At 41.4% G+C, this 144179-nt stretch overlaps 3 protein-coding genes, 1 long non-coding RNA gene and 1 pseudogene across 4 annotated transcripts; 2 read left to right on the plus strand and 3 right to left on the minus strand.

Moving 5' to 3' along the window:
• Nucleotides 1-12734: 12734 nt before the first annotated feature.
• Nucleotides 12735-58368, plus strand: LOC124263558 (cystathionine beta-synthase-like). The gene is given in 17 exon segments (XM_046698219.1): nucleotides 12735-12827; nucleotides 26285-26409; nucleotides 28922-29028; nucleotides 33668-33806; nucleotides 35510-35582; nucleotides 36472-36606; nucleotides 37683-37752; nucleotides 41070-41161; nucleotides 42498-42623; nucleotides 42843-42919; nucleotides 44775-44894; nucleotides 47985-48065; nucleotides 48466-48477; nucleotides 51338-51472; nucleotides 53770-53878; nucleotides 55126-55210; nucleotides 56975-58368. Coding segments are annotated over 16 exon segments (1596 nt in total). The 5' UTR covers nucleotides 12735-12827; nucleotides 26285-26296; the 3' UTR covers nucleotides 57097-58368.
• A 12053-nt stretch (nucleotides 58369-70421) lies between these two features.
• On the minus strand, nucleotides 70422-81759 carry LOC124263557 (sulfite oxidase-like). The gene is given in 4 exon segments (XM_046698217.1): nucleotides 70422-70752; nucleotides 71786-71812; nucleotides 71815-72977; nucleotides 81501-81759. Coding segments are annotated over 4 exon segments (1713 nt in total). The 5' UTR covers nucleotides 81697-81759; the 3' UTR covers nucleotides 70422-70425.
• A 2176-nt stretch (nucleotides 81760-83935) lies between these two features.
• On the plus strand, nucleotides 83936-84340 carry LOC124263590. The gene has a single exon (XM_046698242.1). The coding sequence runs from the start codon at nucleotides 83936-83938 to the stop codon at nucleotides 84338-84340; it is 405 nt and encodes a 134-aa protein (XP_046554198.1).
• An 11883-nt stretch (nucleotides 84341-96223) lies between these two features.
• On the minus strand, nucleotides 96224-101205 carry LOC124263591 (annotated as a pseudogene).
• Nucleotides 101206-124930: 23725 nt separating this feature from the next.
• Nucleotides 124931-143865, minus strand: LOC124263573. The gene is made up of 3 exons (XR_006894890.1): nucleotides 143855-143865; nucleotides 130807-130809; nucleotides 124931-125488 (listed from the first exon to the last, which is right to left on the minus strand). It is a non-coding gene; the product is annotated as an uncharacterized LOC124263573 (long non-coding RNA).
• Nucleotides 143866-144179: the final 314 nt, after the last annotated feature.

Genomic DNA, 144179 nt, shown 5'->3' on the forward strand with positions numbered 1-144179 from the left:
TAGGGAGGAGTGCAGAGAAAGGGACAGCAAGGTGTTCGAGAACGGATGGAGACGGCACAGCACAGGTTAATGAATAAATAACTTTGTCTGTGAACGTGCTTCTCGAACACCTGGCTGTCCCTTTCTCTGCACTCCTCCCTCGTAACAAACAGTGAACTGTGTCAATATTTTAATGATAGTTTGTTAAACAACTTTATTATTTTTAGGACAAAAATTCTGCAAAAACCTCACAGAGTGGGTATGATGTTTTGATTATGATCAGTGTTTCATTGAGTATGTTATGTTTATTAGTTTTCGAGTTAGATTGCAATTCTTCAGTCCGCTGTTGAGCCAAACGGACTGTAGCTGCTTCCACAGCATTGTGCTCATGGCCCATGTAGATGCTGGATGCAAGTTCTTGTATGTTGATGTTGGGGCAGAGGGTGGTGCTTCAGATGGAGGGACATGGAAGAACTGTACTTTGCATCAAGCTGTCCAGGACAACCGAGCCAGACTGCCTGGACCAGCTCGACTCCTAATGATGAATACCTTGTGCCATATCATTTCGTAGCCGATGACACGTATGCACTCAGAACTATTTATGTGTGCGTGCGTGCGTGTGTGTGAGACTTGGTAAAGATATGTACACCCTCAGTGTCTCGGGGGCCATGAGAGGAGTGTCCATATCCTTGGGATAAGGTGACAGCCCAATGCCACTGTCCGCTGAACAGTTTACGCCAAGTTCACTCATTGGAACGCAAAATTGCGTACCAGTGCGGGGACAAAATTCGTGCAAGTGTCAGGGTGGCTTAAGGAACACAACTCTGGACCAACTGTTTCCGTGAATCAGGTGACCTGGCCACAAGCGGATAAGAGTAGACTTCAGTATTGGGCAGGGGTCCAATTTTAGTATGTGTGCTGCGCAGAGAAGGGCAGATATTATAACATTCCACGAGAAACAGATTGTACAAATTGTACATTAAATGTAATAGAAGATGAGTTCCACGTTTTACTGGTATGTCCTTGCTACACTGATTTAAGGACAAAATATCTACCGCAATATTACCATACATTTCCTGATACGTGTAATTTTAATTTGTTAATGAACACTAATAATGCAAGTAGTATTAGCAAACTTGGTATGTATGTCCACAACGCTTCTTTGACCATTGTGATTGTATGCCATTTTTGCTATCTGACTTAGAACTATAGACCTGTGGCCTCTTCAGTACTGGAATAAAAGTGATTTGATTTCTATACGGCTAAGCATAGCGAGTAATATGAAAGAGCAATGCCACAGTCAAAATGATATTTCTATACAATGATAAATGCAGGGTGACTGAAAAGCAATGTATGTTCAAAGTTTCAAGTATTTATTGTCCAGAGCACATGTGGTCCAGTCATCTTGGTAAGACTCTGACCTAACCCACATCAAATTGCAACAGAGATGAGTTCAACTGTTTTAAGTCCATTGAACGGTTTTTTTAAACAAACAATAATAGACTAAATATGATGAGGCTAATCCATATTAAACCATATATTTTTTAGAAAACGTGTAACCAGAGCTTGTATTTGATATATACCATGACACAATTGAGTAGATTACAGAAAGGTTTGATTTCGAAAGGGAATATGACCCTATGACCTTGAGGGTTGAATTTGACCTTGTTCGACCACTGAGATTTTCCTAGACTCTTATATGTTATAAAGGAATGGTTCAGGGTCTTATAACAGTTGAAATCATTTCTGCTGCAATTTGTGGTGGGTATTCTCATGAATTGACTGGACTAATGGCAATATAATGTTGTGGAGGCTGCCATCTTGTTTCCTGCCAAAACATGAACTTGTATAAAATTAGGAATGATGTGCGGAAAGTCAAAACTAAATGTGAAAAAAAAAATTAACCTGAAGGTCAACTATCCTTCATAATAATGTCTGGACCATCTTTTCTTGGAGACATAAACAGCTAGGTAAAGAATCGAAAGATGACTAAGTGAAGATGTCAGTTTGGTGAAGATTTCTGTTGGTCCACATGTGCATTCTGATCACTCACACAATATACTCCTGAAAATAACAGGTGCGATCACCCATTTAAAGCGAACATCGGGGTTCTACCCTTTAACCATGAAAATAACGACAAACTAATGCTCACCAATTAAACACACGTTACCGAAAACCGCCTTAATAACTTGATGTGCGTAACTGAAAATAGAAACAACAATATGTATTATTCTTCACATTCCAAAACAGTCAATTCTAGCAAACTCATGTCTTAAATGTTTCTAATCGGATATTCACAAAATGGGCGAGAAGTCGACAAGGTCGAATTCAAAAACCTTTTTTAGCCCACGCCGAGATGGTGCAGAACTGCCTTGGTTCAGTTACGGATCATGCTTTCTACTTCAGTGACGTGACGGAAAATGAACGTTTTAATCAGAATTGTGTCGCCAAGGTTTATCCATATGGTGATGTGTCATGATGTGGGGAGCCATATCTTACATCCACAAATCTAACTGCGTGCGCTTTCAGGGCAATTTAACTGTTATTAATTAATACGAAATGCTTAAGATTCAGGTTGTTCCGATCATTGACCGCCAGAGGGAGTTGTTCCAGCAAGATAATGCCAGGTCCCACTCACCACATGTCACTACTCAGTATCTTCTGAATGAGAACATTGCAGTGCGTCCATGGCCTTCCAAATCGCCCGACCTCAACCCCATCGAGCATTTGTGGGATGACCTCGGCCGACGCTTACGTGAACGTCAACCGGCACAGTTAGATCAGCTGTCGCAGGCATTACAAGAGGAACTGGTCAGAATTCCACAAGATCAAATTCAAAGACTTATTCAGTCCACGCCGAGACGGTGTAGGTGGCCCCATGGTGACCACAACTGATGTTGAAGACAACGCCCAACCGAGCAACATTATGTAATGATATAAAAGTTTATTTTACATATCTTGAGAAGATAAAGCTGAACTTGAGATGAATTTAGAGGAAGGCTGAACTGTTACCTAAGCGTCTCGGCTTGTCTATCAGGGTGTTTGCCGCACCAACAAGCACCTGTAACTATCAACCAAACTGACTTCCGAGGAAAGGCCTTTCATTTCCCAGGAATACAAACGCCTTGTGGATTTGATTATGCATGGGCCAAGTGTTTACTTTCACAACCGGGATCACAGCACAGTGCAATGCTCTGATCCCGTTACTGACAAGGTACATCCTGCTGACAAATCATGTTCTATACTGCAAAATACGCTGATGCCTTTCAAGGGGTTCGAAATGACTTGAAACTAATATATCTGAAGTCATGTATATATGTTTTTTATCATCCAAAACTGTGTTCCACAGGAGATATCGCTTGTGTGAGATCAGACGATATCTCCTAGGAGATATCGTTTTGACAGTAGATTTTGTACAATGCCCTGACAATGCTATGACGTCATGAACTTGATTACGTCACAATACTATGACATCGCTGCACTGCAAATCTAATGGCAGTCCAGTGTTCAGAGATGTACATATTTTGTTGAAAACTAATGAAGAGTGATTTTTGATAGAATAAATAGAATCTCACCCTCGTGTCTTCTCATATCCAATATATCAACACTCGTTGATAAAAGTAAAAATATCCTCGGCAAGCCTCGGATATTTGTTACTTTATCAACTCGTTGTGATATATTTGATATCAAAAGACACTCGGGTGAGATTCTCTACATATACACACACATGGTGTGTATGGCTGTACGTGCACCGTCTGCGTTTACGAACATGGTTGATTTTGACACGACAGTAAAGTAGGGCAGGTCATGCTAAGGCTATTCATATAATACATAATGCTCTGATCTTGGTACTCAGAATATACATCCTGATGACAAACCCTGTTCGATTATGCAAAATACGCTGAAACTTTTCAGTGGATTGATGTCGAAATGACTTTTGGTATTCAAGCTAATATATCTGAGTTCATGCTCAGAGTTTATAACTACCCGGCAAAGGAAACTTATCAGTTTCCAAGTAGTTGTGTTAAAAACACCAGTTTGAACCCAAACAGAAAACATTCACCAAAACGCAACATGCTCCCGATAACAACGCAACTGTCCGAAAATTTCGAACGAATTGTGCATTTTTCAAAACGTGACAAATGCTCGTGCATGATTGTTCCATAAATACCGATGTTGGACAGAGCAAGCATGCGGTAGCCCAAAAGTAGTTACGCAAGCGCAATGAGACAGTGCGGTCGGTACGGCCAATATGGGAGTTTCACGGCGTCAGCTGGCAAGCACCTTCAACTGCAGCCAGGCCACCATCAGCAAATTAATAAACAGGCAAGACCCAAGACCACCCAAGATCGGGAAGACGAAAAGTCACGAAACTGGAGGAGACCGCTACATCCAGCAGATCCACCTCCTGATCAGATTCGTGACGGCTACAGCACTAGGACATGCCATCAGCAGACGAAGAGTCCTTCTACGACTGGGTATGGCTGGTATACGAGCCTACAGCCCCTTCTGTGGAATGGCCTTGACCCGTCTACACGTCAAAGCAGACTGCAATGGGCACGAACCGTACGTCGGTGGCAGCGACGTCACTGGGAGAGAGTTCTCTTTACAGATGAAAGTCGGTTCAGATGGTTCAGAAACGATGGTTCAAAGTAGAACAGAGTGACTGGCGCCTGTCAAACACGACCGTATCAGTTGGATGGGACACATCAGCTCTCAAAGGCCACAGTCAGAATGGCAAGTTCAGCAGTGGATGAGACAAATGGGTACTGAAGTTCTACAGGACTTGGAACGGATTACAGCTGGTGACAGACATTCGTCTGTCCGAAACCACGTACTTCCCGCGGGCACCAGAGAATTTACTGAAGATCATTAAAAGTGATTGTAAAACAGATTAATAATAATTCATTTATATTGCGCATTTATCCGTGTACATATTATCCCAGGTCAACGGGTACAGAACACTCCCTGTGGAGAATACAAGTGGTCAGGCGCTCAGGGTTCAAATTCCTCCTAGCAGGGAGAGCTAGGCAGTAGGGGAAAATGTGGTTCAGGGACTGTTAGACAGACTACATTGCAGGGAGGACTAGGCAGTAGGGAAAATATGTGGTTCAGGGACTGTGAGATAGACTACATTGCAGGGAGGGCGATAGACTAAGGTTTAGTCTCTAAATATATATAATTTTGATAGTAACAAACAAGCCCATATATATATTGAAAAGGAGCCCTAGGGAGACCAGGAGTCGGGCTTTAGCACTGCAGAGAGGGCTTGGCAGTAGGGAAATTAATGTGGTTCAGGGACTGTGATACAGACTAGGAGGGTGAGGCAGTAGGGGAAATAATTGTTGTTCAGGGACTGTGAGACAGACTACATTGCAGGGAGGGCTAGGCAGTAAGGGAAATACTGTGGTTCATGGACTGTGAGACATACTACTGTTTAACTTCTAATTCGACTTCCAGAAACAACGCAGTGTTCAGTTGGAAAGGGAGACTTTAATGCGATTAGCTATTCAAATATCCTTTTGTTGAACTTCAAGCTGACCTCCAAGGGCAAGAAAAGATGCATGAAAGTGATATGAAAGTGTATGTATATGTGATATTCGATCGGGCTATTAAAAAACGAAACGATAATGAGACCACACTGTGATGTACAATCAATTCAGTAAACAATAGACAGTTTCAGTCATGCCGGTTAAGAAACATATATACACGGGGGAATATACAGCTTCTAATAACAGTAGGCACCCATGAAGGGCCACCTCCTCGTGGTGGGTGCTGGGTCACGCTAAGCGCCCTTCAACCCCCCGTTGTGGACCCGGGGGGATATTAGGTCCACCAACCCGTTTGCCGTGGGTTGCGCCCCTGTGTCGGTGGAGGACGGGATTCTGGTGGTTGAGGGCAAGGGCTCCAGGAACAGCGTTCCTTTGCCCAATACACCACTTCGACCCTTACTTCACCTAGACGGGTGGTTGAATTGGCCCGGTTCAACCAATCGGCTGGTCATGTCGAGCCCTGTGCATTACTTGTATTTGCACAAATTATATTATGAACTACATTTTTTACTTTAGGTCTTGGCTCTTTTTGTTTGTAAAATATTAAATTGGTTTTGAAATATATCCTATTTAAAATGCCTAGAGTCTTATGCCCAGAAGGCGATGGCTCATGGGCCAATCTGGTGGTTTGATTAATTTTCAATTAGTCTTCTGCTGGAGTATACCATCTCAGTATCCTTGGTGCTGCCAGTCGGCGACCCACTGGTTTATAGCATTGTCCTTGTGATACTCCGTGGTGGGTGGGGAGCTGGGATGGTGAACCTTCTCAAATTAACCATGGCTCAACCAAAAAAACATAAACGTGAATTAGATGAATGCTCATTCTCTGATGAGGACAATACCACAAACAAACCTCCTGATACTTGGAGCAGATTTCTAGTAGTTTCGTCTACTGATGGTGGACCACTTAAATTAAATCCTTTTGCAACATCCAAAGCAATTTATGGAATTGTTGGGGATGTTCAAACTGTCAAAAAGATCAGATCCGGCTTCCTTTTGATCGAATGTACAACCGCAAAGCAATCTGCCACTCTTCTAGCAACAAGACACCTAGCCAATGTTGACGTCACAGTTTCTCCTCACAAATCCCTAAACAGCAGCAAAGGCATCATTAGAGATAGGGACCGATGGCTCTATGATATGAGTGAGGCTGACATAGAAACCGAACTTCAAAGTCAAGGTGTCACGAATGTGAAACGTTTCACAGCCAAGAGAAATGGTGAAATTATAAAAACAAACACGTACTTGCTTTCTTTTTCTCAACCCAAACATCCAAAATGTATCAAAGCTGGATATTGTCTCATCGAAGTGGAACAGTACATACCGAATCCACTTCGGTGTTACAAGTGTCAAAAGTTTGGCCATGGTGCCCAATCTTGCAGGAATCCCATCACTTGCTACCGGTGTGGTGAAGCTGCACACGACGGATCTGATTGTCTCACATCTCCAAAATGTGTGAACTGCCATGGAGAACACATGTCTTCATCCAAGTCTTGTCCTATCTGGAATCGTGAGTATGAAATAGTCAAACTTAAAGTACAAAAGAATATAACATACCAGGAAGCAAAGCTTTTATTCAATGCAGCCCCGCCATCGACAGGTATGTCATACTCAGCAGCTGTCACACACCCTCTTTCTAAAAACGTCAAGTCTGTTGACTGTCAGACTGATATCACGTGGGTAAAAACAGAAAAGTACACTGTCATCAAACCATCTACTACTAGGAAAGAGACATCACAGTCACAGACTGATCCACCATCAATAGTTTCATCTCCTATTGTGAAAAATGCAAGCCAGAAAGTAGATTACACCCAAAAATCTGATCGATTACAAAAGGGTTCACGAGACCCTGTACAAATTTTCAACAAATTCCAGATACTGGAAGATATGGATGTCTCCCCTCATCCCCGTGCACGCGACAGAAGTAAGTCGCCTCGGACTGGGAAAAGTAGATCCCCAGTACTTCCACCATCAACATGAGTCATACCTCTTTCATTCAGTGGAATTGCAGAGGTCTGAAAAATAATTTCAATGAAGTACAATTACTGATACAGGACTTTCGACCGTCAGCGTTATGTCTTCAGGAGACATATATAAAAACTACAGACTCTTTTAATTTACGACAATATAGTGGTTATCACTGTTTCTCTCCTCAAGGTGAGAAAGCAACTGGAGGTGCTTGTATTTTGGTAAGACAGGGTATTATCCATAGCTCTGTCCCTCTTAATACCAATCTTCAGGCTGTAGCGGTTCGTCTGACTTTACACATTGCGTTGACACTGTGTAGTTTGTATATACCTCCTTCTTCCACTATTCAACAGTCTGATCTTCAAAACCTGTATGATCAACTTCCGAAGCCGTGTCTACTCATGGGCGATCTTAATGGACACAACCCGCTTTGGGGAAGTACCCATACAAATAATAAAGGTAAACTCCTTGAAGAATTCATTTCAGATAATAACCTATGTATATTTAACGACGATACAAGCACATATTTACATCCAGCTACGGGAACATATTCTTCCCTCGATTTGTCACTTGCTGACTCCATCTTGTATAATGAATTTGAATGGATGGTCCATGATGACCTATGTGGGAGTGATCACTTCCCCACCATTCTCAAAACAATCGGCCCTGGTGATGATCCTCCTTTATCGAGAAGGAACTTTGCCAGGGCTGATTGGTCATTGTATGAGACATTGTGTGCTGATCACTTAAAACATGATGTATTTGCGACCAGTGAAGATCCGATACAGTTGTTCTCCGATTTACTCAATGACATTGCTGACCAAACTATACCTAAGTCCTCTGCAGTTCCACATATTCGTAAGCCATGGTTTGATAATGAATGTAAACAGGCCAGAAAGAGCAGGAAGAAAGCTGAAAAATATTTTCGGCGACATCCTACTGTCCATAATTTAAATAAAGTTAAAATGTTAAATGCCAAGGCTCGACGTACGTTTAAACAGAATAAGCGTCAGTCTTGGAGGAAATATGTTTCTAAAATTAATTCACGCACACCTATGTCAAAGGTGTGGAACATGATTCAGAGAATAAAGGGCAAAGGTTCTAAATCTACTGTTCACCATCTGAAGGATGGTGATAATTTATTAACTGATAAAACTGACATTGCCAATAAACTTGGTGAAACTCTCGCCAAGCACTCATCTTCATCCAATTATGTCCCTGAGTTTCAAAACTTTCAGAAACAACAGGAGAAGACCAGGTTACATTTTAACTCAGACAATGGTGAAGATTATAATGAATTATTTTCACTACATGAACTACATACCGCCCTTGAGCAAGCTCATGATACAGCAACAGGGGCAGACGATATCCACTATCAGCTCCTGAAGCATTTGCCCGAACCATGTTTGGAAACATTGCTAAATAGTTTTGATTCAATATGGACTTCAGGGAATTTCCCAACTTCATGGCGTAATGCCATTGTCGTCCCCATTCCAAAACCCGGCCGGGATCATACTGATCCATCAAATTACAGACCAATCTCTTTAACGAGTTGTGTCTGTAAAACCATGGAACGAATGGTAAATAATAGACTGACGTGGTATCTTGAAACCAATAACCTTATAACTAATATTCAATGTGGTTTCAGGAAAAACCGTAGTACCATTGATCATCTGGTACGACTAGAATCCTTTGTTAAAAATGCTATAGTAAATAAACAACATGCAGTATCAATTTTCTTTGATCTTGAGAAAGCTTATGATACGACCTGGAAGCATGGCATTTTGAAGGATTTACATGATTTTGGTTTGAGAGGTCGTTTGCCTCTTTTTATATCACAGTTTTTAAAAGACAGGCAATTTCAAGTCCGAGTGGGTTCAACCCTGTCTGACCATTATAATCAGGATCAGGGTGTGCCGCAAGGCAGTATTTTGTCTGTCACATTGTTTAGTATAAAGATAAATAGTTTATCAAAAGTTTTAAATGATTCAATTGATGGATCATTATTTGTGGATGATTTTAATATCTCTTGTCGCGGTAAAAATATGCACACTATTGAACGACAACTGCAGTTGTGTTTAAATAAAATAAATAAATGGTGTCTTGAAAATGGCTTTAAATTTTCTAAGTCAAAAACTAATTGTATACACTTTTGTAGGAAATATAAGCCTCATAAGGACCCAGAACTATTTTTAAATGGTATTCCCATTAAGGTTGTCAAGGAGGCCAAGTTCTTGGGTCTAATTTTCGACTCCCATTTGACTTTCCTTCCGCATATCAAATCCCTAAAAACTAAATGCCTGAAGGCACTCGATTTATTGAAAGTCGTTTCTAATTCAAAGTGGGGAGGGGACCAAACTACCCTCCTACACCTGTATAGATCACTTGTCCGCTCGAAGCTTGATTATGGCTCCATCGTATATGGTGGAGCCTGTAAAAGCAACTTAAAACTATTAGATTCTATCCACCACCAAGGTCTGAGACTTTGTCTTGGGTCCTTTCGAACTTCTCCTGTTGACAGTCTCTATGTCGAGGCTGATGAGCCATCTCTTACACAACGCCGTATAAAATTAACTTTACAGTATATTACAAAACTTTATTCCAATGAGTCAAACCCTGCATATAACTGTGTCTTTAATCCACTCTATGAAGATCTGTATAGCAAGAAGCCTTCTCTTGTTCCGCCTCTTGGTATAAGAGTGAAACCTTTCCTTTCTGCTGCTGGCATTGAGCTAGAACATATAGCTCCTTCCCGTTTTCTTTCTTCTCCGCCTTGGCAATTGATTAGGCCACACGTTGACCTAACATTAACTACATTTAAAAAATCAGAAACAAATGAATTACAGTATAAACAAGAATTTAGTCAATTAAGAAATAAATATAATACATACAAATCCTTATTTACAGATGGGTCCAAGGATGGTGGCGCGGTGGCATGTGCCACTGTCATTGGATCCCGAACAATATCTTCTAGAATACCGGATAACAGCTCTATATTTACAGCAGAAGCAAATGCCATCTTAACAGCTCTTAAATATATTAATAAACACCGTAAATATAAACAATATATCATCTTTTCAGATTCTCTTTCGTGTCTTCAGGCTATTAAAAATCTTTCTTGCAAACATCCACTTTTATTAGAAATTATTGAATTGTACAATGAACTTGCTACTGGCCAATGCGACATCGTCTTTTGTTGGTTACCCAGCCACGTTGGCATTTCTGGGAATACGATGGCTGATATTGCTGCTAAGGCAGCCCTCAACAAATCTGTGACACCACTTCTTATCCCATACTCTGATTATAAAGCCAGCATTAGAACATACATCCGCGATCTAATGCAAAAGAAGTGGGACACCCAAGTAGGTATCAATAAATTGCATGCAATAAAACCCTATATCGGTTACACTTACTTGGGTTGTCAGTCCAGATTTGAAGAGGTCATCATACGACGATGTCGTATTGGCCACACAAGATATACTCATGAGTACCTATTAAAAGGTGAGGATCCTCCGTTTTGTATCCCTTGTGATGAACGAATCACGGTCAAGCATGTCTTGCTTGACTGTGTTGAGTACTCCATCACAAGGGATATCTATTTCAAATCCCGAACTATGAAGGATCTTTTTACTAATATAAGTCCTCATTTAATTATTGCTTTTTTAAAAGAATTAAATTTGTTAACCGATTTGTAAATAGCTAAATATTTTATGATTGGAAGTTTGAATTAGTAACATAGATTGTTAGTGGCTGTATCCTCGAGGGGGGTTAAAGTACTGTAAAATTATTGTCCTCCTGAGAGGATACGTAAGTCCCAAAACATTCAAAGTAAATTTCAACTTTCCGTTTTTTAATCGTAGAATATGTGTAATTTTAATGTATGGCTAGATATATCTCAATTGCTAACAGCTGAGGGGATGATGTAAATCCAGCTAGGGCCCATGCAGGAAGCAAATGTACTGTAAGTCCCCATGGTCCCTAGTATGGTGATCTACCTTCAGTTGTTGGCGATCTATACCCCATTTTTATATTGTGTTGTCCCCTATAGTTAAAATGTTTTAGATGCAATTACTAGTTTTACATATATATCTGTGATACTCTAGTTGCTTTACTGTCCTTTGGCGGCAGGTTTTTTATAATATCTATATATATATATATTCTTTTTCAATATCAAATGTTCTCGTCACGATATGGCTGAAATATTGCCGATGTGACGTTAAATCTTAACTCACTCACTCTAATAACAGTAAAGGGAGGTGGGGTAGCCTTGTGATTAAAGTGTTCGCCACACCGATGACCCGGGTTCGATTCCCCACGTATTTGTACACGTACCGGTCGGCCGTTATCAAGTAAGTGATCGATGAACCATATAGGCTGGGTCAAGGAAAACCTAAGTGGTCATAGTTTACTTTTATTTCATTGTTAAATATACATTTTGATTCAATCATATACATTTGGTCATGCTGGAAGTGTATTTAAACAGCTCCGCAACTTTCGTTTTAACATTCTGCAATCCGTTTTTAGCATTACCCACTGACCAAACCCGCCCCGGTCCGGGTTTTAGGCAGTCTCTTTTGAACATGTTCCTTGAACTGAATGTTTCCAGACTTTTTAGATGTCATGTCGGAAACGTGTCTGATATTGAGAAAAAACATCTTTTGCGGTTTGTTTGGGGCTCTCATTTTATCGGTCATTGATTGGCTGCAACCCTGTTTACAGAACATCATGGTTCATTCAGTGCATAGGCGCCCGGCTCTGATATATAAGATATAGGGTCATATAAATATATCAGAGCCGGGCGCCTATGATTCAGTGGGCCGCAGCTTGAGTCAGCTAAATATGCTGCAATCGCAAGTCGATCAAAACGCGCTATCCAAGGTTTTAAAATCGAAGCAGACTTCGAGCAGACGACACAGGTGCTTAAAGCATACGACCTAGATATCAATATACAGCTTAAATTCCTGTTCTGCGTCGGTCGCCTGCCTTCAGAACGCGCAATAGGCTCTCCCATACATTTTACGACTTTACATTCAGGCTGAAACAATAGACAGTTGTAAAGGCTGTTTTGGTCCCTGTTTTGATATTCGATAAAACTTTATCGTCGAAATGCATCACACAAAACAGCAAAATCTGTAGATCAATCCTTCTCGCTATCACGACGGCTTGACCTAACACCCCTATATATTTATAAATGGGATTATCCAGGTTAGCCAATCAGATTGTGCCGCTCTGGAGGAGTGTCCATCTTTGCTATTTTGTTCCACCACATTGGAGCGACACGTCCTTTAACTTGTAGCTTGTTGACAGTGCAAGTTTCCCGAAAGACAAGTGAGTACTGCACGCGTGTATATTGTGCTGAATCACTCTATGAAAGCATTTTACATCGATGACATAACGTGAAATGGTTTAATACATATATTTCTCAGTGGCGAGCATTGATCGTCCATTGATTTGTATACAAACTTCAACCGACTCTGATCTAGTCAACAGATATCACTTGGCTCTTGAACACGTCAATAAACAAATGATGCAATACTCCAACACTTCCGCCAGGTCAACTGAGAGTTTATGGACTTGGGTTAACACTAATATATGTTGAAATCCATTCCCCCTTTCGCCATTATATATGTTGTGAAACTGATGTGTATGCACTTGTGTCTTTCTTACTTAGAGTTAGATCATTCTTTGAATATATTGTATACGTAGTAGGGCTGCAACGAATACACTATGTGGTGAATATGATATGTATCATGAATACTGGGTAACGAATACGAATAATTATTCACGAATACAATATTGTAGTTAAGTGATTGATGTACAATACGGAACGCCCATGTTGACAGTTCTGATTTGTCACAGCAATAACCAGTGATCTCATGATACTCATATTTGGTATGTGATAGTTATAATCGACAGTATCATGTGCAGTCTTGGCAAACTAACATGACTTGCACTACTGCAATGCAAGAATATGTTCCATTCTTGCATATCTCACTTTGGAAAGGACATAAGTAAAACATGCTCCCTTAAAATGATTGTAAATATTCGTTAATATTCGGTTCTGGTGACCACGAATAACGAATTGAATTCATGAAGGGCTACGGTTCGAATCACCGAATATGCAAGTGAATAATCGTAGATCTATCTAATGTCGGTTCAAGTTTCTTCACAGTGATTTTATGAAAAAGAGAAGGGACTTTGTTCGAAGTGATTGATTTCAAACATTGTAGAAATACTTCTTTGATGGGTATTTTAGAAGTTGAGTTGATGAAGAATAATGACAACTATTATGGATATACAACTTCTGTTATTCTGTGGAGGCTCGACATACGTTCTAATGTCGTTGTCAAGCAAGTGATACATGAGTAACAAATTGAGAGAATATATACAGGAGTTGTTGTTACATTAGATATGGATGAGATGTTTATACAATAGATGAGGTTGATGTACAACGTTTGTATGCGAGATTGAGTAAATTGATAGGAAGCCAGTAGGGTGACATACAAGGACTGAATTAGAGCTTAAACAACTGATAGGAATCCAGGTGGATGTTTATACTTGCTTGACAACAACATTAGAACCGAAACGTCGCCTCCACTGAATAAAAGAAGTTGCATATCCATAATAATTGTCATTATTCTTCATTGTAGAAATACTTACTAGTATCTAGAAATCATGTAACATATTCTTGTAGCTGTTCATGGGATTTATTGTCAGTCAGACACCATAAAAACACGTAAGGCCAGACCAATTTTATTTCATGTTTTACAGATTTTTGTCCTCAGAAAACCTAAAGGCAGGAGGGAAAATAAAAACAATAAAAAATCACCAGTCCTAGTAATATTCGTTTTGAATACTAAAAGTGGTTTTTGTTTTGACAATTTATGAAGTGTATATGGGTAAAAAAACAATCCAAAAAAATTGTTGTAAGTTTACATTTTTGGGCAATAAAACATTAGGACTTTAGTTTTTTTATATTGTTACATTATTATGTTTATCATAAATTGTGTACCATGTGCCAGACTTTATCAGAGTGAAGCATTACTAGTAAATGGTACTATCATGCATTTTCTATGTTTGGGCAGAAAGCCGTCAGTATAATATGACAAATACAAATTCCATTTTATGATTAAGTACATTATACAATTATAGACTCTTGTAGAGGTCGATATCGTTTTTTATTGACCTGAGTAAACAATATCGACCGAGCTTGCGAGAAAACTCAAGTCAATATCGTGTTTTGTAGTCAATCATGTGACGGTCTTTTGACCAATCGTGGTACAGGAAAAATACTACCTATATAATAAATCAAAATATAGCACTGCATATTAAGGCTGTAACGATTCACTCGCATATTCGGTGAATCGAACCGAAGCCCTGCATGAATTCAATTCGTTATTCGTGGTCACCAGAACCGAATATTAACGAATATTTACAATCATTTTAAGGAAGCATGTTTTACTTGAACCCTTGTGTACTTTTGGAAAGTGAGATATGCAAGGATTGAATATGTACTAGCAATGCAGTAGCAATCATGTTAGTTTGCCAAGGCCACACATGGTACTGTCAACTATAACTATTACATACCAAATTTGAGTGTCATGAGATGACTGGTTATTGCTGTGACAAATCAAAACTGTCAACATGGGCGTTCATATTGTAAATCAATCACTTAACTAAAATACTGTATTCGTGAATAATTATTCGTATTCGTTACCCAATATTCATGATACATATCATATTCACCACATAGTGTATTCGTTGCATCACGCGGAAGACCCGGGTTCGAATCCCCACATGGGCACACTGTGTGAAGCCCATTTCTGGTGTCCCCCGCCGTGATGTTGCTGGAATATTGCTAAAAGCGGCGTAAAACCCAAACTCATTCAGTCAGTCAGTCAGTATTCGTTGCAACCCTACTGCATATATTCACACCAATATATTTTAGTGCTAAAATACCGCCCTGGTCCCAAGGATGCAGGCACATCACAATGAAGCAACCAGGAACACATAGATATCTGTGTTCCTGGTTGCTTCATTGTGATGTGCCTGCTTCCTATACTCATAAAAATTGACAATGGACATTGCGAAATTTATTCACATGGACGCAGAAAAAGTCTAAATACTTTTTGTAAAAATACCAGTCTAGTAACAATAAGTTATTACTGAGTTTGCTACTAGCTGGGTTATGGTATCATTTGCGATTTCATTACTGTAACAATGTGATGATCATGATACACAATACAATGACAGTATTACTAATAATATTTAAGTGTCTGTGACCCTCATTATGTAGTCCAGAACCCCCTGAAAATTAAGAGTATCAGTCCCAGGGACCCTCAAATACAGGACCCCAGGTAAATCCCTGTATCATACACACATGCATTTTGTCACAGGCATGTTTGCACACTCATACATGCTCACAGTAATATATGCTAATATATGCACAGCATCAGTACACATTTACTGGTATTCACAGAACTATGTGTGCTGGTGTGTGGTCCTGTGCTTAGAGCTCAGGTCACAATTCAGTTGAAGTTAAGCAACGTTGAGTGCAAAGAGACATGGATGGGTGACCGTGTTTGGCAGCATGACTTCTGACTTTCCTGCCCCACAGCAAAGCACCTGAGACCTTAAGCAAGTGAGTTTGTTCAAAATTGCCTCTATTCACCCAGCGGAAAATGGGTACCCCGGCAGTGTTTGCAATACTTTAATTTGCCAGTTGGCCATCAAGTCCTGCTGCCGAGTGCAGGCTGTAAAATCTACAGGCCCTGAATGAAATGTGCAGGCCCATTTTGTTAAAGTCAAGCCAATGAAAACAAAATAGACTACATTGTACACAGTTTCACACGGTTTCTACCATATCAATTAGCGAAGCCTATGGCACACAGAGAAGTTTTTATTTGTTAAAGACTGTTGTTGACATTCCTACACACAAAGCGCTGAAATACCAGGTAGTGAAACTAAGTTATCGTAACATGATGGATCATGGATTCCTGAATGTTAAAAATTAAAAAATTATGGGAAAGGTTCCAGTCTAAAAAAACCCTGACAGATAATTTACTGGAAGCCACAAGGGCCTGCAAATATTTGAAAATTCGGTCCGATACAATAACAACCGGCGCTTGGGCCTCCGGGCAAGCATGGGTTACTGAAGACCAATTCTGACCAGATCATCACGGGTCATTTGCCTCTTACGGAAAGGGTTGGCTGCTGAAGACCAGTTCTAACCCAAATCAATGCTCATGATGTCAGTGACTGGATTGTCTGGTCCAGACCTGAATATTGACAGACAGCCATCAAATAGCTGGAATATTGTTTAGTGCGGCGTTAAACAACAAACAAACAGAAAACAAACTTATTTACCAAAGTTTGAGATTAATTAAAGTAAACAATAGAGTATTTACATCCTGCTACATGACTGACTGATTGACTGAGTTTGGTTTTACGCCGCTTTTAGCAATATTCCAGCAACATCACGGCGGGGGACACCAGAAATGGGCTTCACACATTTTACCCATGTGGGGATTCGAACCCGGGTCTTCGGCATGATGAGCCAACGCTTTCACCACTAGGCTACCCCACCGGCCCCCTCTGCTACATTAGGAATAAGCTGTGTATATTTAGCTCACCAACGCTTGCTAAGTAAAACGATTGTTCCTCATGAAGTTTTACATCCCCTAACAAAGTTGCGTGATAACTGTATGTGATAATCTCATGTTTCTATACACATCTGTTGCAGCCATTTAAAGCCACAATATCACACAACACTTCTCTGAAAATAGATAATGCATTTCTCTCAATAATACTAACTATTAGCCCTCAGGGAAGCTACCATATAATTTATTCCCAAAATATTATTTATATAGAGTACAATATTAAACTATAAAGTTCAAATGAATTAATTCAACGTTGCATTAAATTGACTTTCGCACCCTCTACCAGCCTAACGTTATTTCAAGCGAACCCCATTGTAGTTATGTCCCTTGGAGCGCTCTTTACAAATATCCTACACATAAATGGTATTGGAACCAGTTAAGCAAACAATGACAACACCGCATGCGACAGTTTTAGATGTATGGAGTACTTGTTTACATTCCATATACTAGTATACGGCAAGTATTCTTCGTTTGGAAGCTGTTCACCTCAAAGTTTCAATTATCGGTTTCAGGCAAGGTGTAAGGGATAATAAGTCTTATACTGCATCAATAGTAAGCTAAGGTGAGTGCATATGAACCAAGATATATAATTTAGGCCAAAATATTGTCAAAAATGTGTGACATTGTGCCTTTAAATCCCATATTCCAGATTGTTCGTGTGCCATCATGAAGAAAGAAGCACTAGTTTAAATACATAATTGTGTTTCATACAACATTGATAATGTGATACATTTTCTCATTATTTAGAATTATTGTATAGGAATAAATGCATAATTTTTCCAAGTGGTGAATAAATATTATACTGAATGAATCATGGAAAAGTGTATTCATTATGATTAAAATCTATTTTATTAAATCATTCCAGTCTGCTCTCCTAAAAACAACAGTTGCTGATAGATGTGACACAGACTGTATAACACTGACTTGTCAACCATTATAATGTAATCATGAAAAAGTATGTTGTTATCAGATTCCATTTTGTTATTTTTCTCTCATCAAATACCAATGGTAGTTATACAGTGGGGAGTCTGGGTAGAAAGAGATCACCAGCTGACTATGCTATTTGTACAGTGGGAATCTCGTTTAGAATAGATCACAGCTACTTGTGCTGGTTTTACAGTGGGGTGTCTGGGTTAGAATAGATCACAGCTACCTGTGCTGGTTGTACAGTGGGGAGTCTGGGTTAGAATAGATCAACAGCTACGTGTGCTAGTTGTACAGTGGGGAGTCTGGGTTAGAATAGATCAACAGCTACTTGTGGTAGTTGTACAGTGGGGAGTCTGGGTTAGAATAGATCAACAGCTACTTGTGGTAGTTGTATGGTGGGGAGTCTGGGTTAGAATAGATCAACAGCTACCTGTGGTAGTTGTACAGTGGGGAGTCTGGGTTAGAATAGATCACAGCTACTTGTGTTAGTTGTACAGTGGGGAGTCTGGGTTAGAATAGATCACAGCTACCTGTGGTAGTTGTACAGTGGGGAGTCTGGGTTAGAATAGATCACCAGCTACTTGTGTTAGTTGTACAGTGGGGAGTCTGGGTTAGAATAGATCAAAGCTACCTGTGGTAGTTGTACAGTGGGGAGTCTGGGTTAGAATAGATCATCAGCTACCTGTGGGAGTCTGGGTTAGAATAGATCAACAGCTACCTGTGGTAGTTGTACAGTGGGGAGTCTTGGTTAGAATAGATCACCAGCTACCTGTGTTAGTTATACAGTGGGGAGTCTTGGTTAGAATAGATCAACAGCTACCTGTGTTAGTTATACAGTGGGAAGTCTGGGTTAGAATAGATCAACAGCTACCTGTGTTAGTTGTACAGTGGGAGTCTTGGTTAGAATAGATCACCAGCTACCTGTGTTAGTTATACAGTGGGGAGTCTTGGTTAGAATAGATCACCAGCTACCTGTGTTAGTTATACAGTGGGGAGTCTTGGTTAGAATAGATCACCAGCTACCTGTGTTAGTTATACAGTGGGGAGTCTTGGTTAGAATAGATCACCAGCTACCTGTGTTAGTTATACAGTGGGAGTCTGGGTTAGAATAGATCACCAGCTACCTGTGTTAGTTATACAGTGGGAGTCTGGGTTAGAATAGATCACCAGCTACCTGTGCTGGTTGTACAGTGGGAGTCTGGGTTAGAATAGATCACCAGCTACCTGTGTTAGTTATACAGTGGGAGTCTGGGTTAGAATAGATCACCAGCTACCTGTGTTAGTTGTACAGTGGGGAGCCTGGGTTAGAATAGATCACCAGCTACCTGTGTTAGTTATACAGTGGGGAGTCTGGGTTAGAATAGATCACCAGCTACCTGTGTTAGTTATACAGTGGGGAGTCTTGGTTAGAATAGATCACCAGCTACCTGTGTTAGTTATACAGTGGGGAGTCTGGGTTAGAATAGATCACCAGCTACCTGTGTTAGTTATACAGTGGAAGTCTGGGTAAGAATAGATCACCAGTTACCTGTGTTAGTTGTACAGTGGGGAGTCTTGGTTAGAATAGATCACAGCTAGCTGTGCTGGTTGTACAGTGGGGAGTCTGGGTAAGAATAGATCACCAGCTACCTGTGGGAGTCTGGGTTAGAATAGATCACCAGTTACCTGTGTTAGATGTACAGTGGGGAGTCTTGGTTAGAATAGATCACAGTTACCTGTGTTAGTTGTACAGTGGGAGCCTGGGTTAGAATAGATCACCAGCTACCTGTGGGAGTCTGGGTTAGAATAGATCACCAGTTACCTGTGTTAGTTGTACAGTGGGGAGTCTTGGTTAGAATAGATCACAGTTACCTGTGTTAGTTGTACAGTGGGAGCCTGGGTAAGAATAGATCACCAGTTACCTGTGGGAGTCTGGGTTAGAATAGATCACCAGCTACCTGTGTTAGTTATACAGTGGGAGTCTGGGTAAGAATAGATCACCAGTTACCTGTGTTAGTTGTACAGTGGGGAGTCTTGGTTAGAATAGATCACAGCTAGCTGTGCTGGTTGTACAGTGGGGAGTCTGGGTAAGAATAGATCACCAGCTACCTGTGGGAGTCTGGGTTAGAATAGATCACCAGTTACCTGTGTTAGTTGTACAGTGGGGAGTCTTGGTTAGAATAGATCACAGTTACCTGTGTTAGTTGTACAGTGGGAGCCTGGGTTAGAATAGATCACCAGCTACCTGTGGGAGTCTGGGTTAGAATAGATCACAGTTACCTGTGTTAGTTGTACAGTGGGAGCCTGGGTTAGAATAGATCACCAGCTACCTGTGGGAGTCTGGGTTAGAATAGATCACCAGCTACCTGTGTTAGTTATACAGTGGGAGTCTGGGTAAGAATAGATCACCAGTTACCTGTGTTAGTTGTACAGTGGGGAGTCTTGGTTAGAATAGATCACAGCTAGCTGTGCTGGTTGTACAGTGGGGAGTCTGGGTAAGAATAGATCACCAGCTACCTGTGGGAGTCTGGGTTAGAATAGATCACCAGTTACCTGTGTTAGTTGTACAGTGGGGAGTCTTGGTTAGAATAGATCACAGTTACCTGTGTTAGTTGTACAGTGGGAGCCTGGGTTAGAATAGATCACCAGCTACCTGTGGGAGTCTGGGTTAGAATAGATCACAGTTACCTGTGTTAGTTGTACAGTGGGAGCCTGGGTTAGAATAGATCACCAGCTACCTGTGGGAGTCTGGGTTAGAATAGATCACCAGTTACCTGTGTTAGTTGTACAGTGGGGAGTCTTGGTTAGAATAGATCACAGTTACCTGTGTTAGTTGTACAGTGGGAGCCTGGGTAAGAATAGATCACCAGTTACCTGTGGGAGTCTGGGTTAGAATAGATCACCAGCTACCTGTGTTAGTTGTACAGTGGGAGTCTGGGTTAGAATAGATCACCAGCTACCTGTGTTAGTTGTACAGTGGGAGTCTGGGTTAGAATAGGTCACCAGTTACCTGTGTTAGTTGTACAGTGGGGAGTCTTGGTTAGAATAGATCACAGTTACCTGTGTTAGTTGTACAGTGGGGAGTCTTGGTTAGAATAGATCACAGTTACCTGTGTTAGTTGTACAGTGGGAGCCTGGGTAAGAATAGATCACCAGTTACCTGTGGGAGTCTGGGTTAGAATAGATCACCAGCTACCTGTGTTAGTTGTACAGTGGGAGTCTGGGTTAGAATAGATCACCAGCTACCTGTGTTAGTTGTACAGTGGGAGTCTGGGTTAGAATAGGTCACCAGTTACCTGTGTTAGTTGTACAGTGGGGAGTCTGGGTTAGAATAGATCACCTGTTACCTGTGGTAGTTGTACAGTGGTGTGTCTGGGTTAGAATAGATCACCAGTTACCTGTGCTAGTTGTACAGTGGTGTGTCTGGGTTAGAATAGATCAACAGCTACCTGTGAGAGTCTGGGTTAGAATAGATCACCAGCTACCTGTGGTAGTTGTACAGTGGGGAGTCTTGGTTAGAATAGATCACCAGCTACCTGTGTTAGTTGTACAGTGGGGAGTCCAGGTTAGACTACTGATGATGCGATGATGACAGAGGATTCTGGGATTTCTTGTTCTGCTGTCAAACTCATATTTCCCAAAACCAGCATTTTGGAATTCAAGTGAGTGAGTGAGTTTAGTTTTACACCACTTGTACCAACATTCCAGCAATATCATGTGGAGGAAGGGACACCAGAAATGGGCTTCACACATTGAACCCAAATGGGGAATCGATCCCAGATCTTCGTTGTGACATGTGAACCCTTTCACCACTAGGCTACCCCGAGTACCCCCCCGCCCCGGTTCGAGGTTGAAGTGACCTTGGCTAGAGATTAGTGCGATTATCATAAAGATACTGAAAGTTAGAGCTGCATTGTAATGGAACTTGCTGTAAACTGCTTGCAAGTGATTGACTGTTTTCAAAGTGCAGTCAGGAGATTTTATGTGCTTTATGTCATGCCATATATTTTCCAAGATATGTTCCTGGGTCCCACTAACAAAGCGTTCTATAGTTTATCATAGACTTACCAATGTAGTAGGAATGCTTTGTGGATCTGGACCCTGGGCTACAAATACATCAGATCATGTGATGGGGAGTCCTTGGACCTGTCGTAACTCTATACTTTATCATAGGAGTGGAGTAGTGCTACAGATGCTTTGAGGATCAGTACCTCGGACCATAGACTAACGTTTAGTCCCTGAATACATGTCATTTTGATAGTAGCAAATAAACCCATTTAAATTGAAAAGGAGCCCCAGTGAGACCAGAGATTCAGGAACCTGAGGAAATCTAGACTTGCTTCATTTAGGGCTTCAGCATTGCAGGGTGGGCTAAGCATTGGGGAAACTAATGTGGTTCAGGGACTGTGAGACAGGTTACTTGGGCCAGAACGACTTAGTTCATGGCTACACAAACATTGATCGTCTTTGTCATCAAAATGGTTTGTCAGCTGGGTCGTGACATTTATGAATGTGAATGTAGGTCAACAACTCCTTTTCTTTACCGCAAAGGTCTTGCCAAAAGCTCAGGGTAGCAACTGTTGCCAAGTCTGGAATTATAATGCATGACAGGTATATTCAGTGCACAGAGATTTACCTGGACCTTCTCACCCAGATATTCAGCCCCAAGACATAGAGCAAAAGGTTTGAATACAGTTGTACTTGATCACAGTTAAACTAACATCTTTTCTCTGAAATGAACATTTTACAGAATAAATACAGTTCATAAAATATAATGAAAAGGAGCCTAGAGACTTTCTTCATTTTCAGAAACTGGTAATCTAGACTTGCCACATTTTCTAGACTTGCATGGGTTTTCTCGGATATATACTCATGGAACCGAATAAGGGAACACATGAAAGTGTTTCTTTATTCTTTTCCAGGTTTCTTCATAAGGTATGTATTGCACTGTGGGTGAAATTTTGGGAATAAATAAAGGAACACTTGTATTTTCATGCATTCCCATATTCGTTTCCATGAGTCAGGGTTTTACATAGCTCTTCGAAACTGGGAGTCCTGGGTACTCAGGGCATATTTTTTTGAGAGTCCATTTCCAAAATTGGGGATCCGTCAATTTGCATTAAATCAATGATAATGAATCCTTCCCATTTGATAATGATTATGTTAGGATATGTGTTACTTTCAATGTCATTAGAATAATGATTGTAAATAGAATAGTGATATTTTAATATGGGATATCATTACAAACTCAGAAAGTTCTTTCCCATGAAAAAATTATATTGCATTTACAAGGACCCCGAGGATTTTAGTTTGGGGGTACTTCACCAAATTTCTGCGTCCAATACGGAGGAATCTTGCGTCCGGTAAAACCCTGATGAGTATATTTGTTTCAGACTATATCACATTAAATGTTAATGTAAAATACAAACTCTGAGATTAGGAAAATAATTACTTCAGTGAATTATGATTATTATATGTAAAATACCTGCCACGGACATCTGGACATGTTGGTTTGTAGGGCATGTTAAGGAATGTATTACCGGCAACTGTTGTTGGCCATTTTGGCCATAATACACCATCAGACGCAACTAATGGAAGCAGGCATAAGAAGCCCTTAATGGGATCGGGTGGTGAGGCTCACTGACTTGGTTGACACATCATCGGTTCCCAAATGTGTAGATCGATGTTTGTGCTGTTGATCACTGGGATGTTTGTTCCAGACTCGATTATTTACAGACCGCCGCCATATAGCTGGAATATTGCTGAGTGCTGCGTTAAACAACAACAAACCAACCATAATACACGTAGGCAGACCATCTGAGGGTCAAATTTCAGTATTATTTTCAATTTACCTCCAGTACAAGCGAGTAACATTTTCTATGTACCCCGCTGGAAATGCCACACTCATTTGGTACTTCGTAGTAGTCATTCTTTATATCAAATAACATTGAATCATGTATGATGTACGGAAATTACCGATGTTTTGCAAATGCAAATCTATGGAAGGGAGATAACTCTAAATTTGTTTTTCTTGTCGTCTGGTACTCCATACTGCGATACCCGAGCTTCAAACAGTTCAAATTTACCATTGAGGTGTTCGGTAAGATAAATATGTTGTTCACTGGTCCCTCTGGTGACATGGGTTGATGCACCCTTGATGTTACTTTATGTTCCCCACGCCCTTCGGGCTCAGGGAACATAAACAAAGATCGAGGGTACATTAGCCCATGTCCCCCTCGAGACCAGTGAACAACTTAGTATTTAGCTGTTTGTCATTGTGTCTGCTGTTAAATTTCGTCTGTGTCTCTTTTAAATACTAATGTAATGAATAAATATGTTTTACAAAAATAATTCATCTGAGCTTTGTACTTAAACTGTGCAAAGGGCTGTAACGATGCATCAAACTATCAATGGATTGCAATTGTTTAGTCTCCAATAACAATAATTTGACAGTAGAAACCAGAGACTATCAATGTATCGATAGTATGTGTGACTATCAATAGTTTAGTAATTGACTTCCATTGATAAATACCAGCATAAAATACAGGAAGAAGTAGATTCGTTCTCTTTGATTGAGAGTTATCCGCCCCTGTTACCTCTTAACAAACATGGCGGCAAACACAGCATGCGACTCAGAGTTTGAAATTGTGAATACATGTAACAATAATTTTATGTTTTAACTGTTCACTTTATCTGGGTCTCAAGTTTCTTGTCAGTTATTAAAAGAGAATCTACTTCAACTTGGTATTTGTATATCATATAAACTATACATTCATTTGTGAAATGACTTCAAATATACAAATTCAAGGAGAAAAAAACTATCGAAATAGTATTGCAATGGTTGGTCACAATATTATGTTGCAATAGACTATCGCTATCGCAATAATTGTTTCCACCTCAACAGTCACCCCTACCATGAATGCAGACTTGGTGTCATCGCTATACAGAGGTGGGAAATCCTCCACCTCCATAATACAGAAGTGATGTATAGAATCAGAATGGAGTTCCTTACGCACTCTGCCTATTTTTGTGATGAGCAAACACTATAGTTTAGTCTATAGTTTATAGTTAAAAATTAGGTGTTGGGTACGTGCAAGGAACTTCTTTACTCCTCAGTAATTTTAGGATGTATCCTTTATGTAAACTGACTTCACCAGAGAACATCTCGGTACAATTTTGAGGGGCAGTGGGGTAGCCTAGTGGTTAAGGGATGTACTCATCACGCGAGGACCCGGTTCGAATCCCCACATGGGTACATTGTGTGAAGCCCATTTCTGGTGTCCCCACTGTGATGTTGCTGGAATATTGCTAAAAGCGCGAAAACCAAACTCCTCACTCACTCACTCACTGTACAATTTGGAGAAATTTATAAGTAGAGTGAATCACTTTCACCCAAAAAAAAAATACATACACATTTAGACTAATGCTTAGTCTCTGAATACATTTTATTTTGACAGAAAGAAAAAATTCCTTTAAATTGACAAGGAGCTCCCAGTGAGATGGGAGATTCAGAACTCGAGGATCTAGACTTGCTTCTTTCATGGCTTTAGCATTGCAGAAAGGTCTGGATGGAAGGAAAAATAGTGTGGTTCAGTGACTGTGCGACAGCACACCACTGATAAATCTTTAACACGTGTATTCCTTCAAACCACTGCATTCATTCTATAACTCACAATGAATTAGACCGCCTCTGTGGTGTAATGTGGTTAGAGCATCTGCCCGAGTAGCGGAAGGTCGCGGGTTCGATCCCTGACCGCATCATACCAAAGACGTTAAAATATGGTACTTGTTGGTCCCTGCCTGGCTCTTGGCATTAATGGGTACAACAAGGACTGGTCGGCTTCGGTGTCAGTATAATGTGTCTGAGTGGGGTATTCATGCTTCACTGCGGCCTGGTATCTCAGTGGGCTAGCACTATAAAACCAGCTTCAGTCTGGGCTAGTACAAGCAGCCTTATATACACATACACGCGTATGCACGCATGCGTCATATGAGCGAAAAATATTCTCAAGCACGACGTTAAACCCAATTCCACCACCACCACCACAATAAATTATCTCTTCCTGGTGTGACTCCTTGCATTTGGGCAGATCAGGTTCTTCAGATTGACTATAATAATACACAATGAAGATGATTTTGATCTGAGGTACTTGAACTTCTATCTCGTGTTTGTTATTTATTTATCTATACACACATGAAGTATATTTTCTATTCTTCCAGAAGCCTTCAACGATGACAGATAACGGCTTAGTAGCGAGTCCATTCCGGTGCTGGAGGCGTCCAGACTTGCCCAGCAAGTGTACCTATGGCTCTAGCAAAGATTCCCCTCACGTCCACCGCAAGTGGTGAGGCAATCTTTACATTAAGATCACATCTTTGATACACTTCTTACAATCTCCATGTTCTGTCTGCAGTCTTAACTACAGCTGCAACAAATCCATGACGGAAAATGATACATATCACGAAAATTGGGTAACGAATACGAATATGAATATAGGGTGACGATTACTTTTACAAGTCAATAGTAGATGTATTTTTCCTTTTCTATAGTAAAATCCGCTTGCAAGTAAAACACAATATTCTTGTGCCGAAGACTCGGGCTTGTTGCCCCACATGGGTACAATGTGTGAAGCCCTGGGGTCCCCAGGAGTGTTATTACTGGAACTTTGCTAAAAACAGTGGAAAACCATACTCCCTCCCTTTCTACTTAACTGTAGAAATAGAATAACATTCTGCGTGTCATGCTTGATGGTCTCTCATGTTGAGTTCATCAAATATTTAAATACACCTGACTGGAAGCTGGGTCAAGGATGCTGTATCCATGCCTATATTCATGTCATATGATCCAAAGCAGGTTACCTGAGTTACTTGTTATCTTCACCATATATAGCAATAAAAGTGCAGTCTGTTTAACAGACTGTCAAGGGTTAGAATATTGATCTTCAGTAACCTATGCTTGTCGTAAGAGCGACTAACGGGATCGGGTGGTCAGGCTCACTGACTTGGTTGACACATGTCATCGGTTCCAAATTGCACAGATCGATATTCATGCTGTTGATCACTGGATTGTTGGTCCAGACTCAATTATTTACAGATTGCCACCATATAGCTTGAATATTGCTGAGTGCGGCGTAAAACTAAACTCACTCCCTCAACAGACTGTCAAAAAGATAACAAAGAAACAGCTTTTAAAAAATGAACAAGAGCAAGGTTTTTTTTATATTTATTTCAACTTTCATAATTTTGTCTTATTCCTTTGAACATACTGGAAAATCATAGAGTAGCTGGAGATAGCTCTCTGCAACTAGTGACCTTGTCATGGTGGTTATTATACCCTGGGTGTGTATGGAGTGTTATTATACCCTGGGTGTGTATGGACTGTTATTATACCCTGGGTGTGTATGGAGTGTTATTATACCTGGGTGTGTATGGACTGTTATTATATCCTGGGTGTGTATGGAGTGTTATTATATCCTGGGTGTGTATGGACTGTTATTCCACCCTGGGTGTGTATGGAGTGTTATTATACCCTGGGTGTGTATGCTGTGTTATTATACCCTTGGTGTGTATGGAGTGTTATTATACCCTGGGTGTGTATGCTGTGTTATTATACCCTGGGTGTGTATGGAGTGTTATTATACCCTTGGTGTGTATGGACTGTTATTATACCCTGGGTGTGTATGCTGGAGTGTTATTATACCCTGGGTGTGTATGGAGAGTGTTATTATACCCTTGGTGTGTATGGAGTGTTATTCTACCCTGGGTGTGTATGGAGTGTTATTATACCCTTGGTGTGTATGGAGTTGTCATACCCTGGGTGTGTATGGAGTGTTATTATACCCTGGTGTGTATGGAGCGGTTATTCCACCCTGGGTGTGTATGGAGTGTTCTTATACCCTTGGTGTGTATGGAGAGTTATTATACCCTGGGTGTGTATGGTGTGTTATTATACCCCTGGTGTGTATGGAGTGTTATTATACCCTGGTGTGTATGGAGTGTTATTATACCCCTGGGTGTGTATGGAGTGTTATTATACCCTGGTGTGTATGGAGTGTTATTATACCCTTGGTGTGTATGGAGTGTTCTTATATCCTTTGGTGTGTATGGAGTGTTATTATATCCTGGGTGTGTATGGAGTGTTATTATACCCTGGGTGTGTATGGAGTGTTATTATACCCTTGGTGTGTATGGAGGTTATTCTACCCTGGGTGTGTATGGAGTGTTATTATACCCTGGGTGTGTATGGACTGTTATTATACCCTTGGGTGTGTATGGAGTGTTCTTATACCCTGGGTGTGTATGGCGGTTATTCTACCCTGGGTGTGTATGGAGTGTTCTTATATCCTTGGTGTGTATGGAGTGTTATTATATCCTTGGTGTGTATGGAGTGTTATTATATCCTGGGTGTGTATGGAGTGTTCTTATACCCTGGGTGTGTATGGTGTGTTATTACCCTTGGTGTGTATGGTGTGTTATACCCTTGGTGTGTATGGAGTTTTATTATACCCTTGGTGTGTATGGAGTGTTCTTATATCCTGGTGTGTATGGAGGTTATACCCTGGGTGTGCATGGTGTGTTATTATACCCTGGGTGTGTATGGAGTGTTCTTGTACCCTTGGTGTGTATGGAGCGCTATTCCACCCTGGGTGTGTATGAAGTGTTCTTCCATCCTGGGTATGTATGGAGTGTTCTTATATCCTGGATGTGTTTGGAGTGTTTTTCCACCCTGGGTGTGTATGTGTGATATGCTAAATTCATAATCTCACAGTTGAATCAATGAAACAATATGTTGTCACTCAAACAGTGCCGAGGCCAAGGTTTGAGTGGACAATGTCAAAGACATATTGTTTTTTTCAGTGTTGACAAGCCCAAGATAATGGACACAATCTTGGACAACATCGGACAGACGCCGCTTGTCAGGGTCAACCGCATCACCAAGAAGGATGACATCAAGTGTGAGCTCTGTGAGTGACATGTACAATAACCTTCAACACTGATAGGGCAGAGGGGTAGCCTAGTGGTTATAGCGTCTGCTCGTCACGCCGAAGACCCGTGTTTGATTCCCCGTGTGTGAAGCCCATTTCTAGAGTCCCCCGCTGTGATATTGCTTGAATGTTGTTAAAAGGAGCCTAAAACTATACCCACTCATTCACCCATTCAACACTGATACCACACACTGAATACCCCGCATGAGAAGTGGAAAATGGTACCAGAAAAAAGACTTTTCACCAGAGGGTTTTATCAAAGATTTTTCAGAAACAGATACTCCCCAAATTCGCAGAAAATAATCCAATCTGGGAATTTATAAATTGAAGTGGAAAAATTGTTCAGAAAATTGTTCCACTACCCAGGGTTTTATCAAGGGTCGGATCGGGGGATCAGGCTTGGTGACTTTGTTGCCACATGTCATCGTATCCCAATTGCATGGAATCATGATCATAATGATCACTGTTGTTTCTGTCCCAGACACGATTTATAGACTCCTGCCATATCATAATGATAATGGGGTAGAATAGGTCTTCAGCAACCCATGCTTGCCACAAAAGGCAACTATGCTTGTCGTAAAAGGCAACTAACGGGATCGGGTGGTCAGGCTCGCTGACTTGGTTGACACATGTCATCGGTTCCCAATTGCGCAGATCGATGGTCATGCTGTTGATCACTGGATTGTCTGGTCCAGACTCGATTATTTACACCCCCCCACCATATGGCTGGAATATTGCTGAGTGCGGCGTAAAACTAAACTCACTCACTTACTCACTCATAATGATAATAATAATGAGTCTATTTATATAGCGCCAAACTCCACACCAGCTATGCTCATCGCGCTAACGATCAATAAGGCAGTATTGAAGTCCATAGAACTTTTTGTAGAGAAAGGTTTTGAGATGACGCTTAAAGTTTTCAAGGGTTGGAGACAGCTTAAGTTCATCAGGGATGTTCATGGTTATCCTTTGTAATCTGAAATAGTTATAGCATACCGGTAAGCTATAACTTGTTTACCAATCCAATTTGTGGTGGTGTGTGTTCTTGTGCATAGAGCTCAAGTCACAAATCAGGTGAAGTTAAGCAACTTTGGGCACGGAGAGTCTTTAGATGGGTGACCATGTTTGGCACCTTGACTCCTGAGAGTTTCTTGAAGTTTTGTCCTACCCCACAACTAAGCACACATGTGGTCTCACCTAAGGCAAGTGACTTTGTTCAAACTTGCCTTTGTTCAGCAGAAAATGGGTACCCAGTGGGATAAGTCATGTGAAGTATTTACCTTCTAGTGCCTCACAGCCAGCTTAGGTTATCTGGAGTAATAATGTCTATCATGTTGTATGCGTTTAGAACATGTCTCTATGGCGTGGAGTTCAGCAGAAAATGGGTACCCGGTGGGATAAGTCATGTGAAGTATTTACCTTCTAGTGCCTCACAGCCAGCTTAGGTTATCTGGAGTAATAATGTCCATCATGTTGTATGCGTTTAGAGCATGTCTCTATGGCGTGGAGTTCAGCAGAAAATGGGTACCCGGTGGGATAAGTCATGTGAAGTATTTACCTTCTAGTGCCTCACAGCCAGCTTAGGTTATCTGGAGTAATAATGTCTATCATGTTGTAGCGCGCTTAGAGCATGTCTCTATGGTGTGGAGTTCAGCTGAAAATGGGTACCGGTGGGATAAGTCATGTGAAGTATTTACCTTCTAGTGCCCTCACAGCCAGCTTAGGTTATCTGGAGTAATAATGTCTATCATGTTGTATCGTTTAGAGCATGTCTCTATGGTGTGGAGTTCAGCTGAAAACGGGTACCCGGTGGGATAAGTCATGTGAAGTATTTACCCTGTAGTGCCTCACAGCCAGCTTAGGTTATCTGGAGTAATAATGTCCATCATGTTGTATGCGCTTAGAGCATGTCTCTATGGCGGAGTTCAGCAGAAAATGGGTACCCGGTGGGATAAGTCATGTGAAGTATTTACCTTCTAGTGCCTCACAGCCAGCTTAGGTTATCTGGAGTAATAATGTCTATCATGTTGTATGCGTTTAGAGCATGTCTCTATGGTGTGGAGTTCAGCCGGAAAATGGGTACCGGTTGGATAAGTCATGTGAAGTATTTACCTTCTAGTGCCTCACAGCCAGCTTAGGTTATCTGGAGTAATAATGTCCATCATGTTGTATGCGTTTAGAGCATGTCTCTATGGCGTGGAGTTCAGCAGAAAATGGGTACCCGGTGGGATAAGTCATGTGAAGTATTTACCTTCTAGTGCCTCACAGCCAGCTTAGGTTATCTGGAGTAATAATGTCCATCATGTTGTATGCGTTTAGAACATGTCGCTATGGCGTGGAGTTCAGCAGAAAATGGGTACCCGGTGGGATAAGTCATGTGAAGTATTTACCCTGTAGTGCCTCACAGCCAGCTTAGGTTATCTGGAGTAATAATGTCTATCATGTTGTATGCGTTTAGAGCATGTCTCTATGGCGTGGAGTTCAGCAGAAAATGGGTACCCGGTGGGATAAGTCATGTGAAGTATTTACCTTCTAGTGCCTCACAGCCAGCTTAGGTTATCTGGAGTAATAATGTCCATCATGTTGTATGCATTTAGAGCATGTCTCTATGGCGTGGAGTTCAGCAGAAAATGGGTACCCGGTGGGATGTCATGTGAAGTATTTACCTTCTAGTGCCTCACAGCCAGCTTAGGTTATCTGGAGTAATAATGTCCATCATGTTGTATGCGCTTAGAGCATGTCTCTATGGCGTGGAGTTCAGCAGAAAATGGGTACCCGTGGGATAAGTCATGTGAAGTATTTACCCTGTAGTGCCTCACAGCCAGCTTAGGTTATCTGGAGTAATAATGTCCATCATGTTGTGGCGCGTTTAGAGCATGTCTCTATGGCGTGGAGTTCAGCAGAAAATGGGTACCCGGTGGGATAAGTCATGTGAAGTATTTACCTTCTAGTGCCTCACAGCCAGCTTAGGTTATCTGGAGTAATAATGTCCATCATGTTGTATGCGTTTAGAGCATGTCTCTATGGCGTGGAGTTCAGCAGAAAATGGGTACCCGGTGGGATAAGTCATATGAATTTTTACCTTCTAGTGCCTCACAGCCAGCTTAGGTTATCTGGAGTAATAATGTCCATCATGTTGTATGCGTTTAGAGCATGTCTCTATGGCGTGGAGTTCAGCAGAAAATGGATACCCGGTGGGATAAGTCATGTGAAGTATTTACCTTCTAGTGCCTCACAGCCAGCTTAGGTTATCTGGAGTAATAATGTCCATCATGTTGTATGCGTTAATTAGAGCATGTCTCTATGGCGTGGAGTTCAGCAGAAAATGGGTACCCGGTGGGATAAGTCATGTGAAGTATTTACCTTCTAGTGCCTCACAGCCAGCTTAGGTTATCTGGAGTAATAATGTCCATCATGTTGTATGCGTTTAGAGCATGTCTCTATGGCGTGGAGTTCAGCAGAAAATGGGTACCCGGTGGGATAAGTCATGTGAAGTATTTACCTTCTAGTGCCTCACAGCCAGCTTAGGTTATCTGGAGTAATAATGTCTATCATGTTGTATGCGTTTAGAGCATGTCTCTATGGCGTGGAGTTCAGCACTATATTATCCAGCTCACATTTTTCTGAGAAATAAATATACTACCCACCAAAAGTTTAGACTCAGTAGTATAAATGTAGCCACTTACTTCAGTCAGTACTTCTGAAATAGATTTCGCAAAATATTCCATACTGTTTAAAGGTACTGTTTACACATGAACTGACATATTGTAAAACAAATGCGTAACGTTGAAAACATTATTATCACGAATTCAATAAATGATGAAACTCAGTGAAAATTGGCGAATTCTTATCAAAACTGTACACCAGCATGCAGCTGTTCATATGCACGATATTTTCACATGCTTTTCGGCAATTTGATGCATGAAACCTCGTGCAATTCATCTGCATAAGGTTTGAAGTTGGTTACCCCACGTTAGTGGAGAAATTGACCTTCGAAGTAGCCAAATAGATATACATTGCATTAGTGTTTCGAATTGGTTGAAATCTCACAATTGATGATTGGCTCAATACCAACGACCAATCATCGAAAAAAAATTGGTTAGCGTCATTTTTTTAGATTTTCCTATTCAGGTTGTAGTTGCAGTTAAGTATAAAGAAACAAGACATTTGATTCTATGTTGTTGTTTTTAGAAACTGCACAAATTACATTTGCAGATTTCACATCCAGTGTAAAATGATTCAGTTCCAGTGTAACATTAACTTCCCAGATTCTTCAAGAAATATTCAGTCATGACTTTTCAGAGAGTGAAGTGAGTTTTCTTAGAAATAAACACGTTTTCAGGCCCTGACAACGTCCTAGATATGTTCCATCATCAAGTATTTCAAACTCTATTACAGCGGGTCCAAAATCGTTTGTGTTCGATTATGAGAAAATGTGATCGATTGCTTGGTCGTTTGGCCACTGCGACCAATCTTCGATTATTTCAATTAATCGGACCACCACTACATAGCATACAGTGAGTGCTTTAAGTGAATCTTAACGTTTGATGGATCATATATGTTTCACGATATGGAACAATCAGAACATCAGCACAGTTATATTTTTGTTTGTGTGCAGTGGTCAAGTGCGAGTTCTTCAATGCTGGTGGGAGTGTGAAGGACAGGATTGGTCTGCGGATGATCTTGGACGCCGAGGAGAAGGGACATCTGAAACCGGGTGATGTCCTCATAGAACCCACTTCTGGAAACACAGGTAGGTATATCTGTTATTCACCACTGACAACTGTGGCTGTATCAAACCAAAGGAAAACACTTCTGTAAACACAGGTAGGTATATATCTGTTATTCACCACTGACAACTGTGGCTGTATCAAACCCACTTCTGGAAACACAGGTAGGTATATCTGTTATTCACCACTGACAACTGTGACCGTATCAAACCAAAGGAAACCACTTCTGGAAACACAGGTAGGTATATCTGTTATTCACCACTGACAACTGTGACCGTATCAAACCAAAGGAAACCACTTCTGGAAACACAGGTAGGTATATCTGTTATTCATCACTGACAACTGTGGCTGTATCAAACCACTTCTGGAAACACAGGTAGGTATGTCTGTTATTCACCACTGACAACTGTGGCTGTATCACCCAAAACCAAAGCAAACCACTTCTGGAAACAGAGGTAGGTATATCTGTTATTCACCACTGACAACTGTGGCTGTATCAAACCAAAGCAAACCACTTCTGGAAACACAGGTAGGTATATCTGTTATTCACCACTGACAACTGTGGCTGTATCAAACCACTTCTGGAAACACAGGTAGGTATATCTGTTATTCACCACTGACAACTGTGACCGTATCAAACCAAAGGAAACCACTCCTGGAAACACAGGTAGGTATATCTGTTATTCACCACTGACAACTGTGGCTGTATCAAACCACTTCTGGAAACACAGGTAGGTATATCTATTTATTCACCACTGACAACTGTTATTGTGGCAGTGTATCAAACCTCTTCTGGAAACACAGGTAGGTATGTCTGTTATTCACCACTGACAACTGTGGCTGTATCAAACCAAAGCAAAGTCCAATGAAAACGGGTTAACTGGAAACAGACCTAGGTAGGTATATACTGTTATTCACCACTGACAACTGTGACCGTATCAAACCAAAGGAAACCACTTCTGGAAACACAGGTAGGTATATCTGTTATTCACCACTGACAACTGTGACCGTATCAAACCAAAAGAAACCACTTCTTGAAACACAGGTAGGTCTAGCAGTACCATGGAGCTCATCTCTGGTCAACTGACAACTGTTATCGGCCAATAAAATTAAAACAAAGGAACTCACTTCTGGAAATGCCATTGGGTGAATCAGTGGTCTCCATTGACAACTGTCATTCCCAATGAAAACAAAGGAACAACTTCTGGAAACACAGGTAGGTCAGTCAGTGACATGGAGGTCATCTGTGGTTGTCACTGACAACTGTCACCCAATCAAACAAAGAGGCCCACTTCTAGAAACACAGGTAGGTCAGTCAGTGGTCTCCCATTGTAGCCACTGAGAAACTGTCACCCAATCACAACAATAGAGATCACTCTGTGACATGCTTCTCAGTATAACCCAAGTCAAGGGTTTGATATTATGCTCAACGAAAGTGTTGCTGGCACAGTTGTTTCATTATGGCACTGATAAGTATTGGTGTACACAAACAAGCATGACATATACAATAAAAACCTAAGCTTTCAAAATCCTTATTTCACAGCATGGTTCTTGAAATAAATGTGCTGAGTCTTCAATGAAAACTGGTTACCATGAAAAGGAAGGAAACCTAGGTCAGTCCTAAAGTACAGAAAATAGCCATTGTCCAATAGACACAGCTGTAGGTTCCAACTGAGTGCTTGTTCTTCTCGCAGGTATTGGTATATGTAGCCCTGGCAGTCCATATGTAGTTATACACTGGCAGTGAAGGGATACCGCTGTATCATTGTGATGCATGGGATGTAGATACAGAGCATGGAGAAGGTGATATATGTAGTTATACACTGACATGTAGATACAGAGCATGGAGAAGGTGATATATGTAGTTATACACTGACATGTAGATACAGGGCATGGAGAAGGTGATATATGTAGTTATACACTGACATGTAGATACAGAGCATGGAGAAGGTGATATATGTAGTTATCTTACCTTCAATGCTTTAATTTCATTGGTCAATGGCGCTTTAACAAGTGTCCGTCTGGGACAGCTGGAAAAAATATTACCTGCTGCTAAGGTAACCGCCAAAATCTCCGCCGCAAAGCTGTATCGCTAATAATCATATTCAAAACCGTTCGGTCGTTGTTTTTGAGTTCACTATCTACACATTTGTTTTACCGACTTTCATGATTTGTTTAAGCTATTTTATAAATTCCATCGTTTGCAGACTCACCTAAAACATAATTAAACATGTCTGTAGCAGAATTAAGCTTGTCAGAATATGTTTCACTGTTATTAAAAATCCAGTCGAGAGGCAGACGCCATTTTGTTTATGCGTCATATAGTTGGTAGCGAACTTATCGATCGTCAAAATAAAATAAAATTATATTTTGTACATTTAACATGGCGGGAAGATAAATATGGTGTAAACTTCTCCCTGGGTAATACGGTCTCGTGTAGCATCCTGGTACATCAAAGATCTTTGTAGCAGTGTTATCCCTTGCCTACCGGCTCGAATGACACTGCTTCAAAGATGCGTACATCAGAGCGTATTACCCTTGAGAGAAGCATACAACTTATACTATGCACCGATATGTAGATACTAGTAGATACAGAGCATGGAGAATCATCTGCAACCATCTCAATCATCTGATTACAAAGTAACACTGTCTTTGTTATTCCTGTATGTTTTACGTTTGTTCATGTGTGCAGGTGGACGTGTTGCGGGCATTGGGTGCTGAGATTGTTCGGACCCCGACCACCGCTGCCTTCGACTCCCCCGAGTCCCACATCGGTGTGGCACGGAGACTGATGGAGGAGATCCCCAACTCCCACATTCTGGATCAGGTACAAGGATCTGAGGGATTATTGATCTCTCTGAAATCACCAAATACTATATAGTGCTTTACCTTGTGGGTTAGGAGGGTAAGGGGTAGCCTCGCTCATGGCACTGAAGATCAGGGTTCAATCCCCATTTCTGGTGTCACTTCCCGTGATATTGCAGGAATCTAGGGGATTATTTATCGTTCCGAAATCATCATACATTATTTAATACTGAACCTGGTTGGTGGGTTAGGGGTTGCTAAGTGGTGAAAGAGTTCGCTTGTCACGCTTGAAGAGCTAGGTTCGAAGCCCATTTCGCTCATGATATTGCAGGAATAGGTACAAAGATCTAGGGAATTATTCCTCACTCCAAAATCACCATGTAGTATTTAATACTATACCTTGTGGGATGGGAGGGTGGGCAACCATATGGTGAAAGCGTTCACTTTCCACGCTTAAAATGCTAGGTTTGAAGCACATTTCACTCATGATATTGCAGGAATATACAGGTACAAGGATTATTTATCACTCCAAAATCATCACACAGTACTTAAACTACCTTCTGGGTTGGGAGAGGGGTGGTGAGGTAGCCTAGTGGTTAAAGCGTTCACCCGTCATGCCGAAGACCCAGGTTTGATTCCCCACATGGGTACAGTGTGTGAAGCCCATTTCTGAAGATCCGGGTTAGATTGCCCTTCAGTAACCCATGCTTGTTGTAAAAGGCAAATAACAGGATTGGGTGGTCAGGCTGGGGACTTTGTTGACACATGTCATTGTATGCCAATGTTGATCACTGGATTGCCTGATCCAGACTCGCTTATTACAGACTGCAGCCATATTGCTGGAATATTGCTGGAATACTGCTGGAATATTGCTGGAATATTGCTCAGTGCAGCGTTAAACAACAAAGAATCAATCTTGTTGTTTTCATACCTTTTCAAAATTATAATCAAATTTTACAGTTCAGTACCGTACACTATTTTCGTACTTATCAAGTCGATCCTATTTCCAGTCTGGGGGTTCCCAGTATTCCCATTTTTGTAAAAGGTTGACTCCTGCCCAAAGCTCCCATGTAATAAAATATTGTTGCTGTGTTACAGTACCGGAATGCTAGCAATCCTCTGGCCCATTATGATGGAACCGCTGAAGAAATCCTCAAATCATGTGACGGTGAGATACATTCAATTGAATTTTCATGTATTGATCTTCAGTAACCCATGCTTGTCTCCACCCATTGAAGATCCAGGTTAGAATTAATCTTCAGTAACCCATGCTTGTCTCCACCCGTGAAGATCCGGTTAGAATTAATCTCCAGTAACCCATGCTTGTCTCCACCCGTGAAAATCTTGTTTAGAATTAATCTTTAGTAACCCATGCTTGTCTCCCCACCTCGTGAAGATCCGGGTTAGAATTAATCTTCAATAACCCATGCTTGTCTCAACCGTGAAAATCTTGTTTAGAATTAATCTTCAGTAACCCATGCTTGTCTCCACACCATTGAAGATCCAGGTTAGAATTAATCTTCAGTAACCCATGCTTGTCTCCACCCGTGAAGATCCAGGTTAGAATTAATCTTCAGTAACCCATGCTTGTCTCCACCCGTGAAGATCCGGGTTAGAATTAATCTCCAGTAACCCATGCTTGTCTCCACCCATGAAAATCTTGTTTAGAATTAATCTTTAGTAACCCATGCTTGTCTCCACCCGTGAAGATCCGGGTTAGAATTAATCTTCAATAACCCATGCTTGTCTCAACCGTGAAAATCTTGTTTAGAATTAATCTTCAGTAACCCATGCTTGTCTCCCACCCGTGAAGATCCAGGTTAGAATTAATCTTCAGTAACCCATGCTTGTCTCCACCAGTGAAGATCCAGGTTAGAATTAATCTCCAGTAACCCATGCTTGTCTCAACCCGTGAAGATCTGGGTTAGAACTAATCTTCAGTATGTGACTCTTGGGGCTGTATTTGTTCTAATAAGATCTTTGTTTAGGGGTATCAAGAACCCATGCTTGTCTCCACCCGTGAAGATCCGGGTTAGAATTAATCTTCAGTAACCCATGCTTGTCTCCACCTGTGAAGATCCGGGTTAGAATTAATCTTCAATAACCCATGCTTGTCTCCACACGTGAAGATCTGGGTAGAATTAATCTTCAGTAACCCATGCTTGTCTCCACCCATGAAGATCCAGGTTAGAATTAATCTTCAGTAACCCATGCTTGTCTCCACCCGTGAAGATCCAGGTTAGAATTAATCTTCAGTAACCCATGCTTGTATCCATCCATGAAGATCCGGGTTAGAATTAATCTTCAGTTACCCATGCTTGTCTCTACCCGTGAAGATCCGGGTTAGAATTAATCTTCAGTAACCCATGCTTGTCTCCACCCGTGAAAATCTTGGTTTAGAATTAAAATCTTCAGTAATCCATGCTTGTCTCCACCTGTGAAGATCCGGGTTAGAATTAATCTCCAGTAACCCATGCTTGTCTCCATCCATGAAGATCCAGGTTAGAATTAATCTTCAGTAACATATGCTTGTCATAAGAGGTGACTAACGGGGTCAGCTGGTTTGGTTGACACATTACATCGTATCACACTTTCACGGATTTTATCAAGGGTTGTTGAGAAGCAGATACTCAGCACCAAGTCTGCAGCAAACTTCTGTTTTAAAATTGAATTAATAACTTATGCTTTGGCTTTATGCAATAGTGTGTGTGTGTGTGTGTGCGTATGCGTCGCGATCGCAAGGCGTCGCGTCGTCGTGCGGAGTCTTGTGGCGTGCGTGTGTGTGTGCTTTTACGCCGCACTCAGCAATCTTCCAGCTATATGGTGGCAGTCTGTAATTAATCGAGTCGGACAAGACAATCCAGTAATCAACAGCATGAGCATTGATCTGTGCAATCACGGATGCTATGTGTCAACCAAGTCAGCGAGCCTGACCACCCAATCCCGTTTAGTCAGCCTCTTACGACAAGCATGGGTTACTGAAGATCAATATTCTAACCCGGACCTTCACGGGTCTTGTGCAGTGGACTTCACTGACCAGTTTTCAGCAAAGTTTCACAAGTTTGTTCCAAAATTGCCTGGTTAAACTTGGTGTCCAGCAACCCACATGTTTGTCGTAAGAAGCGATTAATGGATACGGTGGCCTTGCTCGCTGACTTGGTTGACACATGTCATCGTGATCGCAATTGCGCAGATCGAGGCTCATGATGTTGATCACTGGATTGCCTGGTCCAGACTCGATTATTTACAGACCACCACCATATAGCTGGAATATTGCTGAGTGCAACGTAAAAATAAACTCACTCACTCACAGTTGTGGCACCTCTCTTAACTCCTCCTGGTCATGGAATAACTTTTATCATTCTCCACTGAAGCATGACACTTGTTTCTAGGTCTGTCAGCACCATGTGTGTTCTTGTGAGTTCCAACAAAGTGGTAAATATCTGAGACCTGTATCACTCCAGGCTCTACCCACACAATCAGCTGGTACATCATGATATTACTGGAATATTGTGAAACCCATCTCCTTCAACCACTCACTCACTCACACACACACCCACCCACACCCACACTCTCTCTCTCTCTCTCTCTCTCTCTCTCTCTTTCTCTCACACACACACACACATCCATCCACACACACATCCATCACACACACATCCATCCACACACACATCCATCCACACACACACCTAAACTGTATTTGTCTTTTATGTATTTATGAGATTGTATTTGAATCTTGGAGTGTTAATGGTGTAATATATGAATCTTGGGGAGTTTCTGCTGCAGTATGTGAATTGTGGGGCATATCTGGAAATGATATGTGAATCCTGGGGTGTTTACAGAGATGGCAATCTCTCCGATTTTAGAGGAGTTACTCCGATTTTCAAATACAAAATCTCGATTTGTCTATTAAAATCTCCAGCTTTTAGAAAATACAAATATGTTTATAAATTTAGAATGTTTGAAAGAATTTTAGTAAATAGCCATTTAAATTTGTTCATTTGAGTTAAGTATCATCTGATTAAGTATGCCCAGAAATTGCATATTTCCAGACTAAATATAAAGATTTTCATAGGGAGGCCCCACAGACCCACTACCGTCAAAGGGGCCGAGCCCCTCTCACGCTCACCCCAAACTCGCACCTTCAGGACACGGGAATTGCTTTTAGCAAGGCAGAACTCCGATTTCATTTGATTCACTGTTGGCATCTCTGTGTTTATGCCATAATATGTGAATCATTGGGGCATTATGGTGTGATATGTGAATCATGGGGCATTTGTGCCATAATGTGTGAATCTTGGGGTGTTTATGTCGTGATATGGGAAGCATGGTGCATTTATGTTGTAATATGTGACTCTTGGGGCTGTATTTGTTCTAATAAGATCTTTGTTTAGGAGTATCGAGAACTATATTTGTATAAACCAATTTAATAGTTGTAACTGTCGGATGGATGTGAAATATTGAAGCCACTCTTTCTTGTTTCAGACAAGCTGGACATGCTGGTGCTTGGTGCTGGAACAGGGGGCACATTGACAGGTGTGGCCAGGAAGATTAAGGAGAGGTGCCCTAACTGTAAGGTGAGTGAGTGCTAGGTCGTGGAACAGGGGGCACATTGACAGGTGTGGCTAGGAAGATTGAGAGGTGACCCAACTGTAAGGTGAGAGTGTGTGAGTGAGTGCTGGATATCTAGGAGTGGAACAGGGGGCACATTGACCTTGGTGTGGCTAGGAAGATTGAGAGGGGACCCTACTGAAGTGAAGGTAGAGGTGAGAGTTGAGTGAGTGAGTGCTGGATCGTGAGGGAACAGGGGGACACATTGACAGGTGTGGCTAGGAAGATTGAGAGGTGACCCAACTGTAAGGTGAGAGTGAGTGGTTGACAAGCACTTGGTCATTAGTTTGAGTACGTAAGTGGCAATCTAAAAGCTCTAACCCACTCCCAGCCATGTAACAATGGAATAGTCCTTTAGTTTTCAGAGACTACTGAAGTTACGTGAATGAAACTTTGCAATCTTATCTAGGAGATGCTTATCAAGACTTAAAAAAGTCGTGCCATAAAATATTTTGTTACTGGTTTTTTATCTTGGCATACAGGGTTATGTCCATTGATCAATGTCATTTTACTGAGAGTATTTTACCCCAATTGGGGCAAGTCTCATAATCTACTGAAGTTATATGAAGGTTTAGACTGAGTGAGGGAGTTGGGTTTTACGCCGTTTTCAGCAATATTCCAGCAATATCAAGACGTGGGACACCGGAAATGGGCTTCACACATTGTAACAACATGTAGAATCGAACCCGAGCCTTCGACATATTGAGCAGATGCTTTAACCACTGGGCTACCCCACCGTCCCGAAGGTTTAAATGACGTTACTCCTGATTAAGTTAAAAAATTGGTGTCATAAGGATTTCTTTCCAGACCTTTTGTGGGTATTTCTTTCACTTTTAATCAATGTTTCTGAGAACATAATGGGACTCCTATCTCTTCATTAGGCCTGATATGAAGCTGTTATATGACTTCAGCTTTATAGTAAAAGTTAATACTTCCATATTGTTCTTTACTATATGAACAATCCTAATTCTAATGTGCAGAGACCCGTGAAGATCCGGGTAAGAATTGATCTTCAGTAACACATGCTTGTTGTAAGAGGCGACTAACGAGATCAAGTTGTCAGGCTCGCTTACTTACTTGACAGATGTCATTGGTTCCCAATTGCGTAGATCGATGCTTGTGCTGTTGATCACTGGATTGTCCGACTCCATTCTTTACAGACCGCCTACATATAGCTGGAATACTGCCGAGTGTGGCGTAAAACTCACTTATTCACTCTAATGTTTAGACCAGGGCAGGGGACAGTGATATTGCTGTTTTCTGGTTGCGTTCAGTGTCTTAGGTGACTTTTATTTTATTCAGATCATTGGTGTGGATCCTGAGGGCTCCATTATCGCTGAGCCGGAGGAGCTAAACAAAACGGACAAAACATTCTATGAGGTGGAGGGCATCGGCTACGACTTCCTGCCAACAGTCTGCGAGAGGAAGGTTGGTACAAACAAAATTGTTGTTTCCAGACAACGGTCTTGAAAATATTACTCAACTTAAACATTTCCAGTTTCATTCAAATTTTGATTATTTACCTTCATATTATTTTAGAAAGCTGACATCTGATTGGCTGAAAAACCTGTGCATCCTTTATTTTGATATTGCGTCGTGTCCATGGATTGTTTGTCCTTGGTTGTGAGTTGTGTTGAACTGTTTCAGTTTGTAGACAAGTGGTACAAGTCTGTGGACAAGGACTCCTTTATCATGGCGCGAAGGATGATCCGTGAAGAGGGACTAGGATGATCCGATGGAAGTGGGGACTACTTTGTGGTGAGTTGATGGCAGATGGATACGTTAGTGGGGGACTACTTTGTGGTGAGTTGATAGCAGATGGATACGTTAGTGGGGCATTACTTTGTAGTGAGTTGATGGCGGATGAATACGTTAGTGGGGGACTACTTTGTGGTTAGTTGATGGTGGATGTATATCGTTATTGGGGACTACTTTTGGTGGTGAGTTGATGGTGAGATGGATACATTAGTGGGGCATTACTTTGTGGTGAGTTGATGGTGGTTGTGAGTTTATGGCAGATGGCGTTAGTGGGGATTACTTGTGGTGAGTTGATGGTGGATGGATACACGTTAGTGGGGATTACTTTGTGAGTGAGTTGATAGTAGGGGCAGATGGATGGCAGATGGCGTTAGTGGGGATTACTTTGTGGTGAGTTGATAGCAGATGGATACGTTAGTGGGGGATTACTTTGTGGTGAGTTGATGGCAGATGGATACGTTATTAGGGGATTACTTTGTGGTGAGTTGATGGCAGATGGATACTTTATTAGGGGATTACTTTGTGGTGAGTTGATAGCAGATGGATACGTTAGTGGGGGATTACTTTGTGGTGAGTTGATGGCAGATGGATACGTTATTAGGGGATTACTTTGTGGTGAGTTGATGGCAGATGGATACGTTAGTGGGGGATTACTTTGTGGTGAGTTGATAGCAGATGGATAATTAGTGGGGATTACTTTGTGGTGAGTTGATAGCAGATGGATAATCGTTAGTGGGGATTACTTTGTGGTGAGTTGATGGCAGATGGATAACGTTAGTGGGGCATTATACTTTGTGGTGAGTTGATGGCAGATGGGATACGTTAGTGGGGCATTATTTTGTGGTGAGTTGATGGCAGATGGATACGTTAGTGGGGGACTACTTTGTGGTGAGTTGATAGCAGATGGATACGTTAGTGGGGCATTACTTTGTGGTGAGTTGATGGCAGATGGATACGTTAGTGGGGGACTACTTTGTGGTGAGTTGATGGCAGATGGATACGTTAGTGGGGGACTACTTTGTGGTGAGTTGATGGCAGATGGATACGTTAGTGGGGCATTACTTTGTGGTGAGTTGATGGCAGATGGATACGTTAGTGGGGCATTATTTTGTGGTGAGTTGATGGTGGATGGATACGTTAGTGGGGGACTACTTTGTGGTGAGTTGATGGCAGATGGATACGTTAGTGGGGGATTACTTTGTGGTGAGTTGATGGCAGATGGATACGTTATTAGGGGATTACTTTGTGGTGAGTTGATGGCAGATGGATACGTTAGTGGGGGACTGGGGTGGGGGGGGTGTACACTTACATTGTACATATTTTTTTATTCACCTTGTGCATGCTTCCCCGTATAAATCACCATCACCCAAATTGGAAAATGACTGTTTGGCATGAGTGCATTGAGGACAGGGTTCAGATGGGTGGATGGTAAAAAGACCATCCTAGCAATATTTGCTCAAGTCATGACAATGACCTGATGGGACTGTTAGAATTACATTATTTAAAAAAAAACTGGGAAATCAGAACACAGAAAAGACAACATGGAATTCTTGACCTACTCTTGTTAAGTGACCCGTGAAGATCCGGGTTAGAATTGATCTTCCGCAACCTGTGCTTGTCATAAGAGGCGACTAACAGGATCGGGTGGACAGGCTCGCTGACTTGGTTGACACATGTCATCGGTTCCTAATCGATGCTCATGATGTTGATCACTGGATTTGGCCGGTCCAGACCCGATTATTTACAGCTGCCATATAGCTGCAATATTGCTGAGTGCTCCATAAAACTAAACTCACTCACTTGTGAAGTATGTGACCTTGACCTTGCAGGAGGCAGTTCAGGGTCAGCCATGGCGTGTGCAGTAAAGGCCATCCGAGACTTCGGCCTAAAGGAAGGTCAGAGATGTGTGGTCATCCTCCCGGACTCCATCAGGAACTATATGTAAGGCTTGCATCGTGTAAGGCTGTCTGCCTGTGTCTGCGTGTCAGTGTGTCTGAGAATGTCTGTTTCAGTGTGCATGTGCCTGATTCAGTTTGTGTAAAATGTACGTGCGTGCGTGTTAGTGAGGTGACGACTCATCGATACACATCGATGCATTGATCCATGAGCCGCCGATACTGTGAATCGATACAAAGTTTAACATTGTCGTATATCCCGATACCATACTTCAGATGGGTCACGATACATCTATGTTTAACTTTGAATATTGCCGAATCACGATATCTGTCAAGAAAAAAGACTTACTTTTGTTTGATGATTAAAATATATGCTTTCTTGTTTTCTCTTCATAAGTAAACGTTTCCTCAGAAGTTCTTGCGTCAAGAACTGTGTCAGACATAGCACTCACATGTTATCAACATTCACATAAACTTAATTATCTCGTTTCCCAAAAAACATTGAACAACGCTTGCATTATTTGACGAAATACTTTGAAATTGCTTTTGTTTTGATATTAAGGTGTTTTATAACTGGTGTTAGAATTATAGATTTTAGTATCGTGATACGTATCATATCGCCACCCTTGTATCAGGATTCGTATCGTATCGCAGCTTAAGTTCACAATACTTTAACCAATATATTGTCGAGACTAAAATTTTAGTATCAAGATGTATTGTATCGCAGGTTGTATGCCAATACCAGCACTGGTGCATGTGCGTGCATGCATGTGTGTGTCTACTTGGGATATGTATGTGTGTGCATGCATGTGCGTTTTATGCTATGTATGTGTGTGCACCAATGTTTACTCCAGTATTCAGTGATGCACATAACATAGCAGTGTAGCAGAATTAAGTGTATATTTTTCCAAAATTTGACAACACGGCTACGGGTGTGATTCAGTTTATTTGATGACCGAGTAAATAGTTGGATTATTTACACCCTGAAATACAGAACAACATTGAGTAAGATAATAAATAAAACCAGAGCATGATAGTTCATTTAACATGCAAATCAAAATATGTATACCACGTACATCATCTACTTTATGAAATGAAGAAGGTAAATATAGTATCATTGCATGGCAACAATGCTGTCAATTAAGATAGAACAACCTGAATTACAGTTGTCCAGACATAGAAAATATGAAATCTACACACATCTTACTGCGTGTAAAACTCTATCCATAGGTGCGCCTAATTGTATATAGTCACATTGTCTCCCACGACTACATGGCCATGGCAACAGTGAAAAATACCTACAATATGGAAATATTCAAAGCTAACTACTTTACATTACCAGTATGATGTTCTTACACTATAAGTTGTATGCTTCTCTCGTGGGTAATACAGTCTGATGTACGCCTCTTTATAGCAGGGTCACCCAAGCCGGTAGGCGAGACCGTATCAGACCGCGTATTACATGGGGTAGAAGCATACAACGTATTTATTTTACCGTTAAATGTACAAAGTATCATTTTATGTTATTTTGAAGATCGCTACCGACTCTATGACATGTAAACAAAATGGCGTCTGCCTCTCGACTGGACTTTTAAAATCTGTGAAACATATTCTGACAAGCATAAAACTGCAATGAAAATGGTTTATTATGTTTAAATTGAGTGTGCAAATGATGCCATGTATAAAATAGTTTAAATAAAGCAGTGAAAGTCGGTAAAACAAATGTGTACATAGTGAACTTAAAAACAACTAATCGCACTGTTTTCGAACTCTGTGCACAACATGCATCATGTTATGACATCATACGATTGTTAGCGATACAGCTTCTCGACGGAGAGTTTGGCGGTTACCGTGGCAGTGGGTAATAATTTTTCCAGTTTTCACCCTCCTAGGAAGGGTGACATAGAAACTTTTTAAAGCCTCATTGACGGAAAGAGTTCCTTCCATTCACCCATATTTTTTGGGTAACATTACCTAGCCTGAGGCCCTTATCATACAATGTGGTTCAACCCTATATATTGTAATGAATTTTGGGGCTTTTAGTTATTTTTGTGAGTTCTCTAGTAATTGTTGTGTCAGGTTTTGTTGATAATTTTAGTATATTATATATTAATTTATAAATATTACTTGGGATGGGGGAACTCTTACCGGTACCCTCAACCAGAAGACTCTGCATCATCTATCACGTCTTAATTAAAATCGGGCGGTGGGGTAGCCTAGTGGTTAAAGCGTTGGCTCGTCACGCCAAAGACCCGGGTTCGAATCCCCACATGGGTACAATGAGTGAAGCCCATTTCTGGTGTCCCCCGCCGTGATGTTGCTGGAATATTGCTAAAAGCGGCGTAAAACCAAACTCAGTCAGTCAGTCAGTCTTAATTATAATCCTTCACACCCATATTGCAAACTGATATCAAATGCTGATATTGAGACTAATACTTGTAAATAATACCAATACTATATACACTATCTACTAATAAATAAGTGCTAATATTAATACTGAAACTAATAACTAAAGCTAATATTAAAACTAATACTAATACACTGTGTAGTTTATAGTTTAGTTGACAGTTACACAAATATGCGTGACTGCCACAGCAGCTTAAGACATCCCTGTTATGTTTCAGAGAACCGGTTAGAATTGGTCTTCACCAACCCATGTTTGTCGTAAGAGGCAACTGATTGGTCAAGCTCACTCAGTGAGTGAGTTTAGTTTTACGCCACAGTCAGCAATATTCCAGCTATATGGCGGCAATCTGTAAATAATCGAGTCTGAACCAGACAATCCAGTTATCAACAGCATTAGCATCGATCTACGCAATTGGGATACGATGACATGTGTCAACCAAGTCAGAGAGCCTGACCACCCGATCCCCTTTGTCGCCTCTTACGACAAGCATGGTTTACTGAAGATCAATTCTAACCCGGATCTTCACGGGTCCTGGCTCACATGTCATCGTATCCCAACTCAGTAGATCAATGCTCAAAATGGACATCATTGAATCGTCAGGTCTAGCCTCAATTATTTACCAACCGCCATCATATAGCTGGAGTATTGAGTGGCGTAAAAAAACAAATAAACAAAATATGAAAAAGTATGCTTCAGAGTGACAACTGCTTGGTGTCTTGTTTCCAATAGGTCCAAGTACCTGAGTGACGACTGGATGAGCCAGCGAGACTTCCTGGAACTAGACCACCAGGTGGAGCCCTCCAAGGAGTGGTGAGTGTTCCTGGCCGACAACGGCATGTTTTCTCGCTTCCACTGCATCGTGTTCCAAACTGAACCGTTTCTGTCTTGACTTATTTGCTCCGTGAGGGAAGACTCCTGAGTTGAAGGTAGATGGATCCGTTAAGTTTCACATAGTTTCATCATTTATTGAACTCATGACAATAATATTTTCAAAGTTACGAATTTGTTTTACAATACATCAGTTCATGTGTAAACAGTACCTTCAAACAGTATGGAATGTTTTGCAAAATCTAGTTTAGAACAGTTAACTGAAGTGGCTGTATTTACATTAGCGAGTCGAAACTTTTGATGGGTATTATATATTCAGATTTTTTCAGATGTATTTTTGTTTCCTTGAAATTGTTTAACAGACATCCCTGCTCTGTTTCAGCAGCACCTACAGGTATAAGCTTCGGTCTGTTTCTCATTTCCGCTACACTAGTCTAGTGGACCAAGTGTTAGCTCATCTCACCACAAGGGAGATGGTCTAGCCTAGTGGTTTAAAGTGTTCGCTCTTCACACTGAAGACCCGGGTTCGATTAACCACATGGGTACAATGTGTGAAGCCCATTTCTGGTGTACCCTCTCGTGATATTGCTAGAACATTGCCAAAGCGGCATAAAACCTTATTCACTCACTCACTCACTCATCTCACCACATAATCACAACATGACTTTTGTCAAATAGCTGCAATAATGCTGAGTAAGCATAAAACCTAGTGGTGTCATGCCAAGCAGCCAGGTTTGATTCCCCACATGGATACAATGTGTAAAACCCATTTCTGGTGTTCCCTGCCGTGATATTGCTGGAAAATTGCTAACAGTGGCGTAAAACCATACTCACTCACTCACTAATACAAGCAGCCACACACAGACACATGTAGTAAGTACAATACTCTTGAACATGGCATGCAGCACCATTTCACCTCACTCATTGAGTACAACTAAACCTGTTTGCTATCACCTTGTCTTCACTGTCTTTGACTTGACGTTTGTGTTTTCTTTCTGTTCACACCACACTTATAGTCCGTTTGGCTCAAAAGCGGACCGATGAAGTGCAATCTAACTCGAAAACTAATAAATATAAAATACTCAATGAAACGCTGATCATAATCAAAACATCATACCCACTCTGTGAGGTTTTTGCAGAATTTTTGTCCTCAAAATAATAAAGTTGTTTAACAAACTATCATTAAAATATTGACACAGTTCACTGTTTGTTACGAGGGAGGAGTGCAGAGAAAAGGGACAGCCAGGTGTTAGAGAACGGATGGAGACGGCATAGGACAGGTTAATGAATAAATAACTTTGTCTGTGAACGTGCTTCTCGAACACCTGGCTGTCCCTTTCTCTGCACTCCTCCCTCGTAACAAATAGTGAACTGTGTCAATATTTTAATGATAGATTGTTAAACAACTTTATTATTTTAGGACAAAATTCTGCAAAAACCTCACAGAGTGGGTATGATGTTTTGATTATGATCACCGCTTCATTGAGTATGTTATGTTTATTAGTTTTCGAGTTAGATTGCAATTCATCGGTCCGCCAACTGGACTGTACATGTCAGCCATTGATTGCACGAGGTGTTGGATGATGTTTGGTTGTTGTGAAGGTATATAGAGGAAGTTTGTGTAACACAAGAAGGGGCATAAGTTTCAAGTATACCCCACAGGTGTAAACAGATCTACTCAGGAAATCACCCGTGAAGGTCCGGGTTAGAATATTGATCTTCAGTAACCCATGCTTGTCATAAGAGGCGACTAACGGAATCGGGTGGTCAGACTCGCTGACTTGGTTGACACAGCGGTTGTAATCAGTTCCCAATTGCGCAGATTGATCCTCATCCTGTTGATCACTGGATTGTCTGGTCGAGACTCGATTATTTACAGACCGCCGCCATATAGCTGGAATATTGCTGAGTGCAGCGTAAGACAAAACTCACTCACTCACTACACAGGAAATCCAAGTCTTGCAAATTTGTGACAAGATACATGAAATGAAGTTCAGGCTCCCAATCCACAAACCCGTGAAGATCCGGGTTAGAATTGGTCTTCAGTAACCCATGCTTGTCGTAAGAGGCGAATAACGGGATTGGGTCGTCAGGTTCACTGACTTGGTTGACACATGTCATCGTATCCCAGTTGTATAGATCGATGTTCATGCTGTTGATCACAAGATTGTAAGGTTTTGAAAACCCTCCTGCACAGACTCAGCAGGTGTGAGCACCATGCATCAGATTTGGATAGTTGCAGTGTCTGGGGCGGTGGGGTAGCCTAATGGTTAAAGCGTTGGCTCGTCACGCCGAAGACCCGGGTTCGAATCCCCACATGGGTACAATGTGTGAAGCCCATTTCTGGTGTCCCCAGCCGTGATGTTGCTGGAATATTGCTTAAAGCGGCGTAAAACCAAACTCAGTCAGTCAGTCAGTCAGTTGCAGTGTCTGGGTACTGTACTGAAACTGTGTGCGCCTTCCGCTATACCTGGTTTGTCAGGGTTCTCTCCTGTGTTGCTTATAATTTTCTTTTCCAACACAATGGTTTTCGTTACATGTGCATGTTGTGTAGTGTAGAACTAACCGACAGAAGACAGTAGTGGTCATCAAAGCTTTGTTTATTAGTGTATAATTAGTTTTATTTGTAACAGCAGACAGTGCTTTGGGTTAAGCCTGAGGTTTGGTTGGAAATTAGAGGTCAAGATGGGATGAAAAGGTCAAGGTTGGAAGTCAAGGTCATGCGCATGGGTAGTGGTGGAAGGTGAAGGTGAAGTTAAGCATGCATTGTATAAGATTGTCTAGAAATCTTACTTTAAGCACAAGGGGAATTGTATTTGAATATGGTTTGTAATTAAGGAAACAGAAGAAATGTGTATTCTTTTCAGAACTTGTAAATGCGTAATATGATCCACTCTGACAATAAAGAAATATATGGCTGAAAGGACCGATAAGTCTATTTAGGTGTGTGAATTGGCAATGTATGGCAGAGTGTCTGGCCAGCAGTATTCATGATGCAATATACAGGATGCTGAGAGGGGATGGGGTAGCCTGGAGATTAAAGCGTTCACTTGTCACACTGAAAACCTGAGTTCGATTCCCGTCTTGGGTACAATGTGTGAAGCCAATTTCTGGCGTCCTCGACCGTGATATTGCTAGAATATTAATGAAAACGGCGTGAAACCAAACTCATTCACTCAGGCTGCTGCAGTCAGCATTTTCTGTCTGTGAAATAAGGAACTCTCCTACTAAATAAATTGACCTTGACCTTGCAGGTGGTGGAGTTTGAAGGTGAGCTCCCTCAACCTGCAGGCGCCTCTGACAGTGACACCCAGCGTGACGATCCAAGAGACCTTGGAGCTGCTGAACCGCGAGGGCTTTGACCAGGTCCCTGTTGTGGATGAGGCTGGGTGAGTGAGGGACAAGGCGGGATATATAGAGAATACTACACGAGGTCTAGTAACATCATAATTATACGAAAAGAGTGTCCTTCCTATGGTATCTGACCGAGCGAAAGCGAGGTCAGAAACCATAGGAAGGTCACAAGTTTTGTATAATTCGTATGTTATGAGATCGAGTGTGGTATTTTATTTATTACCCACGTCTAACATGCTTTAAATTGACAAAATAGCGTATTTTTGTTATTTTTGTGGTTTCAAACCGAAACAGGTTTCATTAGAGGTTGCGGTAGAATGTTGTTCTGTAGTACACTATTTGCATGACGTCACACTGTAATATCGTCACTACGCCTTGCTCGTCTGCCCCCTTGGTAACCGACGTCACGATGCATGTCAGTTGTCATCGCCTCGTACAGCCTCCTACATTAAACTACTCCATAGCATCTCGTTTCTTGGTTTCCAGCTGCTTCATTCGACTAACATCACTGGCGGAAACATTGCGTTTGTATTTTCCTCGGATATAATGTCTCAGTTCGACTCACAATTAAACAGCGACACGGCAACGTTCGCAATGTTTACATTCCCACAATGCTTTTAAGTTGTAGAATGAATGAATTCACGTATTTGTTATGAATGAAAAAATATTTACGTCAGAATGTGACCTAATTGAGAGGTCATCGGTTATCTAATCAAATCGTTAGAATCTCAGGTCAAGTCGTTACGACACAGGTCAACGCGATACGACACTCGAGATTAGTATGCACCTACCCATACGTTGACCATGTGGGTAATAAGTTTATTTATACCACTAGGGTGTGGTTTGTCTATTATTTCAGCAGATTGTTTTTCATCGTAATGACTTAATTACCTCACACATAAATGTTGTTTTCTGATTGGCTGAGCGCTCTTCTATTACTTTCAATGTACCCCGCTTACAAGCTTCTATGTACCCCGTTGGGAATGCCGAACTCATTTGGTACTTCGTAGTAGTAATTCTTTGTCTTGAATAACATTGAATCACGTATGATGTACGAAAACTACCGATGTTTTGTGAACGCAAACTGTGGAAGGGAGATAACTCTATATTTGTTTTTCTTGTCGTCTGGTACTCCGTACTATCATCCGATACCCGTGCTTCAAACAGTTCAAAATTACCATTGAGGTGTTCGGTATGACAAATACGTTGTTCACTGGTCCCTCGGGGCCCATGGGTTCATGTACACTCGATGTTTGTTTATGTTCCCTGAGCCCAAAGGACGAGGGGAACATAAACAAACATCCAGGATACATCACCCCATGTCTAAAAAAAGTTCTAATTATCGCCATGAATTTTTTTAGAAATTATGATGAAAATTTTAAGGTAACATCAGTGATCCTTATCTAGTAAATGGACCAAAAACTATTTACATCATTTTAGTCAATCTTGTGTTTGTTCATCCAAATCATGAGTAACCCCATGTATGGAGAAAATTTAGGCACACAGTGTTATCAAGTGTTTGCACTTGAAGGGTTGCACTGCCAGACAGATTCACACGGAGATGACATCTGTTTGTGGTGAAAATAGACCATCTTATACTGTTGTGAGATGGACAAGGCATTTTCAAACTGGTCATATGTCCCACACAGTTGAGCCAAGATGAGGACTCCGTTTTAATGATACCAATGAGGTCATTGAAGAGGTGGAGGGTTGGTTTTCCATGAAATCAGGGGGGGTCTATTCAAGCGGTCTGCACAAGGTCAAGAAACGTTGGGAGAAATGTGTCACTCTGGATGGTGACTATGTAGAGAAGTCTTAAGGTCAAGAAATCAAAATAAAGTTTCTACCCTAAACACGTCTTGGTGGTAATTAGAAATTTTTGATACCCCCTCGTACATACCCTTTCAGACTTAGCAATTCTATTATGTCTCCCCGGTATCAATATTTAGCCTTGTTCATCCAACTCGAGCACAAGCAAAGTCGGTTGCAAATCTACACAAGGTCGAATCCATTACATATTTCTCTGCCTCAAGGCTAATCTTAAAACTTGCATAGCATTCATATCTAGTGCTAGATGCTAATATATTTGTTCACAATTATGCATTTTTACTTTTAGTGTGTTTATCACCCATGTGGTGTTAGTACGTTGGTACCTCTGCTGGTGATATAGAATCCAATGTCCATATCACTGTTGAGATCCATATCACCGGGGAACAGGAAGTGACCAACCTATACATACAATATTACTTGTCAACATCACCATTGAAGTCCGTATCACCATTGAAGTTTATATCACCGTATATAAAATGAGATGATGGTCTGTGTATTTCAGATGCATCTTGGGAATGGTAACCGTTGGCAACATGATGGCTCAGGTGGTAAAGAACAAAGCAAAGTCAAATGACCCCGTGTCCAAGGTCATGTACAAACAGTTCAAGCAGGTAGGAAGAATTTCTAACAATATAACAATATACATGCATGTGAGTGTGTTTGTTAAAGTATACATAGGGGTGTTCAATTAGCCAAGTGGTTAAAATATTTGCTCATCACACCGAAGGCCTGGTTCGATTCCCCCCATGAGTACAATCTTTGAGGCCCATTTCTGGTGTTCCCTAAAATGATATTACTGGAATATTCCTGAAACCATATAAAACCAGATTCACTCGCAAGAATACATGTATCTGTTGTATTTGGTTGATATCAATCAACAAAACGTCTCATCACTTGACAGAAGGGAGGTGACTCTTCCAGCCATTATGTCTGTAGTAAGGGGAGGTTACTGTCGTATGAATTTGAAGAAGTCATGTTTAAGGGGAGGTTACTGTTGTATGAATGTGAAGGAGTCATGTTTAAGGGGAGGTTACTGTTTGCTATTATTATATTGAGGTGTAGAAGTCATGTTTAAAGGGAGGTTACTGTTGCTAGAAGTCATGCTTAAGGGGAGGTTACTGTTGTTAGAAGTCATGCTTAAGGGGAGGTTACTGTTGTTAGAAGTCATGCTTAAGGGAGGTTACTGTTGCTGTTGTTATACTGAGGTGGAGAAGTGGTGTTTGAGGGGAGGTTACTGTTGTTAGAAGTCATGTTTAAGGGGAGGTTACTGTTGTTAGAAGTCATGTTTAAGGGGAGGTTACTGTTGTTAGAAGTCATGTTTAAGGGGAGGTTACTGTTGCTAGAAGTCATGCTTAAGGGGAGGTTACTGTTGTTAGAAGTCATGCTTAAGGGGAGGTTACTGTTGTTAGAAGTCATGCTAAAGGGGAGGTTACTGTTGTTAGAAGTATTGCTTAAGGGGAGGTTACTGTTGCTAGAAGTCATGCTTAAGGGGAGGTTACTGTTGTTAGAAGTCATGCTTAAGGGGAGGTTACTGTTGCTAGAAGTCATGCTTAAGTGGAGGTTACTGTTGTTAGAAGTCATGTTTAAGGGGAGGTTACTGTTGTATAAAGGTGTAGAAGTGATGTTTAAGGGGAGGCTACTGTTGTTAGAAGTCATGTTTAAGGGGAGGTTACTGTTGTATGAAGGTGTAGAAGTCATGTTTAAGGGGAGGTTACTGTTGTATGAAGGTGTAGAAGTCATGTTTAAGAGGAGGTTACTGTTGTATGAAAGTGTAGAAGTCATGTTTAAGGGGAGATTACTGTTGTATGAAGGTGTAGAAGTCATGTTTAAGGGGAGGTTACTGTTACTACTGTTCCAGATCCACATGGACACGTCACTGGGTCAGCTCTCCCGCATGTTGGATACAGACCACTTCGTCCTCGTTGTGCACAACCAGAGACAGTGTAAGTGTGTGTTCAGCAAGATGTATTAGTTCAGCGAGATACATTAGTTCAGCAACATACACCCGATTGGCAAAGACGTTTCCAGCATCTTCGGTCTCACTGTACTTCTGACACCTGAATCATTATTTTCTCAGGCTTTGAGTTTCTTAAAACCTATGTGTCACATCAGCAGAAAACTCACCTACCGTATATTACCATAGATAAGCCGAATTTTGAGGACCAAAAAAAGAAATCTGTAGAAGGGGGTTGGCTTATCTATGAGTTACGCTTTCATCAAACTCTTTTCCAGAGGTAAGAAAACAACATCGTATCACTTCGCATGAACAAACAACAGAAGACGACTTTGTCAGTAAAGACGTCAAATGTGCAATTAAACATCACTAGACAATGTCTTTCAGTGGCATTTAGAAGTTGTACATTGATGTCCAAGATATTTTTATGGATTAAACTTCTTTATAATTTCCCTCACGACGTTTCGAGGCCATTCCCAGACCTGGAATGGTCTCGAAACGTCGTGTCAGTTCACCTGATGAAGGGACCTGGAATCGCCTCAAAACGTCGTGAGGGAAATTATAAATAAGTTTAATCCATAAAAATATCTTGGACATCACTAGACAAGATTATTTACCTTTTAAGTTCTAAGTTGTTTTGCTGGGCATTGTATTTGTTGCGAACAACATGATGCTTGTGTATTGTATGTATCACTTTATTCAATGTCCATCTGTTCAATATGTCCATCCATTTCCAACTCTAATTCTAATAGTCATATTCCTGTTGCCTTTTACAGTAGATTAACTGAAAATAGTAGAACAACTAAATAAGTTTTTGGAAATAATAAGCCATAAACAGAATTTAACTTGCTAAATGGAGCAAATGGCTGTACTGCCACTTCCCAAACTCATTCAAAAGACAAAAGCACATGGCCTACAAAATATTGTTATATGCTCCTAAGCACATTTGAAATACAATAAAACTTTAAAAGCATGAAAACTTCTACAAAAGCACTGAGAAAATGTTAACCTTTAGCCATGAAAACATGTATTCACATAATTTCACATAAACTTACAACTTGCCACAAAAATTACCAAATAAAGCAAAATTGATACACAAAAATGACCCTGACTTACATGAAAAGATAGATTAAAGTTACTTAATAATTATGCTCACCACTACTTTTGACATTCTCGTGGTTGAAAGTTGTTTACTGTGCAAGCACATGGCCTCAAGTGGCATGCCCTCAGGCAGTTACCTCTCTTTTTGAGGGTTATCAAAAAAGTGGCAATAGTGTTAAACGAAATAAGAGTAAAATTACACTTGGTTAAACAAGAAAACCAGAAATTTGATGGAATATGATTTTGAAAACCGTGTGTATTTGAGCCGGAAATAGTAACACAATTATTGTCCATTATGGAACATTTGCTAAAAGTGTCATAAAACAAAGCTAATTTACCTCGCCTCTCAAGCATACTGTAGATTACTGTGTTGATTAATGGGTAAATTCCCCAACACTATATGTGTTGTCAGAGATGACTAAATCTGGTGGACTTTGTTAATGGCATCCAGTTGTGGTGTCAGGTCCGAGGGAGAGTTTCTGATTCTCACTGTGAGTGCTTGGTCCAGCCATAATTCACTGCATGTAGGCAAGATTTGGCTGGAATATTGCTGACTAAGCACAAGTTATTCTGTTCTTTAACAGGTTGGGGATGTGTGTGTGTGAATGTCTGTTCGGTTACTTTATCTTCTTTTTTTTACTTTTGAAAGCAGACGAGGGAGGCAGCTTAATGTCCAAGAAGCAGATGATTTTTGGCATCGCAACAAGGATTGACTTGCTCAACTTCATCACACAACATGAAAACAGCGACAAATCCAAACATGAGGACAAGTAGAACTGACCCTACTTGAAACTGACATCATATGGAACAGACGCCACATAAAGCAGACAATACTTGAGGCAGATGTCCTCTTCAAGCAGATGTTTCTTTGAAGAAGACATCACTTGAAGCAGACATCTCTGGAAGCAGTTGTCTCTTGAAGAAGATGTCACTTGAAGAAGATGTCTCTTGAAGCAGATGTCGCTTAAAGCAGATGCCACTTGGAGCAGATGTCACTTGAAGTGATTTTGACATGAATCTGACGTAACTTTAAGAAGATGAACTGAAATGATTGAGGGCAAATTTAAATTGCTGTGGTGTCTGTATGTTTTTGTTTCTGTGAGCAAACTATGGCATGATGTCAACAAATATTCCTCTTTTTACATATATGTTTATGTATATAGTTCTACTTATAGGGTGCGGCAACATTTGATGATGTTTTGTTTGTCCTTGATACTGATTATATTGTCATGCTACAGTGAGTCCTGTCAATCTGGAAACATTACAGTTACAGCTCAGGGACCGCCCAGTTGAGCATAGATGAAACCAAACCTTGTTTTCTGGACACTTGGTGAGAGGCATGTAATTGTCTTCTTTTGAAAACCTGACGCAGATTTACTGCATTCCTGTATTTTTATAAAAACCCACTTCTTTGTCCTTTTTTTAAAAATATCCCAGTCCCAAAACCGTAAGTATGCCCTCATCTAAGACCCAGACCCAGATTATCAAATGAATGGTCCCTAAGTATGCCCGTATCCATGACCCAGACCCAGATTATCAAATGAATGGTCCCTAAGTATGCCCTCATCCAAGACCCACACCCAGATTATCAAATGAATGGTCCCTAAGTATGCCCTTATGCAAGACCCAGACCCAGATTATCAAATGAATGGTCCCTAAGTATGCCCTCATCCAAGACCCAGATTATCAAATGAATGGTCCCTAAGTATGCCCTTATGCAAGACCCAGACCCAGATTATCAAATGAATGGTCCCTAAGTATGCCCTCATCCATGACCCAGACCAAGATTATCAAATGAATGGTCCCTAAGTATGCCCTCATCAATGACCCAGACCCAGATTATCAAATGAATGGTCCCAAAGTATGCCCTCATCCATGACCCAGACCCAGATTATCAAATGAATGAAGTGACAGGACTCCTGTATTGATGACTTAACTAATTGTTCGTGCCACTAGGTGATGGGGTAGCACCAGTTGGTGGTTGTACACCTGGTCCTTCCTCATCTGCTTTGCTCAAAAATTCATATGAAAGATTTACATTCAGAATCTCAAAGATCTTGTACTTACATTTACTGGGTTTGTTCATCGTCTTCACTGTCTTGAATGAAGTCACTGAGTGATACCCAAAGGATGGAGACTTAAAATTAACGTGTGATTTTATTATAAAATTGGGGCAATGGGGTAGCCTAGTGGTTGAAGCATTTGTTCATCACACCAAAGGAATGGGTTCGATTCTCCACAAGGGTACAATGTGTAAAACCCATTTCTTGAGCCCCCTGCAGTGATATTGCTCGAATATTGCTAAAAGCGGCTTAAAACCCAACTCACTCACTCACTTACTGACTATGAAATTCCCTCTATGGTTTGCGTAGCATGTCACTAATTAGTGAGTTAATTAGAACTCATTCAGTCACAAATTAGGGGTATTAGGGTTTATTGGGGATCAAATACTAGTATGTTGCGTATATTAATTCACTGTAGAGGGTGTGTTTGAAATGAACATTACATAAGTTTGTTTTATCCATTTGTTTGATTTGTCAATTTTCATTCTCTCCATGTTCTACAGTAGTAGGGGTAGCCTAGTAGGTGAAGCATTCGCTCATCACACTGAATAGCAGGTTTGATTCCCCACATACAGTCTGTTTGGCTCAAAAGTGGACCGATGAATTGCAATCTAACTCGAAAACTAATAAACATAACATACTCAATGAAACCTGGCTGTCCCTTTCTCTGCACTCCTCCCTCGTAACAAATAGTGAACTGTGTCAATATTTTAATGATAGATTGTTAAAACAACTTTTTTATTTTTAGGACAAAAATTCTGCAAAAACCTCACAGAGTGGGTATGATGTTTTGATTATGATCAGCGTTTCATTGAGTATGTTATGTTTATTAGTTTTCGAGTTAGATTGCAATTCATCGGTCCGCTGTTGAGCCAAACGGACTATAGGTACAATGTGTAAAACCCGTTTCTGGTGTCCCCTGCCATGATGTTGCTGGAATATTGCTGAAAGCGGCATAAACTTAAGCTCACTCTCTCTGCAGTACCATAATGAAAACCTGTTGATAAATATATGTATCTTAAAATTTCCTGGCTCTGTAGAATTTTGTTCTGTGTGTACTTCACATTTTCAGGAAGTCAAAAATACTCAACTGAAAAGACTAGAGACTAGTGTTTGTATACTAGCATTTGTTGATACATACTTGACCATTAGATCTGTTTTCAGTATGACATCTATGACTGATTTGTTTGGTTAATTTACTTGTTTCCATTGGTTTCCATGACAATCCAGTTTGAACACTTCAAAAACATATAATTGATTTAATTTCTTTATGCCTGGATTTGATATTTTTGGCGAATACATATATTTTTAAAAGATTTGTGAAGTTCAGAATATGTTTTTCAGCTGTTTAATCCAGAATTGCATGTGCATTATAAAACAGAAGTAACAAAAAAGCAGCAAAAAAATATGCATGCATTTTGTAGCATTTTCAGAGACTTGTCTGTTATTGATTTACCTCTGTATTGTTTTTACAAGCATATATTTTGTTATTATGTTTCAAACAACATTCCGAATGTTATACTGTAATTTAGTCATTGCTCAGGGGCGGTGGGGTAGCCTAATGGTTAAAGCGTTTGCTCGTCCACCAAAGACCCAGTGGGTTCGATTCCCCACATTGGCACAATGTGTGAAGCCCATTTCTGGTGTCCCTTGCCACGATATTGCTGGAATATTGCTGAGAGCTGGGTAAAACTAAACTCACTCACTCACTCATATTTCCAGCAGCAAAACAAGGAATGGATCAATACTTATGGATTGATGCTTTCAGTCAGACTTTTTGTTTCTGTTTCCGGATATTTTGTCTTGCATTGTTACCTTAGCGATGCACGTAAGGGCCCAGTTTTTAGTGGTTGGCCATTCTCGGTTTGTCTGGTTGAGGAAAGATTTTCCAGCTCATGCTCTAAGGCTCATGCAGTTTACGGAAATATCCTGGGCCTATATTTTCGAAGCTCTCTTAGCGCGCTAAGATAGTCGTAAGTTAATGTTAATGTATGGCACTTTCGACTATCTTAGCGCTAAGAGAGCTTTGAAAATCTAGGCCCTGGTGACCAGAGCCAGTGAGTGTGAGAGTGACCAGCCAGGACAGCCATCAAACTGACCAGTCACAGTTGTCATCAATTGAACAAAATGTTTAGATCAAAGCTGACAATGAAGTTTATGGGAAAACAAACGTCAAGAAATTAATAAGTATTCTGTCACATGTATGATACAAGAGAGTGTGAATATGTGTTAATTTTACTACAACCTGGGTGCTGTAGTACAAAACAACCTTAGAGCTAAGACTACCTTAAGTCTATGTTAAGGCATGGGAGTTACGGTCACTTTAGCGCCAAGATCGCTTTGTACAACGGCACCGTGTTTATTCAACAAACATCTTACTAGGGGTGAACAGTATACCGCAGTGTTTGTAGAATTTTGTATTTTGCAATCCAAAACTTCAGTATTTTCGATTTTCGTACCGTCATTTTGTTAACCTTTTTAAACCTTTTCTAAAATGTCTAGAAATCAAATCGTTTATCAAAATCTCTTTGCTAGACGGAGCAATTTTCCCGGAAGTAAGTTCTCATATACCGAATCGAGGGCCTTGTACTGCAATACATACCGTACCATGGTAAGAGTGTACCGTTTCACCCCTATATGTTACCTCTGAAACTCTCTTGAAGATGAAATTGGGGCTTCAATTTAGGGAACACTTCAGTACCACAAGTGTTTACATTCTCAGGTGTTTTAGCCGAGGGTATGACATTGTGTATTTTGGGGGTGCCAATGGGAAGGGAATGATAGACATTTTTGATGAAATGTATTTTGGGGTTTTTTTCTCAGAAAAAGTGGCCTTAGACATGTGTGTAATGAAATGTGGTTCTTATTTTATAAAATATGCACATCTTTTTAGAGCGAAAGGTTTATCGTACCCATAGAGGAACAGTCATAAACTGTAGTATTTTTTGGCATGATTTTCAGTAGGAATATGGTCTGGTTTAGTCTGTAGTTAAACACCAGGAACTTGATATATAACCCGACTGGTTCAGTCTGTAGTTATACACCAGGAACTGCATATATAACCCGACTGGTTCAGTCTTAGTTATACACCAGGAACTGTGTATATAACCCAACTGGTTCAGTCTGTAGTTATACACCAGGAACTTGATATATAACCCGACTGGTTCAGTCTGTAGTTATACACCAGGAACTGGATATATAACCCGACTGGTTCAGTCTTAGTTATACACCAGGAACTGGATATATAACCCAACTGGTTCAGTCTTAGTTATACACCAGGAACTGGATATATAACCCAACTGGTTCAGTCTGTAGTTATACACCAGGAACTTGATATATAACCCGACTGGTTCAGTCTTTAGTTTACACCAGGAAGTATATACACCAGGAACTGGAACTGGATATATAACCCAACTGGTTCAGTCTTAGTTATACACCAGGAACTGGATATATAACCCGACTGGTTCAGTCTTAGTTATACACCAGGAACTGTGTGTATAACCCGATTGGTTCAGTGTTAGTTATACACCAGGAATTGTGTACCGGTATATAACCCGATTAGTTCAGTCCCCGGTGACACTCAAGGTATGTATTTAATATTCAAGCTATATCACGGTTGCTTGTACTTAATCCAGATTAGACCAGACAATCTAGTGACTGGAACAGCGAGGGACATCCCATGCCTCTCATAGCAGGCAGTCAACAGCCAGGAGCTGTCAATAGGTATTGAGATGAAACCCCCTCTTTATGGCTCTGTTCCGTTGTTGTATTTTCCATGAGTATATTGTATTTCGCATTTGCATCATTTTGACAGCTGTAATGTACCTGCTTGGAGGTACATGTGCATATGTAGTCAAGAGCACTGTTCCTCAATGTGATTGCATTTGCATCATTTCAACAGCTGTAATCAGTGTATGAAATAAGGCCCGTCCGACCGCCCAAGACGGGCTAGATTTCTTACGGACGGTCTAAATTACAGCTAGCCAGCCCGATGGTCTGGTTTCCGATGTTCCATACATCTGAATAATTCACCATGTCTTGGTGTCTGGTCTGGTTAAATCTATTTTGGGCTGGTAACATTTTGAAGTTACCAGCCCTGATGTCTGGCTGGGGTTTTGGCTTATTTCATACACTGCTGTAATGTACCTGCTTTTAGGTTCATGTGGATATGTAGTCAAGGGCACTGTTCCTCATCAGGATCTTCGTACTAACATTGTCGTAAGTTTGTGTCCAAGTCTGGCTATATCGCGCCCTGTCTGGTATTTAGATCTGAAACATGTACTCTTTAGTTAATCATGACAATAAACTTCAGCCTATTTCTCTGTTTTATTGTTATTTATTTAAATGAACAAAATTGGAATAAACACCTTGATTCAAGGATTTGTGGATCAGTAAAAAATTGCTGTTTCAAGTAACTCATAGATGGATGATTTGGTACTGGCTGCCGAACAGTTATCGCCAATACATCACGCGTACGCAGTTCTGGTCAATTACGGGGCGGTGGGGTAGCCTAATGGGTAAAGCATTGGCTCGTCACGCCGCGGACCCGGGTTCGAATCCCCACATGGGTACAATGTGTGAAGCCCATTTCTGGTGTCCCCCGCTGTGATGTTGCTGGAATATTGCTAAAAGCGGGGTAAAACCAAACTCAGTCAGTCAGTCTGGTCAATTACAATTCGGGAGATGACAAGACTTTATGTCAAAACAACGAAGTTGATCATCCATAAAGTCTTGTCATCTCTATACCATCAACTTCTAGAATGCCACTAGTTGATCATCCATAAAGTCTTGTCATCTCTATACCACCAACTTCTAGAATGCCACTAGTTGATCATCCATAAAGTCTTGTCATCTCTATACCACCAACTTCTAGAATGCCACTAGTTGATCATCCATAAAGTCTTGTCATCTCTATACCACCAACTTCTAGAATGCCACTCAAATGAATACAATTCCGGAATTTTTTCCCTTAGGTATTTGACAATAATGAAGGACAGCATAAGAAAATTCTTCACTGTAAGTAACATAAGAGAAAATATAAAAATAAAGATGTGAACCCTGTTAAAAAACTTTAACTTAGTCGGGGGGATGTCACATGATCTATATAATAGCAAGTTCAAGTTCACAGCAGTCATTGTTTTATTCCCAATCAATCTACTGTTAAAAAACACCTAGTCATACGATCAGTTATTTGAGGTTACTTTCTGACATAAATATATATTATTTCACTAATGACATGAGAAATTCTGAAATGTCGATAACTGCGGAACGGCGTAGTAATTTTGTAAATACCGCTATTAAAACTATGGCGATAACTGTTAATCAGCCAGTACGTAAGAAGTCATGGTTCACTTCGGACTAGTTTTAGTTGTATTGCCAAGATTACACAATGGAAGACAACAGGTCCCTAAGGGTGAAGTGAGGCAGGCAGTGTCACTTGCTTGTCCGCACCCAGTCAAATTTTACCTGCAAAAGCTGGAATATTGCTGAATGTGTGGTATGAGAGCGAGTGAGTTAAGCTTTACTCCAGCAATAGACCTGCGGGCGGACACCAGAAATGGGCTCCACGCATTGTACCCATGTGGGGAATCGAACCAAGGACTCCAGTGTGATGAGTGAACACTTTAACCACTAGGCCACCTCACCGCCCCTTGTGTGGAAAAGAAGGTTCCCTTTTTTGCTGACTTTAATACACAACAAGAGTATGATCTGTTCCAGAATCATGTCTGTAGTTTTATCGGTATTTAGTAACAACAGACCGCCTCCGTGGTGTAGTGGTTAGAGCGTCTGCCCGGAGAGCTGAAGGTCGCGGGTTCGATCCCCGACCGCGTCATACCATAAGACGTTAAAATATGGTACTTGTTGGTCCCTGCCTGGCGCTCGGCATTAATGGGTACATCAAGGACTGGTCGGCTCGGAGTCAGTATAAAGTGTCTGAGTGGGGTATTCATGCTTCGACCACCTCCGTTGTGTAGTGGTTAGAGCGTCCGCCCGGAGAGCGGAAGGTCGTGGGTTCGATCCCCGACCGCGTCATACCAAAAGACGTTAAAATATGGTACTTGTTGGTCCCTGCCTGGCGCTCGGCATTAATGACATCAAGGACTGGTCGGCTCGGAGTCAGTATAAAGTGTCTGAGTGGGGTATTCATGCTTCGACCACCTCCGTGGTGTAGTGGTTAGAGCGTCCGCCCGGAGAGCGGAAGGTCGTGGGTTCGATCCCCGACCGCGTCATACCAAAAGACGTTAAAATATGGTACTTGTTGGTCCCTGACTGGCGTTCGGCATTAATGACATCAAGGACTGGTCGGCTCGGAGTCCGTATAATGTGTCTGAGCGGGGTATTCATGCTTCACTGCGGCGTGGTATCTCAGTGGGCTAGCACTATAAAACCAGCTTAAGTCTCGGCTAGTACAAGCAGCCGCACATAAACATACACACGCATGCACGTCGTCATATGAGCGAAATATTCTCAAGCACGACGTTAAACCCAATTTCACCTCACCTCACCTATTAACAACAAATCTGGTGAAAAATATTATTTATTGACTCTCTTTAAAGAAAACAAAAACATGAAATTATACAGGCTTATAACAAACAAAAACGTATCATACAGAATACAGCAACTCAGAAAGTTACAACACAACTGTTAAATGACAGAGTAAATAAATACCACTTCGAAAATACTAACTTTGTTTATAATATGTCCAATTTCATTAAAAATAATTCAATGCTATTTGAAATTTGAGCATGCGATGATCCATTCTCAGCTTACAAAAACCCTGTTTAAGTCATATTGCCATCTCATCCTTCCGGGTACCCATTTACTGCTGCAGAAGCATATTGTTAACAAACTCTATCCATACTAGTCAATACATGACATTTTATCCCTCAAGGTTTGTTCTCCCCACATTGTCAATTGTTTACATGAATTAATCAAAAAAAGGAAGAAAAAATGAAAAACTGTTTGTTTCAAATCTGTACTTGATACAAAAAAGTTCAATTCCGCTGGCAGCTGAGGCTAACCACGCAATGTTTCACAAGCACTACGTCTGTAAATGTGTATTGTACTGCATAGCTGTTATACTCCACCGCAATACGCTACATATCTCAGAAGTAATCATAATGTTACACAAGCACGTTAATGTGTATAGTAATAAGTATAATACTGCAATAACATTAATTTGACTAACTGACTTACACTAACACAAAATCCACAGTTAACTTTAACTTGGGCATTACTGACTGACTGACTGACTGAGTTTGGTTTTACGCCACTTTTAGCAATATTCCAGCAACATCACATCAATGGGCTTCACACACTGTACCCATGTGGGGATTCGAACCCGGGTCTTCGGCGTGACGAGCCAACGCTTTAACCACTAGGCTACCTCACTGTCCCTGGGCATTACTACTCAACTGATCATCTTGAGTGAGTGAGTTTAGTTTTACGCCGCAATATTCCAGCAATATCACGTCAAGGGACACCAGATATGGGCTTCACACACTGTACCCATGTGGAGAATTGAACCCAGGTCTGCAGCGTGACAAGCAAACACTAGGCTATTCCACCGCCGCCGACCAGATTGAAGTGAAGTAAAACAATTTTCTCATCAATCAAAATTTGGTTGAATATTGTTTCTTAATTTTGTTGAGACCAATAAACATGAACATATCAGTAAGTATGACTGTCATAACAACACACTCCATTAGCTCATAACAAGTAACTAGTATTAAAATACTAATTAAATCAGCGTGTAGTTATATATATTTAGTGTATACGAAGTAACGTATTAGCAACAGAACCTTTTTATTCTGGTGAAACAATGTACATTTTGCCTTGCAAAGAAAGAACAAAGTAATAAACATTTCTTTTAATACCACCATCGTCAACAACCACACCGGTACACTACACGTCATCAAATACCTCCAGCCTTTGTTCAATGGCATACATAGTAACAAAATAATATTTATCACAATTTACCGACAAAACTGGAAACTTGAAGTTTCAGACATACACAGGTCAGGAAGTTAGGCTTCAGTGTGGATGACCACTTCTTTATGATATTATGATGATTATTATTATAAACACTGACTGACTGAGTTTGGTTTTACGCCGCTTTTAGCAATATTCCAGCAACATCACAGCTGGGGACACCAGAAATGGGCTTCACACATTGTACCCATGTGGGGATTCGAACCCGGGTCTTCGGCGTGACAAGCCAACGCTTTAACCACTAGGCTACCCCACCGCCCCTGATTATTATAAAGAATTTGTCATCCATTAAGTATCCTACCTTTTATGTTACTCATAAACTTCTAAAATGCCAATCAAACTGATTACAAAGGTGTGTAAAATTTTACGGCAAATAGAAATATGTTTGGGTTTTATTAGATAAAACATATTTACCCTGAACGTCAAGAAAAAAAATCAGTGATTTTGCAGGAGAAAATGGTATGAAGACATTTCATGGGTTTTTTTCAGCTTTCAATGGGACAATTTTACATATCATTACATCTGGGGAAAAAATTGTCCCAGAATATGAACTGATCCAAATTCCTGGAAATGGCCAGTGAACATACCTGTACATTTTGGTCAGTATCACAACTGCACAGTCTTTGCATACATCTGTTAACGATTCACAGGGACCAGGAACTTTGGTCACATTTGTGTTTGGCAATTAAAGCTCAAAGTTTGACCATGTCAAAGTCATAATCACCACAATAGTACAAGTGCAAGATTTATGAAATGTAACAATTGAAAGAAATATTCCTACCCTAAAAGTTGACTTAGTGCCACATTACCCAATCACCAATCACCTCTTGGAGGACTGAAATATTCTTACTCCAATCAACAGACTGTTGTCTGTGTACATAACACTATGTGGTGTGCAGATAATATGTAATATTAGCACTGATAATATGTCATATTATCTGGTATACCATGGAATACAATCAATATGCAATATTATCTGGTATATCAAGCACATATGGATAATATACAATATTATCTGGTACACATGGCATACAAACAATATACAATATTATCTGGAATATCAGGCATATATGAGTAATATATAATATTATCTGGTATACCATGGTGCACAAACAAGATACAATATTATCTTGAATATCATGTACATATGGATAATATAGAATATTATCTGGTATGCCATGGTATACAAGCAACATACAATCGTATCAGGTTTTATCAAGCCTATATGAATAATATACAATATTATCTGGTATACCATGGTATACAAACAATATACAATATTATCTGGCATATATGGATAAAGTACAATGTAACATGATAAATATGGATAACATGCTAAATTATATTTTCATATACAAAATACTATACTATCTGTATAAAACAGACAGAATACATTATGTTGCATATATAGATAAAGTACAATAATATCTGGTCAATACGCACATTAAGCACTACATTTGGTATATTTAGATAATATACATGTACACCAGGGTCAATTTAAGGAAATGAAACATTCTTGCACCCAGTGCAACCTTAGATAAAAACCCTGTTGCACCAGACAACGATAGATTGCACCTGCTGCTCAATTGAAAAGTATTAAACAGTTCTTCCTGGATTCCGCTATTCTGCAGAAAAACGTATGGTCCGCGGAAAACATATTTTCATGCAGAATTTGCCATTTTTCTGCAACGGAATTTACTTATTTTGAAAGTTGAATCAACATTGACTATCAACCGAAACGAAAAGTAGGGGTAAACATCAAAAGTATGATTGGTTACACAAAAACGAACTGTGAAATTTGTTATAACAATATTTTCAAAATATTCACGAATAAAGATGATTTATTCATAAGGTAATATTTTCTTCAGTACCTTACAATAGTATTATTTGAATTTGACACTGCAATTACGCTCACAAAATCAATATTTTTGTGTGTGTTTTTTTTCAAGTTATTAACTGCTTTTTATTTTGCAGAATTTTAAAAATGAGATGCAGAATTTACTTAAATTTGCTGCGGAATTCTTAAAAATTCGTCGCAGAATCCAGGAGGGACTGACTAAATGTCATGACATGAACAGTCTTTCAGTAACTGTCTGTCAGTCACTGCTCCAAGCCAGTTCCTCATCATTCTGTTTTCCAGTCAGAGTCTGTGTTCTTTGAACACAAAACATTAACATGCACTTGATGCAAGTTGGTATGAATATGAGACTGCATTTGCAGTTTCAGGTTGCACCTGTGCAGGTTCACATACTGAAATTGATCCAACATTTCATGGCATTAGAAAAATTAATCACAGACATAATGTTCAGACAAGATCAAGAACAGGAACAAGTGCAAAATCCAAATGCTGAAATCAAGCCCTGGATATGCAGAAACAAATCTGTTACCATGGTAACGATACACTTGAACATCTTTGAGATGTAAATGATTAACAAGCAAAACAAAGGTGAGATTCTACAATACAACAACTAGGACATGAGTCCAGCCTTGCACTCCAGTCACAAAATCCGCCTGGTGACAAGCAATGGGTGAGTGAGTGAGTTTAGGTTTACGCTGCACTTGGCAATATTCCAGCTATATGGTGGCGGGACAAGCAAGGAACATGTACTTCCCTGTTAGACATTTAAAATAAATCAAGAAATAACATTGCACCAGTTTTAACCTGTTGGTCTGCGAAAAACGCCAAATTGTTTAAAATACCCTATGTACACAAAATCTGTTATGAACAAAACATGGAGTGATGAAATAAATACAAACTAAACAATGGGTGTTAACCTGGGGCGTCACGAGACATCCATGCATGCATCAATACATATCTCGATAATATGTGGTACCGTGCTTAATTTGAGCTCGCATTTTTTGTTTGAATATCTTCATTGTAGAGGTTGTAGCCAGTTTAGCTTATGGCAAATGTTTAGGCCTATTTTGACAGCACCATGAAATCAGTTGCTTCCCTTTTTGAAAACTAGAATTGAAATATTAATCAATACATGCAGTGTTCACGAATAGCATCTGACCCTCTGACAAATCTGGAAGATTCGTCAACGGTCCGATAGAAGTCTACAACCCGCCGGACCCAGTGTCTGACTGTATGTTTCACAATGACTTTGACTGAAGTTGTTATATGTGACATGTGACACTTGTTTGCTGTTTATTAATCTTAAGTTTGTTAATAATTTCAGTGCCAATTATAAGAAATGTTAAATGTGAAATGTTTTTAATTTTATTCTATGGGTCCTGTGAATTTTCAATGGGTCAGACAGACATCTGAAACTTACAGGACCCAATGTCCTGTTACTTTGAAACACCAATCGTGAACACTGTTACATGTATACCAGGGCTGCATGGTATTACTGGTATATCGCAATACGCTTTTCAAACGATACATATATGTTCAGAGACTCATAATGTAGAAAATAGGATTGACATGCACAATTAGTGGCACTTACTGTCAAACACTTAAGTTCCCAATAAGTTTCCGTATCGCAATATGGGTACCTGAATCGCAATATATTGCAATACAATTTATATGCCAATACACAGCTCTAATGGATACCATTTAGTTTTTTGTATCAGCTGGTAAAAATTCATGATGTATCAATGTATTTGTGAGTAGTGACATTCCTTGTGTTATCAAAACTCTGAACAGAATTTTTGGCAAATTGTGAAGATCCTGGCAGGGTCAAGGGAAGCAACTCTGTTCAGAGACCATGGCACATTTGTTTATGACAATTCCGTGTATATGAAGCTGAAGGGGTTTTTGACAACTACAACACACATTGAAAAACTGGCACTTCTGAACATAGTTGTCATGGCAACATGAAGTAACCTGCAGATCACACCTGCACTGTCATGGTAACCATGCCTGACATATTATAACTGACATGTCACAAATCACTTTCGGGTGCTTGTCATACCAACTTGTCTTTTCACAAAACTCTACTTGCATTCCTCTTGACATGAGGGAAGCCCTGTTAGCTGTAACTTCTGACAATACTGATTGTTCGTCGTCACCCTGAATTTCAGATGTTCAGGATATTATCCTTTCTTACGATTCTTTCTCTGGGGGGACGGTAACTGAGACTCGATGCCAGGCGTTGTTCAGGACGCCACGAAGATTCCACACTCCATCAACGTTGTCAGGCTGGACATTATATGACACGTCCACAGCCTTGCACACAAGGTTAACCTTGCCCTTGTGACCTTCAGGAAGTGGGATGGTGGCCTCCCACAGTGTCCACGCCCATGACTTGTAAGCCGGTTGGTTGTTGGGCTCTAGTTCCGCCTCCTGCCATGTCTGGCCCCCGTCGGCCGACACGTCCACACGCACGACACCGCGACCACCTCCACTCCATGCATACCCCTTCAACGTCACCTGCAGGGGGAGCGAGTAAGAAAATCAGTAACATATTCAGGCGTTATCGTGACCATGTAAAAAACCGGTTTCTATTTAATTCTAACAGTAAGTTAAGTTTAACGCTGCTTTCAGCAAGGAACAACAGATTGTACCCTGAGGGGAATCAAACCCGGCATAACAAGCCAATGCTTTAACCACTGGACTACCCAAACCCACCTTGAAATACAACATATGCCTATTGCACAGTGGTTAAGAATTTGCTCATCGCATTGAAGGCCTGGGTTCGATTCCCCACATGGGTACAATGTGTGAAGCCCTTTTATGGTGTGGTCTGCAATGATATTGCGGCCATATTGCTAAAAGCGGCGTAAAACCCAACTCATTAACTAACTAATCTGGCTTTGAGTTAGTAACCCATTCTTTTAATTGTGTACATCGATGCTCATGTTGCTGATCACTGGATTGCCTGGCCCGTTGAACATTGCAGATTACGGTGTTAAACAACCAACAAACAAACTGCGATTCTAATCCTTTTAACAAACACACACAAAAATGTCAGTGGAAACTGTCTAAGTAAAGACCGCTTAACTAAACAGAATTGATAAGTAAACACTTTTCTTTGGTCCCGGCAAATGTCTTCATTAATTATCACTATTAACTAAACTCGGATAAGTAAGCAATTCCGCTTAACTAAACGTCTTCTCACGGTCCCTGGAAGTAAATTACTTAACAAAAGAGACTGGATAACTAAACTAGCGATCACCACATAATCGGACATGAGGGGCAGTCGTGTCAGTCTCCAGTCAAACAAACATCCTACTTACAGCTCACTGGCGTCAAGCAGATGACAATACGCTAACAACTGGAGGCCAGCCCTGATAAGTTGTTCATTGTTACATATGCATACATATACATGCCTATGGTTGTCATTTGAAGGTTTTTATAAGTTTGGATAAGTAAAATACCTGATAAGTAAACAATTTTGGAGAGTCCCTTGAAATTTTACTTATCAGGTTTCCACTGTATGTTAATTTCAGTACAAAACCCTCACCTCTTCTGCCCCTTCTTCAATCTCAGCGCGCCCTCTGGAGGATCACAAATGGCGGATGTTATAGGCAGCTGCTGTATGGCCACAGATTTGTCGAAGTCAACATTATGCCAGTCAACTGACGAGTTGAAGCCCTTGTAGTCCTTCCTCTGCCAGTGACACAGACTCTCTTCGTCTGACATCACGATCCTCGTCAACCACTTCACCTGCCTCGCTCCAACCACGCCCGGAATAATCACCCTCACAGGATAGCCATGATCCAATGGGATGTCCTTACCATTCATCTGGTACGCAATGATGATATCGTCCTTCAATGAGCGAGCAAGGTCAATTGGAATCGAGGCTCCATATGGTGCCCCTTCAGGCCCCTTATCCATACCCTCAAACTGCACGTGCTGACAGTCGACCTTGTCAAGGTCAATGCCGGAATGTTTCAGAAGGTCATTCAAGGTCACCCCAGTCCAGGTCGCATTGCTGATGGCTGCATTGTTCCAGTTTAAACCTTTGACCTGTTTTATCTTCGTCATCTCGCTGCGTCTGTTTCCGGCACACTGAACCACGGAGGTCACTGACTGTGACTTAAACTTAGATTTTAGGTCATGTAGGTTCAGTTTCACTGAAGACTTGTCCGCAGCCATTTCAAGTTTGTAATCTTTCGGGTCAACCTTCGGCACTGGTAGGTGGTTACGGACAAAGAAGAGCTCATTCGGGGTTATGTAATTATCGACCAAAATGGTGGTTGGTGGTTCGCCATTAAAAGGTCGTGATGAACTTGGAATAAGCACAGGGCTCCGTTTGGGGTCATTAGCATAGGGGTCGTTTGTTTTAGCTTTCGACTTATCTTCAACCAATACAATGTTCCCGATTCTGTGTGTTTCTAAAATGTGTAGAATTTCGGGATTTTTGTGAACGCCATACAGCTCCCAGAAAGGCTCGATGGACTTCCCGGCTCCCATCATGATCTTCGTTCCTCCGGGATGCTGTGCCACATACTCTGTGATGTCGTACACGCCGTTCTTGAAGGTCACCCAAATCCCATTCTGTCGCGAGTTGTGCTGTGATACTTGTTCCTCAGTAAACAGGGGCAGGTCACTCCGCATGGAGCCCGGGCCACTCTGGATAGCGGGAGTACGGACCTTAGTTGCGGCTGACACGACATTCTGGCTGCTCTTGTACTTCAAGTATAAACCAGCACCTGAAGCAATACAAGTAATAGAGTGAGCATCAGAGAGAGGATGATCACCAGCAATAAAATCATGTCCAGTATTTAAATGCTCATGTCCAAAGTTCCGCTCGTACAACACTGATAATATGCGAATCTCCGGATTAGAATAATAATAGAGAGCGTTTCAGTGTAAGGCTAATCATCGACAATAAAAATAAATCGAATAATCAAATGTACATTTCCCAAATATATGGGGTGGAAATAACCCATTGCCCGACGCCCCAGTCCAGTGGTTTTTTCTGTCGGGCAAGCAAATTTGTATATCACGCTGTACCGGTGCCCAGTTGACTTTCCAAAGTTAATTATGTTGTTTATTTAAAAAATCAACAAGAAAATCGGCTGGTATAGTGGAAAAATTATCAGGGCAAGTGACTTTACACGTGCCACTGTACCGGAGTACGCTAGCAATTTTAAAGTTATTTCCACCCCTGATGAATCGACTAACAGGACCGGGTGGTCAGGTTCGCTGACTTTTTTGATATGTCACCATATCCCAATTGTATAATTTGATGCTCATGATATCAGTCACTGCATTGTCTGGCCCAGACTATTTTTACAGACTGCCATCATATAGTGGACAATTGCTGAGTACAGCATAAACAACATTCTGTAAGATATATATATTTCAGAAACTTGAACGAGCCAGTGCCCTATTAAATATATAATCCCTCTTTTACTTAGTTTCCTTTACCCGTGAAGGTCCGGGTTAGAATGAACCTTCAGTAACCCATGCTTGTCATAACAGGCGACTAACGGGATCGGGTGGTCAGGCTCGCTGACTTGGTCGACACATGTCATCGATTCCCAATTGCGCAGATCGATACTCATGCTGTTGATCACTGTGTTGTCTGGTCCAGACTCGTTTATTTAAAGACAGCCTCCATATTGCTGGAATATTTCTGACTGCGGCGTAACATTAAACTCACTCACTCACTCACTCAGTTTCCTTTATTACACATTGTCAGTATAACATAAAAATATGAAATGTAGCTTGGATCTTTCATAATTCTTTAAAAGGTGTCACACAACTTTCAACCTGTACTTAAGGCTATAATTTACCCCTCACAACAATTTCAACTCTCTCTATATATACGGTTTGGATTCTCAGTAAAATACACAACAGATAATGGACCTTAACATATCTTTCTTTACATACCAGGGCTCCAGATAAGGGCCATATCGGCGTATGTACGGATACAATATATGCACGATACGGATGGAAATAATTTAGAAAACGTAGCACATATGCACCACAGCAATGGTGTACGGTCTTAGAATCATTTACAGACGTATTTATCTGAAAAAGTTTCGTTTTATTGTTTATTGACCTGTTTACACAAGAGTACTGAGTAGCAATGTTGTGCATATATGAAACGAAACACAAGATTACTGGTACTCCATTAAATTCCATTCAGTACTCTAAATGTACTCTTAAGGTTTTCCAGTACTCCTATATAAAAAAATAAGGAGTACGTACTCCTGATGTTGAAAAATTATCTGGAGCCCTGCATACAATAAGGATTTCAAGCTTTGAATATTTTTACACATCGTGTTTCAGGGCTCCTCTGATGAGTGAGTGAGTGAGTTTGGTTTTACGCACTTTCCACTTTCCAGCAATATCACGGCGGGGGACACCAGAAATGTGCTTCACACATTGTACCCATGTGGGGAATCGAACATAGATCTTCAGCGTGACAAGCAAACGCTTTAACCATTAGGCTACCCCACCGCCCCCTCCTCTGAGGAAGATCCAACAATATGTAACATGATACATCTTAAATGTGTAACAAATGTAGCAGAGACAGTGTACCCCCAGTGTAACGTTTGTTACAGGCAAGAAGTAACCTCAAGACGCTAAACTAGTGATGAAATCATTTGTCACGTGTCTTTCTGAGATCGGAATGTTCAGTTGACAAGGTCAGTCAGGAAACATGTCTCCCCAGTCACGTGACTCTCCCAGCCATGGCAACTTAATGTCTGTAGTTAGTTAATGTCTGTAGTTAATTGGTTCACGTATTCCCAACCCTAAATATGGAATTAGATAAGAATAAGAATTACAACAGTCATCTCTATGTAGTCAACAGTTTAACAATTCAAGACATCATCTGTATAAAACTTTCTGTCACAATTGCTGTTAAATAATTTCTGAGGATTAAATTATCAACAAATCTTAAACAACTAAATTTTCAAATGTTTCTAAATATGCAGAAGTAATGTACTTATCAGAGGTACAGATAAGCTGCGTATCTGCGTAAATTACTCAAATATTTATGTGAAAACTCAATTTCTATTAAGTCTATTGCGTACAAGTACGCTTGAGTTTTGGTAAATACTCAATAAATGTGATCTTACATGCGTACACACGAAAATGTCAAATCTTAGCTTGCATACTGGTGGATAGATAAAATAACTGAGGTATACAGAGAGGTTCTATTTCAGGACATGAACTTGACAACTTGCAGTCTTTATTATCCAGGGCTCCAGATAAGGGCCGTATCGACGTATGTACGGATAAAAAACATGCACAATACGGTAGGAAATAATTTTGAAAACGTAGCAGATACGCACCACAGCAAGGGTGTACGGTCTTAGAATCATTTACAGACGTATTTATCTGAAAAAGTATTGTTTTATTGTTTATTGACCTGTTTACACAAGAGTAGCAATGTTGTGGTGCATATACCAAACGAAACACAAGAATACTGATTACTAATTTCCATTAATTGTTTCTCATATTAAAGATCACATATATATAGCAAACACTAACATTTAAACTTTTTTTATATTTTCAAAATTAATGGAAAATGGCAAAATACCAAATTGTGTTTGAGTGGGGTGAGGACAATTTATTTGGTTACTCAAAGGAAAATGAGGTTACCCAACTGAGATGAACACAAGCAAGTGTACATAACTCAATGATCCAAATAGTTATCTGTAGCTCTGACTTATGTATGCCACTGTTGCAATGCAATTACTTAACAGACAGACTCACGTCAAAGCTGACCTGATAAATAAGATTTCCTCTTTGTTTATCTATTTTATAAAGAAACTAGAAAACTACCATTACATGCATCCACCACAAACAAAATATAAACAATTATAAGCAATAAAAATTGTGAAGTTTATTAACAGTGTTACGAAATATTTGAAAAGAAATCAACCTGTGTAATGTACTTTATTATATATTCTTAAGGAAGAAATACTGTAAATATTGGTGAAATATTACTGAGTAGAATAACATGTTATTTCACTGTGTATAATATCACTTCTGCCTGGAACGCAAGCCAAGGGTTAGACTGTAGTTGGGTTGCGTAATAAAATGCAGACTTACTTAGTGTCTTGATCACTTATAAACAATGATCAAAATAAAATAAATAGAATATTTTGTTAATGTTGTCAAATAACATGTATTTTTCATCTCATCGTCTGCCAAAATTGATATGTTCACTCATCGCTCCGCCACTCGTGAACATATCAATTTTGGCAGACCATGAGATGAAATATACATGTTATTTGACAACGGTAACAAAATATCCTCTATATATTAATTTAATTTATATTGAGATAGTATTACACCTGTCCCTGTACCATGCATGATATTATAAGTTGTTCACTGGTCACAAGGTGGACATGGGTTGATGTACCCTCTATGTTTGTTTATACCAAAACTCAAGCATATATATGATTTCATCTGCAGGTGCAACATTTTTTTCTTGTGCAACAAGGCTATTACTTAAGGTTGCACTGGCTGCAAGTACAATTCATTTGACTGACTGACTGAGTTTGGTTTTACGCCGCTTTTAGCAATATTCCAGCAACATCACGGCAGGGGACACCAGAAATGGGCTTCACACATTGTACCCATGTGGGGATTCGAACCCGGGTCTTCGGCGTGACGAGAAAATGCTTTAACCATTAGGCTACCCCACCGCCCCACAATTCATTTGAAGTGCTGTAAAGGTGTCATAGGTATATTAATGTGAATATAACACAAAAGACTGAAACAGCACTGCGTAACATAAAGATACAACAAAATAGGTCAGCATGTTTTGAGACGGCCCCTGGACCTATGATACCATGCAGGAGAAGAGTAAACAACATGCTAAGTAACAAGTAAACACATCCAGCCTCTATACGAGAGGTAAACAGAGCAAGAGTGTTGACTTACCCTACTACAGACAATATTGTCACTAATATTTCTCAATTCCATCAAACGCTTTGGGAGTTGATATTTCTCATTTACAGATCAATACTGACTTGTGATCTTTGGTGGGTTAGAATAGAACTTAATTCAATAGCTTGACATTTTGTCATTTGTATTGATTCAAAAGACACTTTCACTGAGTTGGAAAAAAGGCTTATTCTGTTTAGTTGGTTGTTTGTTTGTTGTGCAACGCCCCACTCAGCAATACTCCAGCTATATGGCGCTGGTCTGTAAATAATCGAGTCTGGACCAGACAATCCAGTGATCAACAGCATGAACATCGATCTACGCAATCGGGAACCGATGATGTATCAACCAAGTCAGCGAGCCTCACCACGGATCCCGGTAGTCGCCCCTTATGACAAGCATGGGTTACAGAAGACCAATCCAACCCGGATCTTCGTGGTTCAACCAATGAATGAAAATAAAATGCAAATATTGTAACTTACAACGGACGAAAGCTATATGAATAATATCAGGCTGTTATCCTATTCGAGGAATGTATCTATCAATATCCACGTAAAGGAATAATATCCCATACCATAAATATGAGGAATAGTGCTGAGTGCGGCGTAAAACTAAACTCACTCACTCACACACCATACATATGAAGCTGTCAAAGAAATCTGTTCCATGTCGCAAAGTCTAAATGGTTAGTCAAAATAGCACATGTGACAGTTATTTTTTTGTGGACACAGCTCTTTAAAAAAATCATTTAGTTAGATAACAATATTAATGTGCAGTCAATCAACGAATTGTCTTTCCAAGAAAGGATGTTGTTTTTTACACAGGCATCTTGTGACAAGATATGGGTGTGTCTGGCTTAGTAAACCTACATACATAAACATTAATTTTGGACAAATACACTGGAGTTGCTGTTGTTTAAGGAAAGGAACAGAACTTTATTGTTGCATAAATAATACACACACAGATTGCTGTGTACTATAGTTAATGATTGTGTAAATACATAATGACCTAAGTGGATTTTTAACTTACAGCAATGCTAAAATAATGTTGATTTAGTTTACGGCTTCAAACAAAGCACAAGTGTGTTTTTAATATTTTAATATTATAGGTCAGTTGACGTGACATTATCACATGACCTGATTAGATATCAAGGTACACAAACACAGGAATGGGATCCAAATCAATCTCAGTGGTCATATCATCTACACATCAGAAATATGAAAATGCAGGGATAGAAATACTTTTTTTTCTAAGTGTGCCTTAGGGCACCAGACAAATATTTTAGGTGTGCCTTTCAGAAATTGAGTATGCCCACATGTTGTTAGAATAAATGACAATGATCATGATCATTTGAAATTTATTGTTAAATAAAGAAATAGGTTTATGAGCATTCAAATCTGTATGGTATTATTAAATTTGGAAAAAAAAAAATTGTTTTGGGGATTAAATGACTAAATATGAGTTATGTCTCTGAAAAATCAGGCGTGTCAAAAGGGCACCGAGAACATTTTTTAGCCGTGCCATTTCAATAATTACCGTGCCATGGCACACTAATATATGGGGTATTTCGAACCCTGAAATGCTTGCACTGCTGGGACACTTTTAGTCTGTCTCCCAATCCCTGAACCGCATTATTTCCCCTAATGCTTAGCCCTCCCTGACAATTAACTAGTGACATGCTAAACCCTAAATTAAGCAAGTCTAGATTTCCTCGGGTTTCGAATCTCACGTCTCCCTGGGGTTCCTTTTCAATTATTTGTTAATATCAAAATTATATGTATCCAGAGACTAAGCATTAGTCAAGGGTACTTTATATAAATTAAACTAGAGCCATCACGGATTTCTAAAGAAACGCATCTGATGGGCTTCCACTGTTCTCTTGCTTGCTCGTTTACATGGTTAAGGAAGAAATAGAGAATCTCACCCGGCGTCTTTTGATATCAAATATATCGCCACAAGTTGATAAAGCAACAAATATCTGAGGCTTGCCGAGGATATTTTTGCTTTTATCAACGAGTGTTGATATATTTGATATCAGAAGACACGAGGGTGAGATTCTATTTATCATCAAAAGTCACTCTTCATTAGTTTTCAATGAAAAATGTACATCTCTGAACACAGTACTGCCAATAGATTTGCAGTGCAGCGATGTCATAACATTGTGACATCAACAAGTTCATGACGTCATAGCATTGTCAGGGCATTGTACAAAATCTACTGTCAAAACAATATCTCCTAGGAGATATCGTCTGATCTCACACAAGCGATATCTACTGTGGAACACAGTTTTGGATGATAAAGTAATTAACACTCACCCTTTGGTGGGGATATATTCATATAAACATGGTATCAAATTTAATGTCTGCTGTCCTTATAGTTGTGACAGGTAGTTGAATCTGCTGGCAAATCCTTAGACTAACGCTTACTCCCTGGATACAGTAACAAATAAATAAAGGGCTAGGCAGTAGGGAAAATAATGTGGTTCAGGAACTGTAAGACACACTAAAGTACTGTCGGAAATACTAGAAAAATGCTATTTAACCTTAATACTTTGATAAAGGTGATAAATGTACTATGCTGTCAATATATCAACTCGCCTATAGTGTACCTAATTTTTATTTCAATCGATTTAACATTTCCATGCATTTAAAGGGCAGTTTACAGAAGAGAATTTGGTACCAAAACAACAACTCAAGATTTAGTCAGAGTTTAACATGAGAAATCTGAAATAGTCTTTAAATTTATGCTAATAATACAGGTTGTGCAAAAATATAAATTAACGTTTCTCTTTAACAAATAAATGTTGAATGTTTGTGTTACTTTACTTGTTTATCGTTTCTTCATTGAAGAAAAATTAATATAAATGTTAGGTCTTAATAAATAAGTTTCCTGTCATGCATGCACATCTTTATCACAGCATTCACTATGGCCAACGATTTGCAGTCGATTGTTGCAAAGTTTTATAAGTTTTTTGTGCTTGACGAAGACAGAGGTAAACCTTTCATTAGTTTAGAAAGGATTTATTACAGAACGTTTAGAGCTGTTGGTATGTCTTACCAACAAGTTTACAATATTGTAAACAAATCAGACAAGACAGGGACAGTCTCAAAAGCAAAACTGGGAAGCTATACCAGTGACTTCGTTAAATCTTTCGCCAATGTTCACAACTGGATTAAATTGACCGAATTACATCCATATTTTTGCAAAGAAATATACTAATGACATGCAAAAGATTTATTAAAACGTTGCACATTTCTACAATCAATCGATAAAATAACACAAGTGATGGGATTCTTTCTCATGCACAATAATTTTGTATGTTTATTTCAAAACACACACACACACACACATATATATATATATATATATAGGTGTTGTTGGTGTGCGAAATGTGGATATCACATGATCCCTTACATAACCAATATGTATACTATACGTACACATATTCAACATTATGAAGAAAAAGATGTATTCAGATGACCCCTCGCCCGAGCTTGTGCTCAGGTGTCAATTTCACCTGTCAATATCGTGCATGCTGATGACATAACACAAGCAGTTAATGTTTGTATCAAATAACGTTCCACTACCCCTTATTTTTCTAAGTTTTTGATATTTTCATATGTAAAAACACATTTTAGGGCATGTCTCAAAATTTATTCCCTCGGTCTACATTAGGTAGATGTTTCTTAAAGTGATATTTGTTATTTAAGTAACTGAAATATCTCTGATTTTTCCATAAAAGTCAAAAAGCATTTTCCAGCATTTCCGACAGTACTTTAGCATTTTATCCTCCCAGGGCAGCTGGTGAGGCTTCGGTGGCAGTGATAGAGTGCTGGTTGAAGTGAAAGATCAGTGCCAGTTTGACTACACTGAAAAGTGAGGAATGGCCCTACCCTAGTAGGTAGCGTTCTGTATTCTAATTTTCTCTATTGCAGTAGGGTATTGTTTTGTCTACAGAGACTGACCTGTCGTACGTACGTACCGTCACGCCCCCTTCAGTGATATTCATGAATATTGAGTGTTAAATGACCAGTGGAAGTCCTGAATAAATGTTTGATATATTGCACCCACCAGGAATTACTAGAGGCAATTGAAACAAGTCACGTTGCACCACCAGTTGCTGATCAACCATCGATCAATCGATATCGATTCTAGAAACATCGCATCCTTTATCATACAAAAATCACAACTGTTACAGCTAGACAATATTTCAAAGCAGTGGTCGCTGAACATGAATATGATTAGGATGCTATTATATACTGCTCGGAGAACCACGACGAACGCCACATCACTATACGTATTTCAACGATTTTTCAACATACCGACAACAGTAGCAGATCCGAGCGCCAGCCATTTCAGTCTGTTTGAGGATGTTTTTTGAGAGTTCCCAGAACTTGCGTGCCTTTCCCCGCCACGGTCTCGACTCTGGGGTACTCTAAGGACTACAGCTGATGTAACGCAGCCATTGTAAGCCAGTAAACCGTTTACACATCGTAACCTAACCTGATTAAGCGCCATTGTTGTTAACTGTTCTTGTGATTGAAGTATGGGTTCGCGTGCATTTATACCCCTGCCGTGACCCCTGACCTCTGTCCCCAGCACGACCTTCACCCTGGTGAGTAACTCGAGGGTGACAATCTTGTTGGAAGCGCTGTAAACTGGATAGCTTTGCACCCATACTGCACTGGCGATAATTATATTTAGATGTGATAATGGTATACCTTTAACAAAGAACGGTCTCTTTTTATCTGGGTGATTTCACTTTATTTGATATTTCATGTATCTATATGATTTCTACTCTTCCAATCTAAACTAATTGTTAGTATAATTTTTGCATTCACCGATATTTAGATGTTTACAATAATATATGTATAACAACTAATAATATATAACCTGTGTTCTATGTTATGTTTGACAGATTAAAACTACTAAAATAAAACAGAGAAAGTTTTTATTATTATTATTATTATTCAATGTTTTAAGAAAGTTTAGTTAACTTAAATCAGAACTTTTGTGTGCTTTAGGTGGTCAATTTTTATCTGCGACGAATCATCAGACAGATTTAGGAGATAACCGTTTTGTGTTTTCCGATTTGCAGCTGAAAATTTAAACGTATGACGTCAAACCATTCCTGCCACTTCAGTTTTAAAAATGATAAAATACAAACATATACAGTAGTTGAGTTGGGTTTTGTGTCACATCGGCATTATTCCAGCCATATAGTGACGAGAACAAGTTTGCATTAATAAACATTGTAAGTACATACTCGGAATGAGTTTTATTTCGAAAACATATATTCATTTTATACATTGTCGTTTAAAAGGAGATAAAGTCATAGCACCAAATTTAAAGGCAGGCAATTTTCACATTTCACAGTTACAATTTATAATAGTCACATTTCACAGTTACAATTTATGATACAGATCAACTTCCCTCAGGTAGTTCACTATCAGATGAGCGCTCGAACGCGGGAAAACAGATCTTTCAGGTTTGTTGCATCATAATGACGATAAGTCCACGCATTCAAGCAGAATACAAACATACAGTATATCTAATAGCAAATAATGAAGGAAAAAGTGAACTAGCTGTGAATGCATGGCAGGAACAATCGGAATTCATTCAAAAAATAAGCACGACTCTAGACTAACATCCAGTATCTGAAATGAACATTGTTTACAGAAAAAGAACAGTTCCTAAGTGACAATCATAAAGTATAATGAAAAGAAGCCCAGAGACTATCTTCATTTACCTGAAACTGTGGTAATCTAGACGTGCCACATATTCTAGACTTGCATGGGCTTTCTTGGGTATATTTGTTTAGAGTCTGTATGACAGACCAGTATATTATTGTTATAATCTTACAATAGACGGTACACGTTATTCCTAACAAGATGAACTGCTACCACGTAAAATATAATGTGAAAAAAGTATACTTGGTTATTAAACTAGTTGGGCATATCTCAGTTTACAACACACGCGCTTTCCTAGTCTGTCTCACAGTCCCACAGTCCGGTTTGTCAGCAACCTGAGGAAGAGAGCGAGGGAGGAGTCAACATCGATGCACACCCTCTACAACAACGAGATTACGAACTTGGACGATGATAAGATACCATTGATGCCATCCTTCCCGACCATGAGCAGTGCTATGTACCGCCATCGACAGAAGACAATTCCTGTTTTGCCGCAGACGAGATCGGAAGTGAACCTTCAAGATTCCTGGACGCAGACAGCAGATGGTCGATCCTTCCTCCTGTTTTCAGATGGTGATGACGATAAGATCCTGGCATTTGGCACCATGGATAGTCTTCAGGTCTTGCAGTCTTCTGAAATCATCTATATGGATGGAACCTTTACTGCCTGCCCTGGTCTGTGGAATCAAGTGTACATCCTACATGCAAGACGTGGAACCACAACCTATCCCCTCATCTTCACCTTACTCCCCAACCGTCAGACTGAGACCTACTCCAGACTCTTCAGATTCATCAAGAATGAAGTTCAGCAGAGACTTAACCGGCCGCTTGCCCCATCCTGTGTCCAGACAGACTTTGAGCTGGCGGCAATTCATGCTATAGAGAGAGAGTTTCCGACTGCTGAAGTGAAGGGTTGCTTCTTCCAGTACTGTCAGGCCATTTGGAGGAAGGTCCAGGATCTGGGACTTGCTACAGAGAGGATCTGGAAATATCCAGATGGGTAAGAAGAGCGGCTAGACTACCCCCTTTTACCCCAGAACAGTATCCAGGACATGTGGGTTGACGCCATGGACGACGCTCCCGATGTACCAAGAGCGGCCACCTTCAACGATTACATGGTGACTACCTGGGTCGACGACGACGCAAGATTCCGTCTGCCACTGTGGAACCATCACTCAACAACAGGTCCAAGGACAGACAACAACCTAGAGGGATTCCACAACCGCCTGAACCGGGGACTCCCACATCGACACCCCAACATCTACCGATTTGTGGAGGTGATCAGGAAAGTTGAACACGCTGAGAGAGCGAAAATGTCCCAGATAGACTTTGGAGCAGCACAGAGAAGCAGAAAGAGAGTGTACAGAGAGATGGAGCATCGTTTGTGTCGCCTCAAGGAGCAGCTCAATCTTGGGCTGAAAACACCAATGCAGTTCCTTGACGCTGTGGGCCATCTCCTCAAATTGGGATAGAGACTTGTTTAAAAGACAACAATTAACATTAAAAAGTTAACATGACCTGCTGCTGATATTCATGTCACGACCAGGAAGATATCTGTGTATTATATTCATTTATTTGTGTAATTAAATCCATAAATTAAAACATTAAATCTTGTGTTCATGTGTTTGGGCTAGTCCATTGTCCAGGCAACAGGTAACAGGAAGGGGATTAGCAGTGCATTGGACCGTGAATTTTGTTGTTATAAGCTGTAGGGGTAATGGGATGTAGGGGTAATGGGAGGATACCTTCTGCAATGCTAATGCCCAAATCAAGCCAGTCTAGATTTCAGCAGAGACCATATAATAGATCTATTATATGGTCTCTGATTTCAGTTAACGCTGAACCCCCTTCTCATTTGGGCTCCTTTTCAATAAATAGGGAACTGTTTGTTTCTATCAAAATTATATATATATACACAAAAAGAACTTAGTTAAGCACCCCCTGACATATCTCACGATTGAATGAGCCCCGGTCATATCTTGGACATGATTGGCCTTCGTGTGCAACAAAGGGATCCTCCTGTACAGAACCTGGCCCAATTGGAACTGCTTTACACGAGGAATGGCGCAGACTGCCCCTGCAGAGGATCAGCAGGCTGACAAGGGGTATGAGGAGGAGAGTGTTGGCTGTCATACAGTCACATGGAGGTTACACTCGGTATTGACCTTGAATCGTGTAAGACACGCAAAATGACATTTTGCATGTTCAAATTCACCAATAAATTCAACAGTAAACATTCCAGGGCCATACTTGTACAGACATGGTTTTGTATGAAAATCAGTGTGTGGTTTGGTTTTTTTAAAACGAACATTATCATCATAAAATCAACATGGATTCCAATCATTTTTTCGTTTGGTATGAGTCAAAGGATCATAGGGGTCAGAAAAACTCAAGAGTTTCCATCGTGGTCTCTACGAGAAGTTTTATGTACGTGTTGAAAGCCTATCATTGCAAAAACACAGGGGGTGCTTAATTATGTTCTTTGTGTATATTCAGAGACAAAGCGTTAGCATAGGTCCCAACAAAGACTATAATAATATGTGGTCTCAGGTCCCAGCTTGCCCAGCTTCTGGTCGCTCCAGTGCCTACTAAGTGAGAGCTGAGAGATGCAAATGTTTGTCCTGATTCCTGACCACTGGCGAAAATATGTGTCCAGCCCGCCATGACAGTTTGATATGTTTACTCTGTAAACCGACCAGAGAAGTGAGTTGACAACCTTTGTGGGTGAACTGCTGCAGGGCTGAACATGGTGAAAATCTAGACTTGATTCACTGAGGTCCCCAGACTAACGCTTAGTCCCTGAATGCATATAATTTTGACAGTAACAAATAAACCCATTTAATTGAGAAGAAGCCCTGAGTGAGTGAGTGAGCATGGTTTAACGCCGCTTTTAGCAATATCACGGCGGGGGACACCATAAATAGGCCTCACACATTGTAGCCATGTGGGGAATCGAACCCGGGCCTGCGGCGTGACGAGCCAACGCTTTAACCACTAGGCTACCCCATAGCCCCTAAAAAGAAGGAAGCCGTAAACCGGGGGGGGGAGTCGCGGCGGCATTTTATGGCACAGACTGTCAACTATTGAACTGTTAGGACAGATTTTCGCCTCTTTTTTTTGGGGCAACAGCTACCCACAACATATTACGTGCTTCCTATCACGTGTTCGGTATGTGTTATAATCTGTATCGAATTCTGCACTTAATAAACAAAAGAAGTTGTAATCGATAAATTTGTCAGCATTGAAGTGATTTACAATCATATTTGATTATATATGTGCTCACTCAAACGGAAACCTCTACACCTTGTGTGCAAAATAGGGACTAGTTTTCGGAGCATGTTAACTGGCACGACATGAAGCTTGTATGGAGGTGGTCATTAGTGTATGTATCGGATTAAAAGATCAAGTGGATCGGATCAGAAGATCAAGTTTATCGGATCACGTTCTACCAATTATATCGGATTAGTTTGTCGCATCGGTCACTCTTTCTTATGTAAGTGATTATCGTGAGGTGCGATGCGATGCCATGCAGTGTCACGCCGAGCAGAGGGGTGAGGAGCGGATCGAGGGGAGGGGAACACAGAGCAGTGGAGTATGGTGGACCGGAGTGGAGACGCGGAGCGAAGAGCTGAGGAGTGGAGCGGAGCCGAACGGAGCTGATGGACACGGAACGGAGGGGAGAGGAATAAAGAGAGTGGTGTAGGGCTGAGTGGACTGGAGTTGAGTGAGTGAGTTTAGTTTTACGCCGCACTCAGCAATATTCCAGCTATATGAAGGCGGTCTATAAATAATCGAGTTTGGACCAGACAACACAGTGATCAACAGCATGAGCATCGATTTGCTCAATTGGGAACCGGTGACATGTGTCAACCAAGGCAGCGAGCCTGACCACCCGGTCCCGTTAGTCGCCTCTTACGACAAGCATGGGTTACTGAAGATCAATATTCTAACCCAGACCTTCACGGGTCACTGGAGTAGAGTAGATATGAGGGTAATGATGGGGATGGTAGTGCAGAGGAAAGGAGGAGAGAGAAAGGGAAGGGATCTGGGTCGGGTGGTGTGGTAAGTTGTGGCGGGATATGGTGTACCGTGTCATCATGCTCCCTGTAGGTCAGCGTGTGCCTTGTTACATATCATTATATCACGTGTTGTCGTCAGTATATGATCAAGTTTATTCAACTACCAGGAACATGTTTTAAAGTATCTCTTAAGCCAAGCTGGCTGGATGCTTATACTTATATACAAACTTCATGAAATGAGCCTTGATATAAGCAGAGACCATATGGTCTATGATTTACGGAGCGGTGGGGTAGCCTTGTGGTTAAAGCGTTCGCTCGTCACACCGCGAGGACCCGGGTTCGATTCCCCACATGGGTACAATGTGTGAAACCCATTTCTGGTGTCCCCCATTGCTGGAATATTGCTAAAAGCGGCGTAAAACTAATCTCAGTCAGTCAGTTTACGCGTATTATCACGTGACACCGTTTTAAAGAACCACCCTCCTCCTCCTCCTACTTCTTCTTCTTCTACCCGTGAAGGTCCCGGGTTAGAATTGGTCTTCAGTAACCCATGCTTGTCGTAAAAGGCGACTATGCTTGTCGTAAGAGGCGACTAACGGGATCGGGTGGTCAGGCTAGATTGTCTAGATTATTTACAGACAGCCGCCATATAGCTGGAATATTGCTGATTGCGGCGTAAAACTAAACTCACTCACTCACTCACTCTCTTCTTCTTCTTCTTCTTCTTCTTCTTCTTCTTCTTCTTCTTCTTCTTCTTCTTCTTCTTCAACATGTAATAAAGAGGTGACTTAGTTCGTTTAAATGACACGACTCGGTTATCTAGATAAAAGCGACACCCATCCCGTTTTTACAATTTTAAAACAAAACAGAAGAAAACGTTTCAGTTTTGAAACCATCCCTGGCTGTCACCAGTTTATCGGAAAGGACACATGCGCAGTTAGGGTGCCTTGTCACGACCTCGCCACACACAGGCTAGACTACCGCTTAGTCCCTAAACATATATAATTTTGATAGTAACAAATAAACCCATGTGAATTAAAAAGGAGTCCTTGTGGAAATCTCTCTCTCTCTCTCTCTCTCTCTCTCTCTCTCTCTCTCTCTCTCTCTCTCTCTCTCTCTCTCTCTCTCTCTCTCTCTCTCTCTCTCTCTCTCTCTCTCTCTCTCTCTCTCTCTCTCTCTCTCTCTCAATGGACTTTATGCCTCATCGCCTCAGTAATCACAGACTGATACGCTCTCTAAGATGTATCACGGTGACTTGCAGTAAACACATCACATGTGATCTTTGACAAGGGCCCTGACTTGTAACAACCAAGCCAGAATGAATGTCTCATTAACTTGTTTTGTATCTACTATGACGTTTGTAAAAATATCACTAGAGTCGTTTCGAAATACTAACAATAATAATGTCAGCAGTTTGATAACAATAATTTTGTGTTTGGGTGGTGTGTGTGTGTGTGTGTGTGTTTGGGTGGTGTGTGCGTGTGTGTGTGTGTGTGCGTGTGTGTGTGTGTGCGTGCGTGCGTGCGTGTGTGTGTGTGTGTGCGTGCGCGCGTGTGCGTGTGTGTGTGTGTGTGTGTGCGCGCGAGTGCGTGCGTGTGTGTGTGAGAGAGAGTGCGTGCGTGCGTGCGTGCGTGCGTGTGTGTGTGTGTGTGTGTGTGTGTGTGTGTTCGTGTGTAGGGGGAGATGGGAGAGTGGGGAGGGTTGCTGGAATAATGTTTCTGCTACATTGGGGTTCTGGACAATATTTGGATACTATTGTTTTGTGGCAGACGCTTTCTTTGTTTTCAACAAGCATTAATACTTTTACAAGTATTTTCTTGGACAATGGAATTATGTCATTTTGTCCTGTTGCCAGCCTGTGTATGGTACACATTGGCAAGTTCGACTGACCTGTACGAGGCATACGATTTAGTGGGAGTTACGAAACAGGTAGGGATTGTTTATCTTCCCTTGTCAAATAACAACCTTATCTCATGGTGTGACCTGACAAAGTTCTGATTTTCATGAGCAACACAGCCAGGAGTGCAAAGTTTATCTCGTCACGAAATGAGATACACATTTGACGAGAAAGGTCGGTTAATCATTGAGGACGTATTATGTATTCTCGCCTAACGTAGTGTGCTGTTATTAAGCCATAGTGCATTACATTTTGTGTTTTTGTTTTTTCTGCTGTTGTTTTTGGTGCTTCTTTGTTGTTTTGTTGTTGTTGTTGTTGTTGTTGCTGTTGTTGCTGCTGTTGTTTGTGTGTGTATTGTGTGCGCATGTGTCTGTGTGAATCTGTATGTGGGTATGCATTGTCTGTCTGTCTGTGGTGGTGGTGGTGGAATTGGGTATAACGTCGTGCTTGAGAATATTTCGCTCATATGACGACGTGCATGCGTGTGTATGTGCGGCTGCTTGTACTAGCCCAGACTTAAGCTGGTTTTATAGTGCTAGCCCACTGAGATACCATGCCGCAGTGAAGCATGAATACCCCACTCAGCCACATTATACTGACTCCGAGCTGACCAGTCCTTGTTGTACCCATTAATGCCGAGCGCCAGGCAGGGACCAACAAGTACCATAGTTTAACGTCTTTTTGGTATGACGCGGCCTGGGATCGAACCCGCGACCTTCCGCTCTCCGGGCGGACGCTCTAACCACTACACCACGGAGGCGGTCCTCTGTCTGTCTGTGTACGAGTGAATGTGTGTGTGCGTGCGTGCGCGTGCGTCTGTGTGAATGTAAGAATACTGATCGCAGGACGCAGCTAAGCAGATCAGGTGGTGGGCTCGTGGACCTGATTAATATTTATGGGACACCAGACTGGGACTTCAGATGTGTGGAGTGAGTGAGGGAGTATGGTTTACGCAATATTCCAGCACTAGCAAGGCGGGGGACACCAGAAATGGGCTTCACACAATGTACCCATGTGGGGAATCGATATATCGATATATCGAAATATCACCCGCAATCAGTTGAATGGGAACAACAACATACGATTTCGGTTTTGGGTTGCGAAATATGGACTCGTCCGTCGTTTAGTGTAGGGTACCGGGTACGTTTCCGTAGTTTGACTTTGTTTAGGGCACCTTTCTGTATACAGAAACGTACCTGGGGTACGTATCTGTAGTACAACGACCCATTCAGCCTCACTGGACTCAGTATATATAGGGACCTTTCTGTAGAATAACTAAGTTATTGAAATCTAAACGTGACAAGCGTCAGCTAGGTTTATCAATTGCAATTATTCCTGTGTCACAGAGTGCATTGACCACTTAAAATCATTTACATCACTACGTATCTGACATATCTATTGTCAATAAGGATGCGCGCTGCCATGAACAGCATGTTACAGCCTGGGGCATAACCCTAGCAGCGGCAGCTTGACTGAGTTGCATGATTCAGAGTTACTGATTTGTGACGGTCAGCTACCAAGGTACAGTCCGTTTGAGATAAATGATACCGATGAATTGCAATCTAACACAAAAATAAATATAGACATAAAAGAATCAAACCAACGCGGACTGCAATAAAAACAACAGACCAACTCTAGAAAACAATTGCAGAGTTTTTGTCACAAAAATCCAGATGTTGTTTCAGAAACTGTTAACATTTATTTTTGCGTTTTCCAAGTTTGTTACAAGGGCGCAGTGGCAACGAAAGGAACAGCGCGAATACGTCACAGTACGGACTCATTTAATGAAAGTATTTCAGTAATAGTTGTTTGTTTGTTTGCATTTTAACTCCGCACCGAGCAATAGTGTTGGGAATTGGTTGAAATCTCACAATTGATGATTGGCTCAATACCAACGACCAATCATCGAAAAACAATTGGTTAGCGTCATTTTTTAGATTTTCCTATTCAGGTTGTAGTTGCAGATAAGTATAAAGAAAAAACAATTTGTTCTCTGTTGTTGTTTTTAGAAACTGCACAAATTACATTTGCAGATTTCACATGCAGTGTAAAATGATTCAGTTCCAGTGTAACATTCACTTCCCAGATTCTTCAAGAAATATTCAGTCATGACTTTTCAGAAAGTGAAGTGAGGTTTCTTAGAAATAAAAACACGTTTTCAGGCCCTGACAACGTCCTAGATATGTTCCATCATCAAGTATTTCAAACTCTATTACAGCGGTTCCCAAATCGTTTGTGTTCAATTGTGTTCGCCACTGCGACCAATCTTCGATTATTTCAATTAATCGGACCACCACTACCGAGCAATATTCCAGCTATATGGTGGTGGTGGTGTGTACATAATCGAGTCTGGACCACACAATCCAGTGATACGCAATTGGGATACGATGACACGTGTCAACCCAGTCAGCGAGCGTGTCCCCCCGATCCCGTTAGTCACCTCTTACGACAAGCATGGGTTGCTGAAGACAAAATCAAATCCGGATCTTCACTTGTCGTATTCCACGTATAACTGGATCTCATCTTAATCCCGAAGTGATGCTGGTCTCAGACGTTTATCACACTGGGGGAACCCACAAGCACTTGCACCATGCTGATAAATCTACTAATGTATTGGTTCGAACCGGTATTCGAACTCCGGGATACGAGTCGAAGGGACGTAACTCATAGATGATTGTGGCGAATTAGATAGGTGGACCACCTTACTTAACTGGGTCCCGATCCAAAAAGCGTTCGTAACGTTACGACCTGTCGTAACTCTATAGATTATCTTAGGCTTACGAATGTCGTAAGGCTACGAACGCTTTGTGGATCGTGACCAATTTATTAAAATACAACATCCTTGATCGACAGGTCGTCGACCAGGATTCAATTCCGCCTGCTGTGTGTAAAATTATTCTAGGCAGCCCTAGTCGTGATATGGATGTCTTATTGGTTAGTTGTAGACGTGTGAAGCAATAACTACTTTCTACAATTAAACACTCACCAGCCCGTTAAAAACATTCACAACGTGGTGTTAACTTACACGCTCCAGTATTTGGAACACACTGCTATTAACGTCAAACGATTCTTCATGTACGGTCCTTATCCCACTCACTCACTCACTCACTCACTCTGCCACTCACCCACACATTCACATTGCCACTCACTCACTCTGTCACTCACCACCTCACTTACTCTCACTCTGTTACTCACTCACTTACTCTGTCACTCACCCACACACTCACACTGCCACTCACTCTCTCTGCCACTCACTCACCCACTCACCCACTCACTCACTATGTCACTCACTGACTCACTCACTCACTCTGCAGCTCACCCATTCACTAACTCACTTTGTCATTCACTCACTCTGTCACTCATTCACTCACTGCCACTCACTCACTCACACACTCACTCCTTATGGTCACGATATGGTTGCAAACTTAACTCACTCACTCACTCAACCGCTCAACGAATCACCCACCCACTCACACAAACACTTCATAGAAACTTAAACCAATTTGTTTTCATTATTTTACGAAAACACAAGAAGTTTTAGGTTTTATATGTAACAAATTCAGAAGAATGCAATTTAAATCAATACACCTCAGGTTATCATCAGTGAAGTGTAGTAGTGTTGATAAATGCACATGTACATTGCTCACCGACAAACTGAAAATATTACGTCACCTGGCATATAGTTTTAGTTGGATTGTGAGGACCACTTGATCCCATTAGTCGCCTCTAACGAAAAGCGCAAGTTGCTGAGAACCAATTCTAAAAAATATCTTTACAGGTCGTTTGTTCAGCTAACAAATAGGGAACAAATATATAGTCTAATGTACATGTATATACGATAACATAAACGATCATCGATCATGTTTACATTTTCTTTCGTTTCGCTTAAAAACATTTCCTCTTTTCGTGTACACTTGCTTGTACTTGACCTTGGGGCCTGGTGCCGCTAACGTTCCTTTTATTGCCTCATTTGAAAATATTGCAACTATCGCCTTCTTTGACAGTTTTGCAACTATAGCCTCCTTGACAATATTGCAAAGATTGCCACCTTTGACAATATTGCAACTATTGCGTCCCTTGACAATATTGCAGCTAGTGCCTCCGTGATAGTATTGCAACTAGTGCCACCCTTTACAATACTACAACTATCGCCTCCTTGGCAATATGCAACTAACGACTCCTTTGAAAATATTGCAGCTATCGCCTACTTTGACGACATTGCACCTAGTGCCACACTTGACAATACTATAACTATTGCCTCCTTGACAATATGGCAGCTATTGCCTCCCTTGACAATATTGCAGCTATCGCCTACCTTGACAACATAGCAGCTATCGCCCCCCTTGACAATACTGCAACTATCGCCTCCTTGACAATACTATAACTATCGCCTCCTTGACAATATTGCAAATATCGCCTCCTTTGAAAATATTGCAACTATTGCCTACTTTGACGACATTGCAACTATAGTACCACCCTTGACAATGCTATAACTACTAGTATTGCCTCCTTGACAATATTACAACTATTGCCTCCTTGAAAATATTGCAGCTATTGTATCCGTGACAGTATTGCAACTAGTGCCACCCTTGACAATACTATAACTATTACCTCCAATGACAGTATTGCAGCTATTGCCTCCTTGAAAATATTTCAACTAACGCCACCCTCCACCCCCCACCCACCCCTTGGAAATATTGCAGCTATTGTCTCCAATGACAATATTGCAACAAGTGCCTCCCTTGACATTATTGCAACTAGTGCAACCTTTGACAATGCTATAACTATTGACATTATTCTCTCACTGCATATTTACAATGTATAACCAATGATGCGAAGTCGGTCAACGCGCCATGTGTATGATCCAGTTAACGTGTTTCAGTGTACAGTGTACAGAGTGGCGTGGCAAGGTTCTGACCATGTAAAGTGGGTGCCGCATAACACCGACTAAGTCAGGTATCTGGAGGCCTGCATGGAACTTGTAAACAGACAAATGTCGGTCAGACAACCGACTGTGACTAGCTGGCTCTGCTGCCGCCCTGCCCGACCAGCGATAGTGCTGTGCTTCTAGGATATATCACCTTGGTGCCAGAGTTTGGACTCTGGGTGTGTAAGCGACGTCTTGTACAGTATTGTACAGTGTGCCATTATTCTGTACAGTAATACCGTAATGCCCAGCGATGTGATAGTTGAACTAATAAACTTGATGCTATGATATTACTGTGATGGAGGAAAAGGTTGGAGGCAATAGGACTTTGCTTGAACGTGACGGGAGCTTCGCTGCAAAACTAGTTGCGCTATTGCCAAGGGAACACAATAGTTGCTCTGCTGAAAGGGAGACAACAGTTGATATATTCTCAAGGGAGGCAATAGTTGCTCTATTGTAAAGGGAGATAATAGTTGTTATACTCTCAAGCGAGACAATAGTTACTCCACCTGCTGTCAGGAGAGATAATAGTTGCTGTACTCTCAAGATAGGCTATAGTTGCTTTACTGTCAAAGGAGGCATTAGTTGTTATGTTGTCAAAGGTGACAATAGTTGTGTACTTTCAAGGAGAGGCAATAGTTGCAATATTGTCAATGGAGACAACTGAGATCAACGTTGCCTCAAAGGAGGCTTCAGATGCACTAATGTGGAGGGAGGCAATAGTTAAGCCACGGTCAAGGCAACTAGGACAGAGCCACGGGAACAAAACACAAGGGTGAAGGCAGGGGAACAAAACATGAGGGTGAAGGCAGTACGGCTCCCATTCACAGCCTGTTCCCCTTGTAGGTCTACACTTAAAGTTGTGACACCATACTTGGTACTGAACGTAAGATCGTAAGTCCTAGTCACCTGGGCCTCCTTTCACAAAGCACTAACGTGATGCGCCGTTTGACCACCGAATAATTAAACATATACATGAGCAGGCTCCAAACTGGGTTAATCCAACGTTGGTTACAACCAAAGTGCCATTAGCAGTGCAGTGCATCGATACCAGACGTATATCAGTTAACCAGCGACATGCAGGTGGTCGACGGCGTTCCACCTTAGAGCGTTACTGAACCAACGTCACTTTCAGACGCGTTTGACAGACCAGGGCCTCCTTTCACAAAGCACTCAGGTGATCGTAAGTCCCTAAGTAACCTTAGCGCAATGGGAGTTAAGGTTAACCTTACTTAGTAAAGGTTGCTTCGTGAAGGAGCCCATTGGTGAATAAAGAGTAGGTCAGAGAACATCTATACCATTAGAGCAGGGTTTTACATGACGCGTGATCCCTGCGTTTTGGACGCAACAATTATGTTAATGACAAAATACTATCATATGAGTCAAGCTTGACGCAAGTTTTATAGGTGGCCCTCATAATTCAGTTCAATAAAATCGATATGATAAGCAAAAAATGATATTGCTCGATGATAGTTTGACTTTTAAATAGCTGTCAGATTGTTCCAGAGAACTCAGAGGAGACAGTAATCCTGGCTGTGTGAATTGAACTATGCTGTAGTTTTATTTGGTGGTGTGACATACATAGTTACATACTGAGAATGATTAACACAAAGATATATTACAATTTTCATGACTCCCAAATATTGAAAATGACTCCCAAAAATAAATATTGTGAGTCACCATGACTCCCATATTTAAAAGTCTGTGTAAAACTCTGCATTAGAGCAATGCATAGTCGCTGAAATACATAAATAAATATCTGCACTGTAGAGTAGTCCCAGTGAGACGGGGTCTGGGCTTTCATTACGTACTATTTTGCGTTACAGCAGGGTCTGTGAGGGAGTGGATTAATATTGTTCGGGAACTACAAAAAGAAAGTATGAAAGTGTGGCAACATGACGTCATGGCTGACAGCTGTGATTCACCGACATTAGTATCTCCTTGGTGGTCAAAGTCCATGGAATTAACGCGTCTTGAGCACAGATATGTCTGTCTAAGCACTTGTTTGTATTGTTGTAAATTGTAACTGTCATTTAGATTCCTTTCACTGATTCTTTCATTTTAGTAGGAGTGGGCGTGTGGTACCGTCAATGCAATGTGTGTATGTGTGAAGTTGTGAATATGTGTGAAGATAGGTATGTTGGTGAGGTTGTGTATAGGGGTGAGGTTGTGCATATGGGTGAAGTTGTGTATATGGATGAGGTTGTGTCTATGTGTGAGGTTGTGTATGTGGGTGAGGTTGTGTATATGGGTGAGGTTGTGTATATGGGTGAGGTTGTGTATGTGGGTGAGGTTGTGTATGTGGGAGAGGTGATATGTGTGTGTTATGTGGGTGAGGTTGTTTATGTGGGTGAGGTTGTGTATATGTGTGAGGTGTGTATATGGGTGAGGTTGTGTATTTTGGGTGAGGTTGTGAGGTTGTGTATGTATAGTGAGGTTGTGTATGTGGGTGAAAGTTGTGTATATAGGTGAGGTTGTGTATAGGGTGAGGTGTATATGGGTGAAGTTGTGTTTATGGGTGAGGCTGTGTACATGGGTGAAGTTGTGTATAGGGTGAGGTTTTGTATATGGGTGAAGTTGTGCATATTGGTGAAGTTGTGTATGCGGGTGAGGGTGTGTATGTGGGTGAAGTTGTGTATGTGGGTGAAGTTGTGTATGTGGGTGAAGTTGTGTATGTGGGTGAGTTTGTGTATGTGGGTGAGGTTGTGTATGTGGGTGAGGTTTTGTATGTGGGTGAAGTTGTGTATGTGCGTGAGGTTGTGTATGTGGGTGAGGTTGTGTATTTGGGTGAGGTTTTGTATGTGGGTAAAGTTGTGTATTTGGGTGAGGTTTTGTATGTGGGTGAAGTTGTGTATGTGGGTGAGGTTTAGGGTGAGGTTGTGTATGTGGGTGAAGTTGTGTATGTGGCCGAGGTTTTGTATGTGGGTGAAGTTTTGTATGTGAGTGATGTTGTGGATGTGGGTGAGGTTTTGTATGTGGGCGAGGTTTAGGGTGAGGTTGTGTATGTGGGTGAGGTTGTGTATGTGGCCGAGGTTGTGTATGTGGGTGAGGTTGTGCATGTGGGTGAGGTTGTGTATGTGGGTGAGGTTGTGTATATGTGGGTGAGGTTGTGTATATGGGTGAGGTTGTGTATGTGGGTGAGGTTGTGTATGTGGGAAGGGGTTGTATATGTGGGTGAGGTGTTTATGTGGGTGAGGTTGTGTATATGGGTGAGGTTGTGTATGTGGGTGAGGGTGTGTATGGTGGAGAGAGTTGTGTATATGGGTGAGAGTTGTGTATAGGGGTGAGGTTGTGTATATATAGGTAAAAGTTCTGTATAGGAGGTGAGGTTGTGGGTAGGGTGGTGTGTATGTGGGAAGTTGTGTTTATGGGTGATGTACATGGGTGAAGTTGTGTACATGTAGGGTGAAGTTGTGTATATGGTATATTGGTGAAGTTGTGTATGCAGGTGAAGTTGTGTATAGGTGAAGTTGTGTATGTGGGTGAAGTTGTGTATGTGTATGTTGTGTGAAGTTGTTGTATGTGGGTGAGGTTGTGTATATGGGTGAGGTTGTGTATGTGTGTGGTGAGGTTGTGTGTATTTAAGGTGAGGTTGTGTATGTGGGTGAGGTTGTGTATGTATGGTGAGAAGTTGTGTATGTGGGTGGGTGAGGTTGTGTATGTGGGTGAAGTTGTGTATGTGGGTGAGGTTGTGTATGTGGGTGAGGTTTGTGTATGTGGGTGAAGTTTGTGTAAGTGAGGGTGTATGTTGTGTATGTGGGTGAGGTTGTGTATGTGGGTGAGAGGTTGTGTATGTGGGTGAAGTTGTGTATAGGGTGAGGTTGTGTATGTGGGTGAAGTTGTGTATATTGGGTGAGGAGTTGTGTATGTGGGTGAGGGTGTGTACATGGGTGAAGTTGTGTATGTGGTGTGTGATGTGGGTGTTGTGTATGTGGGTGAGGTTGTGTATGTGGGTGAGGGTGTGTATGTTGGGTGAGGTTGTGTATGTGGGTGAAGTTTGTGTATGTGGGTGAGTTGTGTTGTGGGTGAGGTGTGTATGTAGGGTGAGTATGTGGGTTGTGAGGTTGTGTATGTGGGTGAGGGTGTGTGTGTTTTGGGTGAGGTTGTGTATGTGGGTGAGGTTTGTGTGGGTATATGGGTGAAGTTGTGTATGTGGGTGAGGTTGTGTATGTGGGTGAGGGTGTGTGTATGTGGGTGAGGTTGTGTGTATGGGTGAGGTTGTGTATGTGGGTGAGAGGTGGGTGATGTGTGTATGTGGGTGAGGTTGTGTATGTGGGTGAGGTTGTGGGTGATGTGGGTGAGGGTTGTATGTGTGTGTGGGTGAGGTGAGGAGTTGTATAGGTGAGGTTGTGTATGTGGGTGAAGTTGTGTATATGGGTGAAGTTGTGTATAGGGGTGAGGTTGTGCATATGGGTGAAGTTGTGTATATGGGTTTAATGAGGTTGTGTATATGGGTGAGGTTGTGTATATGGGTGAGGTTGTGTAAATGAGTGAGGCTATGTATAAAGATGTGGATGTGTAAATAGGTGCGGATGTGTTTATGGGTCAGACGGTTGATCTGGTAAGTACCCCCTTAAATATAGCAAATAAGATATACCGAACAGAGTATTTGCAGAAAGAGGCAAAATCCATGACAAGGTTGGTTGGTTGGTTTGTTGTTTAACGCCGCACTCAGCAATATTCCAGCTATATATATAGGCAGCAGTCTGTAAATAATCGAGTCTAGACCAGCCAATCCTGTGATCAACAGCTTGAGCATGGATCTATGCAATTGGGATACGATGACATGTGTCAACCAAGTCAGCGAGTCTGACCACCTGATCCCGTTAGTTGCCTCTTACGACAAGCATGGGTTACTGAAGATCAATTCTAACCCGGATCTTCACGGGTTCATGACAAGGAGACAAGTAGTAACGATTCTGTTTGCTCTTGTCTGCTCTCCTGGAAATACAGAAACTTGTTTTGTAGACGAACTACTAACAGAAACCACGTGTCGTGACGAAAACACCTGATGTCCTGGAACAAACTAGCCTGGTATGAAATAAAGCAGACAGAGATAAGGACTTATCTACTGCAGTGCCACGTGCCACTCAGTCACCTTATAGTAGATGGTGATAAGGGATATAGCTTGAACTGGTCGGAGTCAGTGTATGCTGTGTGGGTGTTTATATATGTCTGTCTGTGTCTGTTTGTCTGTCTGTCTTTTGGTATGTGCGTGTGTGTGTGTATCTGTGTTTATGTGTGCATGTTTGTGTGTCTGTATGTGTGTGTATCTGCGTTTCTGTGTCTATATCTATGTGTGTCTGTCTGCATGTGTTTGTGTGTATATGTGTTGTGTGTCTGTATGTGTGTGTATGCATGCTGTGTGTGTTTGCGTCCATGTCTGTGTGTATGTATGTGCTTGTGGCTGTTTGTGCATGTGCTTGTGTGTATCGGTGTTGTGTGTGTCTGTGTCTATATCTGCGTGTCTCTCTGTGTTTATCTGTGTGCGTGTTTCGGTGTATGTCTGTGTGTACGTGTATCTGTATGTTTGTGTGTATGTCTGTGTATGTGCCCCTGTGTGTGTCTGTATGCGCGCGTGTGTGTCTGTGTGTCTGTGTCTGTATACGCCTGTGTGTGTCCGTGTCTGTGTGTGTGTCTGTGTGCGTCTTTGTCTGTGTCTGTGTGCGAGAGAGAGAGAGAGAGAGAGTGTGTGTGTGTGTGTGTGTGTGTGTGTGTGTGTGTGTGTGTGTGTGTGTGTGTGTGTGTGTGTGTGTGTGTGTGTGTCGGTGTCGGTGTGTCGGTGTGTCGGTGTGTGTCGGTGTTTCTTTACAACTATACAGCCGCGCACACAGATTCTCAGAACAACACTGGCTGGTGAGCGCTGTAAATCCTAAACCGGAAGTTGGCAAGGAGCAAGTGCCATTTTCTCTCTGGTCAGTAAACATTGGGATTTCACCCGGGTACATGGAGCCATCCTTTTAATAGTCCTTTTTATAACATGTTGAGTTAGATCTGACATGCATCAAACACCGAAGATATTCTGGTCAATAATCGTTATAGTATTTTATAGTATTGTGTAACCAAGTGGGGTTTGTCTAACAACATATCACACAGTATCCAGTTCATTTTGTATTCCGTAACATTCTGTGTGATGAGGGACATGGAGCAGTCTCTCTCTCTCTCTCTCTCTCTCTCTCTCTCTCTCTCTCTCTCTCTCTCTCTCTCTCTCTCTCTCTCTCTCTCTCTCTCTCTCTCTCTCTCTCTCTCTCTCTCTCTCTCTCTCTCTCTCTCTCTCTCTCTCTCTCTCTCTCTCTCTCTCTCTCCAAACACTAGCCCACGTGTCTTAAAGGAATCTCCCATTTAGGGAAAGACAAACCTGAAACACCCTGTCACATTTGTATACAACACTCTACAGTAAAATAGATTTGCTTTGTCATTGCTGTCAAGATTGTCAAGGTTGTCATTGTTGTGAAGGTTGTCATTGTTGTGAAGGTTGTGATTATTGTCAAGGTTGTACAGGTTGTCAAGGTTGTCACTGTTGTCAATGGTGTCATTGTTGTCAAGGTTGTCATTGTTGTCAAGGTTGTCATTGTTGTCAAGGTTGTCATTGTTGTCACGGTTGTCAAGGTTGTCAAGGATGATTATTGTCAAGGTTGTCATTGTTGTCGTTGTTGTCATTGTTGTCAAGGCTGTCATTGTTGTTAAGGTTGTGAAGGTTGTGAAGGTTTTCAAGGCTGTCATTGTTGTTAAGGTTGTGAAGGTTTTCAAGGCTGTCATTGTTGTCAAGGTTGTCATTCTTCTCAAGGTTGTGAAGGTTGTGAAGGTTGTCATTCTTGTCAAGGTTGTCAAGGCTGTCATTGTTGTTAAGGTTGTCAAGTTTGTCAGGTTGTCAAGGTTGTGAAGGTTGTCATTGTTGTCAAGATTGTCAAGGTTGTCATTGCTGTGGAGGTTGTGAAGGTTGTGAAGGTTGTCATTGTAGTGAAGGTTGTGATTATTGTCAAGGTTGTGATTATTGTCAAGGTTGTCATTATTGTCAAGATTGTCAAGGTTGTCAAGGTTGTCAAGGTTGTCATTGTTGTCATTGTTGTCAAGGTTGTCATTGTGGTGAAGGTTGTGATTATTGTCAAGGTTGTCATTATTATCAAGGTTGTCATTATTGTCAAGATTGTCAAGGTTGTCATTGTTGTCAAGGTTGTCATTGTTGTGAAAGTTGTGATTATTGTCAAGGACGTACAGGTCGTCACTGTTGTCACTGTTGTCAATGTTGTCAAGGTTGTACAGTTCGTCAAGGTTGTCAAGGTTGTCATTGTTGTCAAGGTTGTGATTATTGTCAAGATTGTCAAGGTTGTCATTGTTGTGAAGGTTGTCATTGTTGTGAAGGTTGTAAATTGTCAAGGTTGTACAGGTTGTCAAGGCTGTCACTGTTATCAATGTTGTCATTGTTGTCAAGGTTGTCATTGTTGTCAAGGTTGTCATTGTTGGTAAGGTCGTCATTGTTGTGAAGGTTGTCATTGTTGTCAAGGTTGTCAAGGTTGTGAAGGTTGTCAAGGTTGTCAAGGTTGTGAAGGTTGTCATTGTTGTAAAGGCTGTCATTGTTGTCAAGGTTATCAAGGTTATTAAGGTTGTCATTGTTGTCAAGGTTATCAAGGTTGTCAAGGTTGTTAAGGTTATCAAGGTTATCAAGGTTGTCAAGGTTATCAAGGTTGTCAAGGTTGTCAAGGTTGTCATTGTTGTTACTGTTGTCAAGTCAAAGGTTGTCATTGTTGTTAAGGCTGTCATTGTTGTCAAGGCTGTCATTGTTGTGATGGTTGTGAAGGTTGGCATTGTTGTCGAGGTTGTCATTGTTGTCAAGGCTGTCATTGTTGTCATTATTGTCAAGATTGTGAAGGTTGTCATTGTTGTGAAGGTTGTCATTGTTGTGAAGGTTGTGATTATTGTCAAGGTTGTACAGGTTGTCAAGGCTGTCACTGTTATCAATGTTGTCATTGTTGTCAAGGTTGTCATTGTTGTTAAGGCTGTTATTGTTGTCAAGGCTGTCATTTTTTATTAAGGTTGTCAAGGTTGTCATTGTTGTCAAGGTTGTCAAGGTTGTCAAGGTTGTGAAGACTGTGAAGGTTGTCATTGTTGTCAAGATTATCAAGGTTGTCATTGTTGTGAAAGTTGTGAAGGTTGTCAAATTTTGTCATTGTTGTCAAGGTTGTCATTCTTGTCATTGTTGTCAAGGTTATCACTGTTGTCAAGGTTGACCAGGTTGTCAAGGTTGTCATTGTTGTCAAGGTTGTCAAGGTTGTCATTGTTGTCAAGGTTGTCAAGGTTGTCAAGGTTGTCAAGGTTGACATTGTTGTCATTGTTGTCAAGGTTGACAAAGTTGACAAGGTTGTCAAGGTTGTCATCGTCGTCATTGTTGTAAAGGTTGTGAAGGTTGTCAAGGTTGTCAAGGTTGTCGAGGTTGTCATTGTTGTCAAGGTTGTCAAGGTTGACAAAGTTGACAAAGTTATCAAGGTTGTCATGGTTGTCATTGTTGTGAAGGTTGTCAAGGTTGTCAAGGTTGTCATGGCTGTCATCGTTGTGAAGGTTGTCATTGTTGTCAAGGTTGTCATTGTTGTTAAGGTTGTCAAGGTTGTCATTGTTGTCAATGTTGTCATTGTTGACATTGTTGTCATTGTTGTCAAGGTTGACAAGGTTGTCATTGTTGTTACGGTTGTCTAGGTTATCAAGGTTGTCATTTTTTGCTAAGGTTGTCATTGTTGTCAAGGTTTACAAGGTTGCCAATGTTGTCATGGTTGTCATTGTTGCGAAGGTTGTGAAGGTTTTCATGGTTGTCATTGTTGTGAAGGTTGTCAAGGTTGTCTTTGTTGTTAAGGTTGTCATTGTTGTTAAGGTTGTCAAGGTTGTCATTGTAATCAAGGTTGTCATTGTTGTAAAGGCTGTCATTGTTGTCAAGGTTGTGAAGGCTTTCATTGTTGTCAAGGTTATCAAGGTTGTCATTGTTGTCAAGGTTGTCATTGTTGTTAAGGTTGTCATGGTTGTGAAGGTTGTCAAGATTGTTAAGGTTATCAAGGTTGTCATTGTTGTCAAGGTTGTCATGGTTGTTAAGGCCGTCATTGTTGTTAAGGTTGTCATGGTTGTTAAGGTGGTCATTGTTGTCAAGGTTGTCATTGTTGTTAAGGTTGTCATGGTTGTGAAGGTTGTGAAGGTTGTTAGGGTTGTCAAGGTTGTTAGGGTTGACAAGGTTGTCAAGGTTGTCAAGGTTGTCATTGTTGTGAAGGTTGTGGAGGTTGTCATTGTTGTGAAAGTTGTCAAGGTTGTCATTGTTATATGGCCTCTGTTATTATTGAAGAGGGACGGTAGGGAAGCCCAGTGGTTAAAGCGTTCGCTCGTCACGGTTGTCATTGTTGTCAATGTTGTCATTGTTGACATTGTTGTCATTGTTGTCAAGGTTGACAAGGTTGTCAAGGTTGTCTTGGTTGTCATTGTTGTTACGGCTGTCTAGGTTATCAAGGTTGTCATTTGTTGCCAAGGTTGTCATTGTTGTCAAGGTTGTCATGGTTGTTAAGGTTGCCAATGTTGTCATGGTTGTCATTGTTGCGAAGGTTGTGAAGGTTTTCATGGTTGTCATTGTTGTGAAGGTTGTCAAGGTTGTCTTTGGTGTTAAGGTTGTCATTGTTGTTAAGGTTGCCAAGGTTGTCATTGTTGTCAAGGTTGTCATGGTTGTTAAGGTTGCCAATGTTGTCATGGTTGTCATTGTTGCGAAGGTTGTGAAGGTTTTCATGGTTGTCATTGTTGTGAAGGTTGTCAAGGTTGTCTTTGGTGTTAAGGTTGTCATTGTTGTTAAGGTTGTCAAGGTTGTCATTGTTGTTAAGGTTGTCATGGTTGTGAAGGTTGTCAAGATTGTCAAGGTTATCAAGGTTGTCATTGTTGTCAAGGTTGTCATTGTTGTCAAGGTTGTCATTGTTGTCAAGGTTGTCATGGTTGTTAAGGCTGTCATTGTTGTTAAGGTTGTCATGGTTGTTAAGGTGGTCATTGTTGTCAAGGTTATCAAGGTTGACATTGTTGTCAAGGTTATCAAGGTTGTCATTGTTGTCAAGGTTATCAAGGTTGTCATGGTTGTTAAGGCTGTCATTGTTGTTAAGGTTGTCATGGTTGTTAAGGTGGTCATTGTTGTCAAGGTTATCAAGGTTGACATTGTTGTCAAGGTTATCAAGGTTGTCATTGTTGTCAAGGTTATCAAGGTTGTCATGGTTGTTAAGGTGGTCATTGTTGTCAAGGTTGTCATTGTTGTTAAGGCTGTCATGGTTGTGAAGGTTGTAGAGGTTGTTAGGGTTGTCAAGGTTGTCAAGGTTGTCAAGGTTATCAAGGTTGTCATGGTTGTCAAGGTTATCAAGGTTGTCATGGTTGTTAAGGTGGTCATTGTTGTCAAGGTTGTCATTGTTGTTAAGGCTGTCATGGTTGTGAAGGTTGTAGAGGTTGTTAGGGTTGTCAAGGTTGTCAAGGTTGTCATTGTTATATGGCCTCTGTTATTATTGAAGAGGGACGGTAGGGAAGCCCAGTGGTTAAAGCGTTCGCTCGTCACGCCGAAGACCCAAAGTTCGAGTCCACACATGGGTACAATGTGTGAAACTCATTTCTGGTGTCCCGCGCGTGATATTCCTGTAATATTGCTAAAGGCGGCGTAAAATCCAACTCACTCACTCATTATTATTGAAGACATATTACGAGCACATTGACGCCTGCCTTGATACCGGGGAGGTTACGAATGCTTCACGTGCTGAGATGGAGGGTGTTTGACAATTAAATGGGAGTAACTCTGCCAGGATCACAAGCAGGATGTCATATAGAACGCTTCATTCTTCACAGATAAGGTGTTGAACCACTCAGTACGGTAATATACACAACCATAGAACTGTGTCGTCACAATTCCCATTTTTTATTTTTATAAGATCTGTTGCCCACTTAACTAGGCTGATCTAATAAAATTACTGGAATCTGTATTGACCGATGCGCTCGTATAATACACAACGTGAAGGACAATGTTGAACATACACTCCTGACAATATAACACTGGCCGTGGGGTAGCCTAGCGGTTCAAGCGTCTGCTGGTCACGCCGAAGACCCGGGTTCGAATCCCCACATAGGTACATTGTGTGAAGCCAATTGCTGGTGTACCCCGCCGTGATATTGCTGGAATATTGCTAAAAGTGGCGTAAAACCATAGTCCCTCCCTCACTCACTCACTCATAATATGAGGCAATATAAAATAAGTTTTTGATGACGCATTTGATATTGTGCAATATTGCAAAATGCTTTCATTTTTATGTCCCCCCCAAAAAATTTTAGGCTCATCGTTTTAATAACAAATATATCTGTTTTTACAGCTTTTAGCAAAAGATACATTGTTAGATATGATAGCATCTAAACTCGACATTTTCAATGCTTGGATATTTGTATCACCCCCAAAGGAATGGAATCCCAGCGATATAATATGAACAATAATTGAGCTGAAAAATGGGCTTGATACCCGAGGGACATGGGGACACGTGATCAGGGCTGTCTGGGATACGATCTCCCGGGCATAGGTTTCTGTCACACGTAAGGGACGCAACTCTTCACACTCAGATTACTCCTCGTAATAATATGGCGGCTATATATGCGCTAACGCTTCAGCAATGGTGTCATATCCTTGGCCTGTTTCGTCCAAGATACGAGGCAAGGAGTTTATATTTAAGGGTTACAGTGAAACACCCTGATCATCAGATGAGACATTCAGGTCTTTGAGTTCAAACATTTAACTCATGTTGCTATGTGTGCAATGAACGTTTCCATTACCAGATCTACATGCATCCTGTTATATTGTCCTAAGACGTATATGTAACCCGTTGCCATATCTACAGACCTATGTATGTAACCCGTTGCCATATCTACAGACCTATGTATGTAACCCGTTGTCATATCTACAAACCTATGTATGTAACCCGTTGTCATATCTACTGACCTATGTATGTAACCCGTTGCCATATCTACAGACCTATGTATGTAACCCGTTGCCATATCTACAGACCTTTGTTTGTAACCCGTTGCGATATCTACAGACCTATGTATGTTACCCTTTGTATTGTCTTTACACGTATATGTAACGCGTTGTATTGTCCTTAGACGTATATGTAACTCGTTGTATTGTCTTTAGATTTATATGTAACTCATTGTATTGTCCTTAGACGTATATGTAACCCGTTGTTCATATTGTCCTTAGACGTATATGTGACCCGTTGTATTGTCCTAAGACGCATATGTAACCCGTTGTATTGTCTTTAGACGTATATGCAACCCTTCGTATTGTCCTTAGACGTAGATTTAACCCTTTGCATTGTCCTTAGACGCATACGTAACCCGTTGTATTGTCCTTAGACGTATATGTAACCCGTTGTACATATTGTCCTTAAACGTAAATTTAACCCTTTGTATTGTCCTTAGACGTATATGTAACCCTTTGTATTGTCTTTAGAATTATATGTAACTCATTGTATTGTCCTTAGATGCATATGTAACCAGTTATATTGCCCTTAGGCGTATATGTAACCCGTTGTACATATTGTCCTTAAACGTATATGTAACCCGTTGTATTGTCTTTAGACGTATATGTAACCCGTTATATTGTCCTTAGACGTATATGTAACCCGTTGTACATATTTTCCTTAGACGTATATGTAACCCGTTGTACATATTGTCCTTAGACGTATAGGTAATTCGTTGTGTTGTCCTTAGACTTATGTGTAACTCATTGTATTGTCCTTAGATGCATATGTAACCCATTACATTTTCCTAAGACGTATATGTAACCCGTTGTACATATTGTCCTTAGACGTATACGTAACCCGTTGTATTGTCCTTGGGCGTATATGTAACTCTTTGTATTGTCCTTAGATGCATATGTAACCCGTTGTATTGTCTTTAGACGTATATGTAACCCGTTGTATTGTCTTTAGACGTATATCTAACCCGTTGTATTGTCCTTAGACGCATATGTAACCCGTTGTATTGTCTTTAGACGTATATGTAACACGTTGCATTGTCCTTAGACGTATATGTAACGCACTGTATTGTTTATAGACGTATATGCAACCCGTTGTATTGTCCTTAGACGCATATGTAACCCGTTGTATTGTCCTTGGGCGTATATGTAATCTGCTCTCTTGTCCTTAGACGTATTTTTATCCTGTTGTCTTGTCCTTAGGCGAATATGTTACTCGTTGTATTGTACTTAGGCGTTTATGTAACTCGTAGTATTGTTTTTATGCGTATGTGTAACCCGTTGTATTGTCCTTAGACGTATATGTAACTCGTTGTATTGTCTTTAGGCGTATATGTAAGCTGCTGTCTTGTCCTTAGACGTATATATAACTTGTTGTATTGTCTTTAGACTTATGTGTAACTCATTGTATTGTCCTTAGACGTATATGTAACCCATTGAATTGTCCTTAGACGTATATGCAACGCGTTGTATTGTCCTTGGGCGTATATGTAACTCTTTGTATTGTCCTTAGACGCATATGTAACCCGTTGCATTGTCTTAAGACGCATATGTAACCCGTTGTATTGTCTTTCGACGTATATCTAACCGTTGTTTTGTCCTTAGACGCATATGTAACCCGTTATATTGTCTTTAGACGTATATGTAACACGTTGTATTGTCCTTAGACGTATATGTAACGCATTGTATTGTTTATAGACGTATATGCAACCCGTTGTATTGTCCTTAGACGCAAATGTAACCCGTTGTATTGTCTTTAGACGTATATGTAACCCGTTGTATTGTCTTTAGACGTATATGTAACCCGTTGTATTGTCCTTAGACGCATATGTAACTTATTGTATTGTCTTTAGACGTATATGTAATCCGCTGTATTGTCTTTAGACGTATATGTAACCCGTTGTATTGTCCTTACACGCATATGTAACTCATTGTATTGTCTTTAGACTTATATGTAACTGTAACCCGTTGTATTGTCTTTAGACATTGTATATGTAACTTATGTGTAACTCATTGTATTGTCCTTATTGACTGACTGACTAGACGCATTTGCTTTTAGCAATATTCCAGCAATATTGTCGGGGAGACAGAAATGTAACTTCACCCATTGTACCCTTGTGGGCATATGTAACGAGCCAACGCTTTAACCACTAGGCTACCCCACCGCCCCTGCATATGTAACCCGTTGTATTGTCCTTAGACGCACATGTAACTCACTGTATTGTCTTTAGACGTATATGTAACCGTTGTATTGTCTTTAGACGTATATGTAACCCGTTGTATTGTCCTTAGACGCATATGTAACTCATTGTATTGTCTTTAGACGTATATGTAACCCGTTTTATTGTCCTTACACGCATATGTAACTCATTGTATTGTCTTTAGATGCATATGTAACCGGTTGTATTGTCCTTAGATGCATATGTAACCGGTTGTATTGTCCTTAGACACACATGTAACTCACTGTATTGTCTTTAGACGTATATGTAATCGGCTGTAGTGTCCATAGACGTATATGTTACCCGTTGAATTGATCTAAGACGTATTTGTTATCGGTTGTCCTGTCCTCAGACGTACTCGCAAACTATTTCAACAGACGTGTATATTTAAACTGTTGTCTACAGACCTATATATGTAACCTGTTGTCATATCTACAGACCTATATATGTAACTTGTTGTGATATCTACAGACCTATGTATGTAACCTGTTGTCATATCTACAGACCTATATATGTAACTTGTTGTGATATCTACAGACCTATGTATGTAACCTGTTGTCATATCTACAGACCTATGTATGTAATTGCTGTCATATCTACAGACCTATATACACTCTTCAACAAAAGAAACGCAAAGGCAAAATATCATTGAAAAATGTGGTCTTATTCAATTACATGTAAATCAACGGAAATCAACGGTACAGCACTGGAATTTTGAAGAACAATACCTTGGTATCCCGTGGACATTTCACGAGAATGGCCGTTATCATAGTCAGCACTGATGTCCACGAGGTGGCGTTGACGTGACCACCTCTAACTGCTAGAGCTGCACGACATCTCCTTTGCACAGATCGAATCAGGTGTTTGATGCTTCGTTATAGAAGTCTTGTCCATTCTTCCTGCAGCATGTTGAACAACTGTTGAAGGGTCTGTGGCGGATTACGACGTCGACGTACATGTACAGGTTTAGTGATCTGATCCCACAGATGTTCAACTGGGTTCAGATCCGGGGATCTGGAGGGCCAGAGGGAGGACATTCATGTTGTTATTGGCCAGGTAGTCCAGTGTAGCACGTGCTGTGTGAAATCTGGCGTTGTTATGTTGGAATAGCTCCCCCTGGCTGTCGATAAGGCGATGCACGTGAGGGCGAAGAATCCGGTCGATATATCGAGTGGCCGCCAGACTGCCTTGGACGAGCACCAATTCCGATCTGCGGGTGTATGAGATGTCCATCCACACCATGACACTTTCGCCACCAAATCTGTCCACGTGCCTGATGCAGTTGGGTGCAAAACGTGCATTGTATAGTCTGTAGACAAATTGTTTTCCGTCACGTCGCTTGCGGAAAGAACGCGATTCATCACTGAACCATGTGTGCCTCCAGTTTCCAAGGTTCCGTGTTACACCACGTGGCTACGTTGATGCAGTCGTGTCAGAGAGGGGGCAACTTTTGGACGTCTGGCACGCATACCTGCCTCTCGGTTCCTGATGGTCTGGTCGGACCCTCTCCGGGCTCTAAACCGTTCTTGTGCTGTGTCCCGGACGGAAAGACGGTGGTCACGTGGGTGGGATACCCAGATGTAGCGATCTTGGGCTGGTGTGGTCACTCACTGATCTTGGACGGTCATTTGTCGAATGGGAATGCACAAAACGATCCCACAAACTACTTATTGTTCTGGGATGAACGCCGAGGGTCCTCGACACGGCACTCTTTGATTCGCCAGCTTGCAATCGTCTAATAGCAACATTTCGTTCGGCAGCGTTGAGGCGTCCCATTTTCCATCCAATATTTGCAAAGATCTTGGATAAATTTGCGAGATGCCCTTTTACAGTCACAGGTTGGACTTATGCTTTGCACGTGAAAAGTAATAATTGCTGCTTTTGGTTGTGTTCCATGACAATCTGATAATGTGGCTCCCCACATCAGTACCCTATCCCCACCATATCGGACAACCTGTGCGTCACAAGTCTGGGCAAAACGTTCATTTCGACGTCGATAGACTCGTACTCTTCCGTCCCGGCACTGAAGCAGAAACGTGAATCGTCACTGAACCGTACACGTCGCCAGTTTTGTAGATTCCAGAAATTAACGCTATTGCTCCTCTGGACCCGTCGACGTCGATGTAGTCGTCGTAACACAGGGCCAAAATAGGGTCTTCTGGCTCCAAGTACAGCTTCTCGTAAAGGATAACGAATGGTTTGCGTCAACACTTGCAGTTGCAGTTCCTGTGACAGTTCGATTCAGCAACTGAAGTGCCCGGATGTACTTCTCCTGTGTTGCAGTGGTAATCCAAGGTCTACTACTTCGAGGCCGTTCTTGCGTAGAATTGGTTTGTTGATATCGGTCCCATAAACGGCTGATAGTACTGAACATTGAGGTGAAGTGCAACGGCTGATTGAGTCTCCCAGCCTCCAGACGTCCAATAGCAACGTTTCGATTTACAGCAGTGAGACGCGACATAACGATATTCTTGTATATAGCTAAAGTGTCAATGACCATCTGAAAGCAAAACGGCCATATATAGGCAGTGGCCATGCTTACGATTCCTCAGAACTGTACAAGCATATTGCGAACCATTTTTTTTCTTCATGACATTTTCAAAAAAGTTGACACAAGTAATTGATCACGTTCATCAGGGTTCACCCATATCTATCATCACAGCATAACGTTTATCGAGGCAAGTTTGTGTTCATCATATCAAGTTCTTGATCGTCGGGGCTTGATGTGGTTCATCACAAATTTATCATGCTTCACCAGGGCTCCATAAGTTCCTTAGGCTACATAAAGTTCATAAATGCTTCCTTACGTTCACGAGGAAGGTTCAAGCTCATCAGGCTTGACCCCGCCTTCCTCGTGCTCAACCACACTTTCCTCACGGCTTGACCACACTTTCCCCACGGCTTGAACACGGTTTCATCACGGCTTGACCATGCTTTCCTCGCGGCTTGACCACACTTTCCTCACGGCTTGAACACGCTTTCATCACGGCTTGACAACGCTTACTCCACGGCTTGACCACGCTTTACTCATGGCTTGACCACGCTTTCCTCATGGCTTGACCAGGCTTCCCTCACGGCTTGACCATGCTGTTCTCACGGCTTGACCACGCTGTCCTCACGGCTTGACCACAACTTCCTCGTGGCTTGACCACGCTTTCATCACGGCTTGACCGAGCTTTCCTCATGGCTCGACCACGCTCACCTCGCGGCTTGACCACGCTGTCCTCACAGCTTGACCACACTGTCCTCATGGATTGACCATGCTTTCCTCATGGCTTGACCGCACCTTCCTCGTGGCTCGACCACACTTTCCCCACGGCTTGATCTCGCTTTCCTCACGGCTTGACCACCCTTTCCTCACGGCTTGACCATGCTTTCCTCACGGCTTGACCATGCTGTCCTCACGGCTTGACCGCGCTTTCCTCACGCCTTGGCCATGCTTTCCTCACGGCTTGACCACACTTTCCTCATGGCTTGACCACGCTCACCTCACGGCTTGGCCATGCTTTCCTTATGGGTTGATCAGGCCTACAATGGCTCAGCCGCTTTCATCGGAGCTTGATCACGGATATGGGGACGAGATCACGTTCATGTAGACTAGGTCATCCTGAGACGTATATGTAGCCTGTGGTCTTATCTTGAGGCCTTCGCATAACCTATTGTCTTATCCAGATTTAAATGCAACCTGGTAGACCAGCATGTAGCATTTTGTCTTGCGCCTTAGATCTGTATGTATAACTGGTTAAAGTTGGGTCAGACTTATATGTATTCTGTCTTCTTGCTTACTGTCCTCTACATGTAACCTACAGACGATCATCATGGCTTAATCGCATTCCTCGGGGTTTGAGCATGCTTTGCCAACGCTAGGCAAAGTTCAACAGGGCTAGATCATTTCATCAGGGCTACTTGAAGTTCACCATGGCCTAAATATTATTATTATTTTAGGATATTTATATAGCGCACATATCCAGGCAACTAGTGCATGATCAAGGCGCTGGTATATTCCCCTCGATCATTGGATGTCAGTCTCAACGGCACATCGTATTATCAATCTCAACTCCCTGGGGAGTATTTAACTCTTGCAGCCACTAGGCGCACCGAGTTATTGTGGCGTTCTCATCCTAACGAGGTACCCATTCACAGCTGAGTGGACTGGGGTTTAAGTTCTTCAATTTGTGGATGCTGTTGAACAACCTTAGCGCTAAGACTACCTTAAGTCTATGTTAAGGGATGGGAGTTACGGTCACCTTAGCGCTAAGATCGCTTTGTACAACGGCACCCAGGTCACGTTGAATAGGGCTCAGTCGTGTTCACCAAGTCCGCATAACAGTAATAGACTACGGTTTAGTCCCTGAATATATACACTACACGCCAAAAGAAACGTTACCCCCCTACCTTTATGAATTACTTAAAAACTATCAAAGATAAGTTGGAAGGAATTAGTTTACAGGAAAGCTTAACAACACAGCTTTATGCAAATCACGAAAAAGAATTCTCAAATGTATTCACATTTAGGTGAAATGCATCTTTTTCAGAATAGTTAAATTGTACTATTTTCGTCCATGCCGAAATAAACCAATAACAGTGATCTAGATGTCCAAAAGAAAGGTTGAAATAAAATTCTGCTTTGAGACAAAGATTCGCCAGGTGGAGTCGACATACAATGCCGCTGCCAACGCCCTTGGATGCCACCGTATCAGTAACGGTTATAAGACAGGGCTTTCAGACTGGGGCCACCGTAACAGACGAAGAAGTGGTCCACGCAACAGCTGTAGAGTAGGTACCTCAGTCATTGCAAGAAGGGTAACGTTTCTTTTGGCGTTTAGTGTATAATTTTGATAGTAACAAATAAACCCATTTTAACTTTTAAAAGGAGCCCCATTTTCTGCTGATTTGCATTGTTCTGTATTTCTAAAACAAGTAAAACGTGTCTTTGATATTGTGCGAAAAATGTTTAGTAACATCTAAAATTATCTTTGTTAACATTTTGCTTGCACGGTAAAATTTTAAATTGATTGATGATTTGTCTTTCACCAGAAACCTAGATAGGGCCTACATCAGGGCTAGGTGAGTTAAGTAAGAGTTGAGTGAGTTTATGATAAGATTCCAGATCAATGGTGAGGATGTTGGTCCGGCCAGCCATGAGTTAGATGTGTTTACTTTGTAACCCGACCCCTTAAAGTGAGTTAATTTTTGTGCAGATCTTAACATACCCTGAACCTGAGGGAAATCAAGACTTGCTTCATTTAGGGTTTTAGCACAGGGCGGTCTACCCATGAGGGAGATTCGAATATTGTGGTCTTCGGTGTGACAGAGCCAACGCTTGAAACTAGTTGCGTTCACCAGAGCTAGACCGATACCCCAGGACTACGTGAAGGTGATGAGGACGTTATCATGTTGATCAGGGCAAATCACGTTGATCAGGGCTCGTTTAACAGGATCGGTTTGCCTCCCTCTTCCCAGTTGACAATCATCAGGGGATAACTGCGTTCATCATGGAATGATGACCTTCCACTAGACCTGGATAAATTCATCAGAGCTACGTGAAGTTCAGGCGGACGTAATCATCACGGACTGATCACGTTTCACCAGGGCTGGGTCAAACTCCTCACTGCTACGTGAAGTAGGAAAGTGCTCTGTTACGTTCATCAGGAAGGTTCCAGTTGTTCAGGGCCATCGTACGTCGTGAATTGATCACACTTTCCTTTGGCCTTGATCAGCTTGACTCGTTCATCAAGGCTTGATCACATGTATGAGGACCAGATCACATTCCAAAGGACTGGATCCCATTCCAAAGGACTGGCTCACATTCCAAAGGACTGGCTCACATTCCAAAGGACTGGATCACATTCCAAAGGACTGGATCACATTCCAGAGAACTGGATCACATTCCAGAGAACTGGCTCACATTCCAAAGGACTAGATCACATTCCAGAGGACTGGCTCACATTCCAAAGGACTGGATCACATTCCAGAGAACTGGCTCACATTCCAAAGGACTGGATCACATTCCAGAGGACTGGATCACATTCCAAAGGACTGGATCACATTTCAAAGGACTGGATTTCAGAGGACCATATCACTTACATGAGGACTGGATCACGTCAATGAGGCTAGATCGGTTCATGTGACGAAAAGCAGAAAAAATATGTTATTGAAAAAGAAAGCTTAATAAATGAATTCATATTTCGTACATAAGACGATTCTCATATGATTTATAACAACGTCAAGGCTAGTCATCCAGTCATTGGGCTATCTGTATCCTCTATTGTAAAGTAACCTTATAAAGGATAGAAAATCTCCTTTCTGTCATGGCAATTGTTCCTGACCCATTCGACAGAAGCCTCATTTGGGAAGTGACGTCATGTCTCTCTCTCTCTCTCTCTCTCTCTCTCTCTCTCTCTCTCTCTCTCTCTCTCTCTCTCTCTCTCTCTCTCTCTCTCTCTCTCTCCTGTTTAGAACAGAGAAATCGTAGAAGCTGGCAGTAATATCTTTCTTAAGCCGTTCTTTGGACGTCGAACACAATAACCGCTAAAGTATGGGAGGTGCGACAGTTATAGACCTACGGACATCGTAAATCCGTGTTGAGGAAGGGTAGTTACGACTGCGCAGAGTTACGACACAATTCGAACGTTTTACCCGTTAAAGTATGGGAGATACGACAGTCATAGACCTACGGACATCGTAAATCTGAGTTGAGGAAGGGTAATTACGACTGCGCAGAGTTACGATAAGTTTGGGAGTTACAACAGCCACAAAGACATCGCAAATCTGTGTTAAGGAATCGTAATTACGACTGTGTTAGGAGTGGTAGTTTCGAATGCGTCGAGTTACTATAACTGGACATCGTAAATCTGTGTTGAGCAATGGTAATCGTAGTTACGACTGCGCAGAGATGGCTTCGCTGAACCATGCATACGGTCAAGGACCAGATCAACGTGTGTCAAGGATCTCTTAAACCGACCTGCAATAAACCCCCGTTATCTATATTACCCCTAATATCGAGCTCTTCACTTCTAGAAGGGGGTCAAGTGTTACCGTCAAGCAGCACATAACGGCATACGCTCATTCACTATGTAATTATAGGCAGCTTCAAACCACATATTTTATCATAGTTTTCAGGACATCCTGCGCGCTCCGTTAGAAACCTCTTGTGTTCAGTTAAACCCTAAGACATATTCTTTTTACCTTTGTTTTAAACACAAATTTACTTTTTAAAAATGAAGGCTGTAATAAGTACCTAGTGTGAGTAAGCAGACAAAGAAAGATGGGATTTGGCTGAACAGAATCATATGTTACATTGTCTTAGATTTAACTTCTTTGAGTGGTATTTTAGAATATATGGCAGCCCTTCATAAGTAACCTCCTGCTTAACAACGGTACAAGAATCTGTCTCGAAACGTCGCACTCACGACTGACTGACTGAGTTTAGTTTTACGCCGCTTTTAGCATTATTTCAGCAATATCACGGCAGGGGACACCAGAGACGCACTCACGAAATACAAGAAGTTGTTTCCCATACAGTATCTTCAATATTGTCTTAGATTTAGCCCGAGCACAGTCATGCTTGTCAGCTTAATTGCGCTTAAAAAAGTAAACTTTTGCAGAGATGTTCTATTGAAAACTTGGACTAATTTTGTTTTGGATTTCCCAGACTATATGGGTTTTGAGTTTTTTGTAACCGGGCGATACTTCAATAAACTTTCAATTAAAAGATCCCTCCTGCTGAAATAAATGTATTGTGTTGTATTTTCTGACGACAACAAATACAATTTACAGAGAAATGCGATAAAAGATGCGAAAACCCACCTCGCTAAATTGCTGAGCCGAAGTGACAGGTAGAATCCACAAACACAAAACATGAAATGAAAATGTTGCAGACGTGCAACTTGGCCAGAATAAGACCAGGTAAGGAGACAAACTACGCGATCATGTATCATACAAAGGGAGACAACTCTTTTTGGTCTCAGAGGAACTATCTTAACCTGAAAGATTAACGGTTTTTTTGGAAACCTTGAGACGTTATATAAATCGTGCAAGGGAGATAACTGGAGGAGCGGATGGATCAAAGCTGTGATCAAGAAATTTTCCATAAATTATCAGTGGGTAGATTTCCTTTGTCCCATATTCAAATACAGCTGACCGTTTATCAGCCACCGTGTCGACGGGTGACACAGTTTTTTATAACCTTGGACATTAAACTGCTGTGAGGAATGTTTCGGGGATTAGCGGTTGGAGAAGAAGATCGTACATTTTGGAGGAACAAAAACAATGTCTGTAGGTTTTCCAAGATTTCAAGGCCCACGACAGATGCTGTACCTCATGATATACCTATGACATACATATATTGTATGTGCAGGTGACCGGTGTTGTTTTGATTTCCATGTTCCATTTCCACTTCAAAAGATTTCCCATGGCAGCTCCAATACAGAATCATGATTACAACGGCATTTTTGTACCCTGCCAAGTACACATCAGCTTTTCATCTGTAGCCGCCTATTCAGCTCGAGCAGCCTACACTCAACCTATTCAGCTCGAGCAGCCTACACACTTTTGCCCTCGTAGGTAATAAACATTTATACTACATACTTAATCTGTACCTATGTAATACACAGTGTTACTCTATATTTAATTTCTACACAGGTAATAAACAGTTTTACTTTATATTTAATCTCTACACAGGTAATAGAGGGAATTATTACCTACGAGGGCGAAAGTATAGAGGTTCATATGTTTCATACGATGCCCTAGGACAAACTATCACTTCGTCATGGTGACGTGACGTCATGAACAATGCTATGACGTCACGTTTCTTCTGTGACGTTGCGTTCAACATACGACGACGGCGGGTAGCCAGCATATGTTTGAAAGTAGATTTGGATTTATTTTCCTCAATATGACGACTTCGGTAATAAACAGATTTATGTTCCTTCCCATATTATACTATGTTTACGACACTAGTGCTCTCGCTCGGGAAATACCAACATTTATGCACTCGTGTCATTAACAAAGCATGACATGGGCACTCATATAATATCCTCTATTTATTTTATATTTAATCTCTACACATGTAACAAACAGTTTTACTGTATACTTAATCTCTAGACAGATAATCAACAGTTTTATTATATATTTAATATATACACAGGTAATATACAGTTTTACTCTATACTTAATCTGTACACAGGTAACAAACAGTTTTACTCTATACTTAATCTCTAGACAGATAATCAATCAATATTATATATTTAATATATACACAGGTAATAAAAAAAATTACTCTATACTTAATCTCTACACAGGTAACAAACAGTTTTACTCCGTACTTAAACTCTACACAGGTCACAACCAAAATTAACAATGTAACGATTCTCACAGATAACAACATAACCATTCTCTACACAGATAACAACATAACCATTCTCTACACAGATAACAACATAACCATTCTCTACACAGATAACAACATAACCATTCTCTACACAGATAACAACATAACCATTCTCTACACAAGTCAACAATATAACGATTCTCTGCACATGTAACAAACGAAATTAACAATATAGCGATTCTCCACACAGGTCACAAACAAAATAACATTTTAATGATTCTCTTCACAGATTCTCTTTACAGAAAGAAACAATATAATGATTCTCTGCCTCAAAAACAAAAGTAGCTGTAAAATTTATCTTTATACAGGTATCAATCAAAAGTTAAATACAGTCTTGACCTGACAATCCAGTGATCAACATCATGAGCATCGATCTACACAACCATGTGTCAGCCAAGTCAGCGAGCCTGACCACCCTATGCCATTAGTCGCATCTTACGACAAGCATGCATGGGTTGTTGAAGATCAATCTAACACGATCTTCACGGGGAGTGGATCTTTGTTCAGAGTGCAGATAAGCCAGTTATAAATATCCTGTAAACATACTTTGAGAGTTTAGAAAACAATAAAACGTGCTGTGTTAAAAGGCAATTTTTCAGTGGAATTGATTTTGTTTGGTTTAGCTTTGAAGTCAGAACTCAAACAGTACAACTATATCCAAGTCACTTGATAACCAATATGCCCCTGATTCGAGGATTCCGGTTGTTTTGAAGAGCAATTAATGATGAAACCGGTTGCCTGTTCCACGTCAGGCGCTGTCACGTTTTGCTCGTACAGCACGTGGGATGAACCAAATAATTCGATTTAATTACTGGAAATCGACAACTAGGAAACACTTAACTTATTATGTTCTGAGCCATGACAAATATTATGAAGCGTTCCAATCGATAGAGTTTTCAGTTGATTTGCGCAATGCATGGATGTGGTGTGTACCCTTGTTTTTTTATCTCTGATTGTTGATATGATGAATTATTGATTGTTTACCCTAGACAGGTGAGAATGCAGTCTGAATGTATATTCAGTACAAATCTTTCCAATTGAAATATATTTTATTTACAAGAACTGAACTTTCATGCATGTGACAAGGTTAATGAGTATAAACGTATGTCAAAATGCATTGTGTCAACATCATCATCACCAACATACACTGCGTCAACATCATCATCGTTAGAGGTACACTTGAAGGAATGGCTTCACGTAACTGCCTACTCAGCTTGAGAAGATTCCGGTGCACAACAGATTTCTTTGCATTGCTAGAGTTTTTTATCCTATATGTTACATCAGAAAGTTTGATCCATCCCATTGCAGACTAAGTTTCTTTGAAGTTCCTCTGCTGATTGATGTACAGTGCAACAACACCTGATCACCTACTTTTAGTGGTTTAGCATGAGCCTTTCTGTCGTAATATTCTTTTTGATACTGCGCTGACCTTTGTAAATTTTCCTTCACAGCTGAATGAGATTTCTGCAGTCTTGACTTGATCTGTTCAACAAAGTCATCTTCATTAATTTCGTTTCCAACAGGTAAGCTGTCTCCATAAATAATGTCAACAGGCATTGTAAAATTTCTCTTCCGTACACTAAAACGTTTGGCGTATATTTGGAAGAACTATGTACACTTGAATTGTATGCCATGGGCACAAAAGGAAGATGATCTTCCCAATCTCGCTGATTCTCAGATACCAACTTGCACAGCATATCCCATAGTCATCCTCGATAATCTGCAGGGTATGCGTTCCGATAAATCTCCACTATACCCTGGATGCATCTACAGCTCGACCCGATGATTTTATTACCTCCCTTGGTTGGCTTTTAATCCAATCAGGTGTGTACGCTGGGAAGTTGAGCGTACCAATCACAACTCACTTTCGCTTTTTAAATTATCTAACCAATTAAACTTGGTAACACAAGAATATATTGTTGCAGAGGTACTCTGAAAGTCTGAAAGAGGTAGACGGAGTTCTTGCATATGTGTTTTTAAGATTGCAGACCTGTCAATTTGTCTGTATGTCTTCTCTCTTCCCCCCCACCCCCCCCCAAAAAAAAATCTGAGTCGCACTGCGAACAAACTTTCGCGGCTGCGACCGCTATCTTTGTTGACACTGTTGTACCGGCGGCGGCTTATCTGATTGGCTACTGTGACTATGCGGAGCCAGCAAAGGAAGGTAATAAAATCATCGGCTCGAGCCGTAGATGCATCCAGGGTTTAGTGGAGATTTATCGGGTCGTATACCCTGGAGATTATCTAGGATGATCCCCTAGTGTCTTCATGAATCTCTCCACCATACCATCGGATTCTAGGTGATAAGGTACGGTACGTGTCTTGGTTATACTAAACATATCACAAATATTCTTGAAGAGGGCAGACTCAAAGTTACGACCTTGATCTGAATGTAGACTTCTGGGCACTCTATGTCTTTTGACAAATTCAGTGACAAATTTCTTTGATACTGTTTGTGCTGTCTGATCTGATTTTGGATAACCCTCCACATATTTGGAGAAATAATCCATAATAACCAGGATAAAACGATTACCTCCCTTAGACTCAGGCAGGGGGCCAGTAATGTCCACAGCAACACGTTCAAAAGGTTCACTAACAGTTGGTTCTGATTCAGTTAATGGAGCTTTCTGTATATGCGTTGAATTCCGTTTAACACACTTGGGGCAACTCAGACAGCAATCTTTCACATTTTGCTTCATCTTGGTCCAATAGAATCTGCACCTAATTCTCTCTAAGGTCCTCTTGTAGCCCAAGTGTCCTGACGTTGGGTGATCATGACAGAGTTCCATTACTTCTTGTCGCAACACTTCAGGTACTAATTTCAAACTTCTGTGTTCTCCTCTCTCTTCTCCAGACTCCCATCTGTAACAAAGGACATTATGTGCCACCTCTATAAGGTTCCATTCAGCCCACAGTATGAAATTTGAACATACCTCCATTCAGGTCTCTTGCCACTCTCCATCCATTGCCACAGTTGCTTAAGACATATGTCATCTTTCGGTTTTTCATGCCAATCAAATTTATCTGAAATTCCATGACTAGTTTCACCTACATGGCCAAGTACATTAGCACTATCTACATTTTACGTTTCAAAAGTTGGATGACACTGTCCACAGGGTTTACGAGACAAACCGTCCAGGCCGATGTTCGATGTGAAATTCATATTCAGCCAAACATTCTATCCATCTGGCGACTTGACCTTCTTGATCTTTGAAATTATACAGCCACTTCAATGATCCATGATCTGTTCTAATCAGAGATTTTCTGCCTATCGAATAATGCTTGAACGGTTCACACATACTGACCACAGCCAATAGTTCTTTTCTTGTTGAAAATTATTGTGTTCAGTTTTACTCAAAGATCTACTTTCATAAGCAATGACCCCTTCCTGTCCACCCTGAATCTCCAATTCCTGCATTACTTCCATATTTTCTAGCAACTGTTCTTTCAACACGTTTAGGAGGTTGTCTGATTGGATGACTGTCACCTGTATCAATTTCAAACATTCCAAGATTAGTACATCCTTGGTCATGATCACCCTTAGAGAAAACATCAGAATACTTCACCAATAAATCAGTCATTTGATTCCACTCATTTTCAGGAAGTTCACCATGCTGAATTGTAGATAACCATGCCTCATTTAAATCTTGAACAGGAGTTGTTTTAGTAAAAGATGCACTATTTCTTTTTGACACACTTGATTCACAGTTACCATGGTTACTGACAGGATAAAAGTCTCCAATGTAAGTATTCTTGTACAAAGTGATGTTTTCTTCAGAAACATTCATAACTCTACCTGGCATAATGTTACTTTTTTTGGTCTGGCTAACACTCTAGCTGCTAACAATCCATGTTTCTGTTGAAATTTAGGTGGTGGTTCAAGAAATCCAGTAAAGTTTACTAACCTAGCTGAATTTACTTTCACAGGAAATACCATTTCATGACCAGCTGGCACAACTGTACTTGTACTAACTCCAACGCGAGCGACAAAAGTTGTGTTACCTTTTGGTTTCAATGCAAAAGTATGCCTTCCTATTTTCAAAATGTTGTTTGACACATCTACAAAAGCTTGAACATCCCTTAAAAAGTCAACTCCAAGAATCAAATCAAAACAATTATCAGGACATACATTCACTTTCAGCTTCTTATTCCTCGGTCCAATTCTCACATTTAAACTGGTAACACCACTGATGAATTTGCAGACCAAGCTCTATTTTCTTTAAGCTCTAACTTGACTTGAAATCCTAAGGAATTAAGAAACTTTTCATCAATCACTGACATAGATGCACCTGTATCCACCATTCCATCCACCTGAATTCCTTCCAAATACACAGTCGCATATAAAACACGACTATCAACTTCACATGTAGAAACACTTGTATCTTCTGGTTAGGTCTCATTATCTTTCTTGACATGAGCCGAGGAATGACCCCCTCCCCTGGCTCCTACTCGTTTAAATCCCTCCTGGGTCTCCGGCAAAATTTCTGTATGTGTCCAGGCTGTCCACAGTAGCATTTCCGCTGACCATAACAGACGTTAATTGGACATTATACAGAAGGCAGAATCACCTTCAGTGAAGAGCATATATTGTTTGGCTTAAAGGGTAAACATAATAATCCTTTGAATGTTGTTATCATGATAACAAAATCTCTCCTTTACAAATTTAAAAGAAAAAATTACTAAGCCAAGCTTTTTAACCTTTCAAAAAGAAATAGTAAGATATTACGAAACCTTATCTTGTTTATCTTACCTCACACATAAATGTCGCTTTCTGATTGGCTGAGCGCTCTTCTATTATTTTCAATGTACCCCGCTTACAAGCGAGTAACATTTCAATGTACCCCGCTGTCAATGGCAACTCATTTGGTACTTCGTGGTAGTAATTCTTTATCTCGAATAACATTGAATCACGTATGATGTACGGAAATTACCGATGTTTTGCGAATGCAAATCGATGGAAGGGAGATAACTCTAAATCTGTTTTTTTCTTGTCAGCAAAATCTAGCGATGGCTACAAAAAGATTTGTACCCGTGCTTCAAACAATGTATGTATGTATGTATGCATGTATGTATGCATGTATGTATGTATATGCATATATATATATATATATATATATATATATATATGAAACCAGCATTAGGGAGACAGTATGTAAAAACCAGCATTAAGGAGACCACGTGTATATTCTGTTTTAAAATAACTTTTGCTGACTTTCATAGTGTATTGTAGCTCTAAATCATCTTAGCCAACTCGAAAAAAAATGTTGCGAAAAAGATTTTAAATAAAAAATATACGTGTTTTGCGGTCTCCTTAATTTTCATACATACAAAACCTACATTAGGGAAACCGGGATCTATATCTGGAATCAGCATTAGGGAGACCGTATGTAAAAACAAGCATTAGGGCGACCAGATGGTATATATATTTAAAAAACAGCATTAGGGGGACCAGGTGGTATATAATATATATATAAAAACCAGCGAGGGGAACCCGATGGTATATATACTTTCCCAAAAAAGAAACGCATCAAGAAAATAGCAATTTCATGTAGCAATGAATTAAAACGTGATTCATTTTACAAAAGGTTTTGCTCTGTTTATGAGTCCTATGGTGTTTATGTTTTGAAACATCATAACAAAACGCACCATCCGTAAAATACCCTTATTTAACAGCATGATTTTCAATTTCGGCGTGTAGTGTCACAGAATACACAATTCGTATGCAATGCACGTGAAAGTTGGGGATCAGATAGTCTCAATGATGGGTATAAAAGGTTGATCGCTGTCTGTCGATTATTCACTGTATTTGGAATATTGTTGACGAACGCAAAATGCCACGTCTAAGTGAAGCCAACCGTCATATCGCCATTGGTTTGCTTGAAGCTGGCCCGTCTCAACGTGCAGTTGCCCGACGCATGAATGTTCACCAAAGCACCATTTCACGGCTCTGGGAGAGATATCGCCGGCAGAATTCGGTAGCATAATGCCCCTCGTAGTGGGCGACCTCGAGCGACCACTGCGGCGCAGGATCGCTACATCCGGGTACATCAGCTGCGTCATCGAACAGCTACGGCGACCAGTACCGCTCGACAAATACCCGGATTGAGGAGGTTTTCTGCACAGACCGTCAGGAACAGGTTGAGAGAGGCTGGTTTACGTGCCAGAAGACCTTATTTTGGCCCTGTGCTTCGACAACAACATCGTCGACATCGAGTTCAATGGTACACCAACGTTCAGGCCTGGAACCTACCGAATTGGCGTAGAATCTGGTTCAGTGATGAATCACGATTTCTATTGGAACGACGCGATTGAAGAATGCGGGTGTACAGACGTCGACGTGAACGTTTCGCCGACGCTTGCGTTCGCCAGGTGGACAGATTCGGCCGGGACAGTGTTATGATGTGGGGAGTGATCACCTGCCGTAGGAGAAGTGATTTGGTGATGATCCAGGGCAACCTGACAGCTCAACGGTACTGTGACGAAATCCTACGCCCACACCTCCTTCCAATCATTGATCGCCAGAGGGAGATGTTTCAACAGGACAATGCCAGGCCCCACACAGCACGTCACACTAGAGACTTCCTCCAGAACCACAACATCAATGTGCCCCCCTGGCCCTCAAGATCACCGGACTTAAACCCGATCGAACATCTGTGGCATGCCCTGGACGGACGGGTGCGACGCCGTAACCCTCAGCCCCAGACACTTCAGCAACTCGCACAGGCACTACAGGTAGAGTGGGCTGCGATTGGGCAACACGAGATTCTGAGACTTATTCGTTCGATGCCGAGGCAATGCCGTGCAGTTTTGGATGCCCACAGTGGTCACACGAGGTATTGACTTCAGCGCCACCACATGTCTCCATGTGACAGTCAAACTGACTTTCCTCGAGTTGGTGCCAAAGACGGATAAGTCTGCATTCCCAGTGTGCAATTTTGCTATATTTCATTGACTCATAAAGCCTACAAGATGTTTTTTAAAATAAACATAAAAATACCGTTGAAATTCCTATATGCGTTTCTTTTTGGGGAGAGTATAAAAGCCCGACCGGCTTTATCAATGGGGGTGTTAACCGCTTTTCTGCCAGTACTTGACCACTGCACCTTCCTCGAGTTTGTCCATTTTTGGAAGGCTATATATTATATTGATATTTTAGTCGAAATGCGCAGAATTAACGATAATTAGCGCCCCCTTGTGCTCGTTTTAACTGTAGTTTACAACATGCAAAATTTAATTTTCAGTTTAAGTCCGAGACGTGTCATCAAGGAAGTTTTCTGCTTTACTAATGAACTTTACAACAAAACACCTAGATGAATGGCTGGTTTAGTTTGTTTTTTATTCCACTTTTTTTGTTGTACAGCAAATCATACATGTCATACATAATATGTCATTTAGCATATGCTTCATTGAAAACAGACTGTTTATGGCAACACGAGCAATGTCATCTATCGAGAAGCAGTTTCATCAAAAGAGTAACTGGATAAAATGGTTCAAACAACCTGCTTATGGCAACTGGACCAATGCTATACATCGAGAAACAAGGTTTCAGCAAAAGGAGTAATTAAATAGAGTGGTTCAAACATACCACTTATGGCGGCTGGACCAATGTCATACATCGATAGACAAAGTTTCATTGAAAAGGGTAATTGAATAGAGTGGTATAACCAATGTCATACATCGATACACAAAGATTCGTTGAAAAGGGTAATAAATAGAGTGGTTAAGAAACATACTGCGTATGGCAACTGGACCATACATCGAGAAACAAGGTTCCATCGAAAAGGGTAATTGAATAGAGTTGTTAAGAGACAAACTGCTTTATGGCAACTGGACCATACATCAATAAACAAAGTTTCATTGATAATAGTAATTGAATAAAGTCGTTCAAAACATACCACATATAGCAGATGGACTAATGTCATACAACGATAAACAAAGTTTCATCGAAAAGGGTAATTGAATAGAGTGGTTCAAACAACCAAGTTATGGCAACTGGATCAATGTTGTGCATCGATAGAACGAAGTTTCATCGAAAAGAGTAGTTGAATATATTGGTCAAACAAACAACTTATGGCAACTGGACCAAAATTTAACAAATTTGTTGTAATCACAGTTAGAGTAAGCTATGGCTTTTGTTATGCTATAGTAATTTGTTAACTCCCTCTGGATCGAAGCAAAGGAAAGTTTTCCTCGTTTAACATAAACTTTGAAAATTGTGTTTTTTATTACGAGACAGATTACGTTTAAAGGGTCATTTCTTTTAGAAGGAAAGCCCAACAAAATTGTTTCATTAGTAAACTGTATATTGATTTCCGCCTTGCTGTTTACCCAGTTTTGGACTTCAATCCAGATTGAGTTCACAATTTCACAATTTCACAATTCCATAAAACATGACAAATATCTGCTATGAACTTATGACAAGTTGTACAGATAGGAGAGTTTTGGTATCCAATCTTAAACAAATATTTTCCAACTGGAAGGATTCGGTTAATAAGTTTATATTGAAACCACCGTAATTGAACACTATCAGTTGATCGAAATGGAATTTCATTAATATTCCCCCATTCCATATCTGTATATTGTTTTACTATTTCTTTCTCCCATTGTTGATTGGCTGAAGTCTTCTGGAACTTGGATCCTAATAACACATTAAAGTAATATTTTGAGCCCTTTTTGGTATTCAGGAGCAAACGAATGTAAAATGGTAATAATGGTGCTGTTAATGGTATTATTATCGTCATAATCAAGCTCGTTTAAAGATTTATTCAAAGCCTTTTTTACCCCGTGAAACGTTAAATAATTGGAGGAAATATTGTACTTATTTTTGAAATCTAGGTATGAAAGAGTTTGACCATCCTGATCTATCAAATCATTGATATATTTTACTCCGGCTTCCTCCCATTGTTTAATAAATATCAATATTTTTATCAATCTTAACATTATCATTATACCATGTATACTGTGAGTACGCATCCTTTCGTGTTTTCTTATGCTTATTCAGGAAAAGAGCCCAGGATGATAAAACATCTCGCCAGAAGGGGTTTCTTATGTTGTTAATGATATTATCTCTTATATAGACTGCATCCATTTCTAGCATATTACTTGGAATAGTATTTGATTCATAAAGAAATAATTGGTGTATTGTGTTCGAGAAGGTAAATCGTCTAAGACATGAAATCTTTTGAGAAGCAATTACATCCCTTGCAAATGGAGTATTGAAACCCCCGTCCGGAATATTGCATATTACCCTGTTCCTTTTAATCTTATCGGGTTTTTCGTTCCAAATAAATCGAAAGCAATTTGCTTGGAAATTTTGTATTACAGTTTCTGGTGGTGTAGGAACGGTAGAAAATAAGAGATTAAGTTTTTGTAACAATAAGGATTTTAGTACTGTGTTAACGTTCTACATTTCCACATTTTCATTAAATTTTCAATTTCTTTAAATTTTTCGTTGTAATTAGCATCTACCATATTCTCAAGATCAATGTCAAATTTGATACCCAGTAACTTAAATGTTTCAGTCCAGTCCATTTTACAGTTCTTCAATAGATTCATTCGGCTACGTTTTTTGGAGCCGATCCAAATCAACTTTGTTTTATCAATGTTAATTTTTAAACCAGAAAAACGTGCAAAAAAGGTTAATGTATTCACGACTGCTTGCAAGCACCTTTCAGTACCATCTAACATTAAGGAAGTATCATCTGCGAACTGCGCTAATAATTGTTCAATAGATCCAATCTTTAATCCTCTGATAGATTTATTGCTTTTAAGTAATCTGGTTAATATTTCAGTGCATACTATGAAAATATATGGAGAGATTGGGTCTCCTTGGCGACAACCTCGACTTAGTTTAAAAAAGGGACTAGCAAAACCATTTACTAATACACAGGATTCAGAATTTTTATAGAGCAGTTTTATCCATTTTCGAATGGGAGGGCCGAAATTAAAAAAAGCGAAAACGTTTTGAATAAATCGCCAGTCTAAAGAATCGAAAGCCTTTTCGAAATCAATAAGCATTAACAAGCCTGGAATCTGATAGGTATCCACATATTCCATAACGTAATACACTTGTCTTGTAACCTCTCCCATATATCTACCCTTTATGAAGCCTTTTTGTTCCTCACTGATAAATGTGGTTAAAGTCGGTTTTATTCTCTCTGCTATAGCTGGCTGGTTTAGTTGATCCATGTATCAAAATCCAACGTGCACTCCACCCTTTAAAGCCAGGGCTTATGTAATTCTACGGAACTTCCTTCAACACATTGTGTAAGTTGATCAATGTATCAAAATCCCACTCGACCCTTTAAAGCCAGGGCCTATGTAATTCTACGGAACTTCCTTCAACACATTGTGTTAGTTGATCCATGTATCAAAATCCCACTCGACCCATTAAAGCCAGGGCTTATGTAATTCTACGGCACTTCCTTCAACACATTGTGTTAGTTGATCCATGTATCAAAATCCCACTCGATCCATTAAAGCCAGGGCTTATGTAATTCTACGGCACTTCCTTCAACACATTGTGTTAGTTGATCCATGTATCAAAATCCCACTCGACCCTTTAACGTCAGGGCCTGTGTGATTCTACGGAACTTCGTTCACCACATTGTGTAAATAGCTGTGTAAATACTTGATAAAAATGCACTTTGTATTCTGGATGTGTCCGGACTTTTATCAAAGCTTGATGATTATGACTGTTGTCGGTTTCTAAAATCACATGAAATCATCGAGTAAACTGAAACATGGACGAATGGTTTTGATCTGAAATCTGTTTTTGCTGACTATATCAGTTATATGAAGGATGCTGAGAAAACATTTAAAGCCGGTAGACTGTCCAGAGGCATTCTTTTACTTATAGAATTTTACCTAATTGGTAAAATCTGTTGTGGTGTTTGGGCAGTTTTATACATTGATATAATGAATGGAAGATGTGAGGGTGAACAGGGTGTGGGTGATTATACATTCACTGGACGTAATGGGGCAACTTGATTGATGATGTAACATGTTCTCCGGAACTATTTCAACACTGTGAGTGAGTGAGTGAGTGAGTTTGGTTTTACGCCGCTTTTAGCAATTTTTCAGCACTGTTACGGCGGGGGACACCCGAAATGGACTTCACATATTGTACCCAATCGGGGTATCAAACCCGGAGCTTCGACGTGACGAGCGAACACTTTAACCACTAGGCTACCCCACCGCCCCAATGAATGTTGAAGTAAATTGTGTTTGTTATTGGCATTTGTTTGTATTAAATGAGCAAAACACCTGTGCCACTATTGGTCTTACTTGTAATTTTAAATTTAGAAAGAGTGACACCTGCAATACATATTTATAAACTCAACTTATTTTCGTCCAACATGTACACAATTGTTATACATCTAACTATCCGTATTTGTGTCATTTCAATGTAGCATAGTCCTCTGAAAATCAGGTGAAAGTACATCAGGTGAAAGTTGAATAAACGCTGTTATAAATTCAAATTTCACTTCATGTTTCAAAACAGACATTCGAAAAATGTCCCATATCGCTTTTCCGACAATGTGAGGCAAGCAAATACAGAATATGCAGTAAATCATGGGTTTGATCATACTTGGTAACCCCCCTACCCTCTGAATAGAAAATGGTATTGCTGGAATATTGCTACAATTGGCGTAAAACCCAACCCAACTCACACACTCAATACAAAATTCCCTCAACAAAATAATAAGCACCTGTATAGCAAACAGGATTTAATTAACATTAGATACAAGTGTACATGAGAATCAAACAGGTTTAATACATGTATGAGTGAAAATATAAGACTTCTCTGATATAGTCTTTGAAACCAGAAAGTTAAATACACCTGGCCTATTATTACTAATTCATCTCCAAAACATTTATAATACAGGTAATGAAAGCGTTTGGATTTGGGCTCAACATTATCAAATGAATTCAAATTCTGGTAATACAGCTGCTGTGATACAAATGGGCACATTTCTTCCTTTTTCCATCAGAAACGATGATGAAGACAGGGTCTTCCCTTATTTATTTGTCCTAGCAGTTGAAATATTAGGCTCTATGATAAGGTCAATATATAGGGTATAACACTTTTTGATATAGAACATTGACTTGGACAATATGCTGATGATACACAACTATATTTGGACGCGTCTGACAAAAAGCTTCAATGCTGCATGTAATGAAAAGAGTTCCTTCCGTTCCCCAACCCTAAACCTAGCTCTAAACCTAACCCTAAACCTAACCCTGACTTAATTTTTTTGGGACTTTTTAGTCATTTTGTGAGTTCTCTAGTAATTGTTGTGTCAAGTTTTGTTAATAATTTTAGTATATTTATAAATAGTATTTGGGATGGGGGAACGGGAGGAACTCTTACCCATTTAATTCTATGATATGTCAGGACTCAAAATAAACACAATGACAGGTAGTGGAGACACAGGACTCACTCTGAATGTTTCTCTTAAAAAGAACATATTAATATATTACTCGCCAGTTGGCTAGTTGTCAAAACTGTAGCAATTTCTACTCTAGTAATATCTTCCCTGCACTTCCTAACCCACCTAAAACAGTCATTGATCAACTCGATAAAATAATCTATAGATTCATATGGAATAACAAAAATCATAAGATGAGGATGGAGGCCTTAGAATGATTGACATAGAATGTTTCATCAATGCTTTGAAATTTTCATCACTGAAAATTTCAAGCTTTTATCATAGTCGTGTCTCGCTTAGTAGTATATACAATGATTGTCCGAGATCAATTCCAAGAAAAGCCTCTGTAAAGCTTTATTTATGAAATAAAGCTTTTGTCAGGCCCTTAGATCTTGCCGCCAATGTATATACTACTTTTGAATACCCAGTTACCTTCCCGGTCACTATGACCGCGAACTAGCACTTTCCTGATCACGTGGCACTATTGTGCCCGCCCTATGTCGTGTTGACCTCAATGAAACAGTTTAATGTGAATCGCCTATGATCTCTTTGGTGTTCGTAATGAAGGCTTGCTGGGCTTTTCGTACCCCTTGTTCTATGTACTTTTTTTCTCGTCTTCGCTGATAGCAGACTTACGAGACTTGGACCGGATTTCTTGTTTCATCTTACAGTACTTGTCGAGTTCAGAGAGTATTGAACGAAATTCCTCCTCTGAGATCTTACTGTCAGTGAGTGCTGTGGAAATACGCTCACTTACCATGTTCAGCTTTGCTTCAGCTAGAACCCTGATCTCGTTGTGTTTCAATGCCTTACGGTGCAGTCTGCGTGATGCAAACTTAAACACCACCCCTACCACCCCTACCACCCCAGCTGTTATTTCAATGCCTAGCACTATAGGTGCGGCCACGATGGTGGCCAACAACCCAACACCTGCCGCCCCTAGTCCCATGCTGGTTGTCGTAAAGTAGTATCAGCCCCATCCACGATATTGAAAGCTCTATGGTACTTCTTACATAGTGCTTTCCACGTTTTACATCACATAACTGCCTCAAGCGGAATCTGTCTACGGTTTCCAGTGTCTTTGCTACGTCCTCTACGACTGGGTACAGGCCCATCCTGTGCATATAATATATTCTATGAGATACTTTTTAATTGTGTTTCCCTTATATTATCCTCAATATATTTGAGACTTATAAGTCTTACCCCATTACCCAGGTAAATAGGTGAGAGTTCAATAGGCGCCTTTACGTCCACATTAACCCCATGGAGGTTTGATTTGGTGTATGCCGGATTCCCGCGGCCTAGCATCTCACCGTTTTTTATGATGATACGGCAAGGTTGGTAAGCGCCCTCGATGGTCAAGTTTATTGTTACCCCAGGTAAAAGTTGGTGTTATATCCTGAAGGTGGTGCAGATAAAATTCTTAGACGAGCGTGTAGTATAGTTCCATATATTGGGAATCGGGTGCGTCAAACCTTAACTCTGTTCCATCGGGTGCACTTATCATGTTACTCGGGCCCCATGGTGCTAAATGAGTTTCTATAGCCCACATATAATTCGGGATGAAAGACCCGATTAAGATACCATTGTTTCTAATTTGGGTGACACGCCTATGTTCATCTAAAGAGATGTAAGGTGCGGTGAGGGTCATGTTGATCAACCATTCGGGTTCTTTATAGTCTGCTAGGGACACCCGCCTATACACGTTGTCTTTCAAGTGTAGGACGTACAAGGTGTCTTCCTCGCCGGGCAGATCGAATCCCTCCGTGTCTCCTAGGTCGTTAAGCGTGACGTTGGGCTGGTGACTAGTCATTGTTATATTACTATCATAAGATAGTTTCCAACTGTTTTTCTGATAATTTCTCAGGGGCGCACTTCACCCCCATGAAGTGTATGTTGTCGGGTAAGAAGATCTTGGTGAGTGATATCGTGTCTTCCACGGTCACGGTGACCCCCTGCAGATTGGTGTGGGAGTCGACACCCACCCGCACGTAAACAGTGCAAACGTCATACTGGTGTTGTTTCCCCCACCGGAGTTTGATCCCCTTTACAACTTCGACTTCACGCTGTGGTTCACCTAGGTAGACTTGGATGACCAGCGTGGAGTTCGCCGGTAGACTCTCCAGGATGTTGACCACACCTTCGAATTCAGACACCAACTGCAATGTCACGTTTTGCGCCCCAGGCTTGCTTGACAGCATGTGGGCTGTAGCACTCGAGACTGGGCTGATGACTACGCTACGCCTCTGCGTCGGGACGTAAGCCACGAGCAGGGTTCCGTTGTTCACGACTTTGTTTAGGTAGTTGTCTTTGTTTTCCATGAACACGTAGGGGGAGCCGAGCCTAATGTTGAGAAACCAATCTACTCGAGTGGGTAACAACACCCACTTGTCGTCATCGGTGAAGACGAGGGTATACTGCTTGTTTCGAGCAACGGGCGTGGCCTCGACGTCGCCTAGGTCGAACAGTTTGCTGCCAACGAACGCTGGGTATAACATCCATCTATCATCATCACTGCGGACTAGGGCGTACCGAGTGTTGCTGTTCGTTCCTTCGGTATTGATGATATCACTTAAGTTACTGTCGGATCATCCGGCGGGGACTTCAACGCGTTTGTAAATGTTATTTTTAAGTTGCTAGGCGTACAGTTTACCGTCTATTCCTGGGGCGTCGAACCCGTGTGTGTCCCCGAGGTCGGAGATCCCTACATTGACGCATCTCTTCACCCTTCCGGGACCTTCTGCGGCAGTCATCTTACGTGCAGCGTTATGCTGAGTTATCCTATATTAACAGGATTATGCTTTATATCTAACACTGATATTATCAACTCAGGGATGGTGCCCCGAGTTAACCTCTTGTACGCGGTGAAAACGACTCGGTTCTGCCGTCGTTGTATTTCTCCGTTTTCACCGGTACGGCTCTCAGTATCGTGGAAGGGTGGCCACCTTGAATGTTGTCCGTTGTGCTCAACTGGTCGAGATGAATGCATAGCTCTCGGTACGGTACTAGGTCGGGTAACTTCGTGCCTGTGACGGTAGTTGTGGGTTTTATCTCATCAGGCGACATCCCGAGTGTCCTCGCCAATGGTCGGCCGAGCCTCAAGGGGTTTATTCCGTTGTTGGTTAACACCACTGTGCTGTTTGAGTTGTTCATCTTGAGTTCGGGTACCAAGGGTTTGAAGACCTCGTCGCTTAGCGAGCACACGCTGTAGTAGCCGTCAGTTATCTGACGAACAGCTTGTTGTTGCTGGCGTTGATGTTAGTCCATCGCGGTAGGTAGGTGATATCGCAGAGTGCGACTTCGAGTTGGCCCGACGTGTTATTGATCGCATACATCATCTGAACGGACTCGCCGCTCGTTATTGCTGGAAGTGTTACGTACATGTTAGAGTAAATACCCATTATATAATACTTTAAAAATGTACAAACCGGGAGTGTTTTACCCTTAACTGGACATAGATTTCCCGCACATGAAGATCGTGGTCGCTGCTGGGTTGTATTTGGGAGCCCCGTTCATAGATGTGTTCGACCGGTATAAGGTTTCAGTGACTAACGTCAAGGCAGTCCCTGCCTGGTTCAACACCCCTATGCAGTTCTGGGGTGTGGCTCAACATTGACCGACACTCGGCGGGGACCGCTGAGCCAGTCTGTGTTCACGTTTCACGTGTACTACCAGGTCAGGCGTATCCTCAAAGAGATCAGCGCTCCGCTCCCCCAGGACAAAGCATGGGACGCAGTAAACAACCCGTACGATCGACGGGCCTACGAACGCGTTTGCAATGAATTCGAACTAGACCCGAAGACGGATTGGCGTTTGCCAGGGCCGAACCACGGGTTGGGTATTCAATATGATGGGGGGCGACCCGTGAAAGAAGTCAGTGATGATTTACTGAAACGAGATGTACTACGCCAGGACTTTGCTTTGTTGAGTAATGAATGGCGAGATGACCGTATGAACTTTAAAGGTGGTGTTGCTTTCACCGTACAGAAAGTGGAGCAGCCCACCGCAGATGATTGGAAAATGTTCATGCTGGACACGTCGAAAGGATTTACTCGTGCTGGTGTCACCAGATTGAACGACTCGACTCGAACGTACGTGTGGGCGCTGTTAGGTGCGCAGACGCAAACGCGTTCCAGCATCATCGGTACGGGTACTGCTTTAGACGCGCAGAAACAGTTCGTGTCCAACGTCGAGGATGCCATCTCCGCCCCGGTCAATCTACCAGGTGCCATCCGACAATACCAAGACGTGTTGGAATATGGCCGGTCGAAAGTCGACTATGTGTTCGACGTAGGACTGTACATGGCTCCAAGCGACATGCAACTGAGAATCAACAAGGTGGTGGGCTACAACAACAAAATCGTCGTAGACACGGCCGACCAAAGTTGAGTGTCAACCCAGACATCAATGTCCCCCACATACCACCCCCCACGACCAGTGAAACGGGTATAGTCGTACCACCCCCAGAGCCTAGGGTTCAACCCACACACACACAACCCCAACCCCTACACGTGCAGGCATCCAATCAGCAGCACATCGGCCGTAAAACAGCACTGGTGGTCGGGGGGATCGCGGTTGGTTTGGGTCTCATTTGGTTAAAAATTCCTTAGCCGCTACGTACACCAGACCCACCACGGCGACGATGGCTGCCCACAGGTTTTGACCGAGCCACGTGACAGTTTTAGCTAGCGTGCTCAGCAGCCACGAGACAATGCTACCCAGGATGCCGGGGAGGGCTTCGGCGGCCTTACCAGCGAGTGATTTCAGGTGTTTTTTCCCCCAGTCTCTAACATCACCAGTGGGTGTACCCCCACTTGGGGGTGTGGGTGTGCCCCCTGTCAGCGACATGACCAGGGTTGATATGATGAAGCCCAATGCAGTCAGAATGCTGGCGATAGTAATCCCTTGCTCTCGGAAGAGGATTCGGATCCTGTTGGCAACATGGTATCTTCATTCAGGACTCGATCGATGGTTTCATGCATGCGGCTGATATGCGATCGAAGCTGTTCCCGGTTCGAGGAAGCCGATTCCAACCGAGTCCGTCTCTCATCTTGCAAGTTGCGCAATCGTTTTTCGATGATGGTTTTCAGAGACTCGTCTTCCATCTTACTTTCTCGCAGGTGATGTGCTCATCGATTTCATTCAGTTTCCCCATGTTGTTCACGAGTTCTCCACGTACACGTTTCAAGGCTTCGTCTAGGCCATACCGTACCCTCAGGGGAAATTCGAGACCCGGGAAAGGCTGGTTCCAGTACATGGTCAATATTTTTTCGAGACTGTCTGATGTTTCTTCAGCACGTTGGGGCATATCACCTTCACCGCTGAGTTCACCCCTGGCTGCTTGCAGATCTTGGACGACCTTCGGGGGAAGCTTAGGCCGTGCGCCACCGTAATCTGTGAAGCCTAGTTCATCACGGATCAGCTGACTCCCACGAGGGCGACTGGTGAGTGTTGACAAAGCATACGGTCCTTTCGCGTCTTTTTTCATGATATCGACCCCCGAGTGAGCCCTCAATTGCAGCATGCCCTTCTTATCGATGGTAAACTTGGTATAGTCTCGTCCCCACAGCTTGATGTTGTCTCTCTTTTCAACTGCGTCGTAATAATCGTCGACAGCCGGCTGTACAAGTTCAGCGCTTAAGGGGTTGTTCGTGAATGAGGTTTCCTCCTCCCCGAACGTCTGGGAACTATCATCCCACATATCATCCATCGGGATGTCCTCATGACCGCCTTCAGCCATTATTTATATTAAACTTTTATATTTTATCTATATAACAATGTATGGTAGGAAACTAGATCCTTTCCGAAGATTAAGAGAGCCTTTAGGCGTCAGAGCCGTGCGCCAGTCGGTGACCATCACCAACAATCCCAGCAAGATAGACCAGAACCAAACGCTGCTGGTTAGATTCCCAAACCTGGGTGAGAATGACCTCATCGTACCAGGCACGGTTCGACTGATGTTCAACCTCACGTTGACCTCCGACAACGACAAACGCGAGCTAGTGCGGAACGTAGGTCAAGCCATCATCAAGAAAACCACTATCAAGATCAGCGGTAACGAGGTGCTGAGCATCGACGACAGCGACGTGTTTCACTGCTACGGGGACCTCTGGAAAAGCGAGGGAGAACGCGTCAATGACGTGTACCAAGGTATCAGCAAATCGACTCGGTTGCGTGTGAGGTACGGCTTCATGCAAGACCAGCTAGATAAGATCTCAGAGGGTGAAAAGGCCATCGCCCAAGCGTACGGGAACAGGTTCTGCATGCCGCTCGACTTCGTGTTGCTTACGGGACACGCGCCATTTTACCAGGCCGCGCTGGGTGATAGGCTTGAATACGAGCTCACATTTAATGACTACAGCAAAGTCATGCGTACGCCGAACGGTGATGAAGCCAGTTACGCCATCGACAACATCTCTCTGGAGTTCGACATGGTCACTAGCCAACAGCTGGCCAGGCAGGTTGGAAACCAGTACTTGGGGAAGGTGGCCATCCTGTACGACCGCATACTGAGGCATAGAGCGATCATACGCGATAAGAGCGACACGCTGTGGAACATCAACCTAAACGTGCCGGCGCGATCGATGAAAGTTATCCTAATCGTCCCCGTGGAGGATTACGAGCCGTTCCGAAGGGGCAGCGAGAAGTTTTTCAACCCCGCAATTGAAAAGGTGGAAGTGACCATCGAGGGCGTGCCCAACCAGCTGTTCAGCGCCGGTATGAGGGCACACCAGCAGTGGGATGAGATAACGAAACTACCGACACGGCACCAACACGTCATCAAGGACCTGGACCTATCCTCCGTGCAGATCGGTGAATACCTGACCACCAAGTACGCACTATGGTTGGACATGCGATCCACGGACGATGATCAATTGCACGGCAGCGGTCGCCGCATCGACATCGGCAGCGAGGGGATAGCAATCCAGATTACCAAGAAGGCTCAACCCGCGGGCAAGTTGAAATTATATCTGTATGTTATTATGGACGCGCAACTTAATATAGAGAATGGGAGATTCGTGCAAGCCCTCTATTGTGATCTACCCCGCGACCCGCACTGCGCCATAGTGTGCGGGCAGATGGGCTGTGGGAAGACTGTTTTCGTGCTGGATATGCTGGAGGGGCACTACCGGGATGTGTTTGATAACATCGTTATCATGTGCCCTACTCTGCACATGAATAGAACGTACACGGAAAGACCCTGGGTGATGACGGACCCGGACGTACAGAGAGTCGACCCGGGGACACGTCTGCAGGACTGGTTGAAGGCTTATCACGGAAAATTTAAAGGGGAGTCGACGCTGTTCATACTGGACGACTGCAGCGCTAATCGAGAGATAACAAAAAAGAGAGAGACATGTTATCGTACCTGGCCTTCCCTGGACGGCACGCAAAGCACAGCGTCTGGGTGCTAACACAGAAGTTCAACTCGGTGTTGAAAGGCCTCAGGGAGGAGACGCGATGGGTGTCCTTATTCAACTGCAAGGACAGGGATTCGTTCGAGGAGTGCTTGAGAGAGATGAGCAAACTAGAACGAGAACCGGTGAAGAAACAGCTTGCTGAAATTAAGCATGCTAAGCTCGTGCTCAAGACCAACCAACCCGTGGCCTGTAGGGTGTTTTAGCTTAGCAATGCTTAGCAAATGCTTAGCAAATGCTTAGCAATGCTTAGCAAATGCTAAGTAAAACTTAGCGTTTAGCAGTTATAGTTATGACTTTTTTTTTGAAGTGTTCATCGTGTGCAACTGCTCGAACAACTGTTGGTGCCGCAGGATCAGAGTGACGACAAGCGAGAGAGACTGGTAGCGCTGGCAGTCGGTGGTAAAGCCAAACAATACTTTTGGGACTACACTACCGATAAAATTCACAAAATGTCAGCCGAAGAAATCGATAAGCTGTACGCGAGATACGAGGCTAGACTTGGGGCCGAGATGACAAAGACTATAGGATCGGCTATGACCCAGATCTACACTGGTATAGCATCGTACTTCCTTCCCATTCCCCAGGAACATCGACTTTACCTGTGGGAGGACCTTGAGAAAGACCCGTTTATTGAACACGCCTTGAGCTCTGTCAGCTGCGTGCTGTACCACAAATATGGTATGTTTTTAGACCCGGTGACGGCGGCGATTATCAGGGCGAACCATTGCCAATTTAAGGAGGGAAAAAAATAATAGTAATGGTATACAAGATGGATCAAGAAGTGACTCCGACCCCGATAGGGGAGACCCCAATAGAGGAAACGCCAATGGGGAATCCTCCGGAGGAGAATCTTACAGTCACCAGGAAGAAGAACCCTAAGAGAGTCGCCGCTGGTAGAAAAGGTGGTTTAACCAAACACAAGAGTAACTGCACTCTGTGGATTGCAGGCGCAACTGCTGCCGCGTCTCTCTCATTATTGTTATATAATAAACAACCACCCCCAGCACCACAACCACAATTAGAGGTCAAGCCACATAGTTATAAATATATATTTTTATATCATATACATAATGTCTGAGGGGAAAACGTTCGTCAACAATGCACATCACGCCACTGTGGTCGCCAGTCTAGCCGTAGGGAACGCGCGGTTGACCAAAATGGTGCTTAAACAACCGACTATCAAGCTAGATTTCAACCTGCAGGATATGGGCATGCTCATAATGAACCTCGGTATGGCGATGGCCACCAAGGACAACCTCGTAAAACAAGGGATCATATCGGAAATATTTTGAAGTAAATGTAACTATATATAGGATGGCTACGATCGCCATGATGGTTGGCGGGGCGTTAGTAAATTATTTTCCGGGAGTAATTTCCTCTTCTCGAAACTACGGGTGTCGAACGCGGCGGAGATAGAAGCGGAACGGAAACGGCACGATATAGCCGTAGAGAAACTGCAAGCCGCGCAAGCCGAGTACGCGAGGAAACGTATACAGAGGATCGATTACATTAACGAACAACTCCCGCGTGAGAACCATGCCGTTAAAACATTCGAGAACGTTGAAGACGCAGCGAGAGAATTATACCTGGTAACAGGTAAACAGCTAGAACCACTCCATAAGCCGACACTCACTAAGTACTACACACCATCCCCGGGGCAAAAGAACCGGGAATTGATCTTCATCGCACTGGGCCTAGCAGCGACTGCGTTGGTTGTAAACAATTAGACTAAGTCCCCATATGAGTATACCAAAGATGAGACCTGCCCCGTACCGATGCCAGTACATACTTAGGGGGAAGACCGAGACCTGTGGTAGGAAATGTAGGATGGAGGGGTACTGCTGTTTTCATAGGAGGTGTTTCATAAACTACACGTGTTCCGTGTGCGGTATTGGAGTGAAATGTCACTACTGTTTATATCAACACATGGGACACATCAACTTTCAAATGATTGTTACTACAAAGCTGGATGTCTTCAGAGAACAAGTATTGACTGAATCAGCTAATATATATACGTGTAACCCCAACGTTCTGGAAATAATAAAACGGGAAAGCTATCCTGAACCCAGAATCGATACGATTATTCTAAATATAGCGCTGGAGGAGTTCCCTCCCTTGTTGGCAACCAATTAGAGATTGTAACACATGGATATAACAATGTCTACTGTCTGAGAGCTCAAGCAGATTGCGAGAGAACGAGGTGTAGTGGGTTACTCCCGAATGAGGAGTTGTTGAGATTACTCGACATACAACCCCCTCCCACGGTAACACAACTAAAACTCCGAGCAAAAGAGTTGGGGCTGACGGGTTATTCTCGTATGAGGAAAGCCGACCTAATTGAACGGCTGAACGACCCCGTTCGCCCCCACACTGTGAAACAACTCAAACAGGAGGCTCGAGAGCTGGGGTTAGTAGGTTATTCTCGTATGAGGAAAGCTGACCTAATTGAACTAGAGCTGTTGATCTAGAGTTCATGCGCACTGAGCGCGCTGTAGGTAACTATCTGAGATGATGGCACATGCATGTTGATAAGAACATAGACAACGCCGACGTCAAGCCTCTAATCGCTGATAAAGTTAATGAGGAACTAAACGATTTGGGAAGTATAAAGTTTGTAATCACAGTGAAAATGTCACTCGATAAACAGCAGAATGGGGGGGTCATTGACTACGTTCAGCCTTACTTCCGGGGTAAACAAGAAGTCGTGACTCATACCGAGACTATAGACGAGTCAATCGATATCAGTTTTCAGCAGATACGAGAATACCTTGAACGCTACACGCACATGGGTTCCGGGTGGGTCGTGGATAAAATCGATAAGGTCTATCTAGACATAGCTAACTACGTACCATTAAGAGGGGGGTCGTACCTAGACCAACCCCCCTACTACAAAGCAAAACAGGCCATGGTCAACATCAAAAACAAAGGCAACAACTGTCTGAGATTAGCGATCAGAGCCACTAAGTTCCCGGTTAACGTTAATTCGAACAGGCCTTCTAGCTATCCCCAAGACGATGGGCTCAACTGGGATGGTATAGATGAACCAACCCCCATCTCCCAGATCTCCCGAGTTGAAAAACAGAACGATGACATAGCCATAAACGTATTCGGGCACGAAGGTAACAAAACGATCGTGCACAGGGTCAGCCCACAGGAGGGGCGCAAGACGATCAATATATTCATGATCAGGCGAGGTGGGAAGTACCACTACGCCTGGATCAAAAAACCTCAGCAGGCTGTTGCACGACCAGTCGAAACACGTGGGGAAAATACACTTTTGCGTACGATGCCTACAAGACTTCACACGAGCTGATTTATTAGAATCCCACCGGGAGGATTGCCAAGGTGTGGGGCAGACGGCCATACGAATCGACATGCCCAAGGAAGGCGACAATATCCTAAAATTCGCCAACCACAAGAATCAGATGCCCGTGCCTTACATCATCTACGCCGACTTCGAAGCCTTGATTAAGAACGTCCCGACGCGGCTGAAAAGTTTCTAAAGTGTTTGCAGGAGGAAGAGAAAACTATCAGGAAAGCACTGTACACAGTCGCTCCCATGCGTATGACTCAAGCCGACCGGCTAGCTCACGGCTGCAGCACTCACTGCCATGTGTGTGATAGCCCGCTGAACGGCGATTCGGTGAGAGATCACTGCCATGTCACCGGTAAGTATAGAGGCGCCGCTCACAGCGCGTGCAACCTCAAGCTCAGAATCAACCCCAAGACAATCAACATCCCCGTGGTCTTCCACAACTTGAGAGGGTACGACTCTCATTTGATCATGCAGGCCATCGCGAGGGTTGACGGCAACCTGACGTGCATCCCCAACAACATGGAGAGATACATCTCCTTCAGCTTGAATGTCCTGAGGTTCATAGACTCGGTTCAGTTCCTCCTGTCGTCACTTGACAGTCTGGTCAAGGCCAACGATACCTTCCCCATCACCGATCGATACACCGACGCCGAGACTCGACCCCTGCTGATGAGGAAGGGTGTTTACCCCTACGAGTACATGGAAGGCTGGGCCAAGTTCGCCGAGACCCGACTACCCCCCATCAACCGATTTTACAGCAACCTGACCGACTCGACAATCACCCAAGACGATTACTCGCACGCGATTAACGTATGGAATAAACTGGGCTGTAAGAATCTCGGTGACTACCACGACCTGTACTTGAGAACAGACGTACTCCTGCTAGCCGACGTGTTCGAGACGTTTAGGAGGACGTGTTTTAAGCAGTATCAACTCGACCCCGCATGGTACTACACCAGCCCAGGTCTATCTTGGGATGCCTCGCTGAAGAAAACCGGAGTTAAGCTGGAATTGCTCACCGATTACGACATGCACCTGTTCATTGAGAAAGGCTTGCGAGGTGGGATCTCCATGGCTGCCAAACGCTACGCAAAAGCCAATAATCAATACGTGAAGGGCTACGACTCTAGCAAGCCAACCACTCACATCCTCTACCTCGATGCCAACAACCTGTACGGTTGGGCCATGAGCCAGTATCTACCCACAGATGGATTCGAATGGGCATCACCCGAGATCGATGTTATGAGCATCGCGCCGGATTCGAACAAAGGCTATATCCTCGAAGTGGACTTGGAATACCCCAAGGCATTGCACACATAGCACAACAGCTACCCCCTGGCCCCCGAACGTTTGAGGGTTAACCCAGACTGGATGTCCGAGTACCAACATAACTTGCTGGGTGGGCGGGTGGCAGACGTTGAAAAACTCGTGCCCAACTTAATGAATAAGACCAAGTGCATCGTGCACTATCGCAACCTGCAGCTGTACCTGTCGTTGGGTATGAGGCTGACCAAAATACACAGGGTGCTCATGTTCGACCAGAGCCCCTGGATGGAGCCCTACATCAGAATGAACACGGACCTGCGAAAGCTGGCCACCAGTGACTTCGAGAAAAACCTCTACAAACTCATGAACAACTCGGTGTTCGGTAAGACGATGGAGAACCTGAGGAAACGCGTGACCGTGAAGCTGGTTCGGTCGAAAGAGGAAGACAAGACCGGAGCAAGATATTCACCGACGACCTGGTGGCCCTGCACATGAAGAAAAGCCACATCAAATTCAACCGGCCTGTTTACGTGGGGATGAGCATCCGAGTTGGTTTTGCTAAACCTAAATTGAGTACATAGTCCCAACTTGATTGATCGTTTTGTTTCCAGCTCTGTTTTCAAATGATGAATTATGTCAGGTTGAATTTTCACAATATAATAGTACGGGTCCTTCCCTTCTTCACCCCGGGGAATAAAATCAAATTCCCTCGTATTCCCACTCAACGCTTGTCTAGAGCATGACTGCTGATTATCCGCATTAGTTTTCCTACGTTTAGCCGCCCCTCCACCTCTTTGTTGTTGTGAACTTGGAGAAAAGTGTTTCTGTCTTGTGTGTTTGGTGAGACCTTTCACTGTGGGAAAGGTCTTTGAACAGACACGACACGTGAATGATAATCGGGAACCTGTGTTAAATGGATTGTCTTTGTGTTGACTTTTTAGATGTCTTTGTAATGTATCACTGCGCGAAAACGATTTGGAACAGATTTCACAATCAAAACGTTTGTTACAGGGACCACAGTTTCTTTGATTTCTAACGAGCGAACGTTTGTGACCAAAGATATTTTGACAAAACTCACAAGTGAATACGGGTGTAGTAAATGGGGTAGACAGTTTTAAAGAGGGTCTAGCAAACAAGGTAATGGACAGATTATATTTTCTGCAATCAATAAAAACAACAAACAAATTGAATTGTCTAGCTTTCATGAGGACAACATAATGATTCAGCAAAAATATATAAACTTGTTCTTCACACAAACACACACACACACACACACACACACACTCGCGCACAATATGCATCTTTATACAATAGTTACTGTGCCTTTTACATTTTCAGTATTTTTATTTATTGTTGTTATTGATTCTGTTGAAATGATTGCTCAATCCTGTCTGCTATATCATCATGATGCAATCTCCTGAAAGCTTCTATCACTTGACCTAAATTGTTCTGCCTGATGACAATGCACATCAAGTCTCGATTGGATTCAATCCTACCACATTGTTTCAAAGTAGCTCTTTGGTCGGTATAACATGCGAACGTAATCATTCCTTTTTCAAACAAAACGTCGAGAAAGAATGGGGTTTCTAAATTATGTACGATGTAAGTCGAATTGACTTGAATTGCATTAAATTCTATTGATATCATTTTAGTTGTTTATTATCGACTCCACAAGACAAAGATAAAAAATTAATGTGGTCTAGCAAACAATGCAGGTGAGTGGGAGAATATTCTGAAATATTGTGAAAACTAAATTGTTAAGAAATGTCTTGTCATTGAGCATAAATGTGACACTTATTGAAGTAAAGTAATACTTGTGTTATTCTAACACGTTTGACAGTATGATTTCAATATATATATATTATGACAGTTTAAAATTAAAACTCTTACCTTTCAAACAAAGAATATGTCTATTCAACCTGAAAAGAAATTCAAACTCCTGAGGCACCTTCTGGTAAGTGAGTAGAAAGGTGGATGGCACAGATATGACCAATGTTCGTGCATGGAGCTCGAGAGACTAATGTGAGACTGAGATCCGAACTCCCCACATTTTATATTTCGTACAATATTGGGGTACAAGGCACAACACATTTGAATACTCTTTATTTAAACCTGTGTTCAGACAGACAGCTATTTGAAATACAGACGTGCTCTTGTTCAGTTTAGATCGAGGTTTCATAAACTACGAAAGAAACAGGTAGGCATGTTGGAGAGGCTAGGATAGAGTTTATAATATCTGTAAACTGTTATATATAAAAGATGAATATCACTACTGGTTTATTTGTCATAAACGTCACGCATTGGGACGTGTGTACATCCCTTCACTACTTTTATGAATATCCATAAATTTGATGAGCTTTTGAAGCATCAAATGCAAGCAAGCGGCTTGAAACATTTGTCTGTTTATACACACC

The sequence above is a fragment of the Haliotis rubra genome, unplaced genomic scaffold, assembly GCF_003918875.1.
Source record: "Haliotis rubra isolate DU_JTF1 unplaced genomic scaffold, ASM391887v1 Scf89, whole genome shotgun sequence".
Taxonomy (NCBI): domain Eukaryota; kingdom Metazoa; phylum Mollusca; class Gastropoda; order Lepetellida; family Haliotidae; genus Haliotis; species Haliotis rubra.

Coding starts and splice junctions, on each gene's coding strand:
- LOC124263590 (XM_046698242.1), top strand. CDS start 83,936: ATGGACGACGCTCCCGATGTACCAAGAGCGGCCACCTTCAACGATTAC.